This window comes from Musca vetustissima, unplaced genomic scaffold, assembly GCF_032173495.1.
Source record: "Musca vetustissima isolate MV318-11 ecotype Yass unplaced genomic scaffold, APGP_CSIRO_Mvet_v1 utg57006, whole genome shotgun sequence".
In the NCBI taxonomy this organism is placed as follows: Eukaryota; Metazoa; Arthropoda; class Insecta; order Diptera; family Muscidae; genus Musca; species Musca vetustissima.
Genome location: NW_026881377.1, coordinates 174,089 through 318,267, shown reverse-complemented (window position 1 = coordinate 318,267; position 144,179 = coordinate 174,089).

The window sequence follows — 144,179 nt, the reverse complement described above, 5'->3', positions numbered from 1 at the left end:
CCAATTTACAGCCAATTCAGTTGAAAAACGAACACAATCAATTTTTTCACAAACCCATTTCTCTGCCATTAGAATTACACATTCGAAATTTGGAGAAGCTAGCTTGTCGATAAATATTTTATGCAGCTAAAATCGCGATTTCACCCTTAGTGTGTTGGTTGTCTCTCAAAAAATTAAAAATCTTAAAATACATATTTAGAAAATAGTGTCTCTCAAAAATATATTTTATGTCAGTGTTTTCTCTTTCCAGTCGAGTTTAATGCTCGATGTTATTGGGATATGGGCCTTTACAAAGGTCTTATGTTGATAACTTGTATTTAAATAAGAGTTAATGCAAAATTGCATCTGCGAATTAAATTGAAATTTATCAAGGTTCGATATTTGTCTTTACTCTACCAGCAATCTTTCTTTTCATACGTTATGGTCCTCTGAAGTGAATGGGAGTCGTCGCGGTCTGAGATATTTATTGGGAATACACAGTCGAACGTTAAAATAATGAATGTTTCTCTAACGTAAACTTTTACAATAACTTTTTTTAAATAATAACAAATACACACAAAAATACATACAGTGATTTGAAAACATAAAACATTATGAAAATACTTACATAAATTTCGTCAAAATCTATATGAATGTTCTCAGTGCAGGATTTTTTAATGAGCGGATTTAAATTCAGCAGCTGCAATAGATTAAAAATTAAAATAAATTTAATAATACGAACAATATTGAAAAAGTAAATATTACAAAATAGCATAACAAATATATTTAAATCCCCTCTGAAATAGTTTTTAATAATAACTATGAATATTTTACAATAATGCATATTTACAAATAACTCAACAACATTTTATGACACAGAAATCCACAACTATTCTTGTGGCTACGAACTCGAGAAACCAACGCATCATGCAACCAGTCAACAAAACAAACGGCAATGTGGCTGCAATAATGATGTTGGTATTTCAAAATTTTTCTCTTCATAAATTAGGGAGAGGGTGGTAATTGTCATCATGTTTTGTAATGGTGACAACAATGTCAGCTAGTTTAATGTGCGGGGTGGCAGAAGCACAATGTTAACTGCTTTTGCTGAAGTAAACATGAATGCAAATTATTAATTATGACGCAAAACAATTTATTATCAACTTTTGACCTTTTAATGCAAAGGGAATGTTTTTTCTATTCGATTACTGGGGAAATTGAAAAAATGGGTAACAAGGAGTTAAAGTGAAAACTGCAACAAAACAAAATTATTTATTGGAAAAGAGAGTGGCATTAACTTCGTCTGCTTCATTCATTCTTTCTAGTGTAGAAATATCTGCAAGACCGTATAGTCGCTAACATTGTCGTGTAAACAACGTGAATTTATTTCATTGTCATTGCAGCGAATATTGCTCGACGATGGAGATTATGCATTCCGCTTAAATCAAAACGAGGGGTAGTATTACTTTTGCAATTTACCATCTGCGGTTAAGAATTTCTTGAAGAAAACTAAAATGGAAGAAGAACAGAACTGCTACAAAATTTTAAGTCATAGACGTAAGTGATTTTAAAATTAAACGAATCTGCAATATATGAATTTTGTGTTGTGTTGTTAGTCGTGACTTGAAAATCACATTGCCAAAATTGGAATTATCTCGTGATCCTCTTTATTACTTACTTAGATGGCTTGTGACAGAACTTTCGTTCCATAAGCCGAGCTTGAAGAGATCTCCAGGCGCGTCGGTCATTGGCGCAGTTTTTCCAGTTTGAAAGGCCATGCTCGGCAATGTTGCCTTCCATTTAATATTTCCATTTAATTCGTGGCATTGCCCTTCTGCGTTAACCATCAAATGGTTCGCTTTTATATGCCTTTTGAGATGGGGTATCTTCATCCATTCTTACAACATGATCTAGTCAACGTAGTCACTGCAGCTCGCTACGTCTGACAATAGCGATGTTCGAGAATAGATAGTACAACTCATGGTTCATTCGACTGCGATATACACCGTCAACACAGATCGGTCCATAGATGTTTCGGAGAACTTTTCTCTTAAACTCTCCAAGAACTGACTCATCTGTCCATGCTTCAGATCCATATAACAGCACTGGTAGTATCAGCCTCTTGTAGAGTGTGAGTTTAGTCTGTTGGACGGTGGTCTTGTTTCTAAACAGCTAACTTAGACCATAGTAGCATTTCCGAATTTGAAAACTAATGTCATTAGTTTTTTTATGGCGGTACCAAGATATATAAAATCGTTGATAACCTCGAAGCTGTAGTTCTCAAGTTCCACAGTTGGTCCAAGTCTACTGGACGTCTTGCGCGTTGATACCATCGGCTTGGTCTTCTCGCCGTTTACAGTCAGACCCACTTTGGCAGACTCCTTCTCAATTTGTTCAAATGTGGCTGTTGCCGCTCGCAATGTTAGAACCATTATGTCGATGTTGTCGGAGTAGGCGAGCATCTGGTATAAACCTTTTCAGTACGATCTTAAAAAGGTCACACGACAAACTGTTTCCTTATCTGAACCCTCATTTTGTATTGAGGGGCTGCGAGAGGTCCTTTCCAACTTTAACTGCTGATTTTGTGCCAGTTAAAGTTATCCTGCATAATTTTGCAGGAATGCCGAACGCAGACACGGCTTTAAACACCTCTGAACCGATAGGGCTGAGGAATGCGGCTTCATAGTCGACGAATATGTGGAATGTGTCGATATGTTTTTTGTGGGGTTTTTCCAGGATTTGGATGGCGCAGAGTAAAAATCGGGTAAATTGTGGATTTGCCAGGTCTGAAGCCACATTGGTATGTTCCAATAATGTCATTGACCATTGGCTACAGTCTTTCACACAGTACACTGTATAACACTTTATACGCGTTGGGAAGGAGACTTATTCCTCTATAGTTGGCACATATCGTATTGTCTCTTTTTTGTGCACAGGACACAGGATGCTGAGGTTCCAATCATTGGGAATGCATTCCTCTAGTCAAATTGTACTATTCAGCTGGTGCATGCTCCTGACCATCATCCGACCACCTGAATAGTTCGGCTATTAACCCATCGGAACCTGCTGCTTTATTATTCTTCAGCCGATTTATTATTATGACCTCATCATTGGCTAGGTGATATACACTCTATACCGTCGTCTCTTATTGGTTCTGGGGTATCTTCTTCGCCGCTGTTATTTGATACCTGTAGTTTTTCAAAATGCTCCTTCCAGATCTCTAATACGTTGGCTGTATCTGTAACCAGGTTTCCGTTTTCATCTCTACATGAGGATGTGCCTGCATCAAAGTGTTCAGTTTGGTGTTTTACTCGTTGAGACAATATCCGGACTTCATTCTGACTCCTGTACATCTCAATTTGCTCACGCTCACGTTTTTCTTGTTCTTTCTTCTTTTTTCTGAAACACGTTTCTCCTCTCTCCTTTTCTCCCGATAATTCTCAATCGCATTACGTGTTGCTTCTGTCTGCAAGGTTGCCCTATACGCTGCGTTTTTCATATCACTAGCATTACGACACTCCTAATCGCACCACGGATTTCTTGATGGTGGTCTTTGGTACCCAAATGTTGCCTTTTGTGCTGTTTGTAGGGAGTGGGCAATTTTTTACCATTGTGCGTCTATATTCATATTGGGGCAAGAAGTGTTTTCGTTAAGCGGCTAAGTAAGTTGAGATTAGTGGGCTTCTGCCACCTGTTGTGTTTGTAGCTTTTCGACGTCGAGTTCCTGTGTTGTGTTAGATCGCACGTTTGCTGCTACATTAGGACGAGTGCGAACCTTGGCTGCTACACGGTAGTAGTCCGAATCGATATTCGCTCCACGGAACGATCAAACGTCTAAAACATTGGTTAAATGCCTTCCGTCTATCACAACATGAGCAATTTGATTTCATTTTTATACAAATTCTACATGGGTTGGAAAATGCGCCTAGGTCCTTGGACATTTATATGTAACTGGAATGCCAAGTGACAGACCCTAAATTGGAAACTCTAGTATCTGTCTAACAAACGACCTGTAGAATATATTTTCTGACGAAAGTTGCACAAATATAATTGTAAAAAATAACACACGATTCAGACTGGTTGAACCCAAGAAAAATTATAGTGAAAATCTGATTGTAAGCTTTTCCCCTACGATCCATACCGAGTGAACTTTAGACTCCAAGGATGTCTTCTGTCTTTCTATGCGATCTATATCGACAGAACTTTAGGTTCTCTTGAGTATTTTTCAATCGTTCCATTTGTAAACTTGTTCACCTAATACTCATTTTTAAGTACCTCATTATTTGACCTCGTATATTAAACACCCTGCTTAATACGAAATATTAGTTTCATCATTCATTCCCCAGAGTTCAAAACATTCATAGCCATAAATAGTTTGTTCACGACGCCCGTCTGTATTATGAATCAAACTTTGTGACTTTATCTACCTTCTGGCAATGAATGTCCTTCGTCATTTCGCAATTTAGTTTTTTTTCTGTCGGGTTACGTTTGCTTGCTCTATTGTTCGATTCACTCCTTTTAGCCTGGCTTATGAAAAATGACTTGTGGTAGGTACAAGGTTCTGTTTTTGTTGCTGCTGTTGCCTCTGCTAATGCTTTTAATAACATTAATAAATTCTATGAATTATTGTCGTCTGTTAAAGGCAAAAGTTGTTCCCCCTCATATTTATGATGTTGTTTAGTAGCAGACGTTTGTTAGGGTTAGACAAAGACCAGGATCGAAAATAAAAATTCAAGGAGAGTTGTTTTTTAAATAATATTCATTCTATATAAATAGGCGTGAATTCTACTATAAATAGGCTTGATTTTTTAAAGAATATTTTTTCAAGGACAAAAAACAATGCGTGGATTTTTTAACGAATATTTTTCAAAGACCATAAATAGACGTGGAATTTTTAAAGAATATTCTTTCGAGGATTATAAATAGGCGTGGTTTTTTTAAAGAATATTTTTTCAAGGACGATAAATAGACGTGGAATTTTTAAAGAATATTCTTTCGAGATTTTTTAAAGAATGTTTTTCAAGGACCATCCATACAAGGCATATTTAAGGCCTTTAAGAATATTTTTTAAGGACTATAAATAGGCGTGGATATTTAAAATAATATTTTTTAAGGACTATAAGATTGGATGGATTTTTTAATGAATATTTTTGCAAGGACTATAAAAAGGCTTGGATTTTTTAATGAATATTTTTGCAAGGACTATAAAAAGAATATTTTTCAAGGACTATAAGAGGCGTGGATTTTTTAAAGAATTTTTTTTCAAGGACTATAAGAGGCGTGGATTTTTTAAAGAATATTTTTTCAAGGACTATAACAGGCGTGGATTTTTTAAAGAATATTTTTTCAAGGACTATTAGAGGCGTGGATTTTTTAAAGAATATTTTTGCAAGGACTATAAAAAGGCGTGGATTTTTTAAAGAATATTTTTGCAAGGACTATAAAAAGGCGTGGATTTTTTAAAGAATATTTTTGCAAGGACTATAAAAAGGCGTGGATTTTTTAAAGAATATTTTTTTAAGGACTCCCAAAAGGCGTGGATTTTTTAAAGAATATTTTTGCAAGGACTATAAAAAGGCGTGGATTTTTAAAGAATATTTTTCCAAGGACTATAAATAGGCGTGGATTTGTTAAAGAATATTTTTGCAAGGACAATAAAAAGACGTGGATTTTTAAAAGAATATTTTTGCAAGGACTATAAAAAGACGTGGATTTTTAAAAGAATATTTTTGCAAGGACTATAAAAAGGCGTGGATTTTTTAAAGAATATTTTTGCAAGGACTATAAAAAGATTGGATTTTTAAAGAATATTTTTCCAAGGACTATAAAAAGACGTGGATTTTTTAAAGAATATTTTTGCGAGGACTATAAAAAGTCGTGGATTTTTTAAAGAATATTTTGCAAGGACTATAAAAAGGCGTGGATTTTTTAAAGAATATTTTTGCAAGGAATATAAAAGGGCTTGGATTTTTTAAAGAATATTTTTGCAAGGACTTCAAAAATCGGGGATTTTTTAAAGAACAGTTTTGCAAGGACTACAAAAAGTGGAATAAGGAATACTATAAATGGCAACTGCTTTCCTAACAATTTTCGTTACACCCTAATATCAATAAAAAAACTAGTATGTACTCTTAAAACATAATTTATTATGCGCAATAAGTACAACTTGCCTTCGAATAATTTATGCTAAACGTTTAGTATAGCCTTCACGATGAGAAAAAATAACGAACCGTACTCCCCTATATATTTTTCTCATATTGTCGCACAATAAGTAAAAAGGTGCAAAAGAGAGAAAAAAACACTCTCCTACACATCAGTAGCCATATTCAAGTACACATTGACACTTGAAGCATTATTCCCATTGTTATAGAATCTCGCTCAACAGCCAAGGTAAGGTAAATGCCGCCTTTCAGGACATTCATTGACATTAGAAAAAGAAACCGTTGGGGACAAAGTAAAGGTGAGAATAAAAGTGTATTTTCCCCTCTTTACACAATTTCACTCCATTTAAATCGATTTAAGTGCTAATAATTTGCTAATTAAAATGCACTTTACCCTCGACATAAATGCTATACTGGTCGATTCAATGAGCTTTTTAGAGGGGATGGTTGATCCTCTTGAGAGCAGTTAAGTTTTTCAATTAAAATTTATTGATTTATTGCGGCGGCAGAACACTTTTACATTATTAACGAATTTTTAATCATATTAATTTTAAATTTAGATGGTCTCAAGGGTGGAATGAAGAAAAAAATAATGATTAATTTCAAAGAGCCGCCAGATGTCACCACCGCCACATTTAGTTTAAATTCTTCAACTAATGAAATAGAATCATGTCATTGCGTAATATAAAATATAGTATATATATTTGAGGATAGAAGGAATGAAGACAAAAACCCACTAGTCAAATGCATGCGCCGTTTCAGTTGATATAATAACAACGAATACATGTGGATTTTTCAAAGACTAAAATAGAAGACTAAGAATATTTTTTTAAGGACTTTAATGGGCGTCGATTTTAAAAGTAATACTTCAAGGACTACATGAAACAAGGTTTTTAAATATATTTTAAATGACTATAATAGACGTGGATTTTCAAAAGAATAGTTTAAGCGCCACCAAATAGGCGCGGATTTTCAAAAGAATAGTTTTATAGGACTCCGATACGCTTGGATTTTTAATATTGATTTTCAAGGACTATCATAGGCGTGGATTTTGTAGCAATATTTTTAAAGAACTATAATAGGTGTGAATTTTGAAGCAATAATTTTCAATGACTATAATAAAATAATGATGAGCGTAATTTCCTGAAAAGATAGAATTAAAAACCTGTCTCCTCACCACCTAATTTTAGGTTGTGTAGATTATAAAACAGACTTTAGCATTATTCTGTGCCTAATCCCGATACTGAGGTAAATATCGTGACAACATCCATATATTAAAAATATATATATATATGAGTGCATCTCCCATATCCGATCACAAAATACATTTTATTGAATTGAATTTACAGGTCACCAGCTCATATTTTGTAAAATGGACCGAGTTCCGGAAGTTAACACACACGACGTCAGACAAAACCAGTAAGGAAAGTAGTAAAGTCGGACTGGGCCGACTATATGATACCCTTCACCACTTTGGGTATGTTGTACATATGAATCCTCACAATTGCATGTCACTGTTACTAGAAGGAACATGCTCATGTTCCTTCGGCAACCTGTGATAAATTTAATTTCATTCGTGCAGATTAAGAGTAGTCTGCGTACCATGGGACAGAATTGATACACGCTATTCAGTTATTGATACACGCTATTCAATTAAAAATTTAATTTCGATCAGACACCCGTTCGAAATACATATGGAACCTATGGCTGCATCTGCACCAATTTCAACGATACGTAATAACGTCATTCAAGTATCAATTTGTACATTGTGCAAAATTTCGTGTTAATCGAACAAACATTAGGAGTTTGGTGCACCATTTATGTAAAATTGGATGAATACATTTCCATATGTGGGACCCATATCGAAATCTGAACCGATTTTCCCGCAACATCATTCCAGACTCAATTCTAGAATGATTCTAGACTCAATTCATTACTCTATACCACATTTCATGCAAATCGAAGGATATATAGGGACTTTGGTGCACCATTTACATAAAATCGGACGAAAATATATACGGGAGCTATATCTAAATCTGAACCGATTTTCACGAAACTTAGCACACATCGTTCTAGACTTAATTCAATACGCTGTGTCAAATTTCGTTCAAATCGAATGATATATAGGGACATTCGTGCACCATTTACTGAAAATCGGACGAAACTATATATGGGAGCTATATCTAAATCTGAACCGATTTTCACGAAACTTTACACACATCTCTCTAGACTTAATTTAGTACGATTTGCCAAATTTGGTGCAAATCGAAAGATATATAGGTACTTTGGTGCACCATTTGCCTTAAATCGGACGAAAATATATATGGGAGCTATATCTAAATCTGAACCGATTTTTCCCAATTTCAATAGGGTTCGTCCTTGGGCCAAATAGATGAGCTGTGCCAAATTTCATTTAATTTACAATTTAACATGGACAGACGGAAGGACGAACAGACGGACATGCATAAATCGACTCAGAAAGTGATTCTATGCATATTCTCAAAAGGAACCATGGGTCTATCTCGTTTCCTTTTGCCTGTTACAAACATATGCACAAAGACATAATTACCTGTAGCACAGTATGGTGAAAGGTATAAATATTTATAATGAATTGGGATGTAAAACCCTTGACCTCGGTGTTTGTAGAAGGTCTATAAAAGCAGGGAAAAGTTAATCCATTTGATATCCTATAAACTAACAGATTATATACTGGAACACAATTTTGGGCTGTAATTTCATTACATGTTATAATTAAAAGTGATCCGTTGTGTAGTACTAGATCTAAGAAGATATAAACCGGAAAACTAAATATCGAATTACACACACTCAGGTCGAAACCCTTTTCTATTGGGGACTATGTAAAAACCTGGATGGATATAACACTCCAAAAATATCAAAAATTGGAAGGGACATTTATATGTCAAAACATGAACCTAATAACTTTCCAAGTCGGAAAATACTTTTGCAAATGGGTATGTCTAAATCGACATAGAATGCTTTGTCTGATTAATAATAAATCGCTCATTTGCAGCAAGACCGGCATTAAAAAACTCAAATTTGCGGAAAATCCATTTTATGTTTTCAATATGCTCACATCGTACAAGGGACCAATGAACTTCTACATCTTTTTAATCAGAGTGTGTATGATATGATACTCATCATTATTTTTTTATTTTTACACATGAATTCTGATATAGCGATCGAATCTACATCATTACCTCAAAGATCTCAATTTTTGATTTACGTCAGTCTTGCATCAAATAAGCGATATGTACTTTATGATGTCTCTAATGACTATTTCGAGAGTGAAGGGTATAGCAATACAGGAGGTACCACGACAGTTAGATATTATTAAAACTTCAATTATTTCACATGTAATACTGGAAAACTTACAGACCCACATTCATAAAAACTGTGATTTACACTCTCAGAAATGCCTAATTAAAACCACTTCGTTCAAATAGGAATTGTCGTATAATGGAAATTATGACAAAAATGTTGAATATACGGAACAAGTGTTCTGACTAGTGGGTTTTGTGTGTTGAGAAAGTCCAAGACCTTACAAATATCTAACATGGGTCGACACATTTATATGTCAAAATATGGATCCATATTGACATCGAACCCTGAATACCAATTAAAACAAGGGGTTTCTAAACAAAACTACCTTCGATTCAAAATCCGGATTTTGTATAATATTTTTGTACCTCGGGCGAATCCTAATGAGGTTATATACTCTTCTGTACGATGGAGTCGATTTAAAAATATCCATCCGTATGTTTGCCTGTCTGGCTGGTGCCGAATGGTATAATAGTTTGATTCAAATGTTGTACATCGCAATATCGGCGAAATTATTCTGATACCTCCCTACAATTTTTTAATGTTGCTCAACAACCAACTACAAAATATTATGAGGGCAACTATATATATTTCTGGCAACACCTGACATTTCCAAAGGGAAGTTTATTTTTCTAGGTGGTACTACAAGTCGCATGTCTGATGTCTTCGTAGAAATTCGAAAAGAAACACGATATGACAATGTGAGCTCACATAGATCGGATCAACCAGCCCCATTTTGACGACCAAAAATGTGGAATTTAAAGGTTGTACGCCGTGCAGGCCTGGCGTGGCCCTAGTAATAGTAAGTAAGTACTAGATGTAGTAAAAATATTACTTATGTACGAAGTTGGGGCCAATCGGACCAAACTCTTCGTAATAGATTTACACATTTTCACAAATGTTGGGCCCTAATAGGGGTAGGTACTTCATGGAGTTTTTCAATAAATACTAAAAACAAAACGTTGTGTAGAGTTTTTGTTAAATAATATAATATTGACCATTTTTGGAGGAGCTACCAGAGGAGAGGGTAGACGGGTCCCATCTTCGGACTTCATCAAGTCTTTGTATAGATAATAGGTTGTGCAAATTTTACTTTAAATCGGACATTCCATTCGCCTTATATTAGATTTATAAATATTGAAAATGCTGACCCTTTGTGGATAAGGTACCAGAAGGAGTGGACCAATGGGTCCCACCTTCGAACTTGATCTAGGCTTAGTAAAGATAATAGTTTGTGCAAAGTTTGGTTAAAATCGGATATTCCGTTCACATGATAATATAAAATAATTTGTAGCTCAATTTTAACTATTTTGTGGGGGAGGTACCAGAAGGAGTGGACCGGTTTTATATAAGGTATCCTCATCTTCAAACTTGAACTAAACTTAGTAGAAATGCGCACCAGCCGGACAGACAGATGGGCGGACATTTTGTAAAGCGACTCGAAATTGTCTGAAACGGATTTGGTCCAAAGAAACCTTTTGATGAGGCACACCTGGGGTAGCTATTTTCATCACCCTTTGAAATAGTGAGATGATATGTGCTGCCAGTTCACCCATAAGAATTATAAAAAATGGATTAAGGCGTCGGGTTAGTTGCCCATACTCGGAAAAAAGGCAACTTACGCAAGCAGATGGGGAAGTTCTTGGAGTATTTGAGAGAAAATGTCTCCGAAAGATCTATTGGCCAAAATACATATAAAAGCTAGCTAATAGTTCATGCAAAAGGCGAAGGCCACGAATTAGATTGAAAGATCAAGTGGGCGACAATATTGCCGAACATGGTCTTTCAAATTAAAAAAAAAAAAACTGCGCGAAAGACCGACGCGCCTGGAAATCTTTTTTAAGCTCGGTTTATCGAACGAAAGTTCTGTCACAAGCCAGCTAACATAGTAAGGAAGTACTAGATTTAGTAAAAATATTACTTATGTACGAAGTTGGGGTCAATCGGGCCAAAGTCTTCGTAATAGGTTTACACATTTTCACAAATGTTGGCCAAAATTTTGACAATTTGTACGGGAGGTAACAGAAGAATTTGTTGTAAAAATTGAGTTTATATGTAAAAACTTTTTCTATGAGTTTTCTGGTGGAGTAACTTCGGGTAATGTGGACTATGCGTGTAATGTGGACCACCCCCCATATCTAAGAAAATGCTTGAAATATGTCAATGCAGCCTTGATAAATGTTTTCCTTATTAGTGTAACAAACATCATTTTTAATAAATAACTGCAATGTTGAAAATTTAGTAGTAGAAAATGTAGCTCTGATTGGAAAATGTGATTTCAACATTTTTTAGCACAATAGACGAACGTTTTGCAAAATAGTCGAACACTTTGTTTTTCTCGAATATAAAGAAGTTATGTGGTTTTCTTGTTTTCTTTAACAAAAATATACGTTTAGCTGTAATTACAATTGGTGAATTTTAATTTTTATTTATTTTTGAAGCCGATAATTATTTTTAAATAAAAATATTCAATGTCGGGTAATGTAGACCACTATAAAAAGTGGGACCTTTTCATGAGGACGAGTTCGAAACATGGGCTTATTAATATGCGAGCAGGTATTCTATGCTCTGAAAACTCGATATGCGAAATTACAGGTGATTCGGTTGGATATTGAAGCAAGGACCCTCAAAATACCGCAAATGGAGCGGTACCCTTAAATAGGGGATATTCCAAAACATGAACCCATACCTTTAACATACTGATCCTTATTACCCACACATACTTGTCCACATTACCCGCCAAGTTATTTTTATTCGCAGTTCAGAGTTTTTTGAAATGTAATGCAATAACATTTTTATAGACAAATATATAATGTTTGACCTGGAATATATTTAGCCAACAAATCTACTATGTTGTGAAAACAATTTTTTACCGTTGTTACGCCCATAATATAAAAAAATGGTGGTCCACATTACCCGAAGTTACTCAAACGATTATTTTATTTTCGGTGTCAGAATTTTTTTGTTTTAATTGGAATTTACTCTAATTCTAAAATGTCCCTACAAAATTTCAAGTGAAAATCTCAAGAACTCTTGAAGATATAGCCGACTTATTGTGTCAACATTAAGTGACGGCTGAGGGGCTTCTCAAACTTTAAACGCGTCTTTCTCCAAACATTGGTTTTGCGAATGGCGGACAAAAACTAATAACCCAATCGATTCCAAATTTGTACACGTTTCTCTGGGAGTGTATACCTCTCGTATGAACTAGGATAAAGCCAATCGGTGAAGATCTTCTTTACTTTTTAACTTCGTTTGCGGTAAAAAATGGGCGATTTTCCAAAAAAAAAAAAAAAAAAAAAAAAATCAAATAATCTTAGTTCATACGAGAGCCAGACGTGTACTCTTTCTAACACCGTGGGAATTTTCGGATTCCGATGTTCCAGTGAGGAGTTATCATGCCCGCCTTAAATTGAATTGGAACAGTTTTCTAAAAAAAAAAACATACATTTTCTGTTGGCTCATTTTCGTAAAAGTAGGTATATACTCAACATCCGTAAATCTAGTGTTAAATGTCTTCTAATAGATAGAGTGGTTATAACAGACTGGCATATTTAGAATATCTTAGAATTTTTCTCCGATCAAGAATATATAGCATTGGAAATGAATATTTCAATGAGTTACAAAAGAATGGTGACCATAATATGGTGGAGGGTATAAAAACAAAACATCAAGTGGAATATCTACACGACTTCACATATACTACCATCCTGAACTAGATAATAGAAGTAGAAAGTTAATTGTTAACTACTGTGGGGTCACATTGTTTACACTTCGACACACCTTCCAATATTTTTATATAATTGTAGTGTGCTAAAAAATCTTGTCCATTAAAACAACAACAAAAAACTACTGAACCTTTTCAATTTCACCCAAAAAACTGAAATTCATATTATTTGAGTACATAAAGCTTTAAGCAAATTGCTGTCCGAAAACAATTGGATTTAATCCTTTACGTTTTTTCTCTCTTCTATTTGTTTTCGTCCACCCAAACACAACAAAGAAAATTACAAGAACAATAACAAAAAACTAATTCTAATCTTAATTTAAAATCTTTAAATAGTTTCAATGCCAACCTATGTAGGCAAACAGCCGTCCAACGAACCAACCAAACGACCGAACGAACGAACGAAAGACCATTTGTTTGTTGATGCTTTGTCCAAAAGCAAACACATCCGTTTGTAAGCAATGAAGGAAAGGACCACTTTTAAAGGATTCTCAACTCAACAATGCGAAATAATATGAAATGTAACAACGAAAAGGGAAAATAAACAGAAAAAAGAGAAGAAAAACTAAAGCCACAACAAAAACATAGTAATGACAACAACAACAGCAACAACAACAACAATGTGAATGCAGGCATTGTTAACTTTAATCTGTCTTAAGGAGCTGAAGCTGGACTGTTGTGTAACATTCGCCTTTCATTAGGGTTTACTGCGAAAGATACTTACTATCTACGAACACACCCATTACTTAGACAGTCACAACTGGAACACAACAATAGTAATAATAATTGTTAGACGGATGCTACTTCCGTTTACTGTTTGACTGCCTGATGGCCCTGTACCCCCAATTGTTGTTGTTGTTCGTTCTTCTTATTGTTTATTTCTTAGCTATTTCATCATGATGTACCCAACGTTTTATTTTATTTTTTTCAACCAATGTTGACCTTCGTGACATAACTGACTTTCATGTGTGTGTCACAGTAATTTCGGTTTTTGTTGTTGTCTGTAGCCCTTTTTTTAAATGTTTTCCTGTCCTCAATCTTGTTCCGTAGTAAACAAAAAACTGCTGGCTTGCTCTATCATGCCATGTTTCCGTTTAATCTCTTTTTTCTTCTTTACATTGCATTTATACATTTCTGAATGGAATTGTTAAGAAAAAGTCAAAGTTTTTGAAAACAAGTCCTCAAAAAGTTTTTTTTTTTTTGCGACAAATAGTAAAATAGAGGAAACGAAGGAAGTGAAATTGGTCAAAACTAAAAAACAAACAAATACATACAAAAGTGCAATTTTTAAAGGTTTTCCTGATTTTTTCGTTACAGAATTATTTTCAAATATTGTGATAGAAAGATGCCGAATAAGAAATTATATCTCTAAAATATTGTATACCTAAACCAATACTGCTCCAACGTGGCCACTAGTTACACTTATAAAACACCTGTTTTTCAATAATCACTCCAAAGATATTTTATCTTCTGAGGAATGCTCTATACAAAATTCATGTTTGGAGGATTCTCCAAAAAATTTTTTACAAAACTCACGGTTAAGGGATCCACAAGAAAATATTCTCTAAAAATTCCGCACTTAACAGTTTCTCTTAACATGCAATTTCAATGGACTGCGCTAGAGTGAATATGCTCTGACAAATATTCTTTAAAAAATCCACGCTTAAGTGATGCTCCAACAATATTTTTTAACAGAATCTAAAAAATATATCGTAAATTTCATTTTTATGTCGTATCAATGGCGAATTCTCAGTTAGTCTAACACATTTTTTGTGTGGAAGTTTAGAGCGCCCCTCATCATGGCTGTGGAAAATTTTCAACAAATCAGGACTGACCTATCATAATAGTTATCCTCTGAGAAACAGAATAGAAATGTTGTGCTGCGCGGAGAAACCCTTCAAACACTTCAAACTGAGGAGTCCATTTTTGTTTGATATTTTTATTAATAACTAGCATATGCCCGCTACTTCGTTGGCGGATCCTTCCAAAAATGTCATACTTCATTAGCGGATGTGAGAATTACTTAAGCATGTCTAAAAATGTTACTTTGTTTTCACAGATGACTGCCGGAAGTGCTAATCAATATACACACGCATATTGCGCATAATTAGTACGTATTTCCAAAAATACCTCCATATCTCAAGACTACACACAAATTCTGACCGCAACATAAATCTACATCTATACTAAATTTGGTATCATTTATTACTTTTCGTACTATTGTGATATTTATTTCCAAAACTAATTCTAAATTTCATGATTCGAGCTCTAAAATCTTAATTTTACCAAATTTAGTACCATTTAGTACTCATTAATATAAATCCTATAAAAAATCATATATCCCTATTTCGGGAAATATTATACATTAGTATGAATAGTATACATTAGTATGAAATTCCAAAACTCCTTACATAGCCCAATTCTACACCCCAACAATGATCGACGCTGAAAATGTCAATCTTCCAGCAAATCCACATTTGATACCATTTAGTACATATTAGAAAAATTTTCCAACTCCAAATTTCAGGACTCCAGCTTTAACGTTTCACACAAAATTCAAATTGTTCCAAATTTAGTATACATGAATACGATTTTCAAAACTACGTATAGCATACAACCAATGGGAAATTTATTTCCCGATTTCAGGATTCCAACTCTATCATTTTAATTGTATCAAATTTATTAGTATTCATTTCCAAAATTTCTCACATACCACAATCCTACACCCAAACAATGATCCCAACTCCAAATTTCAGGATTCCAGCTCTATCGGTTCACACAAATCCACATTAGCAAAATTTTTCAAAACTTCCTACATATCCCAATCCTACACCCCAACAATGATCCTAAATCCAATTTTCAGGATTCCAACTCTATTGGTTCGCCAACAATTTAAATTGTACTAAATTTAGTACACATTAGTATACGTTTCCAAAACTTACTACATAGCCCAATCCTACACCACAACAGTGATCCTAATTTCAAATTCCAAGATTCGAGCCCTATCGGATCACCCAAATTTCAGGATCCCAGCTCTATTGGTTCACTCAAAATTCAAATTGTACCAAATTTAGTACGAAACTACATCCATACCCCAATTCTACACTCCAAAAGTAGCCTTATTTCCAAATTTCAGTGTTTTAGCTCTATCGGTTCACCCAAATCCACATTTGATACCATTTAGTACACAAAAGTACAGTTTTCCAAAAGTACCTACCATGTCGCTAGCCTACACTCCGACGGTAATGTTAATTTCAGGATTTCTGTATATGGGGACTATGACAAAACTTGGACCTATATGGAACATTTTTTGCGAAGCACTATATCAAAAATGATTTTATTGGTTTTGAACTCATTTTATTGGTTTTTGTACTGACTGGACCCTTTTTCTACTTCCAAAACATGAGTCTTCTGGCGACGAAAATTGTCGATTTCCAAGTCAAGGCGTTTTAGTCGGTCAAAATGCTCTCACAATATGTTAAAGTTCGCATTGTGACGATGCACTATAATTCGTCTATGGTTCTTCGTTTCCGAAGACTTGAGGCGAATAAAATGTAGGGTAACATTCATCGTCCTACGGAAAAGTCGCTACCTGACCAGTTCTGTTGAGACACATGCGAATTGTTTGCTTTGAAGAGCTTCATCTACAAACGACTTTTTGGATTTGGCGTCTTCGAACAATCACATTGTCGCTGTAGCTCAAATGCGCAGATTCTTCACTGAGAAATACTTATACACATTTTTTAAAGCGAACGATTTTAATCAAAAATTTTTGAGAGATGTGAGAAATGCAACGAGAACAAATCGTCGATTGGTGCTATAGCCAATAAAATGTCCTTTGGCACTACTTGGCATTAGGTTCTGAAACTCATTTGAAAAAAAACACAATTATAAGTTTTACATGCGTAATTTTTGATTATTATCTTCCAATTACTGATTTTTTTCACATCCATTATATTTCATTTCATGTTAATATTTTAACGCGTGACAATTTTATCTAAAATCTTTGAAATATAAAATATATTCCCAAATATATGAAATTTTGATTATGACCTCATGTCATTTGAAAGCCGCGACCCATAATGTTGTAAAATTTTACTGGGGTTAAGCTCAACGTTTCCAGATTTGAAATATATAACGACGTTTTATCGGCTCTACCTGAAATGGACTTTTTGCCAAAAATTGGATTCAGTAAGAATATTCAGGACCACCTAATGCCAAAATGTCCAAAACAATTCGTCCACACTACGCATCATCCCTAACTCTGCTTCGATATTTCACATTTGTTGTATCTTTTAGCAATACCAAAATTGTTATTATCCCATATCGTCAAACATTTTGCAAGATTATGCAGTCATATGAAGCTAAAGGAGCATACGATATGATCCAAACTTTCCACGTTATACTATTTAGCAATAGATCAAGTTCAAGAGTGCAGACTATCGTTCCACTGATTCTGTAACGTCATTTACAGAGAAAGTCTAAAAAGCATAATAATCCGTAGATTTTATTTAAATGGTATTTTATATTCTTTTAAATTTTATTCTGATCAAAAATACATAAACATAGTGTTTCCGATGAATATTTCTAGAATTTGCAAAGGATTTCTAAATTTCAAATATATTTCACATTCCCAATAGTTTTAGTATGATGTTCCAGTAGCTTTTATCGATAACAAAATATTGAAATGAATTAGTAATTCGATGTAGTATCTTTGACATTTTCCTTCAAACATTTCACTCTAGAACATTTTATTACAATTGAATCGAAGCCAAAGAATTTAATAATATCAAGGATGAATAAATACATTTAATATTTCAAAATGGACATAATACTTCATATAAAGGCTGACATTTAATTTCAAAAATCCTAAAAACCAATTTCATTATCATCCATCACGAATCTATGGCAACTGACTGTTCTAATATTTTATAGAGCTTTACAGCTAGAATTGTTCTCTTCTTTTAAAACTAACGACAATTTTTGGATTCATTCAGTCAGTCATTCATTCACAGATTTTTTGTTCGTAAATTTGTCCTTCATTTCATTCATTCTAGTCTGTTTCCATTCTTAGGGGTTTACGTTTCTCTTTTTTTTAATCCCCTCAACCACTCTGTGGTACAGGGTATTATGTCTTTGTGCATATGTTTGTAACAGGCAAAAGGAAACGAGATAGACACATGGTTCCTTTTGAGAATATGCATAGAATCACTTTCTGAGTCGATTTATGCATGTCCGTCCGTCCGTCTGTCCGTCTGTAGATGTTAAATCGTAAACAAAGTACAGGTCGCATTTATGATCCGATTTGAATGAAATTTGGCACAGGTCACTTATTTGGCCCAAGGACGAACCCTATTGAAATTGGGAAAAATCGGTTCAGATTTAGATATAGCTCCCATATATATTTAACCGATTTAATGTAAACGGTCCCTATATATCTTTCGATTTGCACGAAATTTGGTACAGCCTAATCATTTAGGTCTAGAATGATGTGTGCCAAGTTTCGTGAAAATCGGTCCAGATTTAGATATAGCTCCCATATATAGTTTCGTCCGATTTCATGTAAATGGTACACCAAAGTCGCTATATATCTTTCGATTTGCACGAAATTTGGCATAACGTACTGAATTGAGCCTAGAAAGATGTCTGCCAAGTTTCGAGAAAATCGGTCCAGATTTCTATATAGCTCCCATATATAGTTTCGTCCGATTTCATGTAAATGATGCACCAAAGTCGCTATATATCTTTCGATTTGCACGAAATTTGGCACAGCGTACTGAATTGAGCCTAGAATGATGTCTGCCAAGTTTCGAGAAAATCGGTCCAGATTTAGATATAGCTCCCATATATAGTTTCGTCCGATTTCATGTACATGGTGCACCAAAGTCGCTATATATCTTTCGATTTGCACGAAATTTTGCATAACGTACTGAATTGAGTCTAGAATGATGTCTGCCAAGTTTCGTGAAAATCGGTCAAGATTTAGATATAGCTCCCATATATAGTTTCGTCCGATTTCATGTAAATGGTGCACCAAAGTCCCAATATATCATTCGATTTGCACGAAATTTGGCATAACGTACTCAATTGAGCCTAAAGTGATGTCTGCCTTTTTTCGTGAAAATCGGTCCAGATTTAGATATAGCTCCCATATATAGTTTCGTCCGATTTCATGTAAATCGTGCACCAAAGTCCCTAAATATCTTTCTATTTGCAAGAAATTTGGCATAACGTACTGAATTGAGTCTAGAATGAATGTCTGCCAAGTTTCGAGAAAACCGGTCCAGATTTCTATATAGCTCCCATATATAGTTTCGTCCGATTTCATGTATATGGTTCACCAAAGTCTCTATATATCGTTCGATTTGCACGAAATTTGGCATAACGTACTGAAAATCGGTCCAGATTTAGATATAGCTCCCTTTTATTATAGATTGATTATAAGTAATTGACGCACCAAGGATCCAATCGGCTGATAGGAACAAAACGTTCTGGAATTAGTATAACCTAACCTGTGACAAGTTTGTTTGAAATCGCTTAATATTTGGATAGAGCTTCCATATATATTTTCGCCCGATTTCAAGTAAATTGAGCATCAAACTCCTCATGTTAGTCAGATTGACATCAAAGTTTGCACAACTTACAAAATTGAGCATAGAATTACGTAGTTGCGTTTTCTAGAAGTACAGACATAGCCCAACGGATGACCTATTTATATTTGTTTGAAGTCGATTTACATACTTTATGGATAGATCTAGGTAGATTCATATTTAGATAAATATCACATATTTTATTTCATCCAATTTTTAATAGTCCTGTTTAATATACCCATAGTGGTGAAGGGTATCATATAGTCGGCCCCGTCCGACTTTACTACTTTCCTTACTGGTTTCTTTTTGTCGTTATCAGGAAGTAAATTGTTTGTATGTCATCGTCGTCATCGCCATCCCCCACCCAGTCCACATTGTGTAAACATTTTTGTCAATTGTTGTCCTCTCGCCCATGAGATGTGAATGCTGCTATGACAGATATTATTCTGAATGATGTCAAATAGGCATAAAAATCATAAAGAATAGACAAAAAATTGTAGTTACCCCAACAACAGCATAAAAAAAACTGAAATAAGAGAAGATATCAACGATGCTTCATTGCTAAACTACCCCCCGTGGCATTATCGCCAACTTCAACCACACGACCGATGTGGACGTTCGAAGAATTGTAAAACACGCACACATCAAAACATTTTTTTTTTTTGAGAAGCGGGCAGGTGATGATTCTCCAAAAATGTTTTTGGAAATGTGACATATCGACCGTATTTGTATTTTGAATGGCAACTTGCACTGTGGAATTTGGCTACAAGATTCTTGTGAGATTTGCACCTAATGACTTTCATTCACGTTTTTATACAAAAATTAATGGCAACGGTTTTCGCTATAGAAAGGTGCTGTGAGTCATTCAAAATCCATTTTTGGTAGGGTCTCAATTGGGGTGTTGGAGAATAATATGAAATATTCGAATTCCCATTACTAGGCGAGAAATATATATAGTAGGAGAAAGGAGAAACATATTTTCAGAAAAAAAGAAAACAAGAAAAACGTGAGCAAATCGAGATGTACAGGGGGGTTACTCTGTATTGCGTTGCGAAAGCCAGTGCGATGCGAAAGCTAAATGCGTTAAGAGTGCAATTTGGTACTCTGTATCGCTCACGCAAACGCATTCGCAAAATAAATCCAAAATAGGGCAACACTGGCACCACAAAGTAAACAATAACGAAAAATGACAAAAGGAAACGTCAAAAAATTGTAAATAAAAACATATTTTTATGTGGTACGAGTGTTTTTTTTTAACATTAAACATTTAAAAACATATTTTTATGTGGTACGAGTGTTTTTTTTAAACAAAAATGACGAACCAACTAAAAAAAAGAATTTTAAGAGAAAATAGAAGTACGAATAATGTGTCAAACGTTTTCAAATATTTAATTTTTATAAATTTGTACAAAATGTTCGTCTCAATAAAGATGCGTTTATGTTTTTAATAAACGCTTTTAAAAATGACCTCGTCGTTCCAAATAGATCCACAGCAATTCCAAATCCAATAAAAGTGGACGTTGAAATTGCTTGGACAAGGTGGTTATCAACACCAACCTGTAAATATGCACACATAGTTTCACATTTTATATATAAAATATAAAACATTACTTTTTCCCAACCAGCGACATCTCTTACAGGAGGTCCATCTGAATTAAGGTCATCATCCAGTTTTCTCTACAATTTTTTGGCGCGTCGTTTCGCATTTGAACTCTACAACTGGCCCCTTGCCAAATCGCTGTGTTGCACCATAAAATCTACTAAAGTTTGGAACTGACGGTGCTGAGTCGTCAACTGTAACTTTTTTTGGCTTTCACCCAAAATAATTATCAATTTAGATGTAAATAAAAACTTTAATTGTTCTTATTTACATGTTTCGCTTCATTTGCGTTTGCTATTTTGTTAACGCAAGATATTTGCGTTTAACGAACGAGTTTGACATGCGTTTTCGTATTACAGATTGCGGTGATGCCACATTTGCGTAAAGTAGATGCGAAAGGAGATACGAAAACGAATTAGAGAGTACCAATTACGCGATGCGATACAATTTTTCTTACGCATCGCAATACAGAGTAACCCCCCAGGAGTCCGAATGAAGTCCGGAAAGTTTACCAATGAGTACACCAAACCGAAGGTTTTGGTGCAGGCGCATCCTCCTGTAGAGATATAGAAGGAAACCTGGTGACAGCATTTTGAAAAGCTGCTGGTATCAAATAGTAGCGGTGAAAAGAATACCCGAGAACCAATAATAGATGACGGTATAGAATGTATACCACCTAGCCAAGATGAGGTCAGAATAGCAATCAATCGGCTGAAGAATAATAAAGCAGCAGGTGCCGATGTGTTACCAGCCAAACTATTCAATACTGGTGGTCAGATGCTGGTCAGGAGCATGCACCAGCTGATTAGTAAAATTTTGCTAGAGGAATATGCCCAATTATTGAAACCTCAGCATCCTGTGTCCCGTGCACAAAAAAAGAGACAAGGCGATATGTTCCAACTATAGATGAATAAGTCTCCTTCCCATCGCACATAAAGTGCTATCCAGCGTGCTGTATGAACTACTGAAGCCAATGGTCAAAGACATTATTGGACCATACCCATACGGCTTCAGATCTGACATTTCCACCATTGACCAGATTTTCACTCAGCGCCAAATCCTGGAAAAGACCCACAAAAAACACATCGACACATTCCACCTATTCGTCGACTATAAAGCCGCATTCGACAGCCTTATCCGTTCAGAGGTGATTAAAGTCATGTCTGCGTTTGGCATTGAAGGATAACTTTAACTGACACAAGATCAGCAGTTAAAGTCGGAAAGGACCTCTCGGAGCCCTTTAATACCGAACGAGGATTCAGGCAAGGTGACAGTTTGTCGTGGGACCTTTTTAACATCGGTCATAAGAGAGGAAACGGTCATAAGAGAGGCAAAGCTGAACAAAAGTGGCACTCTGTACACCAGATGTAACCCGCCTACGCCGACGACATCGACATAATGCGTCGAACATTGCGAGCGGTAACAGAACAAACTGAGAAGGAGTCGACCAAGGGGGGGACTGACAATAAATTGCGAAAATACCAAATGATATCAACGCGCAAGACGTCCAGTAGACTCAGATCAACAGTGGAACTTGAGAACTACAGCTTCGTGGTAGTCAAAGATTTTATATACCTTAGTACCGCCATAAATAAAACTAATCAGTTTTGAAATTAGGAGAAGGTATAAATAAGCAGTTCAGAAACAAGACCACCTCCCGCCAGACCAAACTCACACTCTAAAAGACGCTGATATTACTCGTGCTGCTATATGGATCTGAAGCATGGGCAGATGAGGCAGCTCTTGGAGTGTTTTAGTGAAAAATTCTCTGAAAGATCTATGGGCTGATCTGCGCTGATGGTCAATGAACCATGAGATGTACCATCTATTATAGGACATCGGCATTGTCAGACGTGTCGAACTGCAGCGACTACGTTGACTAGGTCATGTTGTTAGAATGGATGAAAATGCCCCAGCTCAAAAGGTATATGAATGCGAACTAGTTGATGGTTCACGCAGAAGAGCAAGGCCACGAATAAGTATGGGGCTTACCGAATATTTATATGGGGGATATGTCCCATTTAGTTCTATTTGGCAATTTTTTAGCCTAGTCGAGTCAATATTGGTAAGGTAATTTTAAGATAAGCTGCACGTCATATATTCTATATCGAAAATGTGATATTTATTTTTCACGACGATATATATTTTTTTCTTTTGTAAACACTGTCCAAATCCAAAAAAGTCGAAATTTAAGACCTGTGCAATTGTTATTCAACTGTAACTATGAAAGTTTTCTTGCATTGTTGTTTTTTTTTTTTTTTTGTTTTTTTTCCAGTATTTCAGTGATGAGTGGGTATCCTTTTCTACTTGAAAGTGAAGCCAAAAATCATTTAAAGGAATAAACAAACAACAACAACGAATGTATATGACTATTTTAGGGGGAATGCAGGCATTCGAGGAGGGTGTGCGACGTGTTTCGTGTATATGGTCGTTTTGAATAGAAATTACAAATTCAAATGAGCAGATTCTTAACTTTTTCAGCATGTTTTTTTTTCATTGTCGAACAAGTGATTTCAATTAAATTCAATTCCACCATTCTATGGTGTCGTATTTAAAAGGTTATTTAAATTAATTTTTTAAATCATTTTTTATCGGAAAGAATGACTTTCATAGAAACAATGAGATAGAATTATAATTTATAATGGGAACTAAGCCAACAACAAAAGCGATGGTAGCACACAATGATGGTAGCATGTCCATAATTAGCTCCATCACTTCTGGTGCCAAGTTTTTTTGTATTTTTTGGTTTTTTGATTGTTGATTTGAAATTCTCTTGTGCTATTGTTTTATTTGAGACTTCACTGACAGACGGTCAGCCAGATGATGTTATTGTTTAAATAAACAGATTTAGAAATGAGGACTAAAATGAAAAAAAAAAAAATAGTATTTATAAAATTCAACACAACAACTAACAAACCATACAGAAACCTAGAAAAATATTTTAGATCTCTATATGAGGAAGCTGTTAAAAAATGACGTTGCGCCATGACATCCTTTCTGTGGATAAGGTACCAAAAGCGTGGACCGATGGCTTATTTTTCGGATTTGATTAAGATTTTACAAAGATTTTTACAACTACGATGTACAGAGTTTGGATAAAAACAGACATTCTATTCGTTCGATATTATTTTAGAATTATGTAGAAGTTGTGGCAGAGTTCAAAAGGTAGAATTAATCTGACTAAGGATGACCAAGAACCCGAAGCGGTAAATAAGAAGAGGAACATAAAGGTGGGGTTGAAGAATAAGAATTCGGTTGAAAAATAAGAATAGGTGACAAACTGAAGAAACCTATGATCAGCGTATAATATTAAACCGATTTAATTACTTTCTCTTTTTATACCCTAAGCCTTTTACCTCCCCCACAAACTTGTATAAACTTATAAATTTAATTTGAAGCGAATTGAATAGCCGATTAGAACAATATAAAATCCGAAACCTCTTTGAAAAAATATAACGTATATAAAGCGAATGGTAAAGCATGTGTGTAATTCCAAAGACCATAGGCTGAGGGTGTATATCCGTCGGCAACAACGACTTCTTCTCATATAAGACCATAGAAGAGCTAAAATTTTCAATCAGAAGACCTCATTCATTCCAAATAACAGGAGGGATTCTCTTCCTTTAAAAAGCACGAGTTAATCTTATATTAACAAACTCATAGAAAATCGTATGTCCATATCGCATAGACGATCAGTAGGCATTCCTTTCGTAGAGCAGCTGGAAGATTTTTCGACATAGAAGTCACCTGATCTCAATTTTTTTTTGAAGAACTGGTGTTCTCTCACCTTCAATAACTTGGGTCATTCTATTGGAAGACCAACAGGACTTCTTATTGTTAAATACCATCTTCATAGAATATTTAACGTCTCATTCCTCATTGAAGACATTTTCTCTTCTTTCTAAAGGACCAGGAGTTTTTTCTCATAGAACAGAGAAGGCCACAGGGTCTGCTTTAAAAGAAAAAAAGAGGGTCTCTACATAACAGAAAGCCCGCAATGTAAATTTATTCAAAATCCCATTCCCGTTGGTTAGTTAATTCTGACCACATGTCTCAAACGATTAGGGTTTCATTTGGGTTTCGAGATTTTCATTTATGTACGTCCATCTTCCAAACTATGATCGCATTTAATATCAGAATAAAATGACATTTGGTAGGTCTCATTTAATTGACTCGAATGGAGAACTGAATTTGATGACAATCAATTCAGATTTATGTGTAACTCCCAGATAATTACAATTACAAGAAGCCGAATCTAAAATGATGTGAGACCCCTTGATATACTTGAAAATGACATGTTGATGGTTTTTTTCTCCATCTCCTTACTCTCAATTGTCTCTAATTCTTAATGCTATTAACAATTTTTTTCCTAGTATGAAGGCTCATTTACCTCATGACCTATATATTATTGTCATAACCTTTAACCCATTTATATGCCGTTATAAAAAAATTGTGCACTAATTCTTAGCTTATTTGCATACAAATTAAAAAATTGTGATATGTGCGAAATATAATCATTAGATTATTGTTATTGTTTCCACGACTATTATTGTTGTTATTGTTTTTGTTTGTTTGTATTGCTTGCACTAAAGTTAATTTTATTGTCACTGTATTTGCAATTAAGCCAATAATATAATCAACATCGTCATCGCCATGGTCATTATTCATGCAAACACAAATACACACGAACTCACACACACATACAATTCAAGTCATAAATTATATTCACACCAATAACAAGTGTTGACTTATTTGACCATCGATAATATGTCATTAAATATGGAATATATTCTTGAAGAGAGCAGCGTACAAATGGGCCTACAAATATATAGATTGCGATTGCAATTGTATGAGACGATAGAAGAAGAGAAATTGTATTAGGTATAATAAAATTGTCTCAAAATAAGAAGACTACCAAAAAAAAAGGGTTATTGAAATGGTCTTCATAATTGGTTCAATGAAAAATGGGTTGGCGATTTTACATTAATGTGACCCAATCCATTCTCAATTTCAAATTTCGTCAATTAAGTAGCTGGCAAATGAGCGAACATTATGGTAAAGACTTGTAACTTTTCATACATATATTTGAAGGTTCAAAGAAGAAGAAAAAAATGTCAAGATGTTGTTTTGTTTTTGTAATTAATGAAACGTCCTTCGTTTCAACGGCGGGCATGATTGCCAATCACTGGAACATTCGAATCTCAAAATACAAACATAAGTAGAAATAGCACATTTCTGGATCTAGTATGAACAATTATTATTTACTTTGTTCGAAAATTAGCAAAATTGCGAAACTAGGAAAATTTAAATTATTATTTTATTTTTTTTTTTGTAAAATCGACAATTTTTGATTAAAAAACAAGCTGGAAAATAAGGAAGATCTTGAAAATAAGGAAGATCTTGGAAAATTCGGTTAGAAACTTAAAGTTACGAAAATAAGGCATGAATATTATTTAAAGGCATGGACTTGGTCGACCTCTTTTCCGTGATGCATTCAGGTTATGCAATGGAAATTTGTTTCTCCAATTAAGTTTTCATCTTGTTTAAGTTTAATTAGGTTCGTTAGGTTCCACAGCTTTACCTGGGGTGATGCGGTGGGAAAATGGGGCTTATCTTTTATTGAACATTTTTAATAAAATTGTCCATCAAAACAAATCCGTATTGCAGAAATTTTAGTGAGTAATTCGACTATAACCCTCAAAATACCTGAAATGGGCGGGATGTTTGTATGGTTTGGCTTTGTTTAAAAATATGGACAAATTAAAAGTTTTGGCAAATACGTTTTAAATCCTGCAATGACCCGGAATACTAAATTACAATATCTTCTGTTGTAATCTACGCTACCTTTATATGGAGGTTATATCAAAACGTGGACCTGTATCGATTTGTTGGTTAGAAGATGTTATTTAATCACAAATAAACTACAGCCACTTCGTTTGGAACTTTCAAAATACCGAAAATGAGGCGGCAACGTTATATGGGAGCCATACGAAAACGGGATCGGATTTATTCCCTTTTCTATACCAAACATCCTAGGAATTTAGCAACTCATTTTCAAAATGTCAAAATTACAGACACTCTAGTTTATCTAAACAAGTTATATCTTCACCAGTTATATGAAATGCAAAACTACATCCACTTAGGTGTAGGCCGAATTACAACCTATTTGGGAAAATTCGGCTAAAACCTTTCAAATAGATTCAATTGGGGGGGAGACCCTTAGCAACTGTTCGATGTAGGTCCATGTTTATATGTTTATCTACAAAAAATGTATCACAGCCTCCAAGAACCCGGGATCTTGTTCACATTAGAGCCACTTTAGTGGGCATATACAGATACAAATTTAATAATACCGAAAATGGGTCAGGACAGCTATATCAAAATTTTTCTGGGAAATAAGTTTTTACTCAATACGAATCTGGAATAATATATTATATACCTAATATTTAAATAACGAAATCGAGCCGAGAATTTCATACTAGGGTGTTGTGAAACCCTGAGAACATATCGAACATTTTCGGCAAAGATGTTTTTTTTTTATCATCCAAGAACAGGAAAAAATAAATTGTGAAGAATTTGTTTAACCAATAAGATCCGATCCATTTCACATGGGAAGCTTGTGTTAGGACATTCGAAATACCGACAACTATGTGAAAACATGAGCCTATATTCATAATTTTCTGAATGTATGATAGCCTTCAGCCACCCGCAATGTCAAATTACAGCCACTATTTTTATACTCTCAGCCTTATGGCTATATACCCTCAATAGACATAAGTCTGAGGGTATAAAAATGGTGACTGTAATGTCCCATGTTGACCAAATCGGTTTCAGACAATTTGGAGTCGATTTACAAATGTCCGTCCGTCTGTCTGGCCAGCTGGTGCGCACGATAATCCCGAAGGGAGTAACCGATTTCATCCAAACCTTGCACATCGTAATATCTCTTTCAAACTTATTTCAAGTTCGAGGATTTCAATATTAATAAATCCAATATCAGTCGAATGTAATGTCGGATTTGACGCAAATTTTGCAAAACTTATTATCTTTACCAAGCTCGAAGATGGGACTCATTGGCTCACTCCTTCTGATATCTCCCACACATATGCTCAATATTTTCATATTTATAAATACAATATTAGGTGAATGGAATATCGGATTCACCAAGCCCAGATGAATTCCGAAGATGGGGCCCACTGCTTCTGTTACCTTCCCTATAAATGGCCAACAACATTTTCAATATTTAAAAACTATAGTAGTCGACTTTCACAATCCACTCTAGATCTCAATTTTTTATCATTAAAGAAATTTTGCAATGAAAGAAACAGATGGCAATCGCTTGGTGCCAAGTCCGGACTGAATGGCAGATGCATTAAAACTTCCAAGCTCCCGGAGTTTCTGGGAAGTCGCTGTAGAGTGTGATCTTTAAACGGTCCAGTTGTTGACAGGGGAGATCCGAATTTAGCGTATGTAAGCAACTCATAATAAATAATCCCCCCTTCCAGTCCCAGCAAATGCATAGCAGAACCTTCCTGGCCGTTGACCACGATCGTTTTCGCATGTAACCCATTTCTCACCTCCAGTCACCATCCGTTTAGGAAATAGGTCTATCTCATTCCGTTTGGCCAAGGCTTCGCAGATGGAAATTCGATCCATCCTTTTTTTTCTGTTAATTGGTGTGGCACCCAAACATCGAGCTTCTTTTTGAATCCAGCTTTGTGTAAATGGTTTAAAACAGTTTTATGGTCGATTTTTAGCTCCTGGCGATGTACGACTGCGAACATGCCGGTCAACCTCGATCATTTCCCCGATTTTATCGACATTTACGACGACCGGCCTAATGGATTTCTTTTTCCCCAACCCAATATTTGTCGGCAACACCGACTGACACTTTTTTACTTGTAAATAGGAAAATTTGACAAATGAGAACAAAAATTCCCAACCTCCCAAAGTACCGGATATTGGAGGGGCTACCACGAAAAATTGCTTAATGTTGGTCATTTTTGGTACAGAGTTTCAACTCAATGGGAAGTCAAATTATTTAAAATCAAATCGGTTAAAAAAGTATGGAACCAAAAAAAATTGTGGACCTATGTTGATTATTTTTGGTAGAAATATTTAAAACTTAATGAGAACCAAACATATTCCAATTACGGGAAAATCGGCTGAAAAAAATTGGCCAAAAGCGCAGCATTTGTTAAAGACCACAAAGATAGAATATGCTTTCGAGAATATAGCGCAGCGCAGCCAATATGCAAAACAAAAATAGTAAAACGGAGATCGTCCCGTAAGCGAACTCCTGGAGGCTTGTCTTCATCTTACTTAACAAATAAACATCCAATTATTTACTTAAAAAAATATTTTACTTTGAATACCAAATTAACGTCATTTATTGTTAACCGTGTTAATACAAACTAATCCCTACAAACGTTAACAATATTTTCAAAGTAGGGACAGCAAGGCAGCAAAATTTACTATATTTTTAGATTTCCCTGCCAAACAGCTCTTAATCCTCTCAAATTGCCTTTTTTTAATAATCATTAGCAATGCATCAGTATAAAAATGTACTATGAGAAGGATTACAACAGCAATATTTGAATTTCCACATATTTCAAGTGCTTAAGATAAGAATATACCAAATACCGCCGATTACAATACTCCAAGAATATAAAAAAAATATCTGTTTCCATGAAATATCCACTAGCAAAATTTAAATCTCCCAGGATATTTCAATGATTTCTTATTAATAAATTTTATTTTACAGGCAAGAAAACAACAAGGCCGCTCGTACCATGCAAGTAAGCCACGCGCCTAGAAACGCATGCTTTTGCGTCACTACTACCCACCACTTTGGTATGCTTCAAAATTTCCACAGAATAAGTACTTCATAGATTTGAATTGCTTCGTTCGTTTCTTTTTTTCTTGTCTATTTTCCTAGTAGATTTGAGCTCAACTGCCTGGGACATCCATTGTAAAGCTGCAGCAAAGAACATGAAGAATAAGAAGTGTATTTATTCCCTTTAGACTGGATTTGCCATAAAAATAATGTAGGCTGTTTTTAAATGTGTCATAGTTAATTTATACACCGAGACATGGAGAACACACAAACACACACTCACACCGGTTGTCTCAGGAGATAACAAAAAAATGTGAGGATTTTATTAACTTGGAAAATGGAAATTATTTTTATAAGGATTGCTTTTTATTTTTTGAATTGGTATGTGGGATTATATTTTCTAAAATTATATTGAATAAAAATTATGTTGTTTTTCATAGTTTTGACACTAGAGGACGTACACAAGGTTGTATGAGTTATGAACTTTTTTTATAGGAGTTCATCATACGGCACGTGTGGTATAAAGTGTTCAGATTTTAATTTAGATCACAATGAAAACAAATTAGATTTTGAGTGTAATATTATTTGTTTTTTATATTCCTTAAATATAGTTATTTCAGGGAGAAGTGCAATTTGTTTATCGGGCTATGCTTCTGAGACAATTTCAGACCAATTTGCAGACCTTACCAAAATTATTCTTTAAAGAAGTTTTCTATACACTAACAAAACATGTAACAATTTGGTCAGACAATTCGGCCTGAACTTGTATCGGACTCGTTTTGCAAATATATTTTGAATCCTAAATCAAGATCACACAATGCCAAATTTTGTTGGGAATATCATTAAAGCTTTAAACATTTAAAATGCTAACAAGTAAAAACGTCGTTATGTTCAGGCAGACCGAACTTGTCATACCCTCCACCATGAGTTGGACATTTAAAATGTATGTAATCGTTCGTGGCTTCATAAATGGCTAGCTATGCCATGTACATTTTTGGTATGAAGGCATGACACTTGTTGAGGCCGAATTCGCATGGTTTGGGATACTCCTTAAGCATCTTATTACCCTTTGTGGGGAGGTACCCGAAGGAGTGATTAGGTTTGAAAAAAAGTAGTATGATTTGTAAATTTAGGATTCAAACCGTTGACACCATATTCGAACTTGTTATATGATGTTGAATATTAAGATTCAAATTGTTTTCCAAATTTTTACTTTTTGTAGGAGAGGTACTAGATAAGTCCCACCTTTATCATGTTTGGTTATAATATTAGTTTATGTAAAATGTTATTAAATCTTATGCTCTGTTCGCATGATCCAAGGGTGATCAACACGTTGGGAATTTGACTAGGAAAACATATCGCCAAAATTAATTGAGATCTTTTGTATGGGGGTTATGTAAAAACATGGATCCATATTTAACATTTTGTGAAAAAGTTATTTTTCGTCAGGAATATGGAATGCCAAATTAAGTCACTATGGTTGGAGAACGAAGCTGTAAATGTAAATTGTTTTTTAAATATATTTTTAAATTAATTCCATAAGGCTGGTTGTTTAGAAATTCGAACTAGAAGGATACGAAAAGTACTAAAATATACTAAATATGACACCCTCTGTATCAGGCAAACGAGAAAAGCTAGAATTTTGAAATTTGGAATGTGCCCTACCCCATGTGAGTCACTGATGGAAAGTTAGAAAGATGTACAAAAGGGTTTTTGGGAATTCTAAGCTATACTACTAAAATATATATATATATATTTATATATATAGCTTTACTTTTATATAGAAATTTACTGGTTAATTGGGAAGTGGTGTTGATGTATCGTATATATATATATATATTGAACATATATAGCTAAAATCTTGAAATTTTATATAGAATACAGGTTGGGAAGTGGTGTTGATGTATCGCAATGGTTTTAGAAGTTCGTACTTATATGTACAAAAAGAACTAAATAATACTAAATTTAGTACAAGTTGGATTTAGGTGAACAATAGAGCTGGAGTCTTGAAATTGGGAATTAAAGTGATTGTTGGAGTGTATGATTCAGGTAGTTTTGGAAATTCGTACTTATGGGTACGAAAATAATTAAATGGTTCTAAATTTAGTACAATTTGAATTTTGGGTGAAAGGATAAAGCTGAAAACCTGAATTTTGGAATTATGATTACTATTGAGGATTGAGCTATAAAGCAAGCATTGGAAATTCGTACTTTTATGTACGAAATGTACTAAACGGCACTCGATTTGGTACTATTTGGATTTGGGTGAAGGGAGAGAGCTGCAATTTGGATTTTGGTGAACAGATAGAGTTGGAATTCTTAAATTTGGACTTACGATTACTATTGGAAAGTAGGTTGAGGTAGTTTCGGAAATTCGTACTAAAGAGTACGAAAAGTACTAAAAGGTATAATTTGAACTTTGGTGGGATTAAGATTACGGTTAGAATGTAGGATTGATGTAGTTTTAGAAATTCTTACTTATGAGAATGAAAAGTATTAAATGCACTAATTTTGGAACAACTTGGATAACGGAGACGGCTGGAAACCTAAAATTTGGAATAATAATTACTATTGGAATGTAGAATTGAATTGGTAGTTCTTTAAAATTCTTACTTATCTGAAGTAAAAGGTACTTGGCACAATTTGATTTTTTGTGAACGAATAGAGTTGGACTCCTGAATTTTGGAATAAGAATTACTGTTGGATTGTAGGATTGAGATAGTTTATTGAATTCGTATTTATGGGTACTAAGCGATACTAAATTTAGTACAATGTTGGATTTGAGTGAACGGATAGAGCTGGAAACCTAAAATTTGGGATATTGATTGCCGTTTGAGCGTAGAATTGAGACATGGAGGTAGTCTTGAAAATGTGCTGAATGGAACTATGTGTAGGACCTGTACGTATTTGCGAAAATATATATTTGGAATTCTGATCACTATTGAATGGAATGGAGTAATGGAAATAAGAAATGTATTTCGGAAATTAGTGCTTATGTGTATGAAGAGTACTAAATGGAAATAAAATTGATATTTGATGTAGGAATACAGGTGGAAGCCGGAATTATAGTACAACAAATTATACAGAATTCATGATTTCCATATAAAATATTATTTATTTATTTATTTTTTGTATTCCCTTTCCTTATACGAAGTAGCAAGCACTTCGCTACTATAAAATAAAACATGCATTATTTTTAATAAACAAAAATACATTTTTTCCTCCAGTTATTTGGGATTCATTTCTTAATCGTCTTTTCATTATTGCCCATGTATTTTCTATTGGATTTATAACGACACTCCCCTTAATGTTGGATTTTTAAAGTCCACTAGGCTCGTATTGAGATCACGATTCTATATAAAGTCCAATTGGTCTGGATAGAGGTCTATTGGAAGTTTATAGAGTCCATAGTTCTGCTGAAAAACATCACAGGTCCGTATACAAACCACAGGTGTTAATAAAAACTAATTGGTCTGCATATAGGACGCAGGGATTTATATAGTCGAATTGGTTTGTATACCAATTGTTAGTGAATATATACCACATACTTTTTAACCAGGAAAACCAAAAACCGGATATGAATCTATATTTATTATATTCTACTAGTTGATCCTTCTTCATGAAATATTAATATATTGCTAATTCGGTAGTGAAATGAGGATGTGACCTTAAAAATCCCCATTATTTAATCCTCTCCTAAATTGATATATACCGTTTTGAATATCAAGCTCTCTAGCTGTAATAGTATGTACAAAATTCCAGAGCCCTACTGATTTCAACAAACAAAAAATGTTAAGTCGATGTAGAATAGTATTATGATCCAGATTTTTTATAATTTATGGGTTGTTGCAAACGGAATGACAAATTAATATACCCTCCATCTAATAGATGAAAGTATAAAAGTCTTATAACACATATTAAATTGTGAAGTAAAAATACACCACGTCTAATACGGAAGGACATCTGCCGGAAAAGTATATACTTATTTTTAGCTTAAGAGAAAATAAAAGAGAAGTAATGAAATACAAATTCCAACTGCCACAGCCTGCAACCAGCCAATTCACCACTAAGATAATGTGGCAGAGTAAAATGTTTGTATTTTCAAATGTTCTCTTTAGTCGTCTGGAGTTCTCCCAGGATTTTATCTTTATCTTTAATTCTCATTAACAATTTTCTACTGAGGAGACAACTTTGATGGAGAGAGAGTTACATTGCTCTCTCTTGTGTTCTTTATCTTTCTCTCTGCTTCCCATTTATCTTAAATACCGTGACATACAACGAATACCTCCTTTCGTGTTATTACATTTATCCTTTCTCCAACTACTCTCATCATTTATCTGAGCGAAGACGGTGTTTTGTGCTTTCGTGATTACGTCGTATATTCGTTCGGTTATTTTTTATTCATTTTGTGGCAATGCTTTTGTTTTTATTTTTATGGGTCTGGTCATATTTTCATTATTACAGTCGTTCAGAGAAACCTTGCAATGAATTTAACAACTGTTTGATGATGCTGGAGCGGCTGCACTGTGCATTCTCTGCTGCCCCGGTGATAGATTTTCATGTTACCAGCAGGATTAGAAGTTTGTCAGTTTGCGGCAAAAATATAATAAATACATTCGTGTGTGCTTCTTCTTCTATTCTATTAAATGTGAATTCAAAACAAAACAAATCAAAGAAGGATAACTACAGGAGCAAATGTTCGTTCCTTAGACAACAATATTACAAATGAACTTTACAATGTAAATGACAACGTTGTAATGACTGTCGCGCTGTTGTGCTGGTGATGATAATTGTTGGGACCAACCCAGATATATACACCCACCCATATCCTGCCTCCAACTACCGCCTTCCCTAAAGACAATAAACGACAATGACAACTGTCGCTCAAAATATCCGTTTTCATGCAAAGTCTAGGTGTGGGTGTGTATGTGTATCTGACGAACAGGAATTGCGTGTATTTTTTCATCCTTCTACCTCTCTTCGTCATCATCTTCTGACGATGTTGTTGATGTTGCTGCTGCCGATGTCGATGATGCTGCTTATTCTCGTTGCCGTTTAAATGGGTCAGTAGTACAACATCTGGTTAAATGTTATGTCGGATAGATGATTCGAGGAGTTACGCGCGGCGGTTCTAGTAACAGAGACAACGACGACGCCGACAACAACAACAGCAACAACAAAGACATCAACGATGTTGCTGCCAATGCTAACGAAAACAAAAAAAAAAGTCAGTAGAGGAAGGATGATGTCGATGATGATAAAATTATAGCGACGATTTCCATTTCGATGTCATTGATGGTGTCGTTGCTTTTTTTTACTTTTTCTTTGGCTGAAGGATGAATGACTGATGGGTGGGTGGCCGGTTGGCTGTCTGATTGCGAGGTCCAATTTGCTGCTCTTTTTTTCGATGAGTTTGGTTTGATTGTGGTAACCCAAAATCAACAAAACATTTTTCCCACTGGTAATTCTGGTCATTTCCAAAAGTCAACTGCTCCACTTTTTTGAGGGCAATCAATGGTGGTCATTAAAAAATTATTTCCAATTAGTAAAACTTGCATTGATGATTCTATGTGATGAACGATGGACATGTTAATGAGTATGAATGTAATTTTTTGTGAAGAGGGGAAACGCTCTGGGCGATGCACATATTTAAATTTGCAACAAGATTAATTTAGAGATATATTATAAAAAGTAGGAATGAATCAATCGGTATTAGCAAGTGGGACAGGATAGCATGAGCATATTAAAGGTATAACCTCATTCATTCTCTTTTGGTAATTAGAGCCCATGGATATTCAAGAATATCCTTCTGAAATTTAAAATTATAAATTTAAGACGGAAGCGACATGCAGTGGAAAAATCTTTTCTCAAAAGCCCTTAAATTACAGAATACTTCTACTCAGAAATTGCTCATTAAATCAGTTTCAAATTGTACACTAGTTAATGATCGATGAAGATGTTCCTTATGACCTTCCCCTATAAGTATGGTAAAAGGTCCAAAGTCAAGTTAGGAATGCCCACCAGCCTTTCTGTTGCTATATTTTATATATAGGTAAACTGTTTTATAAACAAATTGCTATTACTTTGTAGGGCATTATAGACGGGGTATATTGACCCACACTATGAGATAGTCCTCCACACTTCAACCGAATTTTTTCAACAGAAATAAGTGCAATTTTGTATTTCTCAATCTCAGATGCTAATAGTTGTCCTCAGAGAAAATGTTCAATATAGATCCATGTAAAGACATGAGGTCATTATAAATGCCCCCGACTCATTTTGTGTGTTACCGATACGGGTACTCGGGCGGTAAAATTAGATTTCGAATTTTGATATTTGAAATTCTTTATTTGAAATTTTGGATATTTTCCATCGGCTGGCAAATGACTTAAGGGGACCCCCCCCCCATTCTCGGGGTCAAAAAAATTTTTTATCTACAAAATTTCAAGTAAAAATTCTTGAAGATATAGCCGATTTATTGTGTCAGCATCAAGTGACGGCTAAAGGGCTTCTCAAACTTTAAACGCGTTTTTCTCTTTTGCGAATGGCGGGCACGATAATAACCCAATCGATTTCAAATTTTTACACGTTTCTCTGTGAGTTTATAGCTATCGTATGAACTAGGATAAAGCCAATCGGTGAAGATCTTCCTTATTTTTTAACTACGTTTTTGGTCAAAAATCAGCGATTTTACAAAAATATATTTTCAAAGGTCCGCCATTTTGTTAATTTTAGAGCGAAGTCAATAATCCTAGTTCATACGAGAGCCAGACATGTACTCTTTCTAACACCGTTGGAATTTTCGGATTCCGATGTTTCAGTGAGGAGTTATCATACCCGCCATCAAAAATAAGGACTTTTCTTTAATTACAAAAAACAACAACAAAGCAATAACAAACATTTTTTGTAAATTATTTTTCTTCTCTTTTAAATCTTCAATTACATATGTGCAAAGTTACAAACCTTAACAAGCATTGGTATTGATTTACCGGCCCATTGAAAATCTTGAGAAATTAAAATCGAGAATGGGTGGGGTTCCCTTAAGAATAATAACTAATTGACAAAATCTTGTTTTTTTTTTTTTTTTTGTACTAAAAGGAAAGTCCTTCTTTTCGACGGCGGGCATGATTATACGATAGCTACGTCATCGCTTAATCTTGATACAATAAATTGCTATATCTCCAAGAGTTGTTGAAATATAAAGGGGCATTCTTGAATTAGTGTAGGTTCGAATTAATTACGGAAAAAAATATATTTTTTAACCCGAGAATGGGGAGTATTCTTAGTTAAACTCTCAAACAGAGATTTGTTATACAATTTAGTATAAGCGAATTATAAATATACTATATTTTTATTGGTTACTCTGATACTCTCAACATTAAAAAAATTAAGCGACTTTCATACCAATTTTCGTCACAACAGGGAGGGCAAGATCGAAATGAGCTCCACGTCTTGGGTGCAAAAATTGAACCTATTTGAAAGGCAGATTTTCTACTCAATGACAAGAAAAAATATAAAATTACAACCATTTTGGATGAAAACGTGCCCAAACTCCCCAAACTATCGAAATATGGGAGATACCGTTTAATAGAGGCTACCCAGCTAACATTTTTTGCTAAGGGCTCTGATATCAGATTTTTTCCGAATTCTCTAACGAACTTTCCGAGTAATCCGAAGGGAAAATTTAATTGTGTGTATTTTGTTTATAAATACAAAAAAGGCAGAGAGTTGACTCTATATTTTGAATTGCAATTTTGTATTACAAAAGGATTTGCTGCTTCAAACTTTCCCATTAGGAAATTTAAGTAAATTGTGAACCATGGTTTTAAACCGGATCAGAAAAAAATTAAACGCCGACATTGTATTTTTCAACCTGTTGCAGATTTGGAAATATAGCAAAGATAAATGTCAAACATTACACAAAATGGTGTCGTTCTACATAAATCTAAAATGTCATATCGAACTTGACACGAGTATTACGATACAATCAAATCAGCTGAGTATTACAGTTACCTTATAAAAATGTACCATGGAAAATAAAAAAGAATAGAAGCTTTTAAATTATTACAAATAAATGCCTATTTATTTATTCTAAAAATAAAATTGATTATAATTTTCCGAACTTTGGACAAAACATCGATTAATTTCCGAATTTCGAATAACAGTATTCCGATTTTTTTAGAAAGTTTTTATTACACCTGCGTTTTTTACGAATTCGTTTAGAATTTGCAAATAAACTCGAAAGATCCTTCATATTTTTTTCCTACAAAACTTTCTGATTGCGTGGGAATCTTCAAACAATTTTTTTCCGATTTTGGTACGAATTCGGCATCAGAAACTTTTGCAGAGTATCGCTCCGAATTCGGAACAAATTGTTAGCTGGGTACCCTAAAAATTATTAATTACTCCATTTCTTTAGGCTCCAATCCGGATTACCGGATTACACTGTTAGACAAAATTGAGGTCGTGCTATTTGGGTGAAAAATTTCTATTGGGTATGAAGATGGAGAGATAGCTTCATATGTTGGTTTGTATATGTATATTTATACACTACACAACTATGTTGTCAGTGTATTATAGCTTTGTGCACCCCAAAGAGTTTGTAACGCCGCGAAATATTGGTCCTAGACCCACCTTTAAGTATACCGATCGTCGTATCTCGACTAGCTGAGTCGATCTGGACATGTATGTACCACCGTCCGTCCGTCTGTCCATTATAATTTGTAAACACGAAATTTTGCATGCAGGATGCGTTCTGCCCAATGAATTTACCTATTCTAATTTTAATCGGTTTAATTAATTTTTGTCGGTTTTTCTGGTCGCTCCAGAGGCCGCAATTATAGTCCAAACATCGCGAATTTTTATATGAAGAAGGGAATGGGGCCAAAGAATAAGCATATCTGTTTTGGTAAAGATCGGTCAATATTTACTAGGACCCTGACTTTTGTGTGAGAATGACAAATTATATAGCGTATATATTTACTTCTGAAGGACATAAACCCTAGAAGTTGAAAGTATATCCAAGAAGAGTGATTTAAATTGATGCCAATTACATTTTGGCATCAATTTAAATGAGGGAGTTACACCCAAATATTTACAGGTGCTTACGCATTCAGGTATTATTTAGTAAACCATTACAACACGGGAAGGCGGAAATATAGCGCTGATCGCTTGAAATGTTCAATGAGGTTCCAGTTATGGTCAAGGACAACGCCATTAAGGAACTGGCACCGAAATAGTGGTATAGCGGTTTATTCGTAGATCTTTTAAATAACAAAATCATCTGGACCATCAAGATTGTTTTTTTTTCTTATTCGAAAAAAAACCTTCTAGGAATTCATATTGGAGAGATCTATGGAAGAAACCTCCATATTTCTTAAAAAGACATTTAGGTGCCGGTTCCTTAATCGTCTTGCGAAAATTTTATAGCGATGGTATGCTTGATTTGGCATTTTCTAGTTGTCGGATGAATTCAATGGAGTACGTTCAAGTCTTGGAAGACAAATTATTGCCATTTTAGGAAAGCAGCAAAAATGGAGGACTCATTTTCAGCAGGACAACGCGTGAGTTCATAAAAGTCGCTTTAGAATAGTTAAAATCAAAAAATATTCAAAGTATGAGCTGTTCTTCCGGAATGCGATCGAGAACATAGTGGGAATCTTGACTCGTCGTATCTATGCGGAAAAGGCCAATACCAAACTGTTTTTAACCTCAAAGATTTGCGAAAAAATGATAGACAGACAGTATGATGGATAGAATTTTTGAACTTATTCAAAATAATAGATGTCCTACTCATTATTGATTAAAGTTATTTTATTTAAGTTTTTAAAAATCATTTTATCTAATTTTGTAAAAGTGCATCTATAGTTATGCAACACCAATAAATTTAAGATTGTAGAATTAGGCGAAACCATATAGAATAAATCAATATTTTTTGTTGAATAATATGTGTTTTTGGTCATTTTATTGTGTACAATAACTTAATGGGTCAATTTTATTTGTCAACTAACATACCAATTGAATTAAAGGTGCATCTATAGTTATGACAAGCAGTGTATACAGCAAAATGTATAATACCAAAAATCGGATAGTAAAGTTTAAAATAATGTGACTATGATTAGTTTTTTTTTTTTACCGGAAAAATGGCTCCTGTTATTGTTTCAGCTGAAGTAAAATCTCGATTAAGGGAACCCTCCCATTCTCGATTTTAATTTTTCAAGATTTTCAATGGGCTGGTGAATGAAAACAAATGCTTGTTAAGGTTTGTAACTTTGCGCATATATAATTGAAGATTTAAAAGAGAAGAAAAATAATTTACAAAAAAAAATTTGTTCTTGTTTTTTGTAATTAAAGAAAAGCCCCTATTTTTGATGGCGGGCACGATAACTCCTCACTGGAACATCGGAATACGAAAATTCCAACGGTGTTAGAAAGAGTACATGTCTGGCTCTCGTATGAACTGGGATTATTGACTTCGCTCTTAAATTAACAAAATGGTGGACCTTTGAAAAAATATTTTTGGAAAATCGCCGATTTTTTTACCAAAAACCAAGTTAAAAAATAAGGAAGATCGTCACCGATTGGCTTTATCCTAGTTCATACGAGAGCTATACACTCCCAGAGAAACGTTGCAAAATTTGGTACCGATTGGATTATTAGTTTTTGAGTTATCGTGCTCGCCATTCGCAAAAAAAGTTTATAGAAAAACGCGTTTAAAGTTTGAGAAGCCCTTCAGCCGTCACTTGATGCTGACACAATAAATCGGCAATATCTTCAAGAGTTCTTGAGATTTTCACTTGGAATTTTGTAGAGACATTCTTTAATCAGTGTAGATTCGAATTATACCAACAAAAAATTTGACCCCGTGAAGGGGGGGGGGGTCCCTTTAATAAAAAATAATAAAATGTGGTTAAATTATGTAGACATTCATGAAATCTTAATACCTGATAATTTTTTCATTCTTCGAGATTGCCTCCAACCCCTTAACACTTAATTGCTAACAACTTCATATTTATTTCTAATCAGTAAATTAAACTCCTTACACACCATCTGAACCACCCACCATCTACGCACACACACACACACACATCCAAATGAATTCATAAATTTGCATTGCATTTGACCAGCATGTTCTTAAATGTTATCTAAAGCTTTTAGCTTAATTTGTTTACTTTTTTGCAATAGTGGTAGTTGTATTCAGGCAGCGACAACGACAACACCAAAAATCCTAATGCGCGTACACACACTTTCTCATACATAGATTTGGAACAAACATAAAATGCCGCCAACTACACAGTTTCGACTATGACGACGACTACCGCCGACACCAATTGTTTGTTTGTTGTTGTTGTTGTTTCTCCTTTTAAGCCGTTTGGCTGCGCAATGCCGCCGAATAGAATAGCATAGATAGACAGATAGACTATCTCTCCCGCCTGCCCGAATTTTGCCCCATTATCTTTTGTAAGCCGCAAAATTGCTGCACACGCACACAAACACTCGCAGAACTTGAATGGGGAGCGAAGATTCATGTTATGGCAATGCTGTTCAACTACAATGTAGTTGCAATGGCTGTGCTGGTGGTATTTTTGCTTTTGGTGGTAATGGTCGTAGTAGTGGCGGTTGTGGCAATAATGGTATGGAGATGTTGTGTCGCTGTTGTTAATGTCGTTGCCACCACTCACACTGGCAGACTACGTTCTCCCTCATCTCCATGCCTGCTATTCGAAGCTGTGCGTGAATTATGAATGCATCAAAAGATAACCAACAAACAACAACGCACCACTGCTCTACATATTTTTTGTTTTTGTTTTTTTTTTCGCAATTCATTCACTTTATAAGCACTAAGACTGCAATATGCATTTCGTTGACCGGTATTTTGAGAACAGTGGTGTAGAAAATTGAAATTATTTATTAACAATGTGCTGAAATACTATTTTTTAATAAACCGCACTTAAAATTGTTTAATGTTTTTTTTTTTTTAATTTAAAAATCCACACCTATTAATTTGAAAAAAATTAAAAAAATTAAAATTAAATTTGAAAAACATAATCTATACTAATAAAAGAGTAAAGTGATTGACTGACTGACTGACTCATCAACGCCCAGACGAAACGGCTGAAGCTAGAATCTTGAAAGTTTGGGTGAGGTCACTCTTGGTCCAAAGGTGACAGATAAGGCTGGGTTTTTGGAAATTCGTACTAGAACGGTACGAAAAGTACTAAAAAGTACTAAATGTGATACCATTTGTATTTGGCGAACCGGTTGAGCTAGAACTCTGAAATTTGGATTGGTGGTCGCTGATGGAGTGTAGGATAGGTGTAGCAAAGGGTTTTTGGAAATTCGAACTATAACTATCCCAAAAGTACTAAAATGTACTTAATTTGGTACAAATTCGTAGCATGTGAATGGATAGAGCCAAAAACCTGAAATGTGGAATGCGAATTAGGGTTGAGATGTAGAGTTTATTTAAGGAGATGGTTTTGAAAGCGTGTACTCATGTGTACGAAAAGTACTATATGGTACTATATTTGGTACATATTTAATCTATACTAATAAAAGAGTAAAGTGATTGACTGACTGATTTAACGATTCATCAACGCCCAGACGAAACGGCTGAAGTTAGAACCTTGAAATTTTGGGTGAGAATCACTCTTGGTCCAAATGGGACAGATAAGGCTGGGTTTTTGGAAATTCGTACTAGAACGGTACGAAAAGTACTAAAATGTACTAGATGTGATACCATTTGTATTTGGCGAACCGGTGGAGCTAGAACTGAAATTTGGGTTGGTGGTCGTTTTGGGTGAGAATCACTCTTGGTCCAAATGGGACAGATAAGGCTGGGTTTTTGGAAATTCGTACTAGAACGGTACGAAAAGTACTAAAATGTACTAAATGTGATACCATTTGTATTTGGCGAACCGGTGGAGCTAGAACTGAAATTTGGGTTGGTGGTCGTTGATTGAGTGTAGGATAGATTTACTATAGGGTTTTTGGAAATTCGAACTATAAGTAGCTGAAAAGTACAAAAATGTACTAAATTTGGTACAATTTTGTAGCATGTGAATGGAGTGAGCTAAAAACTTGAAATTTAGAATGTAAATTAACGTTGAGAAGTAGGGTCGATATGAGGAGAGTTTGGAAAGCATGGTACAAATTTGATTTGGAGGTACAAATCGAGCTGGAGTCCTGGAATTTGAAATTAAAATTACCGTCGGAGTGTAGGATTGAGATATGAACGTAGTTTTGGAAATTTGTTACTTATGTGTACGAAAAGTACTAAATCGTACTATAATCCGTACAGTTTCGATTTGGGTTATCCTATAGAGCAGTAACAATAAAATTTAGAGTCAGGGTCACTGTAGGGGTGTGGGATTGGGGTCAGGATTCAGTTTAATAAAATAATACTTATGGATACTAAATGGTACTAAATTTGGTACAATTTGAATTTTAGGTGAACCAATAGAGCTAGAATCATGAAAATTGGAATCAGGATCACTGTTGAGGTGTAAGAATGAAATATGTAGGAAGTTTTAGAAATGTGTACTAATGTTACTAAATTTGGTACAATTTGAATTGTGAGAGAACCGATAGAGTTGGAATCCTGAAACTTGGATTTGGGATCACTGTGGGGGTTTAGGGTTGGGGTATGTAGGAAGTTTTGGAAATTGGTACTACTGTGTACTAAATTTGGTACAATTTGAATTGTGGGTGAACCGAAAGAGTTGGAATCCTGAAATTTTGATTTAGGAGGTTTAGTATTGGGGTGTGTAGGAAGTTTTGGAAATTCGTACTACTGTGTACTAAATTTGGTACAATTTGAATTGTGGGTGAACCGATAGAATTTGAATCCTGAAACATGGATTTAGGATCACTGCGGGGGTGTAGGATTGGGGTATGTAGGAAGTTTTGGAAATTCGTATTACTGTGTACTTAATTTGGTACAATTTAAATTGTGGGTCAACCGATAAAGTTGGAATCCTGAAACTTGGATGTACAAAATTTGATACTATTTGGATTTGTTTGAACCGATAAGACTGGAATACTGAAATTGGGGAAATAAGCTTTTCATTGGATTAAATGAAGTATATAGTAATGGAAAGCAATGGAAATGAAATCGGTTGTAAGATTTCTGTTGGATGGTTGAGGTACTTATGGACATTTATATTAATGTGTGTTAAATGGAACTAAATTTGGTAAAATTCGGATTTAGGTGAACCTTTAGAGGTCGAATCATACTAAATGTGATACAAATTGGATTTAGGTGAACCGATAGAAGACCCTGACTTTTAGCTCGTCCATAGAGGCTCCCTGAACTGAAGTTCATTCATAGAGACTCCCTGAGCTTCAGGTCGTCTATAGAGACTCTTCTGCTCGTCTATAGAGACTCCCTGGCCTTCAGCTCGTCTATAAAGACTCCCTGGCATTCAGCTTGTCGATAGAGATGGCCTGGCCTTCAACTCGTCTATAGAGACTCCCTGAGATTCAGCTCGTATGTAGAGACTACCTGGCCTTCAGTTCATCTATAAAGACTCCCTGGATTCAATGCCCTTCAGATCATCTAAAAAGACTCCCTGGCATTCAGCTCATCAACCTTCTGATCGTCTATAAAGACTCCCTGGCCTTCAGATCGTCTATGAAGACTCCCTGGTCTTCAGCTCGTATATAGAGACCGCCTGGTATTCAGCTCACCTATAAAGACTCCCTGGCCTTCAGATCGTATCTTAAGACTCCCTGGCATTCAGATCGTCTATAAATACTCTTCGGCTTTCAGTTCCTCCTCGTCTATGAAGACTATATTAAGACTCCATGACACCCAGTTCGCCTATAAAGACTGACAACCCTCAAGCTCGTCTATAAAGGCTCCGAGGTCTGCAGCTCATCTATAAACTCTCCCTGTACTTTAGAGTTTATATGAAGACCCTTGCCCTCCGGCTCATCTATAAAGACATGTGCTTTGCACTACAAACCCCTTTAATCACACTGTAAACCGACTTATTCTACATTTTGTTTGCATTGTATGCAACATCCTTCAATAAGTTTTGTGGTTTTGGAATTTTTCTGTTACCCCCCATCACCACCACCACCACCCAGATTTTTGGGGTGGTTCTCTGTTAAGTGGAGTACATGTTTCTGCATTTTTGTGCACTTCGTTTGTTTGGTTTCAGTTTTTTTCTTATTTTTGCATTCAGCTGAGTCGGTTTCTGTTCTTCATTGAAAAACACAAATGAACCGCAAAATAACATGAAAATGCCAACGCCAACATCAGCAACCAACCAAACCAGCCCGCCAGCCAGCAGTACACTGAGGCAGCAACATCATCATCGTCATCATCTTTCAACAACAAGAAGAGGATATTTAAGAAAATTTACAGGAAAATGGGTCTTTTATCTGGCAATGGTAGGTATCCTTGTATTAAGCCCCGGTTTAGCCCGAAAAAAACGAGACGAGCTTGGGGAGGGAGGGGAGCGATAAAGTGAAGTGAGGATTTTCAAGCTATTTAGAGTTGAAATGTTTTGTGGATGCATCCGTGTGTATCTGTCTGTTCGTGAGTATTTGTATGCCGGTTGCATTGTATACAGGCATTGTTGTATTTGTATTTGGATTTTCTTTCCGCTTCATTTCCATTTGGGGTTTCATAGAATTGCCAACAACAACAACTACAGCAACTACTACATCATCATCTTTTGCGAATGGTGCAGCATGTAACAGACACCGCATTACATGCAAGATAAACATGAATTTTCTTGTTACTGTTGCTCTCATTTTGCTCCATCGCAGCACATTTGCTTGGTCCATTGTTGGTTGAACTGGTTAGTTGTGGTCGGTTTAAAAACATGAGAAACTCTATTCATTGTTGCTGTTGTATTTCTATCATTTCTGGTTTCTTTTTTTGAAATGGGGTTTGTGTTGTGGTTGTCCTTTTCGTTGTTGTTATTATTTATTATCTCATATTTCACAAACAAACAGAAAAAAACCCGAATAAAGGAATGAACGTAACGAATTGTGGGTTAAAATAGGATAATAGAAATTAGTGTATTATAGCGCAAAAATAGATTTGAGATTCGAGTTCGGATAATCTCTATTAAATCGTAATTTGAGCAAAAAATTAATTCTCACAATAGAAGCAATTATGAAAATTAACTCCTTTTTGTAATGGGGAGTGTTTTTTGTAATTTATTTCTGGTGAAATGGTACAAATTTCAGAGATGTAAATACACTTTTGGGAAAGGATATTTATAGAGGTTACAATTAATGGAATTTGTTGTAGAAAAATGTAAAAAGGAATCTACATGCCCTTTTGTATTCCTTTACCCCAGCCTTGTGGTTATTGGTACTGTTCGTACGATAAATCCAAAGTCGGCTCTCTGTTGGTATCTCCCCACAAAGTATGAAAATTGTTTGAAAAATATATAGAAACGCACACTAAAAATATATTCGTCTAAAAGTGCTGAATTCATACGCATAGTGCCATGATTCGACACTAAAGACGATCCAATGAATCTGAAAAAAACTCCCTGACATTCAGCTCACCTGTAATAACTCCCTGATCTTCAGTTCGCCTTTAAAGATCCTCTGCGATTCAGCTCGCCCTTATAGACTCCCTGCCAGTCAAATCGTCAAACTGTCTGGCTTTCATCTCGTCTATAAAGACTCCCAAACTTCTAGGTCGCCCATAAAGACTCCCTGCTCGCCCACAAGGACTCTCGATCTTCAATTTTTCTATAAAAACTTCTTGGCGTACAGCTGACATAGAATGCATCCCTGAACTTTAACTCGTCTACAAAGACTCCTTACCATGCAGCTCATATATAAATGTTGCCAGAGTTTCAGGTCGTCTACAAAGATTGCATGACCTTCAATTAGCCCATAAAGACTAATTGGTCTTCCGCTTGTTTATAAAGACCAACACACAGCGAATCTATAAAAACCCACTAACCTTCAGCATATTTAAAAATCCTTCATTGCGACTATAAAGACTCCCTGACATTCCATTCGTCTATGAAGACTGCCTGGCAAATAGATCGTCTATAAAACCTCCCTGACGTACAGATCTATAAAGCCTCCCTGGACTTCAGCTCATCTATAAAGGCTCGTTTAAAAAGAGTTATTGACATTCCATTCGTCTATGAAGACTCGCCCTTAAGACTCTCCGACTATCAGCTAGTCTATACAAGCTCCCTGACCTGGCTCCCTGACTAGGCTACAAAGACTCTGTAGATTTCAGCTCCCCTATTCAGACCCCTGAGTTTCGGCTCATCTATAAAGATTCAGTCACCTACCACTGACTTCCCTTCAGCACAGACTTCCTTATCTTCGGCTCGTCTACAAAGACTCCCTGACCCTTAGTTCGACTAAAATGACCTCCAATTCGCCTATGAAAACTCCCTGACATTCAACTCTTCTATGAAGATTTTCTGACCGCCCTCCCTTCTCGCCTAAAAAACTAACTGACCTTCAGCTCGCGTTTAAAGATCCTCTGCACTTCAGTAAAAAGCATAAAAACTCCCTGATATAAAACTCCATGTATAAAAACTTCCTGAACTTCAGGTCGCCTATTACAACTCTTTGACATTCAGTTCTTCTACAAAGACTACCAGACGTGCAGCTAATCTATAAAGACTCCCTGACCTATAGCTCGTGTATAAAGACTCCTTGATCTGCAAATCATATATAAAAACTATCAGACTTTCATGTTGTCTACAAAGACTCCATGACCTTCAATTCGCCTATAAAGCCTGCCTGGACTTCAGTTCGTCTATAAAGACCCCCTGATCGCCTGTTCAGACCCCTGACTTGCGGCTACTCTATGAAGACTCCCTGAACCCCTTCCTTCTCGCCTATAAATACTAACTGACTTTCAGGTCGCCCTTATATATCTTCTGCACTTCAGTAAAGACTCCCTGTCTTTCTGGCCGCTCATTCGTCTTTGATCCCTAAGCTGCTGATCCTAGCCTTCAGCTCGCTTAAAAAGTCTTCCTGGCCTTCAGTTTGTCTATATGTACTCCCATGCATTACATTCGTCTATGAAGACTCCCTGTCCTGTAGGTATATAAACCCTTCCTCGACTTCACCTCGTCTATAATAACACCCTGACCTTAGCTCTCTTAAAAATCACATTCAGATCTTCGTGAAGAGTCCCTGACATCCCTCCTTGCTCGACTATAAAGACGTTCAGTTCGCCTATAACTGTTAATTAGCCTTCAGTTTCAGTGAATATATATTCGTCATATATGATTCATCACTAATGAAGCACCCCGATCGTTTTTTTATTCAAATATCGACACGAACATTTTGTTTTAAACGAATGTATGGGTCTCAAGTCCCACAACCCGTAATTCATGATGCAGGACAAACCTCAAACGTAATAATGAATATTATAATATTAGAAGATGCAGAACACTGACAATATTTTAGAATAATTTCTGCAGAGCTACTAGAAAAATAGTCAAATTAGAATCGGTGTACTCACCAATATTTCGAAGTATTACAATTTTACGATGTTCAAGTTTGCAACTTATTGAAATGCACACACAACATGGCAAGTCCAATCGGCTTAAAATTACCTGAAACGATTGTCATAAAAACATTTATATTTTAAAAGTGTCTTTCAAAGATTAGGTCAAAAGATTATAATAGGCGTGGATTTTTAAAGAATTTTTTTAATGACTAATGTTCCTTTACAGTTCTAAATTTGACTCAGCATGTTTCAGATATCTGGGATTTTATCTCCTTCGTACATTGTATCAAGAACTTAATGCTTGACCTGTTTCTGGCAAATTAGGATTTTTATTGTATACCTTTTATAGTCAATATTGCAGATTTTGATCCAAATCTTAAAATTTGCCAAATAAAACAATGCGACACAAATGTCCTTGTTACATAAATGGTTCACTGGCAAAACCATCACGGACAAACCAAATTGTCAATCAAAGAAATTTGCCTCAACAATAGAAGTTTAATTTCATTCGAAACACCCTCACACAGAACTGAATGGACTTCAATTAAAGATTTCATACGAATTAAAAGGCGTTATCTTTTCAATCAAATGTTTTGTCATATCCAGTTTTTGGGGTTCACATGGCATATACAACTCAGGCATGTCCTACTTTTTAGTTGGGGTGCTGGAGAAAAAAAAAACAATGTCAATTCATTATAACAACAAAAAAGAACTCTTGACCATTTTTTGTTGCGTTACCCCCCTTGTACAAAGTGAAAACTGGTAGCTGTTCGTTTTTCGTAAATAATTCATACAATTGAGTGTCCTCTGGTCGGGAAAAAAACTTATTTGCCCTTTCATTCACTTTTAGTTAACTTTCTCCCATATTCCTTTTTGTCTTTTTGCATGGAACGTGTACTCAAAGGTACAATAATTTGTCACCCTGCATAGTCACCACCACCACTTTCTCCAACCACCCTAGTCGTTCGTAATATACCAAATTACAGTTGCGATTCGATTTACGTACTGTGAGTTATTATTATTTTTCACACGTAAATTGTTACTAAAAATTTTCTACTCCTGCTAATTTATTCAGGATACGTTCGAGCCAAAATCACGACCACATTGTTCACGATGACACACTTTTAAAAATGCACACACACGAATATTTTTGGTGTTGTAGTTTTTTGTTTGTACAATACGTGTTGGTTGCTCTGTGTGTGGGGGTTGGTGATTGTGTAGTGGTGTAGGAATTTCATATTCACTCACACCAATACATGAGAAGATAACCAACCATACATATTTCCAAAACTTAAATGTCATAGATTTATTTCAAGGACTATTATATACGTGGATTTTTAAAGAATACTTTTTTCAAGGACTATAAGCGAGGATTTTTAAGGAATATTTTTTCAAGGACTATAAGCGTGGATTTTTAAAGTATATTTTTCAAGGACTATACGCGTGGCGTAAAAAAATCAGTAGATTATGCCCTTTATTATAACTACCATGAAACGAGACGTGAATTTGGCTGCGGATTTATGGTCAGCAGGAGAATAAAAGACCTCACGCCAGTAGATGAGCGAATTGCTATATCCGCATAAAAGCGAAGTTCTTCTACATCAGTTTTATTTGTGCCCATGCTACGACCGAAGACAAAAATGAGCAGACTAAAGACATATTTTACGAGCGCCTAGAAGCAGCATATGATCGCTGCCCTGGCCATGACATTAAAATTCTGCTAGGAGATTTTAATGCAAAAATCGGAAAGGAAAATATCTTTGGCCTCACCGTCGGAAAATTCAGCCTTCATGAAGAAACATTGACTTCGCGGCAGCTAAAAACATGGTAGTTAGCAGTACCAGATTCAAACATCTCGATATACACAAGGCCACCTGGATTAAGCAACGATCAACCTGATCAAGCATCGAGAAATCAAATCGATCATGTTGTGATAGACGGAAGGCATTCATCTAGTGTTTTTGACGTCCGATCGATCCGAGGAGGGAACATCGATTCGGAACATTACTTTGTGGTACGCACCCGTCTTAATGTAGCAGCAAAGGTGCGATCTAATGTAACACGAAAATTTGACGTCGAAAATCTGCAAACACAACAGATAGCAGAAGCCTACTCCGTCCAACTTACCCAACTGCTTGACGAAAGCACCCTTTGTCCCGATATTAATATAGAAGCACAGTGACAGAGAATTACCTACTCCCTACAAACTGCAGCGAAAGCAACACTTGGGTACCAAAAACCACCATCAAGAAATCCATGGTACGACCAGGAGTGTCGTAATGCTACTGATATGAAAAAACGCACCGTATAGGGCAACCCTGCGGACAGTAGTAACACGCGATGGAAAACTATCGGGAAAACAGGAGAGAAGAGAAACGTATTTTCAGAAAAAAGAAGAAAGAACAAGAAAAACGTGAGTGTGAGCAAATCGAGATGTACAGGAGTCAGAATGAAGTCCGAAAATTTTACCAACGGGTAAAACACCAAACCGGCTTTGGTGCAGGCACAACCTCCTGTAAAGGTGAAGAAGGAAACCCGGTGACAGATACAGACAGCATTCTGAAGATCTGGAAGGAGCATTTTGAAACCCTTTGGTATCAAATTGTGGCAGTGAAGAGGATACCCCAGAACCAATTATATATATCGGTATAGAATGTATACCAACTAGCCAAGATAAAGTCAGAATAGCAACAAATCGGCTGAAGAATAATAAAGCAGCAGGTGAAGATGGTTTACAAGCCGAACTATTCAAGACTGGTGGTCAGATGCTGGTAAGGAGCATGCACCAGCTGATTAGTACAATTTGAATGACGAATGCATGCCCAATGATTGGAACCTCAGTATCCAGTGTCCCGTGCACAAAAAAGGAGACTATAGAGGAATAAGTCTTCTTTCCATCGCATATAAATTGCTATCCAGCATACTGTGTGAACGACTGAAGCCAATGGTCAATGACATTATTGGATCATACCAATGCGGCTTAAGACCTGGCAAATCCACCATTGACCAGATTTTCACTCTGCGCCAAATCCTGGAAAAAACCCCACGAAAAACACATCGAAACATTCCACCTATTCGTCGACTATAAAGCCGCATTCGACAGCCCTATCCGTTCAGAGGTGTTTAAAGCCATGTCTACGTTCGGCATTCCTGCAAAATTAATATGGCCATGCAGGATAACTTTAAGTGGCCCTTTAATACCTAACGAGTATTCAGACAATGTGACAGTTTGTCGTGTGACCTTTTTAACATCCTGCTGGAAAAGATCATACGAAACGGCAAAGGGAAAAAAGGACACTCTGTACACCAAACAACACATGCCAAACCGCCAGACCTAACTCACACTCTAAAAGACGCCGATACTACCCATGCTGTTATATGGATCTGAAGCATGGGTATTTGCGCAAGCAAATGAGGCAGCACTTGGAGTGTTTTCTAGAAAAATTCTCCGAAAGAACTATGGGCCGACCTGCGTTGTTGGTGAATATCACCATCGAATGAAACATGAGTTGCACCAGCTATTCTCAGACAGCGACATTGTTAGACGTATTGAGCTGCAGCGACTACGTTGGCTAGGTCATGTTGTGAGAATGGATGAAGATGCCCCAGCCCAGAAGGCATATAAAAGCGAACCAGCTGATGGTTCACGCAGAAGGGGATGGCCACGAATAAGATGGAAAGATCAAGTTGAAGATAACGTTGCCGAATATGGTCTTTCAAATGGGAAAAACTGCGCAAAAGTCCAACGCGCCTGGAAATCTTTTAAAGGTCGGCTTATGGAACAAAAGTTTTAAAGAATTTTTAAGCTCGGCTTATGAAACGAAAGTTTTAAAACTACAACTTTTAAAACTACAACTTTTAAAGTCTATTATTGGGGTGGATTTCTTTAGGATTCAGTTTTCAAAGACTATAATTGGCGTCGATCTTTAAAGAATAAGTTTTCAAAGAACTGTTACAGGCTTTGATTCTTAAAGAATCATCTTTCCAAGGCGTTTTTAATTCCAACCGAATTCAGATACCTTTGATATTCAAAAAAGTCTTCTGTCCCCTTTGATACTGGTTTCCTAACAATTGATGCACATATTGTTCGCTGGGTGTACTGTGACTCTGACAAGTTATTTTTTGGTTATAAAGTGGTAAGGACATCGTTGCCAGCAAAAGGCATTCGCATCAACATCACATCTTTTCAATAAAATATTCTGATTATGCTGGGACATTTCCAACACCACATGACAGTGATTAAATACGAATATACGATGAAAAAATATTTTTAAAAACTCCAAGCCTTGAAAAAATATTTTTAAAAAATCCATGCCTTGTATAGTCATTGGAATTTTTTTTAAGTCCTTGTATAGCCATTGAAAAAAAAATTTGAAAAAATCGTTGCAAATTTCCACTGTTCATGTGTGTCCCTCCTCTAGCTCCCAACGTTCCACTTTGCGTGGATGTAAGCAAGAAAGCTAACATGTGGTCAATGGTAGCTACCCAGCAACACAATTTTATTTATTTTTTTTTTCTATTTTCCGTTTTCCATTTTTATCTTAACTTTCAATATTTTATATTGTACAAAGTGCCACTCGACTCTGTTGTTAGTCAAAAACATGCAACACAATAACAACAACTGGTACCCATCAAGCTATCTATATATATGTAGGGGAGAGGAGTACCCTCGTAGCTCCCATTTTGCTTCAGGACACCCATCAAGCCTTGCAACCACCCACACCACTTGATATATGAATATGAGTTTTGCATAACGCAACTTCCGCTTGTCACGCATACCTCAACTTCATATCTAGTAGCATGCTTCGTCGCTCCAGGAACCACAATTTACTGCCATTACTTTGACAGCTGCAGCCACTTTTGTGGCTGATACTGGCTGCAACCCACAACAACAAGCTAGCTGCCTTTTTCATTCATGCCAAACCCGTAGTAGGATGCTGATGGTAAAGATTGTAAAAAATATATGTATAGACTGCACTGTTGAGAATGATGTTGCATGGCAATGGATTATGGGGAAAGGGGGCGTATGATTATTTGAAGTGGCAAGTAGGATACAACATGCCAGTAACCAATGTTGAGAAAAATAAAAATAACTGCCGGATAAGCATGGCAATAACAACAACAGCAGCAACAGCTTTATATATTTTTTTAACATGTTCATTTTTAGAACACTTTCTTATCCATCTCCTCCTGTACTTGTCTGCAAGTTCCTCCTCTTATTTCCGTTGCCGTAGAGAAGTTAACGTTAAACAAGTTTGTAACCATTTTTTTGCTCTAAATATTATGGCGATGATCGACAAGCTATATAATGTGGACTGCGGCAATGATAATTATGTCAATTCAATGGGGATGTTGTTATCGACATGTTAATTGAAAAAGTTACAATTTTAATTAGTTTGCTTTACTAAAAAAGGTTAAAGGTCAAAAAAGGAGAAGAACTTCATTTAACTTTAGAAAAATTAAAAACAAATATTTTACAAAATTCACGCCTTTGGTAATCTTTGAAAAAAAAATATTTTACAAAATTCACGCCTTTGGTAATTGAAAAAAAAATATTTTACAAAATTCACGTTACAATTTTTAATCCACGCCTAATCATTGAAAAAAATTTTTAAAAAATCCACGCTTTAATCATAAAAAAATGTTTTAAAAAATCCACGCCTTTGAATCATTGAAAAAAATGTTTTAAAAAATCCACGCCTTCGGTAATCATTGAAAAAAAAAATATTTTAAAAAATCCACGACTTTGGTAATCATTGAAAAAAATATTTTAAAAAATCCACGACTTTGGTAATCATTAAAAAAAATGTTTTTAAACCAGTGAGAGGAGTTGTATAGTCGAACAGGCCCACCATACGATACCCTACACAACTACCACGGAACTCTAACTTTCTGCGGATTTTTATTCCGAGCCTGGGCAATATTTCGTGATAGTTGCACCCTCTTGCCCGATTAGAGATCAAAAACACCTCTTCCTTACACTGACATATTTTCCGAATATTACTAATATTATGTACAGCGCTTCTATTTACTTGTCCATATTACCTTCACCATGGGTTGTGTTGTGATGTTCGGCTTATAATTGTGGCCTATAGATCGACTCGAAAAACATACAAAAAATTAAGTATTCGGTCCACTTCATCCCAAAATTATTATCTGATCATCACCGAAAGGCGTTGTCCTTGACATAACTTGACCATAATATCTGAATACGTAAATACCTGTAAATATGTATGTGTAAATCCAACGTCCGAGTACATACTACCATATAATTGGTATCAATTTAAAGTTCAACCACTCCTCTTGGATATTCTATCAACTTCAGGGGCAAATATATGCGGGAAAAATAAAAATTTTGTAATTTTTCACACAAAAGTCAGGGTCAATTTGACCAGCTAAATATTGACCAATCTCTATCAAAACAGGCATGCTTATTCTTTAGCCCGATTCCGTTCTCCATGCAAAATTTCGCGATGTTCAGGCCATAATTGCGGCCTCTGGAGCGAACAGAAAAACCGACTAAAATTAGGTATTTGGTCCATTTCATCTAAATATTTCACCTAAATATTAACCGATCTTTACCAAAAACAATAGGGGTCTTCATTATCCAGTACCCAGCCATAACTGTGGCCTGTATCGTGTTTACAAATTATAATGGACAGACGGACGAACGGACACACATTTCTAGATCGACTCAGCTAGTCGAGATATACCTAAAGGTGGGTCTAGGTCCAATATTTCGCTGCGTTACAAACTCTTGGGGCTGCACAAAGCTATAATACCCTGACAACATAGTTGTGTAGGGTATAAAAATCCACGCCTTTGGTAATCATTGAAAAAAAAATGTTTTTAAAGAATCCACGCCTTTTGGTAATCTTTAAAAAAATATTTTAAAAAAATCGAATAATTAAACAAGTGAAAAAGCGTTAAGTTATATACTGGCAGGTACTTGAAATTAAAATATAGAGAACATACCAAAAAATGGACCCATACCGACATTTCTACAAACCGATTATGTAAATACCAAATTTCAGTGATTTCGGTTGAAAACTGGCTCAAGAACCTCAAAATGCCGAAATTTGGGGGTACCTTTATATGGGGGCTACCAGAAAAAAATGGACATATATTTATAATTTTTAGTGGAGATATAAGAACCTAATATACCAAATTTCACCGAATTCGGTTGAAAAACGCGCTCAAGAACTCCAAAATACCGAAATTTGGGGGTACCCTTATATGGGGGCTACCAGAAAAAATGGACTTATATTTATAATTTTTAGTGGAGATATTTGGTAACCAATAAAAACCCAATGTACCAAATTTCAGCGAATTCGATTGAAAAACGCCAAAATACCGAAAATTGGGGGTACCCTTATATGGGGGGCTAGCAGAAAAAATGGACCTATATTCATAATTTTTTGTGGAGTGATTTGGAATCTATTTAGAACTCAAAGTACTAAATTACAGCCAATTCGGTGGAAAAATACGACCAAAACCCCCAAAATACTGAAAATTATGAGGTACCGTTATATGGGGGCTACCAGAAAAAGTGGACCTATATTTATATAAGAATATAAGAACCCAATTTTACCCTTATCAAGAATATATATACTTTATAGGGTCGGAAATGAATATTTCGGTGAGTTACAAACGGAATGACGATTAATATACCCTCCATACTATGGTGGAGGGTATAAAAAATATTTCCATACATTTTGCAATAAATCCTCTTTCCCTAATACACTTTGAGTACTTAACAAACCCTCAGGGTAAATAAAATAACAAGAACTTCCTATCATTTATTCAAGTAATACGATTACAAATATTTTCTATTAAATTAGTTATAACGAAAAAAAAACTATAAATATATTTATGAAAGAATATATATGTAGATGAATAAATGCATGTGATGCTCTTCCACCTTTTCATTTATTTACCTTAACACCGCTTCTCTTTATGTCGATGTTATTGTTCGTTCGACGGTGTTGCACCTCTAAAACCCACCGACGAGCACTACAATAATAATGATATACAATCCGCTTATATTATTTCATAATGAACGCTGACTGACTGACAAGTGACATTTTCAAGTAGAATGCAGAATAAAAACTGCTATCGCTAGACCGACGACCATCACTCACAACATCGTCGTCGACAGCGACAAGTGCCCTCTTACCATTGTATTAGGGCAAATAAGGTGAACTGACACTGGCACTCCCATTTCAACACCAACTCAACACCCAATCCAAAAATATTCATCATTTATTTGATGTTCATTATATCAAAGGATTTAAATGTGCCGTTGTCGATGTGCAGTGCAGTTATTTAGTATGTTCATTATTGTGTATGTGTGCGTGACTTTGTTGGAGAATAGTACTTTATTCTATTAATTTAAACAAGAACAATGAATGTTCTTTAATTATAACTGAGAAGGTATTACAGTATGTAATATTTATATAAAGTATATAGGGAAACTATTTCTATGGCAAATGTTATAAAAACAATTTGTATAAGCCAATTTTTGTGAGCAAGGATCGGTTGAACGTGGAAAAGGACGATGGAAACAAATATCGATTTTTGTCTTTGGAGATATTATACTAAATTGTTAATGGACTTTTTGTAGATTTGGAGGACAAAAATCTCGTCTTCTAGTACCAAGAAAATAAGGAGGAAAAAGACGTGAAATAGAAGGAGGATATGTTTACAAAAAAAATAAAAAATCTTCACTGTATTTGACTGCAGACATGTCATCTCATAAATAACCTGCAATAGCCCCAAACGACGATATAAATAGTTAGTCGGAATCAATTCATCACGCCATAACTCAAAAAACTTGATCTACGGCGAATTTGTTCTTTTGGGTTCTTAATATACTCGCCAAGGACTTTCAGAGAATTCCTCATGGGGATTCTCCACCCACAGACTATGGAAATCTATTTTGTTTCATAGTGTAATCAGTAAAGAAAATAATTTTAAAAGGTTTGAAAATGCAGTTAAGTTTGGTCGGCCTAAATTTTAATACCATGAACCATAAGGTCAAAATATGAACCTAGGAAGTTTATATACTCTGAGAAAACCAAGTACTTGGACTTCCACAATACCGAAAATGAGTTCTAACGCGGAAATAGCGAAAGATAGATAAATATACCCAATTTTAAATATTAAACATAATTAATGGCATACACAAAAAACAAATTTAAATATTTTCATAATTTCATTCATATTTAATTTTTTTCCATATTGTACATGTACTTCGCTTTGAATACAAGTAAAAATTCCACTATTTTTCCAAAAATGTAAACATTTCATTAAAATCACACTCTCTCTCTCTCTTCCTTCCTTCCTTTTTTCGACAAAAACAAATGTATGTCTTCCATCTCAACAACCACTATTAATTGTGTTTTGTTTTGGTAACGTTCTCCGCCTCTCCCCTTACTGTTTCTGTTGCTAACAACAAACCTCGGTTGTGACTAGTTTTACATTCCATTGTTTCTTTATTTCAGTCACTCTTACCGACCTCTGTATTGCTGTTACAAAATTCGCATATGAATTTTTCAAATTATTTCGATATAAATGCTAAATACAATACATCAACCAACTGTTGCAAGTTTCTAAGCCATAGAAACCCGCCACCTCCACCAAACATACCCTCCAAAGTTTTTTCACTCTCTCTCTGATAAGAAACCAGTAATCCGATATTGGCAACACAAATCCCGATATTGGCAACACTTTATGAATACTATACATACAATATACGAAATAAATATTTTTTCTGTGTATTATTTTATTCTGATCTAGGTCCCTGACGAAGGAGTCCAAACGGTGGATGATAGAAAAACATACGATTCCGAGAAATATCTACAGAGGAGCCTATTTTGCAATATTGACAATTTTTTAACATAGCTGAAGCGGAGGTTCACCCCTTAATAACTCGAGAATTTCTTAAGTATATTAAAAAAAGGGAATAGTTTTGGGTTAATTGGTCTTTCGTTGCAAAGTGTTCATGATATTGACCTCCAAACTTTATTTTGGTGGAAGCTGTGTCTACTTTAATGTAAAAAAATGTGTAAAAACAGGTTAAGGCGAACCAGTTTTTTGTATGTTCCCTATCGATTTGTGACTGAGCCACTCATTTCACGGTCTTCGTGTCAAAGTAAAACTAGAAGCCTACAAAAGAAGGACTACGTCTCTTATGTATAATTTGTCAAAATTTTATCTGCGTCTACCTTTAAATGATGCTGACATTTTGAAGCTAGATTTTGAGTGTTTTTTTTTTTAATTTTGCTTCTATTGTTAATGCGCAAACAGGAATTTCTAAAAATATATTATAAGATTATTATTGTGGGCGCAAATCTGAGTAATTTCATACATATTCAGAGTAATACTCATCGAAAGGTGAAAATTTTGTGCTATCAATTTTCTAAAAAAAACCTATTTTTCGGGCCAAAATTTTAGATCTGTCATTTGATTTGTATGGATACCGACGACGGGAGCTTCCAATAACACGAAATTTGACAAAAAATGTTTTTGAAAATATCGCGGATTTATTTGCGTTTTTTGTGGATCATTTCCATTACATTAAATGACTTGGTTTCACCCATTTTTTTACATTACCACCATCACAGCTTTCACGCAAGTTATTATTTATTACCAATATTTTAAGATTTTGACAAGAACACTTCATTTTATAGAATTGAATTTAAATTATATATGAACATATTATATTTCGCGAGTTATAACATTGCAAACCTCAGCTTCAAGGAATTTAAAAGATTTTTGTAATTTCCCATATATTTGTACGAAATTTGGCACAGCGTAATGAATAAGGTCTAGAATAACGTGTGCTAAGTTTCGTGAAAATTGGTTCAAATTTAGATATAGCTCCCATATATATCTTCGCCCGATTTAAGATAAATTGTTTACCAAAGTCCCTATATATCTTTCGATTTGCACGAATTTTGGCATAGCGTACTGAATTAAGTCTAAAATGATATGTGCAAAGTTTCGGGAAAATCGGTTCAGATTTAGATATAGCTCCCATATATATTTTCATCCGATTTTAGGTAATTGGTGCACCAATGTGTCTGAAAATCATTCGATTTGCACGAAATTTGTCTTAGCGTATTGAATTCAGGCTAGAATGACGTGTGCTATGTTTCGTGAAAATCGGTTCAGATTTAGATATAGCTCCCATATATATTTTTGTCCGATTTTATGTAATTGGTGCACCAAAGTCCATATATATCTTTCGATTTGAACGAATTTTGGTATAGGGTACTGAATTAAGTCTAGTAACAATATAATTATATTAACCTCCCATCCGCTGTTTTACCTCCAACAGTTTATCAATTTTTTTTTCTCTTCATCGAAAACAAATAAAATTTCCTCAATATGATTGATTGATAGATATTGATGAATGTCCGTCAATTCGGTTGGGTTTCTTTTTTTAGCAATCTGTCCATTTTTGAGTTGGCTTCACTCGGTTAATGATGGCTCTGATGTTAGTGGTAGTGAGGCCGTGATGATGCTGCTGCTGCTGATGATGATTATGATTGTAAGCTATGCGGAATGTGGAGCACATTTTGGTCATCACCCGAGGTAATTGTTTCCGTTTTTAGCACGAGCCTTCATTCAATTTCCATTGTACGCACTTTACACTAGAACACAGACACACACAGACTAAGAGTGAGATTGAATTGTTGTTGGCGTATAATTGTAGTGGTGTAATGTCCTTAACACGGAATTCATTTAATAGCACCACAGCGGAAAATTGCGGTTTAAAAGCGAAGCCCAAACGACAGTAGGTTGACAAATTAAATTAAGTAACAAAAACGGGATTTAAAATTTAATAAATCCTATTTTTGAAATAAATGAAATATTTGAAAGGAATTCAAACAATTGTAAAATTATTTTTATTCGCGGGAGAGTTCAATTGCAAAGTTTTGTCTTCATTTACATGTGCCGAAACCAATACCACCACCGTTCGAACTTATTTGCTTGTGTACTTTCACTGTTATTGAAAATGAAATTACTCGATTTGTATTTGGCTGGGTAGTTTTTGCTTCTTTTTTTGCTCGATCTATAATGGCCACTTGAAAAGGGTCTGTGTTAAGCTCGTTGATACAACAAACCCAACCAAACAAAAAATACACACACACACACACACACACACAAATGCAAAACATTCAGATTTCGCACAAAAAACTTCACATTTAAATGATTTTCAAATAAGAGCGGTTTTGGGAAGGCCAAATGCGAATGCGTTTCTTAAACCCAAAAAACAGAAAAAAAACAACAACAAAAGAACAAACATAGACAGAGACATTTAAATTTCGAATTGTGTGCCTGTGTTTGTTTGAAGCGTTTTAAAAACTTTCATTGTATTGGTCGAACGAGCGAGCATACACCATTTAGCATAAGCTGTAAGGATTATTGTTGGAGGTCGTTTGGCCGCTCAACTCAGACTCCCCTCCCACCATCACAACCGCAACATATTCAGCCAACCGTTGTTGATGTTTTTTTTTTTTTTGCATTGCCTTTAGCCTCGTGTTTAGTTTGAGCTTCTTTGTGATTTCATTTTAATTGAATTTTACAATTTTGCCTTTGGGTGTATTTTGGGTTTTTTCTTAGTCTTCTTCTTCTTTTTGGGTAATTTGGCAGTTGTTCCTTTTTTCATGGGGTTACTACTTTGCAATACGTAATTTCAAATTACTTTCCTTAAGTTTTCAATATGAGCGGCATTCCTATATTTGACCTAAATTGTATGCAAGTATGTTATTTGAAGCATTTTGGGAAAGATAAATGTACGCCATTATTTTGTGATGTTTTTTTAATTCTTATACACTGCGAAAATTTAGAACCAACATAACTATGTTATTGGGATAATATAATTTTGTGTAGGCCCAAGGTTACAAACTTTCGTATACATATATGGAAGCTCTACTAGCTGAATAAATATTAAAACTTGTAGTCAAAGTACCTGTCTCAGTTATGGACAGACAAGCGCCGCAAAATATTGCATGTAGTTTCGATTCTTATCAAGAATACTTATATATTAGATTGGGGAAAAGAAATCTATTATTTCTTCGGCAGGCAGATGTACTGATAGATTTTTCGTAAAGTATTGATCAAACAATTTCAGATTTGTTCTCGTTTTCGGTTCATTTTACAGTTTTTCATTGACAAAGACGAATATGCAAGCCAATCGGCTAAAGTTGTGAATGGTGTTTCTGATTCCGATATTGTAAAAGCCAATATTGATAAAATCGGAGAAATCACCGAAGTTGACCGGCATGTTAGCAGTCGTATCATCGCCCAGGAGCTAAAAATAGACCATAGACCATAAGGTTTTAAACCATTAACAATTGACCAGAAACGGTCGGAATTGTCCACCTGGACAATACTAGGCCACACACAACTACAGAGGCCAGAAACTTCGGGAGCTTGGTTGGGAAGTTTTAATGCATCCGCCATACATTCCGGAAGTGGCACCAAGCAAAAAATTTGTATCTAATGAGGATTGTGAAAATCGACTACTAGAATTTTTTGCAAATAGAGAGCAGGTCTTCTATGAGAGAGGCGTTATGAAGTTACCTTTAAAATGGCAACAAATCATACAACAAAACGGTGCAAATCGGACATTCCGAAGCATGTTAAAACAAGTCCCATAGTTCATATAAAAATAATGGATTTATTTTTCTCCAAACTAATCTAAGTGATGAAATAGACCAACAATTATATTTTTGCCTGATTTTAAATCGAGGGGTAAGTCTAATGGATTTTTTTTTTCAAAAACTATAAATTTGTGATATTTGGTTACATCGATAAGAAGTCGGTAGAAGTTCTCGTGACTATCGCCCAAATTCTAAAATTAGCAGCACAAACAGATAAATTCTAGTGGTAGCTGTGTAGGATATCCCACGTCGTACCCGTTCCACATTGCAGTTTTGCTTACTGGTGTTAAGGAATGGATATTTCGTGATTAGGTTCAAATCTAAAAGAGGAACCTCATTCTCGGTTTCGACAATTTGAATTTTAGTTTAATATTTATTATTCGAACCTACATTAATTCAAAAATGTCTCTTTAAAATTGCAGTAGAAATTTCAAAAACTCCGGAAAATATAACCGATTTCTTGTGTCAGCCTACATTAACGGCAAGGGCTTTCTCAAACTTTAAACGCGAAAGTTTGAAATTGTGCACTATAACTAAAAAACAATTATCTAATCACTTCCAAATTTTAACATGTTATTCTCCCCGTACATCGCATTAACTAGGCTAAATATATTCGGGGAATATCTTCGTTATTTTCTAACTTTGTGAAAAATGAGTAGTAAATTTCACGCAAGTATTAAAACCCGTATTCGCATTGACCGATTCAAACGATAAAAAAGGAACCAAACCTAGATGCGTAACGTTTCGTTATATATCAGAACGTAGATTTCGTCCAGATTTTTAATAGGATCCAAACGAGGATTTCTTAATTTAATAGGAAAATTAAAATAAAGACTGTATTTCTTAAGAATAAAGTTTTAAGGTTAGGGGACCCAAATGTGGATTTGTGAATGATTTGTAAAAGGAACCTAAACATGGTACTTTATTAAAATTGTCAAAAGAATCTAAACGTATATTATTGTAAGGGTTTTACAGAGACCAGGCCTATGTCTTTACTATTTAGGAAGGTCCCAAGGTTCTTGAATATTTGTCAGAGGATCCGAACATAAACTTCTTACATACATATTTTCAAAGGACCCCAATACTGATTTCTTGATTATTTGCATGGGGAACTAAACGATTTAAAGGGACATCAATGTGAATTCCTTAATAGTTTCTTAATAAATATTCATATTTCATATGGACTTCTTAAAGGTTTTCAAAACCCAAAAAAGTATTTTTAACCAGTGACCGGAGCAGCATAGTCGGACGGGGCCGACCATACTATACCGTACACAACTACCACGGAACTCTAACATTCTGCCTGGGCAATATTTCGTGCTCGATTAGGGGTCAACTGCACCTCTTCCTTACACTGACGTATTTTCCGAATATTCCAAATATTCCGTGCAGCCTTTCTAATTACTTGCCCAGATTCCCTTCACCGTGTTATGTTCGACATGTGGCCTATACAAAAAATTAAGTTTAGGGTCCACTTCATCCCAAATATTTTAAGTGATCATCGCCGACAATTATAGGCGTTGTCCTTGACCATAATTGGAAACTCTTGGAAAAGTTTATAGCGATCAGTGCTATATTTCTGCCTAATATTAATGTGAAATAATATCTCAATACGTAATTACCAATAAATATTTATGTTCACTCCCACATCCGAGTACAAACATTATTATTTATATAAATTTAAAGGTCAACCCTTCCTTCCTCTTAGATATATTGCTAAAGTCTCGGGTCATGTCCTTCAGGAGTAAATATATACGCCATAGAATACAAATTTGGTCATTTTTCACACAAAATTCAGGGTCCATTTGGCCCGCTAAATAATGACAGATCTTTATTTAAACAGGCTTGCTTATCCTTTGGCCCGATCGCCTGTTCCATGTAAAATTTCGCGATGTTCGGGCCATAATTACGGTCTCTGGAGCGCCCAGAAAAAAGCAAATAAAATTAAGTATTTGGTCCATTTCATCCCCTAAATATTAACCGATCTTTACCAAAAACAATAGGGGTCTTCATTGGCTAGAACACATCTTACGTGCAAAATTTCGTGAAGATGGGCCCATAACTGTGGCCTGCATCGTGTTTACAAATTATAATGGACATATGAACACACATGTCTAGATCGACTCAGCAAGTCGAGATATGAAGATCGGCATATTTAAAGGTGGGTCTAGGACCAATATTTTGAAGCTTTACAAACTCTTGGGGCTGCACAAAGCTATAATACCCTGACAACATAAAAAACATTAAAAGGGACACAAACATTCAATTCTGAAATATTTGGCGTTGATTTCAAAAGGGTCCTAAAGAGAGAGCGATTTTTTTAATGGTGCAAGTGTATATGTTTTGTGAATTTTAAGAAAACCAAAATTGAATTTTTATTTATTTCGGAAGGGAAGTAATAAGGATTGTTTCAATTTAATAGTTAAAAAATGTCGCGGCTTTTCTGGAAATCTGAAAAGTCGTTGGAGTTGTCGGAAACTAAATAAAGAACATATAGCTCATTTCCTGCAAGACAGGCATAACTCAAAAAAACACGATTTTACAGAAAATGCGTTTTAAGTTTTCAATTTACTCACTCTTTATATGGGACAGAAGAACTTCTACGTCTTCTCAATTAGAGTATGCAAGAGATATTCATATGAATTTTTTACACAACATGAAGTCTGTTATAGCGAACAATTGTGCATCATTAACTCGAAAATCACGTTTTTTGAGTTATGCCTCTCTTGCAGCAAATGAGCGATATAACAAAGCAAAAAAATTCCGAAGGCAATAATATAATATTCGTGGGTTTAACGTGTAGGACATGCACTTTTGTTTAATTTTTTATTATTTTCTTTTCATCGACAAAATTTTTTACTGTGTATTTAGTATTTTACGCAAATAAATAAATGAACTGATTTCAATTTTTGTTTTTCTTTGCAGATTTCTACATTTCAAAGAGTATCCTTTTTTTCATGGTGTTCCGGTGAATTTATTACCAACGAAAATATCTTTATTTGCTTTTATGATAAAGGAAAACAAAAATGAAAACGAAAAAAAACTCAGTACAAATTTATTTCGAAATGTGGGATTTTCTTTAAGTATTTCAGTACAAAAATATTTCCCCTTTGCGTAAAAAAAAAAACAAAAATTACCCACACAAAAGCATTTAGTAGCATATTTCTACCAGAAAGTGGGAAAAAATAAAGGTTCAAAGGCGTTATTGTTGTCTACGGCATTATGGTGCCGTTCGTATGGAAATTTGTTAAAATATTCCAAAATGCAAATGAAATGATGGCCATGGATGAAATTGTGAAATGTGAATGGCAGCCTCAACAAGAGAACGTTACGAAAAAATACACCAACAGAAGTGGGACGCATAATGGAAGCAGCAGCAGCAACACCACCGCCAACAACCAAATTCAATACTAATGGTATTTAATGTGCGTAAATTTATTGAATTTAAATGCCTGGTAATTGTTGTCGCCTTCCAAACGTTGGTTGGGGTCCATCACACAATGCTAAGGCATCAGGAAAAATGGTGGTAGCGATGGTTTCAAATGGTGTATGTATATACGCGGGAGTTATTTGTTTTTAAATCTTTTCTTATACCAGTTCGAGGAATTGAATTTGTATGTATATATGCGTTTTGGATATAAACACTTTCTGTTTAAAATTTTATATTTGCCTTGAATTTAAAACTCCTTAAATGGGGTTTTTGAATGTTTTTATATTCAGATTAAAGTATCAATTTTGACGAAACAAAAACAAGTATTCATATTTGTGATGCGTAAATATTTAACAGACAATATAACATGTATTTGGGGAATAATAAATTTAAGTACTTTGAATGTATATTTTTCATATATGAAAATTCAACATAAATGGCAAATTCGAGGAAAAATACATATTTGTAAGTACCCTACAAACCAAATTAAGTTACACGTTCCATTTGATCTTGATATGGAAAATAACTAATTTTATAAAAACATTTCTTCAAAAAAGTAAAAATGACTCAAACATTGATTTAATAAAAATAAAACAAAGGGGGTTCAAACTTCAAGATTTTCAAGGGGACCCAAAATGGATCTCTTAACAATTTTTAAGTGAAATTTTAATTCTGGACACCCTAAAGATTTTTAAGGGAACCTGGCGGGAAGTTCATACAGATTTTTATGTAATCCAAGCTACGATTTTTTTAAGGATATTAAAGGCACACAAACCTGAACTGTTTAACGAAGTTTAAAGGGACCAACACTTGGTTCGTGGATATTGTGGGCCTCGCATTTTTAGGCAACTCAAACCTGAATATCTCAAACTTAAACGTGATTTTTGGATTTCTTAGGGAGTCTCAAGGGAAAAGTTTTAAATAGACCTGAGCGCGGTTTAAAAAAATGTTAATGAGTTTTAAATCCAAATCGTTATTTTTGGATAATTTAAAGAGACTTAAACGTGGACTTCTAAAAAAGTGTTAAAGTGGATCCGAGCGTAAATGATATGATATCTTGAAGAATTTTAAAGAGTTCTAAAAAGGATCAATCGGTGTTGTTAAGAAGAGACCCAAGCCTAAATTTCAAACTTGAATTTCGGAAGGTATATTAAAGGGACCTACATCTTGTATTTTTTGGCAGTTTTAAAGTGGATCAAACGTTGGATTCTTCAAGATGTTTAAGGAGACTCAAACTTGGATTTCTTTATGATAATTAAAAAGACTCAAAATTTGATTTCTTAAAGATTTTTAGGAGACTTAAAAGTGAATATTTTGAAGACTTAATAAGACATAAAATGTTAATTCTTTAATGACGTTTAATAAAATGGCCCAATCGTGGATTTTTTAGAACTTTTTTTAGGAAAATCAGACTTGAATTTCTTTAAAGTTTTGAAAAATATCCAAATCTGGATTTTCACGACAGCCAAATAGATTTCAACAGGGGTTTCAATCATTAATTTTTTAATAAGATTTTTTCCGATTAAGGGAATGTTTATATTTGGTTTTCAGAAATGACTGTCACCGTGTTAATGTAATTGGAAATCAAGAAGAATTTCAATATATAATTATGGAAAACATTTGTCCATAGGAACACCTTATGCGCACAACCCATGATTTTAGAGTCATTATCACTCTGAAATAAGTCGATGGAATCCCAGGAATCGCTATGACCAAGTTTTCTTACTTACTCAGCTGGCTTGTTACAAAACGGTTGTTCCATAAGCCGAGCTTAAAAAAAGATTTCCAGGCGCGTCGGTCTTATGCGCATCTCATTGCTACCGATAGTTCACCGATCAGCTTGGTCATCTCGGCATTTACTGCCAGTCCCACTTTGGCAGACTCCTTCTCAATTTGTTCAAAGGTGGCTGTTACCGCTCGCAATGTTCGACCCATTATGTCGATGTCGTGGGGGTCGGCATGTAACATATGCTGTTTGGTGTACCGAGTGTCATTTCTGTTCACATTTGCATGTCGTATGACCTTCTTCAGCACGATGTTAAACAGGTCACACGACAAACTGTCACCTTGTCTAAATCCTCGTTCGATATTGATGGTATCCGATAGGTCCTTTACGACTTCACTTGCTGATCTTGTGCCACTCAAAGTTATAAATTTTGCAGGAATGCCGAACGCAGACATGGCTTTAAATACCTCTGAACGGATAAGGCTGTCGAATGCGGTTTTATAGTCGACGAATAGGTGGAATGTGTCGATGTGGTTTTCGTGTGTATTTTCCAAGATTTTGCGCAGAGTGAAAATCTGGCCAATGGTGAATTTGCCAGGCCTTACACCGCATTGGTATGGTCCAATAATGTCATTGTCCATTGACTTCAGTCGTGCGCACAGTACGTTGGATACTTATTCCTCTATAGTTGGGACATATCACCTTGTCCCCTTTTTTGTGCACGGGATACGTATTCCTCTATAGTTGGGACATATCACCGTGTCCCCTTTTTATGCATTCCTTTAGCCAAATTGTACTAATCAGCTGGGAGAAGCATCTGAATACCAACCAGTCTTGAATAGTTCGATGGTGAATTTGCCAGGCCTTACACCGCATTGGTATGGTCCAATAATGTCATTGTCCATTGACTTGAGTCGTACGCACAGCACGCACACGTTATATGCGATGGAAAGGATACTTATTCCTCTATAGTTGGAACATATCACATTACCCCCTTTTTGTGCACGGGACACAGTATTCTGAGGTTCCGATCATTGAGTATGCATTAATTTAGCCAAATTGTACTAATCAGCTGGGACAAGCATCTGAATACCAACCAGTCTTGAATAGTTCGGTAGGTAAACCATCGACACCTGCTGCTTTGTTATTCTTCAGCCGATTGATTGCTATTTTGACCCCATCTTGGATAGAATAGGATCCTTCCAGTTCATCAACACGTTTCTCGTATCTATCACCAGGTTTTCTTCTTCATCTCTACAGGAGGATGCGCCTGCACCAAAGCCTTCGGTTTGGTGTTCTACTCGTTGGTGAAATTTCCGGACTTCATTCTGACTCCTGTACATCTCGATTTGCTCACGCTCACGTTTTTTAGTTATTTCTTCTTTTTTTCTGAAAATACGTTTGCCTCTCTCCTTTTCTCCCGATAATTCTCCATCGCATTACGTGTTGCTTCTGTCTGCAACGCTGCGTTAGACATGTTCATTCTAAAAACTAAGGAACAAAACTAGCTAGAAAGTACAAACAAAAAAGTAGTTCGGTTTTGTTGAATGGAGCCTAAAACAATTTGAGATGCTACCTGGGTTGACTCCTTATGACATTTCCATTGGAAGGCGTGAACTGATAATGCAAGATTTGGCACACGCCAATACAGAGGCATCATTGCAAATTTCTTCCACTATATATTGTTGAACACCGGACAATAAAAAATAGTTCTCGTTCCATCCTGAACAATTCGACAATCACTAGGAAAAATATTCGTGACGATTGGTGGACGACACATGGATACATTCGTTGAACAATGGACTTTTTTGGGTTTTCGAAAACGAAACAAAACCAAAAGTTGTTCTTAAAAGAACCACACCGAAAAAAATGTTTCTTTTTCTTCGACTAAAATGATTATGTAGCGACTGTTCCGCTTGAGGAGCATAGCATGGTCAATTTGCAAACAAAGGGTGGAATCATGAATTACCCGCCGAACAGGCCTGACTTGCCACATAATCAATTATTTCTATTGCCTCACATTGAAAAAATTGGATGGTCCATAATTTCTGTAATTAGAAGATTCTGTTGATTCGTTTAAGAGGTTTGGAATTTTTTTAGTCGTAATGGATAAAACGTTTCGACAATTTGTTTGGCTGCATGAGAAAGTGTATATAATACGCTGGAAAGACTTTAAAGAATAAATCCATTTGCCAATTAATGTCAATGCGGATTTGCAGCAATAAACCAGATATGTATACCTCAACCATCGTCCATAAAACATTTCCATACCGAATTTCAGAATTATGGTTATATTATTTTCTAAAAGAAAATGTATCCTACAATTGCCTTTTGAAGCCTTAGTCAATTCCCAAATGTATTGCAAAAACTAACTGGATAATACGAAATTGAAGTTCTCTTCTTCAAAATAGTCAAGGTCTACAGAAATATCCTTTTTAAATCGACAACAAATGAAATTTTAGAAAATAATCAGTCTTTATTTTTATTTCATATTTTTTTTTACAAAATAGCTATCCTTTGAAAGAAAAAGAATAAATATTTTATCCAGAAAAATACACTCCAATGATTGGGCAATTGTACACAAACATACACACTTTCGAAAGTGTTCCATGAATGATTTTCTGATATGTATTTACACAAAATTTATCCTCAATCACACGAACACACACAAACAGTGTGCATAATCAATTGCTGGAAGAAGCATTATCCTTTTTAACTACTGCTGCTACTTCCATACGAATCCAATCGTTACAGTTCATTTCTTTTCATTTTATTTCTCCTTTTTTCTTTGTTTCTCAAACAAATTTGTGTAAAACTCAAATTAAAAGCATGCAAAAGGCAAGATTGTATTATCCTCTTACGCACTTTTGACCAATCGCATACCGTAGCCATGCCAGACCTTTTATATCGATATCCTATCGATTTAACTTTGCAATTGAGCCATTACGACCGGTCTCAGCCTACAACCAACAAACCCTTAATAAACAAATAATCCTGTCTCTCATCAACACCACCACCCTCACCTTTATAGAGCACTTTATCGGCGGGGCAAGTGGACGTTGTAAGGTATTTAAGTATTTAAGCCATTAAGCAATGGCACAACCCTTAAGATGATATTGCCGTTAATCTTGTTGTTGTTGCTGCTGTTCTTGTTCTTGTTGGCCTACTGCAAAAAGGATAATAGCCCCAAATCTTTTGAATAGTCGAAAATAGCACCACATTGTGGCTCACACCGTGCGATGCCGCCGGTGTAATGTGATGGCCTGATAATGATTTTAATTTACTTGGAGAACAGAGATACAAATTAGTGAAACTTTGGATACAGTGGTGGTGGCACACTTTAAATGAAAGAATAATTAAATAATTAGTGTACGAATCCATAAAGTCTTCCAACTCAGAATATGTGGAAATTTTGCGATAAAAAGTGGATGTCATAAGCATTTTTATGAGGACCCTAACGTAGTTTTCCTTAAGATTTTTAGGGGAACCAAAGAGAGTATTTCCTAATTAATCCCTAATTGAATTTCTAGGGGTGTATTAAACATTTTTTGAAAGTATGTTTTCACCCTCTAAGACCACAGAATGGCAAATAACGGTGGGAAAATTCGTATTCCCTCTTGTAACTTCTCTCGGGAGATCATGAACTTCAAAAAGTATCGTACTCGAGTGTTAGTTTAATTATCATTGTTTTTATTCTAGCTAAGTAGACGATCGATCTGTTGAAGCATGTCCTATGTGATGGAGCTGCCATCTATCGTTGCTTAGAAGGAACGTCTCTTTGAATTTTTGCAGTGGTTTGGGTCTTTGCTAATTTAGCCAGTGCCTCTGGATGGCGCTGTATTTCGGCTTAGAGACTGACGAACTCCCACCCGTTCGATATTTTACAGGTTTCAAATAATGACGTGGTGAGTGGATTGTTTGTCAGACTACAAATCGGTATGTTGAATGGTTTGTATTCCAGGAGCATGAACCCTCACATTCTAACCATCGTTGCTTAACACAAAAAAGAAGGAACGTCTCTTTGAATTTTTGCAGTGGTTTGGGTCTTTGCTAATTTAGCCAGTTTTCTGGGACACAAAAGTCAAAAATAGCCACAATGAACCAGAGAAACAAAATTAAACAGCAAGCCAATGCATAGAAGGATAAAACTTACAGCCCCTCCACTTTTTCGAATGTGGCGAAGAGGATTAGGTCTCCGGAAGAGCGGACAAATGCTAAGCCCGCAAAAAAGAAAAAGAGATTCCCGTTGGTTGATATCAAGAGAAAGCATAGCCTAGCCGAAATCAAAGGAGATTGCTGGATCTGGACGGTGATTTTAGTTTCACTGAAAAAAACGAGTGGCGGCTATTGTCCCAATAAATGAGACAACTAAACTTAAGAATAGGTACAAGGCGCTCTACGTGTCCAACGCAGTCTTCTTCAAGACTGGCAAGGCATGTATTGGAGAGGAGGATATCATAAAGAGTAGCAGGGATAAAACACACAGCAACGAGAGTGAAGGAGCGGTGGAGAAGATAACCGACTCCCAAGAGGATCGTTTATTGGAGGACAATTGACAGAGGTCACCCATGTAAATCTCCATCGCAACTTTGGATCTGACGATAAAGAATAATTAAACATAAAATACACATCGGGCTATTACAGGAACATTGGACTTCCAAAAACAATGTCTCCGAATTAAACCACATACATTTCCAACTCTTGTATGCCCAAAAACTTAAGTTTTCTCTTTTCCTCTAAGTTGTCAAAATTGGACACAACTGTATTGATGCAGAAAAATTGCAACATTTACCTAGCATCAGCCTACCTTCCATCCGACCCGCCGACACCACCACTAACGGCGGAGCTACAGCGACTGGTGAGAAATCAAAGGAAACAAGCAATGAAGTACTAATTGGTAGTGGCGCCAACTCACACCACAATGCATGGGGTAGTACCAATACTAACAAAATAGTCCAGGACCTCTTAACATAGGCAATAAACTAACCTTCGTTAATGGAATTAGAGAGGAGGTTCTACATATGTTTAGGAACCTTAATAGACGATGTTCAAGAATGGAGAGTCTCACAGTAGAATACCTTCTCTGACCATAAATATGTTAGGTTTAAAATCTTAGGCCACAACCAAATCCAATATTCTTCCGAAACAAGTTCAAGATTACCTGGGTAAAATTCGGGAGACGAAACAAAGATAACCAGACAACATCTTCACAGCTTTATTACAAAAAAGGCGGACTATATTTTACCATATTTGCGTAAAGCAACACCATACCGGCCAAAAAGCCTAACTTCTTTCTTACTACATTGGACATGTGGTGGTGTAAACCATCCCTCTTTTCCACCTAACATTTAAATACAGAATATTAGGCTATATCCAAAAGGTGGACTATATCGCAAAATTCGAAGTACATGGGCAAAGTATTAAAAATACCGATTATTGTTACAGGACCCTTATATGAGGTCGTTTTCACTGATTGTTATTCAAAACATGGGGAAAGCAGGTAAAACTACGTTATTTCCATGATCTCCATAAACTATAGTACAATGCTACTATAAACTTCAAAATACCAAATATGGTGCGGGCCATTAACATTGGGGCTATACCTAAGCATCGACCTATATTGACATTATTTTGAATATATTTTTATTTTTCAAAAATCCAGAAAGTCCCTCCGCCCCATAATGGAGGGTAAAATAATGGTGTCGTAAATTATTTATTTATTGCTTGCAATTATGCCCCAATCCATCAGTGTCCACCATCGTCAATGGACCGACCACTCATGGCATTAGAAATTCAAACCCAAGAATTTTTGAAATAATCTACTACCCTTATCACACGACAACAAAGTGAATTGCTTTAATTGTTAATAGATTGAATGGTTGGGACGAAGCGACCGGCTCGACAAAATTTTGTTATTGTTCTTGATTAATTCTCTTTGGACAACGAAATTTTACACTTTCATAGTCCAGAGACCTCAAATCCAAATTTACGCTAAAGCTAACACAACACCCAAACCAATTTTCATTCAATCCATTCATTTTCCTCCCAAGCGGGTTCACGTCTAAAATAAAGTAAACACAAACTGTGAATTACTTAACAAATGAGTTTTGTATTGTTATCGGTTTTTGTGGCGGTCTAACGCCTGTCCGCCTCTCCGTCTGTCGACGTAATCGTTCATTCATTCATCTTGTGAAAAATTCGACAATAATGGCATTGAGTCAGTCAGTCAGTGCGTTAAAGGGTAAACAGGCTACATAATATTGCCATCATTCAAAAAGCGTCACCGAGCATAGCGGAAATTTTTGTAACCCCTTCTTCGGTTATTGGTAATTATTTTGAAAAAGGATTCAATACACTCGAGGAAAAAAGGGCGTTGGAAACGTAAAAAGGAAAATATAAGAAAACTGAATTTCACAAGCAAAAGTTTTCAAGGACTACAATAGGCGTGGATTGTTCAAATGAATATTTTTCCAAGGACTACAATAGGCGTGGATTGTTTAATGAATATTTTTTCAAGGACTACAATAGGCGTGGATTGTTCAAATGAATATTTTTCCAAGGACTACAATAGGCGTGGATTGTTTAATGAATATTGTTTCAAGGACAACAATAGGCGTGGGTGTTTAATGAATATTTTTTCAAGGACTACAATAGGCGTGGATTCTTTAATGAATATTTTTTCAAGGACTACAATAGGCGTGGATTGTTTAATGAATATTTTTTCAAGGACTACAATAGGCGTGGATTGTTTAATGAATATTTTTTCAAGGACTACAATAGGCGTGGATTGTTCAAATGAATATTTTTCCAAGGACTACAATAGGCGTGGATTATTTAATGAATATTTGTTCAAGGACTACAATAGGCGGGGATCGTTTAATGAATATTTTTTCAAGGTCTACATTAGGCGTGGATTGTTTAAAGAATATTTCTTCAAGGACTACAATAGGCGTGGATTGTTTAAAGAATATTTGTTTCAGGGACTACAATAGGTGTGGATTGTTTAAAGAATATTTGTTTCAGGGACTACAATAGGTGTGGATTTTTTTAATGTATATTTTTTGAAGGACTACAAAAGGCGTGGATTTTTTAAAGTAAATTTTTTCAAGGACTACATTAGGCGTGTATTGTTCAAATGAATATTTTTTCAAGGACTACAATAGGTGTGGATTGTTTAATGAATATTTTTTCAAGGACGACAATAGGCGTGGATTGTTTAATGAATATTTTTTCAAGGACTACAATAGGCCTGGATTGTTTAATGAATATTTTTTCAAGGACTACAATAGGCGTGGATTGTTTAATGAATATTTTTTCAAGGACTACAATAGGCGTGGATTGTTTAATGAATATTTTTTCAAGGACTACAATAGGCGTGGATTGTTTAATGAATATTTTTTCAAGGACTACAATAGGCGTGGATTGTTTAATGCATATTTTTTCAAGGACTACAATAGGCGTGGATTGTTTAATGAAAATTTTTTCAAGGACTACAATAGGTGTGGATTGTTTAAAGAATATTTTTTCAAGGACTACAATAGGCGTGGATTGTTTAATGAATACTTTTTCAAGGAATACAATATGCGTGGATTGTTTAATGAATATTTTTTCAAGGACTACAATAGGCGTGGATTGTTTAATGAATATTTTTTCAAGAACTATGTTTTATATAAAAATCTTCTCTAGAACTGATATCTCTTCTCGAGTGTAATTGATGTTGGCTTTATGTGTTAAACGAACACAAGTGATTAATAACAACAATTTGTAAAACAAATTTCTGCGTCAAAGATACAATGGCAAAGTGAGAGAAAGAGAGAGTGTTACTTGGCGACACTCAAACTTTTTTAAAACCCGAACGACAAAAAATTTTCGATTTGAACACATCAAATTTTTGGTTTCATTAAAACCCGTGGATGAAGATTTTCTTCAAGGCCGTGGCGCTGAACGTGTTTTAAAGATAAAGTTTTTTTTTCGTTTACTCACCCTTTCCACCTGACATGGCACATTGACGATGTCTGAAAGCTTTGTCATATCCTCGAAAAATTGTGTTTTTCGGCCCACGCCCTTAAAACCAATTGGTGTGAGCGTAGCGCCGCCACCGCCGCCTTCATCCCAATAATGTTGAATGAAATCTAGTAAATGACAATCAAAAAAAAAGTTGAATGTTAAGCAAAAGTTGATTAAAAAGTTATTTACGCATCATAATAAAGACGAAATTAAAAATGTTTGTGAAACTTGTCGTTTTATTTAATTTCAATTCATTTTCATGTTGTTGTTGTTCGTTATTATTTTTTTGTTGTTGTTCATTAATAATAATACTTAATGTGGAAATCGTTGTAGTCTGATGTTGCGGTGGGACAATATGGAGGAATTGTTGTTATGATAAAAATTAAAAAAAAAAATATTTTTTTTGTAATTTTTTCAAGGATATGAATATTTTCAAGGGCTATAAGCGTGGATTTTTTAAATAATTTTTTCAAAGGCCGTGGATTTTTTTAAATAATTTTTTCAAAGGCCGTGGATTTTTTTAAATAATTTTTTCAAAGGCCGTGGATTTTTTTAAATAATTTGTTTCATGGGCTATAATAGGCGCGGATGTTTAAAATCATTTTTTTCAGGGGCTATAATAGGCGTAGATTACATTACATTACATTTTTGCAGGGCTATAAATGGCGTTTTTATACCTTTCACCACACTGTGGTACAGGGAATTATGTCTTTGTGCATATGTTTGTAACAGGCCAAAGGAATCGAGATAGATCCATGGTTCCTTTTGAGAATATGCATAGAATCACTTTCTGAGTCGATTTATGCATGTCCGTCCGTCCGTCTGTTGATGTTAAATTGTAAACAAAGTACAGGTCGCATTTATAATCCGATTTGGCTGAAATTTGGCACAGCTCATTTATTTGGCCCAAGGACGAACCCTATTGAAATTAGGAAAAATCGGTTCAGATTTAGATATAGCTCCCATATATATTTTTGTCCGATTTATGAACTTTAGTCCCTGAAAATCATTCGATTTGCACGAATTTTGGCATAGCGCACTGAATTAAGACTAAAATGATGTGTGCTAAGTTTCGTGAAAATCGGTTCAGATTTAGATATAGCCCTCATATATAGTTTCGCCCGATTTTTGGTAAATGGAGCATCAAAGTCCCTGAAAATCTTTCGATTTGCGCGAATTTTGGCATAGCGTACTGAATTAAGTCTAAAATTATGTGTGCTAAGTTTCGTGAAAATCGGTTCAGATTTAGATATAGCTTCCATATATAGTTTCGCCCGATTTTAGGTGAATGGTGCACCAAAGTACCTGAAAATCTTTCGATTTGCACGAATTTTGGCATAACGTACTGAATTAAGTCTAGAAAGACGTGTGCAAAGTTTCGTGGAAATCGGTTCAGATTAAGATATAGCTCGCATATATATTTTCGTCCGATTTTATCTAAATAGTTCACCAAAGTCCCCATATATCTTTCGATTTTGGGATAGCGTACTGATTTAAATCTAGAATGATGTGTGCAAAGTTTCGTGAAAATCGGTTCAAATTTACATACATCTCTATATATATTTCTGTCCGATTTTAAGTAAATGGTGCACTAACGATCCATAGCTAGACCGATTGACACAACGTACTGAAGTTAATGTAAAATTAATCTCTGATAAGTTTCCTTGAAATCGGTTCAGATATAGATATAGCATAGCTTCCATATATAATTTTGACTTTAGGATAAATATATAATATACCCAAAGTGGTGAAGGGTATCATATAGTCGGCCCAGTCCGACTTTACTACTTTCCGTACTTGTTTAATAATGTTTTAAGCGCAAGAATAGGCTTGGATTTTTTTAATAAATTTTCAAGGGCTATAATAGGCGTACATTTTTTAACAAGGTTAAAATAAAATCTTAATTTTTAAGTGATTGTTTATCCTCTTTCGAGTCCAACTTAATGATCTAAGTTTTTGCAATAAAAAGGAAAGCCAGGAGAAGAAACTGCGTACCCACCATTATGTGACGCGTTTCGCCGGTTTCGGACTGTTTCCAGAATGAAGACAAATGTCGAACCTTGACAAATTCGAATTTAATTCGCATATGCCAGTTTCGCATTAGGGCGAAATAAATACAAGTTATCAACATACGACCTTTGTAAAGCCACATAGCCCAATATGCCTGATGAGCCACTTAACCAACAAGGAAACGCGTCTCATAATGGTGGGTACGTAGGTTCTTCTCCTGACTTTCCTTTTCATTGTAAAACTTAGATCATTAAGCTCGACTCGAAAGAGTATAAATAATCAGTTAAAAATTACTTTCAAATGATCACTAAAATAACTAAATCTACATTTCTAAATCCCATCAATAATTTGCCCACAAACATTATTGTAATTTTCATAATTATATGTGGTAGTTATGGTCCAATAACTCACTTTATATTTGTAAATAGAATTCCGGCCTGCTTCCTATAAACGGTCGTAATAACCACCCACACTTTCCATTGAGTATACATACAAACATAAATATAAATAATAACCCTCTTCTGTGCAGTTAACCCAACAATAAAAACTTATAACGATTTTAAACATATTTCCATAATAAGCATATATTATATAATCATAATGGCTACAACAACAATACCAGTAGCAACAAAAATAACAATTGATACTATTGTCTGATAAGCTGGCAATTTATTTTCCTTCCCATATTTAGCCAATGAAGCGTGGTACATCGATTGTAGGGAAAGCAAATTGAATTTAGCACATAGATCTGATGATGATTTTATAAATTGAAAACTGGAAAATAATTGAAAATATAAAAACCATGCTAATTAAGTGGCAAAATAAAAGATAATGACTTGTAACAACCAAGGGGAGGCCGATTTTGCTATTATTGTTCTTAACGAAACGATTTATGGTTGCAGAATTTTAACTATTTAAATTGTTCAAAAGGGATTTGGAGAGAGGGAAGAAGGGAGTTAAAATTAAGTCAAACTGGGTGCATGGGAAAAATCAAGACTATGTTGAGTCGTTGAAAAAATATTCTTTATAGAATCCACGCCTATTATAGACGTTGAAAAAATATTCTTTATAGAATCCACGCCTATTATAGACGTTGCAAAAATATTCTTTATAGAATCCACGCCTATTATAGACGTTGAAAAAATATTCTTTATAGAATCCACGCCTATTACAGTCGTTGAAAAAATACTCTTTATAGAATCCACGCCTATTACAGTCGTTGAAAAAATACTCTTTATAGAATGCACGCCTATTATAGTCGTTGAAAAAATATTCTTTATAGAATCCACGCCTACTATAGTCGTTGAAAAAATATTCTTTATAGAATCCACGCCTACTATAGTCGTTGAAAATATATTCTTTATAGAATCCACGCCTACTATAGTCGTTGAAAAAATATTCTTTATAGAATCCACGCCTACTATAGTCGTTTAAAATATATTCGTTATAGAATCCACGCCTATTATAGTCGTTGAAAAAATATTCTTTAAAAAATCGCCTCTTATAGCTCTTGAAAACGCCTCTTAAAGCTCTTTGAAAAATCCACGACTTGTGTTGGCTCTTGAAAAAAATATCTTTAAAAAATCCACGACTTGTGTTGGCCCTTGAAAAAAATATCTTTAAAAAATCCACGACTTGTGTTGGCCCTTGGAAAATTTTTTTTTAAAAAATCCACGACTTGTGTTGGCCCTTGGAAAAAATTTCTTTAAAAAATCCACACCTTGTTTTGGCCCTTGCAAAAAATTTCTTTAAAAAATCCACGCCTTGTGTTGGCCCTTGAAAAAAAATTCCTTAAAAAATCCACGCCTTGTGTTGGCCCCTGAAAAAAAATTCTTTAAAAATCCACGCCTTGTGTTGGCCCTTGAAAAAAAATTCTTTAAAAAATCCACGCCTTGTGTTGGCCCTTGAAAAAAAATTCTTTAAAAAATCCACGCTTTGTGTTGGCCCTTGAAAAAAATTTCTTTAAAAAATCCACGCCTTGTGTTGGCCGTTGAAAAAATCCACGCTTTGTCTTAGCCTTTGAAAAAATATTCATAAAAAAATCCACGCCTATGAAAAAATGTACTTAACAAACCTTATCCTTTTTAATATTTTCAACATTCCTCCTAAATCTATTCTAATTTTTTTTAATTGTATTGTCCTATAACCTCGGGCATTGATGATGTGTGTGTGTGTGGTGGTTGGCCATTCCATTAATAACCTCCCATGACGTTGTAGTGTGCACTTTATTTAAATGTTGATGATTGAAAGAAATCTTAATTCAATTATAATGCCGAAATGGAAATTTGTAAGAAAATCGGTATCTAAATTTAACACCCTCCCCGTGACCAAACATATTAAAGCTTTTATGCTTCTATGGCTGAGATTTTAATTCTATTTCAATAAAAGGAATTTTGAAAGAATTCAACACTGATAGCAACGTTCGACCTCAAGGCACAGTAGAAGAATTCAAATGATGTTCTTTGAGAAAAAAGTCCTGTCAAAAAGAGAATTTAATTATGACAGAGAGATACTTCTAAAATTAAACCGTATTAAAAATAAGTGAAACTTAAAAAAATAAGAATGGATGACCTAGGCAAACCTTCTAGATTTCCCACTGTATCCCCCAAAAAAACAAAAAACATTTGTTTTCCTAGTTCTATTTTCATTTTTCGTAGTTGTTGTTTTATTCATTCATTCTATGCTTTGATAGTAGTTCGTTGCTGTTAGTCAACCTACAAATTGATTGCAAATCAAATTCTATTTTGTTTTCCATTTCGGGAAATGAATTTGGTGTACATGGTTGGTGTTGAAGCTGCCTGACATTTGCCAACTTCTGGCCTGGATTGTGTTTCCGTGTCGTGTCTTTTTCGAGTTTTTTTTCGCTTTTTTGGGCCAAAGTTGAAAATAATATTGTGAAGCTTGTCGTGCGTGGTAATAAAGTTATTATTCAGCGTTATTGCCAGTTAGTTGGTTGGTGGCCTGGCCTTCCTGTGTGGTCGGTCGTGTGGCAAAATAGTGTCTCTGTTATACTTCATAGATATTTTTAGGTTACATCTTTCCTTGGCTATTTTTACTTAGAATTGTTACATTTTTGCTATTCCTCATTTTTTCTTTATTCCGAGTGAATGATGGCCAATAACATGTTTTGTCGTTTGGTAAAGGAATTTGGCTAAATGCCTGTTATTTGTAATTGTCACAAATAGTTCAAATTATACTAATGGCTATGTGGAACATAAAAAATTAAAAAATCATTCATAAAAATTAATAGACAAGTTAATTAAATTAAATGAATATCTACATTTATTTATTTTTGAAGGATTCAAATAGGCGTGGATTTTATAAAGAATATTTTTTCAACTATAAGAGGCGTGGATTTTATAAAGAATATTTTTTCAACGACTATAAGAGGCGTGGATTTTATAAAGAATATTTTTTCAACGACTATAATAGGCGTGGATTTTATAAAGAATATTTTTTCAACGACTATAAGAGGCGTGGATTTTATAAAGAATATTTTTTCAACGACTATAAGAGGCGTGGATTTTATAAAGAATATTTTTTCAACGACTATAAGAGGCGTGGATTTTATAAAGAATATTTTTTCAACGACTATAAGAGGTGTGGATTTTATAAAGAATATTTTTTCAACGACTATAAGAGGCGTGGATTTTATAAAGAATATTTTTTCAACGACTATAAGAGGCGTGGATTTTATTAAGAATATTTTTTCAACGACTATAAGAGGCGTGGATTTTAAAAAGAATATTTTTTCAACGACTATAAGAGGCGTGGATTTTATAAAGAATATTTTTTCAACGACTATAAGAGGCGTGGATTTTATAAAGAATATTTTTTCAACGACTATAAGAGGCGTGGATTTTTTAAAGAATATTTTTTCAACGACTATAAGAGGCGTGGATTTTTTAAAGAATATTTTTTCAACGACTATAAGAGGCGTGGATTTTTTAAAGAATATTTTTTCAACGACTATAAGAGGCGTGGATTTTTTAAAGAATATTTTTTCAACGACTATAAGAGGCGTGGATTTTTTAAAGAATATTTTTTCAACGACTATAAGAGGCGTGGATTTTTTAAAGAATATTTTTTCAACGACTATAAGAGGCGTGGATTTTTTAAAGAATATTTTTTCAACGACTATAAGAGGCGTGGATTTTTTAAAGAATATTTTTTCAACGACTATAAGAGGCGTGGATTTTTTAAAGAATATTTTTTCAACGACTATAAGAGGCGTGGATTTTTTAAAGAATATTTTTTCAACGACTATAAGAGGCGTGGATTTTTTAAAGAATATTTTTTCAACGACTATAAGAGGCGTGGATTTTTTAAAGAATATTTTTTCAACGACTATAAGAGGCGTGGATTTTTTAAAGAATATTTTTTCAACGACTATAATAGGCGTGGATTCTATAAATAATATTTTTTCAACGACTATAATAGGCGTGGATTCTATAAATAATATTTTTTCAACGACTATAATAGGCGTGGATTCTATAAATAATATTTTTTCAACGACTATAATAGGCGTGGATTCTATAAATAATATTTTTTCCAAAGACTATAATAATTTTTTAAAGAATATTTTTTTCAAAGACTATAATAGGCGTGGATTTTTAAAGAATATTTTTTCAAGACTATAAGAGGCGTGGATTTTTTGAAATATAATATTTTCAACGACTATAATAGGCGTGGATTTTATAAAGAATATTTTTTCAACGACTATAAGAGGCGTGGATTTTATAAAGAATATTTTTTCAACGACTATAAGAGGCGTGGATTTTATAAAGAATATTTTTTCAACGACTATAATAGGCGTGGATTTTATAAAGAATATTTTTTCAACGACTATAATAGGCGTGGATTTTATAAAGAATATTTTTTTCAAGGACTATAAGAGGCGTGGATTTTATAAAGAATATTTTTTCAAGGACTATAATAGGCGTGGATTTTATAAAGAATATTTTTTCAACGACTATAATATCCGTGGATTTTTACAAAGAATATTTTTTCAACGACTATAATAGGCGTGGATTTTTACATAAGAATATTTTTTCAACGACTATAATAGGCGTGGATTTTTTAAAGAATATTTTTTTCAACGACCATCCAAGGCGTGGATTTTTTAAAGAATATTTTTTTCAAAGACTATAATAGGCGTGGATTTTTTAAAGAATATTTTTTCAAAGACTATAATAGGCGTGGATTTTTTAAAGAATATTTTTTTCAACGACTATAAGAGACTATAATAGGCGTGGATTTTTTAAAGAATATTTTTTTCAACGACCACATGAGGCGTGGATTTTTATAAAGAATATTTTTTTCAACGACCACATGAGGCGTGGATTTTTATAAAGAATATTTTTTTCAACGACCACATGAGGCGTGGATTCTATAAATAATATTTTTTCAACGACTATAATAGGCGTGGATTTTATAAAGAATATTTTTTCAAGGACTATAATAGGCGTGGATTTTATAAAGAATATTTTTTTCAACGACTATAATAGGCGTGGATTTTATAAAGAATTTTTTTTCAACGATACAATAGGCGTGGATTTTATAAAGAAATTTCTTAAGACCAATAGGCGTGGATTTTATAAAGAATATTTTTTCAAGGGTCTATAAAAGGCGTGGATTTTTTAAAGAATATTTTTTCAAGGACTAAAATGGGCGTGGATTTTTTAAAGAATATTTTTTTCAAAGACTATAATAGGCGTGGATTTTTTAAAGAATATTTTTTTCAAAGACTATAATAGGCGTGGATTTTTTAAAGAATATTTTTTTCAAAGACTATAATAGGCGTGGATTTTTTAAAGAATATTTTTTTCAAAGACTATAATAGGCGTGGATTTTTTAAAGAATATTTTTTTCAATGACTATAATAGGCGTGGATTTTTTATAATTTTTTCAACGACTATAATAGGCGTGGATTTTTACAAAGAATATTTTTTCAACGACTATAATAGGCGTGGATTTTTTATAAAGAATATTTTTTCAACGACTATAATAGGTGTGGATTTTTATAAAGAATATTTTTTTTTCTACGACTATAAGAGGCGTGGATTTTATAAAGAATATTTTTTTTTCTACGACTATAAGAGGCGTGGATTTTATAAAGAATATTTTTTTCAACGACTATAAGAGGCGTGGATTTTATAAAGACTATTTTTTTCAACGACTATAAGAGGCGTGGATTTTATAAAGAATATTTTTTCAGCGACTATAAGAGGCGTGGATTTTATAAAGAATATTTTTTTCAAAGACTATAAGAGGCGTGGATTTTATAAAGAATATTTTTTTCAACGACTATAAGAGGCGTGGATTTTATAAAGAATATTTTTTCAACGACTATATGAGGCGTGGATTTTATAAAGAATACGTTATCAACGAATATAAAAGGCGTGGATTTTATAAAGAATACGTTATCAACGAATATAAAAGGCGTGGATTTTATAAAGAATACGTTATCAACGAATATAAAAGGCGTGGATTTTATAAAGAATACGTTATCAACGAATATAAAAGGCGTGGATTTTATAAAGAATATTTTTTCAACGACTGTAAGAGGCGTGGATTTTACAAAGAATACGTTATCAACGAATATAAAAGGCGTGGATTTTATAAAGAATATTTTTTCAACGACTGTAAGAGGCGTGGATTTTACAAAGAATACGTTATCAACGAATATAAAAGGCGTGGATTTTATAAAGAATATTTTTTCAACGACTGTAAGAGGCGTGGATTTTACAAAGAATACGTTATCAACGAATATAAAAGGCGTGGATTTTATAAAGAATATTTTTCCAAGGAATATAATAGGCGTGGATTTGAAATTTACACCAAATTTCATATATTAAAAAGCCTCTGTTAAATAACATTCAGCATAAGCTAAACTTTCCGCCTAAATGTATAAAATACAAAATCGAACAAATATTAACTGCTATAAATTGTTTAATTACAATTTGTCGTAATTATTGATATCGTAAAATGTTACTTTTAACATAATCAAGAATTCAACGTTAACATTAAGCTCCGTTTAACAGTAAAGATTTAACATAATTCTGTACAAGGCATATTATTATAGCAACTGTAGCGGTAGTGAACACAGCTCGTTTTATAGCAAGCTTTGAACAGTGCCAAAAAAATGTTTAGTTGTAGTTAAGACAAACAACCAGTTTTTACCATAAAGCACAATTTGTTTATTGTGAATGTTTCATATCCCCATATTTTATGCGAAATTTTTATTTAGATATTCTGATAAAGAAGGAATTTGTTTTTTTTAATTTTTAATTTTTGTTAAATGATAAGAACCCGAAAATAGTAATCCACATGGAGCACCGAAAAACATTTAACAACTGAAAATATAAATGCTTGGCTATGGACATAAGCTTGAAATCTATATGTAAAATATATCTCAGACATAATTGTGAAACAAATGTGAACTCAATGTTTCCAGAATCACACTTGGAACTCCAAAAATAATGTATTGTAAATCTTTATTTCAAAAAACTAAATTACAAATCTGTAATAAGCAATATGGCATCTGTCACATTGTCTCAAGAAACTCTTTCAGTTGACACTATCCATCTTTATCTCTCCCTTTTCTCCATTCAAGTTGCTTAAATAAACAAAAGAATACAAAAAATAGTAGTTTTTGAATAATTTAATATGAATATTATATCATCGAATTATTCATAGACTACACCTCGTGTTTGTGTCAAACCCCAAAAGTATCGAAGAACAAAAGCAAGAACTTTTCTATGCAAATAGACATAGGTGGGGAGTACGAGTGAATGCGTGTGTGTGTTGTGGCGGATATGTGAAAGACATACATGTGCACAAAATTGATTGTGATGCACTGTATTGTAATGCATCGTTTGTAGGGATGTCAGATTGGAAAGATAATTTTCATCAGACATATTGTGCTATGTGGCTTTACAAAGGTCGTATGGTGATAAGTTGTATTAATGCCGAAGTTACATCTGCGAATTAAATGCAATTTTATCAAGTTCCGACATTTGTCATCACTCTAGAAACATTCATTTTCAATGTTAGCTTTCCTTTTCATTGCAAAATTTCGATCATTATGCTCGACACGAAAGAGAAAAACTGACTTGAAAATCTTTCAATTGATTATCGCCCTTACAGGCAATACTCAAATAAACAAAAACTATTCATAATGAAAATAAAATTGTATATCGATTTAGCCATGTTCGTATTTTGGAATAGTTAGATGACTATAATTAGATGTATAAAAGGGTATGTATATCTATACTAATAGTAGAGTAAAGTGATTGACTGACTGACTTAACGATTCAACAACGCCCAGACGAATCGGCTAAAGCTAGGATCTTGAAATTTTGGGTGAGGGTCAATCTTGGTCCAAAGACGACAGATAAGGCAGGGTTTTTGCAAATTCGTACTAGAACAGTACGAAAAGTACTAAATGTCATACCATTTGTATATGGCGAACCGATAGAGGTAGAGCTCTTAAATTTTAAATGATGGAGTGTAGAATAGATATAGCAAAGGGTTTTTGGACATTCGAACTATAAGTATGCGAAAAGTACTAATTCCGAGGTACAAATCGAGCTGGAATCCTGACATCTGAAATTAACATTATCGTCGGAGTGTAGGATTGGGATATGTACGTAGTGTTGGAAATTTTTTACTTATGTGTACGAAAAATACTAAATCGTACTATAATTGGTACAATTTGGATTTGGGTTAACCGATAGAGCGGGAACAATGAAATTTGGAATCAATTGTTGGGGTGTAGGATTGGTGTATGTAGGAAGTGGAATCAATTGTGAATTTTGTCATTTGAAGTTAGGATCATTGTTGGGGGGTTGAAATGAACTACATTTCGTACAATTTGAATTTTGGGAGAACTGGTGGAGCTGGGATTCTGAATTTTGGAGTTAGGGTCATTGTTGGGGTGTATGATAGGGCTATGCAAAAAGTTTTGGAAATTCGTACTAATGTATTGGGTGTATCGATAGAGCTGGATTCTTGAAATTTGATGTTAGGATCACTTTTGGGGTGTAGGATGGGGTCTGTAGAAAGTTTTGGAAATTCGTGCTAATGTCTGCAAACGGTATCATATGTGGATTTGGGTGAACCGATAGGGCTGGAACGCTTAAATTTTGGAAATTCATACTTATGGGTACTGAATTGTACAAAATGTATATATGTATATATATATATATATCCCATATATTACAAATAAATATCGTGTTAAACAAATCTAATAATGAGTTCCTATTGAAGATTTTGACAAATGTCTGCAAGGTGTTTAATTAAAAAGCAGTAAGGAGAGTTCAGAAGTCGCTCGGGGCCTATTTCAACAAAAATTCACGGGTGTCAACCTTTAATAAATTCCATACGCTATGAAAAATTTTGTTTCAATCGGACAAACATTGGCAGTATGATGCTACATTTACACAAATTCGGACGAAACTCTATATGAGAGATATATCTGGATCTGAACCGATTCCAGCAAAACTTTGCGTACATCAATCAGGATCTAATTCTGTACTCTGTGCAAAATTTTGTCTCAATCGGGCTAATATTAGCACCATTTACATAACATTTCAATAGGGTTCGTCCTTGGACAAAATAATTGGCCTGTGCCAAATTTTATCCAAATCGGATCACAAATGCGACCTGTACATTGCTCACTAGAATACACTCCAAAGGTGATTTTATGCATAATCTTCTGTTACAAACATATGCACACTGTACCACAGTCTGGTGAATAGTATAAATTCAACAAAATGTTTGTTGCCAAGGTCCTAGCCCAATTTTCCAACCAGAATGTATTTTTATATTTCTCCAGACAAAAAATTATCACAATACCGATCGATTTTAGGTACTTGATTGTCCAGCTCCACCATGAAAAAAACATCCACCTGACCGAAACTTACGACTCAACTGACCCGAAGGATACGCAGTACGGTTTGCATAAATCTAAATTCAATCCAAACCAAAGAATTTTCGTAGTGAAACATGTTTTCTTTAAATGCAGCAACTTTTTTGTCGATTTCGTAATACTAAACGTCCATCTATGTGAAGCGACTTTTGTAATGGTCAATGAAAATTATTCAAAATGCATCACTAGAGACACCATAACCTTGTGGGTTGACAGTTGTATTATTTCCTTGCTTTAGAAAGGGTTCATCGTGTGCAATAATTTTGTATGTCTATAGGACTTCGGAGTAAACTACCAGGACCACACTTCATCCACTGACCCATATCAACACTACACGAATATATTAATCTTGATTATCTCCAAATACCGCTCTGATTTTTCAATATACTCCAAAGATGGTATACGTATATATAGTATTTTTTTCCTCTGAACCCTGAAATGCATACTTATAGACACACAACCCAATACATGAAGTAGCCGAGACTTTAAAATGGGAACTATTTTCAGCAAACTTGTTTTTCAACAATCCGGAAAGCCAAATAACAGCCTTTTGTGTAGAACTTTAGAAACTTTAGAAATAACGAAGATGGTGCGGGATAATGTTATAAGTGAACATTTTCTGTGGATAAGGTTTTTACGCACCAATTTTTTACTACTTACACTTTGGAAATAAAATGCACATAGGGACTTCAACATATATAAATAAGGGCGGTGCCGTTTTATGGTGCCCGTATACAATGTGCTCATATTTGGCCACTATATTGGTCGCAAAATCCCAAAACGTATCACCTACCTCACCGGCAATGTGATAATGTAAATCACGTTACACTAATACACTGTAACTCTATCAGTTCACATATGTATATATATAAATTCAAATGTAAACTTTACTTCCTTCACTACATCCAATATGTATGGTGTGCATGTGTGTGTGTGAGAGCACACAGTATCATCGACGTTGAGTATGAGCAGAAAATTCGCTGAGAGTAGTGAACGAACGGTGAACTTCCGCTTCCGCTTTCCGTGTCAAACTTTTGCAATTCCTGTATGACAAATGCTGTGCTCAATACAATATTTTGCGTTTGGTTTAGAAAGAAAAATAAAGGAATTAATATTCCAAAAAAGAGCGAACAGTGGTTCTCAAACTATTACCATTAAATCAAATAAATGTAAATTTGTGAAGTTTGTTTAACTATTGTGGGATCACTGTTGCGAATGAATGCAGTTGGCACTGAAGATGCCCTGATGTAATATACATGTAAAACTCATACGCACACACACACATGAGGAGTATCATTTACAAAATATCCCCCTCCATCCCGCACAACTGTTGGTATTTACATTCGTATTTACATTCGTTATGGGATACTTTAAGGGAGAAAGTTGTTGAAATGGAAAGGAACACAGAAAACGTCCCGGAAAAAATGTGTGAAAGTATTGAGCAACACCACCACCACCACCTTCACTACATACATATGTACATAGTATATCCATGTAAAAATTCATGGAATGTAATAACGGGTTACTTTTGCATGTGTGCATAGGTGTCAATGTTTTTCGAGTACCTTCACAGCGCAACCATCGTTCCACATTCTCGGCAAACTAGGATGGAGTGTTGTTTAGGTTTAGAATTTCTAAGTTTTTGTTTAACTATATTTTCGTTTCCTCTATGGAATAATTTGTTGCTGTTATTTTGAATTGAAGTAAATAACTTCTTGGTATCATGTGTGTATTTGTGCAGGAATGTATGCTTGCAGATGCAAATGTTTCCGCGAATATAACAAGTATCATTAGATGGGGGCAAAGGTTTTTGGAGTAAATTGTTATTGTTGTTGTTGGAGTCTGTTCTATTTATATGTATGCATAATATGTGTGTACTTATGCCAAATGAGGTCTTAAGAATGTAACCACAGTTTCTTTTGTCTAGCTGCAAGTGTTTAATTAGTCTCTGAATGTGTTTCCACATCTTAAATGTGAGTTAATTTTCGTTAAATATACATAACAAAAGGAAAGGAAAGCAGATACCTGCGGAACATAATTACAGTAGGGAAATGTTATGGAAAATTCCGGGCATATAATGATTCAGGACGTACATGGTTGTATTTGGGAACTTCTATACAAGAGGAAGTTTAAATAGAAATAAATACAATTATGTGAAGGCTAATTAGAACCAAAAAATTTAAAGGCGTGGTTAAGACCGTCCGGCAAGTAACATAAAAAATTAAAAGAATAAGAATAAGTTTTCAATTGAATTTGGTATATCACAAAGTTATAGCTACGTCTATGACCTGAAAATTGTCATCAACATTTGAAATAGTTTATCATTATGGATTCTCAGATGGCACTTATGTGATCGCTATACTTGAGGTTTGACGTCCACGAAAAGATGCAAACGCAAAGTATGACCCTCCTCGTGATTGTTGTCGACCCACCTCACTGGAAATTGACAACATTAGGCAAGACAATTCTTCAATTCGGTATCATTTCCATATATTACAAGGACCCAAATAAGAAATATGACGATTGATAGCCTGGATATATTGTTTTATCTTAACTTTATAAGATCTAATATTAGGACTTTATTTAACATGCTTCGGAATGTCCGATTTGGGCTAAAACATGCAAAAGATTTGTTGCCAGTTTAAGGACAACTTCATAATGCCTCTCCCATAGAAGTCATGTTCTCTATTTGCAATAAAAATCCTTTAAGGGTCGATTTTCACAATCCTCACTAGATACCAATTTTTTATCATTAAATAAATTTTTCAATGCAAGAAAAAGATGATACTCACTTGGTGCCAAGGCCGGACTGTATGGCGGATACATTAACCCGAACCCCAAATTCCTGAAGCTTCTGGCTAGTCACTGCAGTTGTGTGTGGCCTAGCGTTGTCCTGGTGGAACACGACACCTCTCCTTTTGGCCAATTCTGGCAGTTTCTGGTCAATTGTAATTGTTTTATGGTCGAGGTGCAGGTGTGAGGTGCATATTTAGCATCAAAAATTCCTGAACAGAATTTACGAAATCAAAATTGGCTGTTACAATACCGGAACCATAAATACCATTCACACCTTTGTCAAAAATAAACTGCACAATGTACCAAATTTCTATCTATTTCTATTTCTTCACTTCCATGTTAACAACCTGTAATTCACAACTAATGCACCAAACAAAAAACAGCAAAAAAAATTTTTATTGCAAAATGTCACCCTTCCAACGAACATAAATCTGAAATTGGATTGGATTTTTTTCCCCAACCTAATACATTTTAACCTGACTATAGCAGGAATATTTTCCGTTGCTCTTGTTCTTCACTTCACTATTTTTCCTACAACAAATCAAACGTGTATACCAATTTTTCACAACAAGCCAAACATCTTCTAGTTTTGAGGACCCTGGATTTTCCTCCATCCGAAGATGGAGTTTCGACTATAGGTCAATGCCTAGTCGCAGTGTATGGGTTATGAGGGTATATACACTTTGATACGGTGAAAATGTGCCTCATCGAAATATTGGTTTTACACCCCATGTTTCTTTGGACCAAATCCGTTTCAAAAAATTTGGAGTCGAAATGTCTACTGATCGATTTCATACAAATATTGCACATCTTCCAAACATAGTTCAAGTTCGAAGATGGGGAATATAGGTCCACTACTTCTGGTATCGACCCCACACATCGTAAAAAATATCAATATTTAAATAAAACCCATATTAGGCGAAAGTAATGTCCGATTTGAACCAAATTTTGCATAATCTATTATCTTTACAAAACCTAGATTAAGTTCTTCTCCAGAAAGGGTCAGTATTTTTTAAAGTTGTAAATTTTATTAAATTGAAGCAAATTTAATAATAAAACCTGTGTTTAATTTCGAAGACCTCCGCAAACCATAGGCTGAGGGTAACACCGACTGACACTTTTTTACTTGTTGGCCTAAAAGCTAGAAGTTTTTCATGAGGATTCTCAAACTTTGTATTTATTTTTGAGATTCCTCAAAGTCCGATCCGATCTTTTATTTCTTTTTGTGCGTCCCAAGAATTTTGTGACAAGACCAAATATTGGTAGCTCGGTGGTATATGTTTATCCGTCTGTCCATTCTGACACAGATCTCAGTTTGTTACGAAATTATGCATACAGAATCTATTCTGGCCGACGATATTTTTCTCTGAAACACGCCTAGAGCTACCTAATCTTTGACTACCTCGAAGCTGTAGTTCTCAACTTCCGCAGATTGGTCTTCTCGTCATTTACTGTCAGTCCCACTTTGACAGACGTCTTCTCAAATCGTTCAAAGGTGGCTGTTACCGCTCGCTCTGTCGATGTCGTCGGGGAAGGCGAGTAACATATGTTGTTTGGTGTATAGAGTGTCATTTCTGTTCACATATTCATCTCGTATGACCTTTTCGACAGGATGCTAAACAGGTCACACGACAAACTGTCACTTTGTCCGAATCCTCGTTCGGCATTAAAGGACTCCGAGAGGTCCTTTCCGACTTTAACTGCTTACCTTGTGCCAGTTAGTTATCCTTCATAGCCGTATTCATATTGCAAAAGCCGTACATACCTGACATGGCTTTAATATCGACGAATAGGTGGAATGTGTCCGTAGTGTAAAAATCATATTGCAATAATATCAATAATATCATTGACCATTGGCTTCATTCGTTTACACAGCACGCTGGATAGCACTTTATATGCGATGAGACTAGTTCCTCTACAGTTAGCACATATCGTCCTATCTTTTTGTGCACGGGACACAGGATGCTGAGGTTCCAACCATTGGGCATGGATTCCTCTAGCCAAATTTTACAATCAGCTGGTGCATGCTTCTGACCAGCATCTGACCACCTGTCTTTTTAAAATGCGTGTCTCATCTCGCCATAAATCCTCTCTCGCATTGTTTCTTGCTATAATCCGTAATGTCACATTACAGCAACTACGATGGAAAATTTCGGCTATGACCTTCATATTACCAAAAACTGATGCAGGTCTTTTATGATGAACGTATATTGAACATAAAATTATGTGAAAAAACATTTTCATCATTTAAGAACCCGGAATGCCAAGTTGAGGACGCTTTGGTGGATTGATGCGCAAAAAAAAATGGATTCAGATATTTATATGGAGGCTATGTCAAAAAAGCTATATAGAAATTTTCTGCAGACATGTTTTTCATCATCCAAGACATCGCAATGTTAAATTGCCGTTACATCCATGTGCAAATGCGGATAACATATATATTAAAATTACAGCCAGTTTGGTTTTATCATGAGACTCAAATCTTTAAAATATTGAATATAGGATGGGAGGTATATCATAACAGGGGATTACATTGAAAATTGTATGTCAAAGATGTTTCGCAACGGACAAGAACCCGAAATAGCAAATTACAGATACTGCGGTCTGCATATGAAGCATGAAAAAACTTACAAAACATTGAAAATGTGGTGGGACTTAATATAGGACTGTCAAAATATATTGATTACAGGGTTGCCCATATTCGACGAACCCATCTGGCAACGCCATAACTTTTGACAGAGATGTCACATCGCTTAATGATGTGCGCCTTCTAAGAACACCATTAATCGTTTATACGAAAAATTTTCGACTGGTAAGGTTCTTTCTAATCCGAAATAGTTGAAATTTACATACAACAGAAGAAGTCAATTGTGAAAACTCAACGTGCTTTTAAAACATTAAAAAATGTGAGAAGTGCACATTCTAAGAACACCATTAAGCGTTTATACGAACAATTTTCGACTGGTAAAGTTCTTTCTAATCCAAAGAACCCATACAAAAGTCGACCTCTTCATGACGAAAAAGTCACAGTTTGGTGCGGCGTTAGTGCGAAAACTGTCATTGGGTCGTTTTTCTTCCAAAATGAAAATGGCCATGCTGTTACCATCAATCAGGAGCGTTATCGCGACATGATGACCAATTTTGTGATGCCAATTATTCGTCGTAAGCGTATGAGGCAGTTCTGGTTTCAACAGGACGGCGCTCCACCGCACACTAGTCGCATAACAATCGATTTTCTGAAGAATTTTTTTCCGGGCCGTTTGATGTCGAAAAGTGGTGATTTGGTCTGGCCACCGCGTTTGCCCGATTTGACGCCGCCTGACTTCTTCTTGTGGGAATATTTGAAGTCAAAGGTTTACGTTAACAAGCCAAGGACTGTAGAAGTGCTCAAGGACAACATTCGTGAAGAAATAGCCGCTATTCCGGCCGAAATGTTGGCAAAAACGATGAAAAATACAGCAAAAAGGCCACAATACGTCATCAACGTATCAAAATATTCAAACAAATGTAAAACAAATGTAAACAAATCTACTTGGAAAAAATTAAATTGCTAACATTGCCAACCACCAAATTCACACCAACTTTGATTTCTAAAATCTTAATTAATGCGTCGGTGCATTTATATGGAAAATCTACCAAAAAATTGACCTATATATTTCATTTTTAATACTACGAGTATTAGGAATCTAATTCTGATGAACAATATACTTACACTTATGGTTGGTTGATTTTTAGTTTCCTGTCCGGACTGCAGTTTAGGGAGCACTAGGCCAGCTGCATCCAAGATTTTTTATGTTTTGTTTACCATATGTATAAAACGCTGAACAATTATTTTACATGTTGTATAATTGTACATTTTTGCCTAAACTTCAAAGTTAATACGATTTAATTTATTCTTCTTGGATATGCTTCCCATATATTCTTCGTGAAAATTCTGGTAAACATGATGTTAACAAAGAAAATTTTCCATATCGAAGAACAGTTACATTTTTATATTTTGGGCAAATAAAAATTAAAATTAAGAAGGCGGCGATTCAATTCCCATATATTTTGCATATAATTAATAAATTCAGATTTAATGGTTTATGTCATTTTATATACATAAAACAACGACAACAACAAAAACAAAGAGGCCAAAGCTTTTATAATTAAAAGGCGCAATGAAAAGAACACCACCACCGCCGCCACTAACTTCAAAACAACAATATTAAATACGCAAAATTTTTATTGTTTTCAATATATTGGTCAAAGCAAAAAAATGTTGTAAACAAACAAATTAAAAAGGGTATCTTATAGGTTGAGGGGACAAATGTGGACAGCCATCTGGAATTATGAATAATTGTTGTTATGTGTGTATGTTCGTTCATTCATACATATCGTACTGTCATTGATCCTTTGAAATATTTCATTGGTTACGGTGCTTATAACGAGATATTGTTTTTTTTAGAATCCAATTTGTTCCGCTGGTTAATCACCTATGGGTTTCATACCTAATTAATCAAATTTTAATTATAACTTTATTAATAAAATTTAATTGATTGCTACCTTATAGGAATCTTATGGCAGCAGAGATTGGGAATACGGGAAATTCTTATAAAATTAGTAAAATATTGAAATACAGTTGAAGGCATATCTAAAACAAAAAAAAATATTTTTTTTCTTCAAAAAAATCCACGCTTCTTGTAAATCTTGCAAAAAATAATTTTCAAAAAAATCCACGCCTCTTTTAGCGCTTTAAATTAAAAATATCGAAACGTATTTATAATTAAAAATATCGAATTGCATTTATATTAAAAAAACATAATCTAAACCTATTTTAATTACCTTTCGGATGTGGCAAACAGCTCTACATAATGACTTGGCTTGTATTTTATTCATGATCCATAAAAGGCCATTACGTATCTTTGTTACCGTTTTCCATACCACCATTAAACACAAATCACCATTCGATCCCATCCACCGTGCTATTCGAATAGAAAACAACAACAAACATCCACAGCAAAAATTGTTTCTATGCTCAATCCACAGAGATTATTCCGACATTTATAGATTATTTATTAATAATTAATTTGCATAAAATAAATTAATATTCCGATACGTAAAGATTTAGATATGCGTGTGTGGTAAAAACAACGAACAAAAAAAAAATAAATCGATTAGGCATAATTTGTATGCGCCAGGATTTAGATGGGGTTATTTTGAATTAAATTTTAAACACAATTCAATTGTGCAGAGAAAATTACAAATTAATTGGAAAATATGTAATAAAAAGTGCATGATTAGGATCGTCCTCAGAGTAATTTGCCATCAAAAGTCCACGATTATGATAGTCCTCAGAGAAATTTGCCATCAAAAGTCCACGATTATGATAGTCCTCAGAGAAATTTGCTATCAAAAAATATTCTTAAAAAAATCCACGCCTTGTATTGGTCCTTGAAAAAATATTCTTTAAAAAATCCACGCCTTGTATTGGTCCTTGAAAAAATATTCTTTAAAAAATCCACGCCTTGTATTGGTCCTTGAAAAAATATTCTTTAAAAAATCCACGCCTTGTATTGGTCCTTGAAAAAATATTCTTTAAAAAATCCACGCCTTGTATTGGTCCTTGAAAAAATATTCTTTAAAAAATCCACGCCTTGTATTGGTCCTTGAAAAAATATTCTTTAAAAAATCCACGCCTTGTATTGGTCCTTGAAAAAATATTCTTTAAAAAATCCACGCCTTGTATTGGTCCTTGAAAAAATATTCTTTAAAAAATCCACGCCTTGTATTGGTCCTTGAAAAAATATTCTTTAAAAAATCCACGCCTTGTATTGGTCCTTGAAAAAATATTCTTTAAAAAATCCACGCCTTGTATTGGTCCTTGAAAAAATATTCTTTAAAAAATCCACGCCTTGTATTGGTCCTTGAAAAAATATTCTTTAAAAAATCCACGCCTTGTATTGGTCCTTGAAAAAATATTCTTTAAAAAATCCACGCCTTGTATTGGTCCTTGAAAAAATATTCTTTAATAAATCCACGCCTTGTATTGGTCCTTGAAAAAATATTCTTTAAAAAATCCACGCCTTGTATTGGTCCTTGAAAAAATATTCTTTAAAAAATCCACGCCTTGTATTGGTCCTTGAAAAAATATTCTTTAAAAAATCCACGCCTTGTATTGGTCCTTGAAAAAATATTCTTTAAAAAATCCACGCCTTGTATTGGTCCTTGAAAAAATATTCTTTAAAAAATCCACGCCTTGTATTGGTCCTTGAAAAAATATTCTTTAAAAAATCCACGCCTTGTATTGGTCCTTGAAAAAATATTCTTTAAAAAATCCACGCCTTGTATTGGTCCTTGAAAAAATATTCTTTAAAAAATCCACGCCTTGTATTGGTCCTTGAAAAAATATTCTTTAAAAAATCCACGCCTTGTATTGGTCCTTGAAAAAATATTCTTTAATAAATCCACGCCTTGTATTGGTCCTTGAAAAAATATTCTTTAAAAAATCCACGCCTTGTATTGGTCCTTGAAAAAAAAATTCTTTAATAAATCCACGCCTTGTATTGGTCCTTGAAAAAATATTCTTTAATAAATCCACGCCTTGTATTGGTCCTTGAAAAAATATTCTTTAAAAAATCCACGCCTTGTATTGGTCCTTGAAAAAATATTCTTTAAAAAATCCACGCCATGTATTGGTCCTTGAAAAAATATTCTTTAAAAAATCCACGCCTTGTATGGATGGCCCTTGAAAAAATATTCTTTAAAAAATCCACGCCTTGTATGGATGGCCCTTGAAAAAATATTCTTTAAAAAATCCACGCCTTGTATGGATGGCCCTTGAAAAAATATTCTTTAAAAAATCCACGCCTTGTATGGATGGCCCTTGAAAAAATATTCTTTAAAAAATCCACGCCTTGTATGGATGGCCCTTGAAAAAATATTCTTTAAAAAATCCACGCCTTGTATTGGTCCTTGAAAAAATATTCTTTAAAAAATCCACGCCTTGAAAAAAATGTTCTTTAAAAAATCCACGCCTTGTATTGGTCCTTGAAAAAATATTCTTTAAAAAATCCACGCCTTGTATTGGTCCTTGAAAAAATATTCTTTAAAAAATCCACGCCTTGTATTGGTCCTTGAAAAAATATTCTTTAAAAAATCCACGCCTTGTATTGGTCCTTGAAAAAATATTCTTTAAAAAATCCACGCCTTGTATTGGTCCTTGAAAAAATATTCTTTAAAAAATCCACGCCTTGTATTGGTCCTTGAAAAAATATTCTTTAAAAAATCCACGCCTTGTATTGGTCCTTGAAAAAATATTCTTTAAAAAATTCACGCCTTGTATTGGTCCTTGAAAAAATATTCTTTAAAAAATCCACGCTTTGTATTGGTCCTTGAAAAAATATTCTTTAAAAAATCAGAAAAACCCTTAAACCTATATCTTGTCGACTTTAAACATATTTTGAAATCTACCAAATGCCAACATGTTTTTTTTTCAAAATTCCAAGAATTATGGCAATTTAAGTTCTACACATTTAAATTGGCTTAAAAACAAACATAACAAACCTTAAATATATAATAATATAAATGTGTACATTTTGTTTTATCACTGGAAATTCAGTGAACCACCCTCCACACACACAATCACACTGCCACACATAAACATTTTAACATGTCCATATGTGGTTGTACATTTAAAAGTGTTGGGGAATTCAGTCTGCCGACTCAGTTTTTTCTCTAATTAGCACAAGAGTATCCTTCAGATGCAAAAAACAACAACACACACATAAACACCCACCCACACACAAATGAAATAAAAGAGCAACGAGCGTTGTTTGTTCGTTCGAGCAACTTATGTCGAAGCAATTTGGAAGTTAATGTTTTGAAAATAATAACGACAATATGTTATATTTTTTCATGTTGTTGTTGTTCTTGTTTTGGCAACAACAACAACAAACAAATAGAAAACTTTTTTAAAGTTCTTGTTGTTGTTTGTTTGTTCAAATTGAAAGAATGAAGAATGTCAGTTTGAAAACGACTAATGAATATTTAAAGTGGGCAACACAGCCGGAAGATAACAGTTTTTTTTGTTCTGAACTAAATCGTAACCTTTATATGTAACTAATTATTAATTTTTATGAGAAATACTTTTAGTTAAATAAATTTTATGGCATGTTAAATTGGGCGATATTATGTACATATGTAAATTTGTAATAAAATTTGTGTGAGATCGTGACAAAAAAAATGTTTTGTGAAGTCAATAAAAATCATTGCAGGGTGCCACTCTTAGCACATGGAATATAATTTTTAATGTATATTTTTTCATGGAAAATATTCTTTAAAAATCCACGCCTGTCTAGCTGTGATATTTCCTTAGAAAATATTCTTTAAAAATCCACGCCTATCTAGCTGTGATATTACCTTAGAAAATATTCTTTAAAAATCCACGCCTATCTAGCTGTGATATATCCTTAGAAAATATTCTTTAAAAATCCACGCCTATCTAGCTGTGATATATCCTTAGAAAATATTCTTTAAAAATCCACGCCTATCTAGCTGTGATATATCCTTAGAAAATATTCTTTAAAAATCCACGCCTATCTAGCTGTGATATATCCTTAGAAAATATTCTTTAAAAATCCACGCCTATCTAGCTGTGATATATCCTTAGAAAATATTTTTTAAAAATCCACGCCTATCTAGCTGTGATATTTCCTTAGAAAATATTCTTTAAAAATCCACGCCTATCTAGCTGTGATATTTCCTTAGAAAATATTCTTTAAAAATCCACGCCTATCTAGCTGTGATATTTCCTTAGAAAATATTCTTTAAAAATCCACGCCTATCTAGCTGTGATATTTCCTTAGAAAATATTCTTTAAAAATCCACGCCTATCTAGCTGTGATATTTCCTTAGAAAATATTCTTTAAAAATCCACGCCTATCTAGCTGTGATATTTCCTTAGAAAATATTCTTTAAAAATCCACGCCTATCTAGCTGTGATATTTCCTTAGAAAATATTCTTTAAAAATCCACGCCTATCTAGCTGGGATATTTCCTTAGAAAATATTCTTCACAAATCCACGCCTATCTAGCTGGGATATTTCCTTAGAAAATATTCTTCACAAATCCATGCCTATCTAGCTGGGATATTTCCTTAGAAAATATTCTTCACAAATCCACGCCTATCTAGCTGGGATATTTCCTTAGAAAATATTCTTCACAAATCCACGCCTATCTAGCTGGGATATTTCCTTAGAAAATATTCTTCACAAATCCACGCCTATCTAGCTGGGATATTTCCTTAGAAAATATTCTTCACAAATCCACGCCTATCTAGCTGGGATATTTCCTTAGAAAATATTCTTCACAAATCCACGCCTATCTAACTGGGATATTTCCTTAGAAAATATTCTTCACAAATCCACGCCTATCTAGCTGGGATATTTCCTTAGAAAATATTCTTCACAAATCCACGCCTATCTAGCTGGGATATTTCCTTAGAAAATATTCTTCACAAATCCACGCCTATCTAGCTGGGATATTTCCTTAGAAAATATTCTTTAAAAATCCACGCCTATCTAGCTGGGATATTTCCTTAGAAAATATTCTTTAAAAATCCACGCCTATCTAGCTGGGATATTTCCTTAGAAAATATTCTTCACAAAACCACGCCTATCTAGCTGAGATATTTCCTTAGAAAATATTCTTCACAAATCCACGCCTATCTAGCTGGGATATTTCCTTAGAAAATATTCTTCACAAATCCACGCCTATCTAGCTGGGATATTTCCTTAGAAAATATTCTTCACAAATCCACGCCTATCTAGCTGGGATATTTCCCTAGAAAATATTCTTCACAAATCCACGCCTATCTAGCTGGGATATTTCCTTAGAAAATATTCTTCACAAATCCACGCCTATCTAGCTGGGATATTTCCTTAGAAAATATTCTTCACAAATCCACGCCTATCTAGCTGGGATATTTCCTTAGAAAATATTCTTCACAAATCCACGCCTATCTAGCTGGGATATTTCCTTAGAAAATATTCTTCACAAATCCACGTCTATCTAGCTGGGATATTTCCTTAGAAAATATTCTTTAAAAATCCACGCCTATCTAGCTGGGATATTTCCTTAGAAAATATTCTTTAAAAATCCACGCCTATCTAGCTGGGATATTTCCTTAGAAAATATTCTTTAAAAATCCACGCCTATCTAGCTGTGATATTTCCTTAGAAAATATTCTTTAAAAATCCACGCCTATCTAGCTGTGATATTTCCTTAGAAAATATTCTTTAAAAATCCACGCCTATCTAGCTGTGATATTTCCTTAGAAAATATTCTTTAAAAATTTGGGATGGTGCCTCAGAAATCCTACGCTTCTAACTGTTATATTTCCTGTTCTTCGTTTCGTGAAATTAAAACTTCATTTTGACCAGACAATTAAACACAAATTGTTAACATATTAAACATGCCTTCCATCACCGAAACTACGGATGTGACCAAATGCAAATTAAAAAAATACTCTTTTATTTTGCATTCCTTCATTTTACAGCTATCTTCTCTATACATTCACACATTCATCGCCAGCAACATTACCGCAAGGTCTAATTGTGTAACCCGAAAAAAGTGACACTAATGAAAAGTTGTAAGTAGGCCATGGTCGCACAGCAAAGGCATGCAGCAGCATATCAGCAAAAGTGGTCGGACGGTCGGTCGCTGGGTAACAAAAATGCATATAAATGCATTTTTGCATAATTTCGCACCAGCAGCCACCTACCCACTCCGACGACTTAGTGGTCACCGAAATGTTATAACGCCCGCTGAGTACGTGGATACTTATGATGGTGATGATGATGAAGAGTAGGATGACAATGGGAGAGGGTGCCACAAAAAACTGAACTGAAACTGCAACAGATAACACACACATTAGTTTGTAGAGCAACAATGTTGTCTGAACACCCGACGAAGAAGATGAATAGCAACAACAATAAAAATTAGCAAGGAGCACACACATAGCGTTTGTTCATAAACGTTAACATGCATAGAAAAAGGAAGCTACACGCTTCGCCACGTACACAAATGCAGGCTGTAGACAGGAGGCATGTCTCTGCACTTCTGCAGAGATAAGAGCTTCGAGTTCGGCGTTTACACACGTCGCGCCCAAACATAAAGTTTACAACAAATGAAAGGCTCACAGCAGAGAGAAATGAAAACAAAAAAAAAAAACAAAACGTTGCACTACATAAGGAACACATGTTACATAAATGGAGGTAATTTAGAGCAGAAACAGCAACAAAATCTACATCGAGTACACACATACATGCCGCCACTACAGATAGTGGCAACATCCACAACAAGAACAGAAGCAGCTTCATCAGGATCCAGTGTTAACAACAACACACATGCACCCGCAAGATCCACTAGTGGCAACAAAAATAACAACAACGCAAATAGTAATTACAAAATGCGAGTTATAGCAACTAGTAGTCGAATATTTGTTTGGATGTGTGTGTGTACATGTTATGTAGTTGTATAATAGCCATACGCGAGTATAGCTAAACTTGCAACTACGGAAGTATACCAACAACAACAGCTATTATTGCAAAACAACATTACATCGCTTAGAAACTTTTGTTAAACATGGTGTCACATCCGCATACAATTCACTCACACACACACATACTCACATGCACACTCAAAGGTCTCATAATTTAGAATTTAACTGCCACAAGTGGAAGATAGTGAAGCTGCGAAAAAATTGGTTATTAGAAATAATAATAATAACTGAAATGGATTGAAAGAAGAACTGATAGAAAAAGATAAATACCGAAGCCACTAGTTGGAATGGTGCTTCGGAAATGTTTCTACAAAAATCTACAGTTTTAAAATCTACGCCTATGTTATTTACGAATCCACTTCTCTACCTGGGACATTTCCTCATAAAATATTATTTAAAAATCTACGCCTTTAGATGGGATATTTTCTCAAAAATATTTTTTTAAAAATCATCAGCTGGTGCCTTTAGCTCCTCAGAAAATATTCTTTAAAAATCCACGCCTTCCTCAGCTGGGGCCTTTAGCTCCTCAGAAAATATTCTTTAAAAATCCACGCCTTCATCAGCTGGTGCCTTTAGCTCCTCAGAAAATATTCTTTAAAAATCCACGCCTTCCTCAGCTGGGGCCTTTAGCTCCTCAGAAAATATTCTTTAAAAATCCACGCCTTCCTCAGCTGGTGCCTTTAGCTCCTCAGAAAATATTCTTTAAAAATCCACGCCTTCCTCAGCTGGTGCCTTTAGCTCCTCAGAAAATATTCTTTAAAAATCCACGCCTTCCTCAGCTGGTGCCTTTAGCTCCTCAGAAAATATTCTTTAAAAATCCACGCCTTCCTCAGCTGGGGCCTTTAGCTCCTCAGAAAATATTCTTTAAAAATCCACGCCTTCCTCAGCTGGTGCCTTTAGCTCCTCAGAAAATATTCTTTAAAAATCCACGCCTTCCTCAGCTGGTGCCTTTAGCTCCTCAGAAAATATTCTTTAAAAATCCACGCCTTCCTCAGCTGGTGCCTTTAGCTCCTCAGAAAATATTCTTTAAAAATCCACGCCTTCCTCAGCTGGGGCCTTTAGCTCCTCAGAAAATATTCTTTAAAAATCCACGCCTTCCTCAGCTGGTGCCTTTAGCTCCTCAGAAAATATTCTTTAAAAATCCACGCCTTCCTCAGCTGGTGCCTTTAGCTCCTCAGAAAATATTCTTTAAAAATCCACGCCTTCCTCAGCTGGTGCCTTTAGCTCCTCAGAAAATATTCTTTAAAAATCCACGCCTTCCTCAGCTGGTGCCTTTAGCTCCTCAGAAAATATACTTTAAAAATCCACGCCTTCCTCAGCTGGTGCCTTTAGCTCCTCAGAAAATATTCTTTAAAAATCCATGCCTTCCTCAGCTGGGGCCTTTAGCTCCTCAGAAAATATTCTTTAAAAATCCACGCCTTCCTCAGCTGGTGCCTTTAGCTCCTCAGAAAATATTCTTTAAAAATCCACGCCTTCCTCAGCTGGGGCCTTTAGCTCCTCAGAAAATATTCTTTAAAAATCCACGCCTTCCTCAGCTGGTGCCTTTAGCTCCTCAGAAAATATTCTTTAAAAATCCACGCCTTCCTCAGCTGGTGCCTTTAGCTCCTCAGAAAATATTCTTTAAAAATCCATGCCTTCCTCAGCTGGGGCCTTTAGCTCCTCAGAAAATATTCTTTAAAAATCCACGCCTTCCTCAGCTGGTGCCTTTAGCTCCTCAGAAAATATTCTTTAAAAATCCACGCCTTCCTCAGCTGGGGCCTTTAGCTCCTCAGAAAATATTCTTTAAAAATCCACGCCTTCCTCAGCTGGTGCCTTTAGCTCCTCAGAAAATATTCTTTAAAAATCCACGCCTTCCTCAGCTGGTGCCTTTAGCTCCTCAGAAAATATTCTTTAAAAATCCACGGCTTCCTCAGCTGGTGCCTTTAGCTCCTCAGAAAATATTCTTTAAAAATCCACGCCTTCCTCAACTGGTGCCTTTAGCTCCTCAGAAAATATTCTTTAAAAATCCACGCCTTCCTCAACTGGTGCCTTTAGCTCCTCAGAAAATATTCTTTAAAAATCCACGCCCTTAGCTGGCCTAACCACGCCTTTAGCGGGCCTTACCACGCCTTTAGCGGGCCTAACCACGCCTTTTTCTGGCCGAACCACCCCTTTAGCTTGCCTAACCACCCCTTTAGCTGGCCTAACCACGCCTAATGCCTGTGGTAGTCCTTGACAAAATATTCTGTTAAAAACCCAATGACTGTGGTAATCCTTGATAAAATATTCTGTTAAAACCCAATGCCTATGGTAGTCCTCTAAAAGATATTCTTTTAAAAATTTTATAGTCCTATAAAAATGTTCTTTAAAAATCCACGCATATTATAGCCATTGAAAAAATTTCTTAAAAAATCCACGCCTATTATAGTCCTTGAAAAAATATTCCTTTAAAAATTCACGCCTATGTAGGTTATAAAAAAAGTAATCTTTGCATTTATAAATGTTATGGTTGCTTATGGTTACTTCTGGTAATATATTTAAGTTTATATTATAATATATATTTTTATAAAGATCATTTAAATAAATTAATACCACAAAACAATAAATTAATGACTTGCAATTCACGTTAAGTAAACCAAGACATTTTAAAGACGGTCGGTATAGAAAAAAACAGGACATTTAAATTTCATTAAAATCCATGTTGCTGTCTCTTTATGTTGTTGGCCCTTATCAAACAATTCCATCTTTGAGTTGGTTGTTGTACCCTTTACTTTTAAGCACAAATAAAACAAAAACACAATGTTCTCTATGACATTTAAAATATCAGATAATACAACCCATGACCAGACAGAACAGAAATAAAGAATGAAGAATGAAATACACGTTTTCCAGTTGTTGTTGTTGTCACTGACAACTCAGGCTAAGGGACAAAAATCGTTGATAAAGGAACAACGAAAGGACTTCCCAAACCAAAAAAACATGGCGCTATTGGACATTTTACATAAACATTAATTTGACGTTTGCTTATACCTCATGGTGTACTGCCAATGTCTTACTTTTGATAAAAAGCTATACAAAAGCGTAAAAGAAAATAAATAAATAGAAAATAAGAATAATAATTATCACACGACACTACATAAACAAACATCTCAGATGGGAGGAAGGGGAGTGCTGGGAAATGAAAATATTTCCCCCTAGAATTTTTGCACAGCAGAAGCATAGAGCATCAACACCATACAGCATCTTTTCCGGATGAGTAGGCAGGCAGCCAGCAGTCAAACGAAAAGATGAAACTTCCGCACCTTGAAGAAAATATTTTTGTTAATTAAAATTACTTTAATTAAAAAGCGAGCGAGTGAGCAGCAGTGGGTGAAGATATTTTTGTAAGGGAGTTTGATTTTAGAGGTTATCGCGATATCTAAGGAAGTTTTTGTTGTTCATTACTACCAAAAACAACGAAATCAAAAAGATTTCTATGACTGCATCAAATTTTAGTTAATATTTCGTCTACTTTCAAGGGAGATCAAAGAAGAAGGAACACGAAGGAATCCTGTTGGAGAGTCAGACGTGAAATACTAGTTACGTTATTAAAGACAGGTTTATAGCCGACGGTCAGACGATACATATATATTTATAACCTTATAATAAAAATGGGAACATTGATGCATATTTTTACCTTCCCTGAGGTGGACATTTAACATACCTATCGTTCAGGGGTCATTATAAATGGCGGGCTATGCCCTGATCAATTTTCGGTAAGAAGATTTGAACCCGATGAGAATTAAATTTAAGGGAGCCACACAAATTATTTACAAAAAATGTGTATTGTTGTTTTGTTGTAGTTTTTTGTGATTTTTATTTTTGATGGCGGGCATGATAACTCCACACTGGAACATCGGAAACCGAAAATTCCAACGGTGTTAGAAAGAGTACATGTCTGGTTCTCGTATGAACTGGGATTATTGACTTCGCTCTAAAATTAACAAAATGGCGGACCTTTGAAAAAATATTTTTGGATAATCGCCGATTTTTGACCAAAAACCAAGTTAAAAAATGAGGAAGATCTTCACCGATTGGCATTATCCTAGTTCATACGAAACGTGTAAATTTGGAATCGATTGGGTTACTAGTTTTTGAGTTATCGTGCCCGCCATTCAGAAAAGAGAAAAACGTGTTTAAAGTTTGAGTCATAATTATACAAGGTAGTGCTATGCAGTCAGATGATTCTAATTTTTTCATAAAATTTCCTTTGACAGCATTCAGCTTCCAAAATTTAAATGAAAATTTCTTCCTTCGAAATTAACGCATATCATGTGTTCTGTGCCAAAAATTTCTAAAGAATTTATATTTTTAACTATTTTGAAGTTCCCTGCCTCTAAAACTTATAAACATAAGTGGCAACAACAATGTTTTATTTTGAGATCAATGTTTAGAAAATATATTTGGTTTCATTTTTTTAAAAATATGCCAATCAAATTGACATATGAATTCCATTATCAATTTCCCAAATGAGACATTCCATAATTATGCCTGTCAGAACTCCCAATACCAAATCATATCCAAGCAGGCTGGAAAACTTTGCAAAAAAAAATAACCAACAAATTGGGATATATTAACGTGGACCGATATATCCCATCACCAAATGTCCTAGAAGTAGTAACATTCGTGATTTCAACAGACAGATTGACGAACAGGCAGTCGTGTGATATTGCTGGGTTTGTGGAAGATAGGATTGATAGATAGTGGTCTCATTTTCAACCATATTGACTTCAATTTGGTATTTTGGTTTATTATTTGTTAGCAAATATCGCTTCCAAAATTATTCTAATTTTAAATTTGGATCTCCCTAAAAAATATTGACCCAAATTTCGGATACTTTTAAGCGAATTGGATGTAAATAATAATTGGTTTTCAGTGACAAATAATGATACCCCAGAGATATTGGGACATAAAATTAATGATGAACCTAATGTACTTTCTACCAAAAAATTAAAATATCAATCGATCGTTGGGCACAGCATTTTCCAATCGAAGTGACTGCATTTGTATATATGAAAATGAAATAAAAACATTTGGTTTGATTAGAACTGAATTTTATGGCTATATAATGTTTATAATATTTTTGTATTATAAAGACATCGCGTGACCACAAGTAAATTATGTTTATTTCTTTCGAGAATGACAAAATATACATTATAAACAAACAACTTACATATGAATTCAAGGTCTTATCCTTATGTTTTTACTTTGAAGAGCTTTAGTGGCACTCTGAAGTGTGTGGGTGCAGTAACAACTAAAAACGACACCTTCAAATTCACCGACAACAATAACTACTCCCGACGAAAATTTCTATGTATGTAGACCTAGACAAATATGCCCACAACAAAAGAAATATACCGTACACAAAAGAAAAGTTCACAGAGACTACCTTAAAGAAACCACAGAAGAAAGTTTAATATACAAAGCATCTGTACTTATGGTCGCCGCAATGTGCATATGTCGACACAGTAGTCAACCACACGTAGTAAAGTGGCAAAGTGTGTAGACCTAGGCAAATAGGTCCAAGTAAATAAAAATCGAAGATTTGTATTGTTTGACTCAAAGCGATGTGAAAAATATATCTCTTGTTTTGTGTGTGTATGCTCAAGATGAGGATCAATTTTGCAAAGAGCTAGTTAATACTGTATTGAAAATTAAGCTAGAATAGTGTAATTCAGTTTTGGGAATAAATTTCATGTTCCAGGTTAAGGTAAATGGAGAGAAAATAAAGAGTGACGTTCGGTTAACAATTCAGAAAATTTATAACATTTGAAAAACGTCACAGTCACAAACGAAGTTGCGGACTGTGACGTGCATGAATGCAAGTACAAAAAAGCTTTTTAACTAAAATATCTAAAAAGTTCGAGAATGTGTCAAAGCAGTATATGCAAAAAAGCTAACAATCAAAAGCGTTAGGAATACTAGGAAAAGCTTATATTTACAACGAAGGACATTTTCTGGGGCATTATTTAAAATAGTGTATAACAGTTATGATTCCGAAAAAGAACGAATCAACTTACATGAATTAACGAATTCTGCCCAAAACAAAAACCTCGCTGAAGTCGTATCTACACATTATTCTCTATTTTAAGAAGGCCCTTTCATTTTTGTTTAAAAATTATGGGAAATTTTAATGGTAAGAAGACTAAATTGTTGTAGATTTGTAGCACTGAATACATTTATTTGAAGACTAAAACGAGAAAGAAATATTAAATAATAACTAAAGAAATGTTCCCAAAATCTTCCTCACCGATATTATGCATTTCTCTAACAGTGTATGTTTGTTTTTTTTTTTTCAAATTCTTCACCATATTTTGTACCAGAAGAGGTTGCCCTGAAGACCCCATCGGCAGGTTTTCTAAAATGTAATGTGCAAACAGTGCAGATACCAGAAGGAGTGGATCAATTGGTCCCATCTGCGGACTTAATCCATGTTTTAGTAAAATTATTACGACTTCATATTAGATAGTAACATTATACAGACATGATAAACATATTATGTTGGGGAAAAAGAAATCAATTATTTTTTCGTTAGATGGCTGTACTGATAGATTTCTCGTAAAGTATCGAACAAATAATTTCAGATTTATGCTCGTTAAAAGGGCGATAATTCACAGCAAAAAAAATTTTTTTTTTTTTGTTTGGTGCATTACGTTAGTTACAGGGCGTTAGAAATGGAAGTGAACACCGAGAAAATTCGGTACATTTTACTATTTTTCTTTGTCAAAGGCGAAACTGCAAGCCAGAAACTTTGGGATCTTGGTTGGGAAGTTTTAATGGACTTGGCACCAAGCGATTATCATATTTTTCGTGCATTGCAAAATTTCTTTAATGATAAAAATATTGGTATCTATATCATGAAGCATTATGATGTTACCTTTAAAATGGCAACAAATCATACAACAAAACGGTGCAAAGATAACTGAAAAAAAAACTGTTGACCATTTTTTGGCGGAGATACAAGAAGGAGTGTGTAGATATTCCCCATCTAGAAACTTCATTTGAGTTTGACAGACAAATTACGACATGCGCAGTTTAGATCAAATCGATCATTCCATTCGCCTAATATTGGATTTATAAATATTAAAAATGTTTTCCCTTTGAGGGGAATAGACCAAAACCCCCACATTCGAACTTGACTTCAATTTGGATGAAGATATCGTGCGCACCAGCAAGACGGACAGACATTTGTAAACCGACTCCAAATTATTTGAAACGGATTTCGTACAAAGAAACATGGGGTCCAAAATCAATATCGCTGGAACATGATTTTTAGCCGAATTAACTGTAATTTTGTTTTAAAGAAACGTATGGGGTAGCACAACTTCCTACAAATATTATCAATATTGGTCCACTTTTTAGGGTACCCCATATAACGTTATGCCCAATTATTGGAATTTTGTTGGTTTGGTCAGGGTTTTCAAACGATTTGCGGTAATTTTTTATATTTGGGATTCGTATTGGGTACAAAATCTCCAGAAAGTATAAATATTGGTCCAAGTTTCGGAATAGCCCTCATATCACGTTACGCCCATAGTTCGGTATTTTGGGAATTTTTGATACGTTATTCAATCGAATGGGTTCTCTTTTGATATTTTGGGCTTTCATTGGTTGTCCAATCTTCCTACCAAAAATTATCGATGTCTGAAAGAGATTTGCTAAAAATATACCAATTTTGGACAATTTGAGGATTTTGGTCTGTACCAGGTAGTAGCCCAAATTTCCAATTCATTTTTCTCGGCATTAATTGACCAGTCAAAAACTTAAAATCGATTGCGACTTTTATATGGATGTTAATATAAAACTCCGATAGATTTATGGTATTTTACTGTATACCTTAGGTTGAGAGAATAAAAAGTTCGGCCCTGCCGAACATAACGACTTTTTTTACTTGGTTTTATACAAATTTTTAATAAAATAATTTTAATAATATTAGCATGTAAAAAAGTTAACAAAAGTACAAACTTATCGCAGTAATTAAGAAATATAATGGAAGACAAGATGTAAGAAAAAGACCTAAGTCCCAAAAAACGTGTATATTCTTATCTTTATCATTTTGCCTTTAACCAAATAAAATACACATACAATACAAAAACAAATTTGATTGGTTGTTTTTTGTCTCCCCTGGAGAATTATAAAATATGGACCTGCTGCCTTTATAATTTAAGGGGATCCCCCCATTCTCGGTGTCGAATTTTTGATTTAATTCGAAACTACATTAATTCAAGAATGTCCCTACAAATTTCAAGTGAAAATCTCAAGAACTCTTGAAGATATAGCCGAATTATTGTGTCAGCATCAAGTAACGGCTAAAGGGCTTCTCAAACTTTAAACGCGTTTTTCTCTTTTGCGAATGGCGGGCATGATAACTCCAAAACTAATAACCCAATCGATTCCAAATTTTTACACGTTTCTTTGTGAGTATATAGCTATCGTATGAACTAGGATAAAGCCAATCGGTGAAGATCTTCCTTATTTTTTAACTTAGTTTCTGGTCAAAAATCGACCATTTTCCAAAAATATTTTTTCCAACGTCCGTCATTTTGTTAGTTTTAAAGCGAGGTTTATAATTCTATTTCATACTAGAGCCAGACTAACACCGTTGGAATTTTCGGATTCCGATGTTCCAGTGAGGAATTATAATGCCCGCAATCTTTGAACACAAAAAACAACAACAACAAATTTTGGTAAATTATTTTTCTTCCTTTTTAAATCTTCAAATATATATGTGCAAACTTACAAACCTTAACAAGCATTGGTATTCATTTACCAGAATGGGGGGGGTGTTCCCTTAAGCCAACTATATTTCGATTAGGCAAACTTAGCAAACAATACATACCCTCTGAGGGTTGTCCTATGTTTCCTTTATTTTGGATTATAGTGTTTTTTATATCCAATCTACTTCCCTATAATAATTTGTTATTATTTGTTGCAATAACTTTGAACCTGATGAATACAACATTTCCTCTAAAACAAATAAAAAAATATAATCGTATTTGTATTCTACTTAATTTTAATCACGTATTTTACAAATGTTCTATTAAATATACAATATAATAAGATTTTACTTCGATTAGACAAAACATTTCATAGTGGAAAATTCAACATTCATACAAATCGAGATATGAAGCGTTTAAAGAATTTACAGAATATCGGTTTAAGTAGCAAATGTGCACACGCACAACAATAATGCATTGGAAAACATATTTACAAATTTAAATGAAATGAGGTTATTCACTGTCAGGAAATCGAAATAAAACCTCAAAAGAAGATAATAACGAGACAATAACATAATGAGATCGTTTTTGCGTCATAAATGTCAAAGCGCGGTACCCAATTGAGGAAGATTTCAAAAATAGTAAATTATGTATGTTACATGTTCGGTCACTCGTTCAAAGAAGGGTATTGTTTTCTTTAATAGAAGATTTATGAGTTTTCGTTAAAAGCCTATTTAATATTATTTTCTAATGAAAATCGTGACCAAACAAATATTTTTTTGGAAATTTGCAAATTAGTTTCGTGACCGAGCGATTTAAAAGAACAAACCGCGCACTAGTTTCGTTATTTGGATAAACAATTTTTTTTTTCTTTAGAGGGGAAAAACTAATATTTGAACCAATGGCTAATTAGTTTGCGAGATGTTACCATGGCTTATAGAAAAGACAGATGCTTTCTATTGAGACAATAATTTAATACCTTTTGTCCAAAGCTTACCAAAGATAGCTCAATTAGAAGAGTCACGTTTAAATGAACTCTAGACACAAAAGGTTATTTCGAACGTCATTTGAAATGAATTTATGTGGACAGATATCTTTTTATAAAAGTTAACTAATTAATTTTAAATGATTTCAGAAAATGTTAATTAAATCTTGTGGATTAATCCTTTTTTTCAATAGTCAAAATATTTTCGGAAATACATCGATTTAGTAACTCAACCAATTACTCTCCGATTGAAATTTTTTTCCAACATATTCTATTTTACCAAGAGATTAAAATGAGTCAATATTTTTTTCATTTGTGAGTGGCAATATGTACAATGTTTGTAAACAAATTTACAGTATTAAGTTAATCATGTTGTTATTTAAATTTAGACTTACTTTTTAATCAGGATCAGTAGCAAATTGCATTTCCTGAAAATAAAGAAGATCACTTTTTTAATAATTTCATTTTTGGATAGAATTAAAACAGTATGAAGGAAGTAAATTAATTTAATACATTTATTGTTTATGATGGAGGATATATTACACAGTGACACATTTTTCAACTTTAAAATCTTGAACCAATCGAGACCCCCAAAATCTTGAAGCTTGTGATGGTGGAAGAAAATCCCTTGTTGGGTTTTGCATTATTAGCTAAGGTTTTCTTTTAAATTAATTTTTAAAATATTCGACTGGAGGTGGATTTAGCACAATTTTCGAATAATACGTACTTATTATTGAGTCTATATCTCGTGAACTATTCGAAATATTACTTTTCACTCTTAAGCAATATTTTTCCTCTTAATTAGATCTAAAAATTTTCTCTTGAGATAAAATCAATAAAACAACACCATCATACTGCAAATAGCACAACTGCAAAAAATTTAGACATACTTTTTCCATGTTTTTCACACTTATTTCAAAAACTGCTACTGACTCGACCAAACAATATATGACAAGAATATAGCCAATAGCAAATCAAACAACTCTTCTTAAAACCCCGATTTCATTGCTTGACTCATTCACATAGTTATAGCCTCACAAATTCATCAAAATGAACCAACAAAATTCACTCCCAATTGTATGTTTATAGAAATAAAAATTGCTATGCTTTTTTCAATAAATAGGTACAAAATTAAAGTAAAAATTAAAATGTTTATGCCCTTTGGTTTTTTTCGAAGACATGTCGCAGCGATATATGCACAGGGTAAACGCAGGAACTGGAGGTGCGACCTTAAATTTGTCAATATTTTGCAAGGCATAAAGGGTGGATGGCCAAAGTATTATTGCTTTTTGTACTGTTGGGACACACGAGCAAAAGTCGATCACTATTCGCACACTTGGGAAAAACGTATGTCAGGAGTAAAAGATGCCACATTAGACATGACAGCAGAGCCACTAACAAAAAATATAAGTGACATATTGTTGCCACCGCTGCATATTACCCTGTGCATATATGGCTGCGACATGCCTTCGAAAAAAACCAAAGGGCCCAAACATTTTAATTTTTACTTTAATTTTGTACCTATTTATTGAAAAAAGCATATCAATTTTTTTCTATAAACATACAATTGGGAGGGAATTTTGTTGGTTCATTTTGATGAATTTGTGAGGCTATAACTATGTGAAGGAGTCAACCAATGAAATCGGGGTTTTAAGAAGAGTTGTTTGATTTGCTATTGGCTATATTCTTGTCATATATTGTTTGATCGAGTCAGTAGCAGTTTCTGAAATAAGTGTGATAAAACATGGAAAAAGTATGTCGAAATTTTAATTTTTTGCAGTTGTGCTATTTGCAGTATGATGGTGTTGTTTTATTGATTTTATCTCAAGAGAAAATTTTTAGATCTAATTAAGAGGAAAAATATTGCTTAAGAGTGAAAAGTAATATTTTGGAATAGTTCACGAGATATAGACTCAATAATAAGTACGTATTATTCGAAAATTGTGCTAAAATCCACCTCCAGTCGAATATTTTAAAAATTAATTTAAAAGAAAACCTTAGCTAATAATGCAAAACCCAACTAGGGATTTTCTTCCACCATCACAAGCTTCAAGATTTTGGGGGTCTCGATTGGATCAAGATTTTAGTGTTGCACAGTGTTATATACGATATTTATACCCTCGTAGATAGAAATATTGGTATTAGACCCCTTTTTATTGGCCGAATTCGTTTCAGACATTTTGGAGTAGATTTACAAAGTCCGTTCGTCTGTTTGTCAAGTCAGCTGGCGATAACCGATTTCTTCCAAACTTAATATAAGTTCGAAGATGGGAATATCGATCCACTCCTTCTGGCATATCCTCTACAAAGGGTCAATATTTATAAATCCAATAGTAGGCCGATTCGATCCAAACTTTGCATATTGTAATATTTCTTTCAAACTCAAATCAATCGTCACTCCACTCCTTCTCCCACACAACATGGTCAAAATGTTTTGGATATGAATTTAATAATATCATACGAACGGACAATCTGATTTGAACTAAACTTTGAAGGACATTTTCGACATCAAACGGCCCGAAAACAAATTCTTCAGAAAATCGATTGTTATGCGACTTGTGTGCGGTGGAGCGCCGTCTTGTTGAAACCCGAACTGCCTCATACGCTTTCGTGAATAATTGGCATCACAAAATTGATCATCATATCGCGATAACGCTCCTGATTGATGGTAACAGCATGGCCATTTTCATTTTGGAAGAAAAACGGCCCAATGACCGTTTTCGCACTAACGCCGCACCAAACTATGACTTTTTCGCCATGAAGAGACACTTCTTGAATCTCCTGAGGATTTTCAGTGGCGTAAAAACGGCAATTTTGCTTATTTACGGTCCCATTGAATGTGAAATGGGCTTCATCGGACATGATAATTTTGTTCTAAAATTGGTCGTCATCTATTTGGGCCCATTCCAATCGACGATGCTTGTCCGCAGGCAACATTCATTGCGTCAATTGAATTTTGTACGGGAATAAATGCAAATCAATGCGAATAATCCGTTGTAAAGTGGACCGAGCCATGCCCAACTGCTGAGAACGGCGTTTTTGGGATGTTCTTGGGGACCTCTCAACACTGGCTGGTACGGCAGCGATAATCTCGGCCGATCGCCTTGGTCGACTTTTATATGGCCTCTTCGGGTTAGAAAAAGCCTCACCTGTCGAAAATTTTTCGTATAAACGCTTAATGGTGTTCTTAGAAGGCGCACTTCTCACATTTTTTAATGTTTTAAAAGCACGTTGAGTTTTCACAATTGACTTCTTCTGTTGAATGTAAATTTCATCTATTTCAGAGCGCTCGCGTGGCGTGTATTGGTTCATGGTAAAAATCTGCTTGGACTGACGCTTCAAACGCGGTATGTCATTAAGCGATGTGACATCTCTGCCAAAAGTTATGGCGTTGCCAGATGGGTCCGTCGAATATGGGCAACCCTGTATAATGTTGGAAGATGGGAACTTTGCACATCTTAATGTTTTTAACATAGGCACAGATCAAATCCAATCCACACCTTCTGGCACGTCTCCCACAAAATGAAAAAAATTAAAAAAAATAGTCAATTATAAAGTGAAGGGAATTTCCGATTTTATCCAAACTTTCCAAATCCTAATACTTTTACCAACCCAAGATCGATTACAATGATGGGAACTATAGCGAATTGAATATAATTCGGTATTTTGGCGATTTTTATCATTTTTTTGAACGAATTGGCTCCAATTTGATTGGTTGGACTAAAAATGAGCATTATTGGTTCACTTTTTAGAAACTCCCCCATATAATGATACATCCCGCTATTTTGTATACCGCATATGGCATATGGTAGATATCCAAGAACAAATAAGTGATGACGGTATAGAGTGTATACCACCTAGCCAAGATGAGGTCAGAATAGCAATCAATCGGCTGAAGAAAAATAAAGCAGCAGATGCCGATAGGTTACCAGCCGAACTATTCAAGACTGGTAGCCAGATGGTCAGGAGTATACACCAGGTGATTAGTTCAATTTGGCTAGAGGAATGCATGCCCAATGAATGGAATCTCAGCATCCTGTGTACCGCTCACAAAAAAGGAGACAAGTCGATATATGCCATATATAGAGGAATAAGTCTCCTTCCCATCGCATATAAAGTGCTATCCAGCGTGCTGTGTGAACGACTGAAGGCTTTAGACCTGGCAAATCCACCTTGGTACCGCCATAAATAAAACTAATGACATCAGTTTTGAAATTCGGAGATGGATAGTGTTGGCCAACAAATTCTACTATGGGCTACAGATGAGGCAGCTCTTGGAGTGTTTGAAAATTTCTCCGAAATATATGTGGGCCGATCTGATCTGTGGACCCGATATTCTCGGACATCAGCATTGTTAGACGTATCGAGCTGCAGCGACTACGTTGGCTAGGCCATCTTGTGAGAATGGATGAAGGTGCCCCAGCTCAAAAGGCATATAAAAGCGAACCAGCTTATGGCTCACGCAGAAGGGGAAGGCCGCGAATTAGATGGATAGATCTAGTGGAAGACAACCTTGCCGAACATGGTCTTTCAAATTGGAAAAACTGCGCAAAATACCGACGCGCCTGGAAATCTTTTTAAACTTGGCTTATGGAACGAAAGTTCAGTCACAACCCAGCTAAGTAAGAATGCATATCGTTAGCTAAAATGCAAAAAGGCGTAACTAACAAAAAATTGAAAATTGACTTTTTGAATGTCAACACATGTAGTTTATTAACATTCACAATATTCATTCAAAAAGTCAATTTTCAATTTTTTGTTAGCTACGCCTTTTTGCATTTTAGCTAACGATATGGTATAAACAGTGTTAGAAGGCTAACCTATATGCGTATATATAGAATATGATCCATTTGTTGATATGGCATTTTTATCAGTATTTTGGAGGGGTTTTCTTGATTCCCCAGTTCCAAGTTTTATTGTCTATGTTCGGCTCCTTTTTTTGGTAACCCAATAAAGGAATTTTAAAAGCACATCACGTGGAAGAGGGTATTATAAATTCGATACCTTCCCTAAAAAGCGAAACAAATAATGTTTAGTAAGTAGTTTATCTAACCAATGATAAGCCAAAGTACCAAATTACAGTCAATTCGGTTGAAAACCGAGCTACCCTAAAATGTGAACCAAATTTTGTAATTCCTAGTTGGAAAATTTGCTACCTAATCCCAAATAACAGATAATTCTGGTGAAAATCTACAACAATTCTGAATATTTGTGATTATCATTGCTTGGGGCACCCAGTGTTGCCAAAACTTTGTTGATAAAAAAGGTAGATTTTGTTTAAAAAAAAATTAGACAAAATTCTCAAAAAATTTTAAAGAAATGCTATTTTTTTAGAAAGAACTTAGCTTATACCTTAAGATCTGTATTTCTTAAAAAATATTATAAACGCAAGGTGGACTGAGCGAATTAATTTGTTTGCAACACCTTGACATATTCACCTGAGACCCTAGTTATTCTCATTAATGTGAAATGTTATGTCGATGTATCCATGTCTGTCTGTCTGATAAAAGAAAGTTATATCGAAAATGTTCGAAAATTTGTTGTTTATAAATAGGACGGTACTATGAAGAGGCTTTAATTTGGCATTCCAAATTTCGGGCCTTCTTTCCAGAATGTTTCCAATTTGCATTGCTCCCACATAAAAGCACCGCTTAATTTTTTCCCAAATAAACAACATACTAGCTGACAATGTCACAGTCACCATATGATGCAGAGCGACTAGAAAATTCTGACATATTTTTTTCGGTTCATTGCACACCCGAATGTTAAGCGCCGTCTTTGACCTTAACAGGAACGGTATGTAAAATTTCAAAGCGACATTTCCGCCCTCTTGTGGGGTAATAGAAATACTAAACAATATAACACATATACAATATAACACTTGAGAGTACATACATCAATATAATTGCTATCAATTTAAAGGTATTCTTTGGCAAGATTCCCTTCCTCGGTGAAAAATTTCGTGGTGTTCGGGTCATAATTGTGTGGCCTCTAAAGCGACCAGAAAAACAGACATAAATAAAGTTTTTGATCCATTTCATTCCCTAAATATTAACGGAGCATTACCAATACCAATAGAGGTCTTCTTTGGCTGGAACCCATCCTTTTTCGTGACGATTGGTCCATAATTGTGGTCTGTATCGTGTTTACAAATTATAATGGAATGTCGGCCGGACATACATGTCTCAGCTAGTCCAAATATGACATCACGGCGTTACAGCCGTTTGAGGCTGTACAAAACTTTAATACCCTGACAGCATAGTTGTGTAGGGTATAAAAATGATTAATTTATATGTTGCAATAATTTTCTTCGTCTACTTCTTATTCTTTTATTTTCCCGTGGACATTCCTCCACAAAACAGGTGTGAACCAGACAACAGTTCTGATTGTCTTGACCATCTGAACAAAATGACAACATTACTGTCTACAATGTGAATAAAGACCGGAATGACCAATTCAAAAATAATGGTCGAGGATTAGTAGAGAAACCGGCAAGCAAATCAAAACAAATAACACACACACAGACACAAAAATGTCATTCACATCCAAGGATGTATTCTGCCCTCTCGGGCACTGGTTACGAACGATCGAATGAATGGTTCGAATGCATATTAAAAACGACAAATTATTGAAGCCACACTCAAGTTCAGAATCATTGTCTGATGCACAAAACACCTTGAAGGAATGCAGCAACGACGAAAGATGGCCGCGACGACGACGGCATACAACCATGGCGTTACATCGGCCAACGTTCAATTGTCGTCCAGATACGCATTACGCATAAGTAATGTTATTCGTATGTCTGTCCGTTAGCTCGGCCGTTCGTCCAATGTTGAAAAAATTTAAAAAATTGTAAAAATTAAAAAAAAGAAAGAAGAGTAACAAGAAAGACAAACAGCAACAACAAAAACAACTCTCAACTCAACTAGCCGAGTGAGTAAGAGCGTTTGTGTGTAAGGTAATGGTAATGGCCATTCCATTCCTTTCCTTTGGTATGCACAACAACAGCTGCCAATATTGTTTTGATTTTTTGGACTTTGTAGTTGTAGATTTCATTGAACGCCCAACCAAAGCAAAAGAACCCAAAGAGACAACAACCAACCGTCTTGTTGGTGTCTAGGAGTAGCTCCTCGACCATCGATATTATCCCCAACGAAATGTCACTTATGGCCAACAACGACAACGCACTTAATGCAGTTCATCGTCATTTGCGTGCGTTCAGTTTAACGGTGATACTCGAAGTGACAACGCGCAGGCGCACAGAACCACAGCAAAGTCGCGTCTTGAACTTGTAATACTGACACTGAGTGACTGACAGGCGAGCCGAGTTGGCTTAGTGTGGCAAAACGAAAAAATAAAATAACTCGGACACAAAATACTGTAACGCGATACCGATAGAAATTCTAAACCAAGAAAAAAGTACAGTGGTTAGTGTGAACAAAAAATAAATAAAATTCTATCAGTAGTAAAAATTTCGAAGAAAACGGATTTAATAAATTATTGAAAATAAAAATTAATATCTCGATTTGATAATTTTCCTATTGAAAAAGTGTCTTATCTGGGCTGAAGAATGTTTTTCTATAGAAAAAACTATCTCAGTTAGTCTGAGAAAAATTCTTCTATAGAAAAATCAATTTCGAATGGGCTGAACATTTTTTTCCTGGGCTGGGAAAAAATTTCTTTAAAGAAATAAATAACTCAGTGGAGAAAGTACTATCTCAGCTGATCTGAAGTTTTTTTCTATAGAAAAAACTATCTCAAAAAACTGTATCAGCTGAGAAATTTTTTTCTATAGAAAAAACAATCTTAGCAGGGCTGAGAAAATTTTTTCTATAGAAAAACCAATCTCAGCTGGGCTGAGAATTTTTTTTCTATAGAGAAACAATCCCAGCTGGGCTGGGAAAATAGATAAGAAAAAAAAATATGGAGACATTTTACCAACCTCATCTGTAAAACAGGATATGCCGGTTTAAATAAAATGAAGTTCTTCTGTGGTATAGAAAAAAATATCTCAGCTGATCAGGGAAATTCAATTTTCTCATAAGGAAACCAGGAAACCAGTAAGGAAAGTAGTAAAGTCGGACTGGGCCGACTATATGATACCCTTCACCACTTTGGGTATATTCTACACATGTATCCTAACAGACGACACGTTTTTGTTATATATCTATATCTGAACCGATTTCGGGGAAACTTGCCAGACGTTGTGTCAATCGGCCTTCATGAAGCTTAGCAACAAACTTATACACTTAATTCAGTATCCTATACCAAAATTCATGCAAATCGAAAGGTATATAGAACTTTGGTGCACCAGTTACATAACATCGGACGAAAATATATATGGGAGCTATATCTGAACCGAAGTTCACGAAACTTTGCACACATCATTCTGGACTTAATTCAGTACGCTATGCCAAAATTCGTGCAAATTAAAAGATTTCCGGGGACTTTTGTGCACCAATTACCTAAAATCGGGCGAAACTATATATGGGAGCTATATCTAAATCGGAATCGATATTCCCGAATCTTTGCACACATCATTCTAGATTTAATTTAGTACGCTGTGCCAATTTTCGTGGAAATCGAAAGATATATAGGGACTTAGGTACACAATTTACCTTAAATCGGACGAAGATATATATGGGAGCTATATCTAAATCTAAACCGATTTTCACAAAACTATGCACACATCATTCTAAACCTTATTCATAACGCTGTGCAAAATTTCGTGAAAATCGAAAGATATATAGCACTTTGGTGCACCATTTACCTTAAATCGGATATATATGGGAGCTATATCTAAATCTGAACCGATTTTTCCCAATTTCAATAGGGTTCGTCCTTGGGCCAAACAAGTGAGCTGTGCCAAATTTCATCCAATTCGAATCATAAAGCGACCTGTACTTTGTTTACAATTTAACACCAACATGCATAAATCGACTCAGAAAGTGATTCTATGCATATTCTCAAAAGGAATCGATTATTTTTGCATGTTACAAACATATGCACAAAGACATAATACCCTGTACCACAGTGTGGTGAAGGATATAAAAACTATTTAAGCTGATCAGGGAAATTTTACTTTTTTTCTATGGAAAAAGCTGGACTGAGAAAATTTTCCCTAAGAGGAAGGAATATTCAATGGGTTGAGAAACATTTTCGTATAGAAAAAAGTGTATCGGCTGGTCGGAGGAAAGTTTTTTCTGGACAAAGGATTTTTTTTTAAACAAATTATATAAGTATCAGGAAGGCTAAAAAAACAATCTCAGCTGTGCTGAGAAAATTTTTTCTATAAAAAAAACTATCTCTATATATTTACTATATAGAAATGTATTTCAGCAGGACTGAGAACATTTATAGAAGAGGGTTGCAGCTATGCTGCGAAAATGTTTTCTATAGAAAAATAAATCTCAGTTGGGCTGAGAAAATTCGATAAAAGAGCGGGCTGAGAAAATTTCTGCTATAGACATTTTTTTCAGCTGGGTGAGAAAATTTCTTACATAGAAAACACAATCTTAACTGCGTAGAGCTGGTCGTAAAGTATCGATCAAACTATTTCAGATTTATGCTCGTTTGTTTGGTGCAGTGAGTTGTGAGTTACAGGGTGTTAATATGGATGTGAACAAAGAGTAAATTCGGAACATATTACAGTTTTTCTTTGACAAAGGCGAAAATGCAAGCCAAGCGGCTAAAATTGTGAATGGTGTTTATGGTTCCGATACTGTAACAGCCAATTATATTCCATGCCGGAATTTTTGATATTAAAGATGTACCTCGCACAGGAGAAATTGTCGAAGTTGATCGGCATGTTAGCAGTCGTAACATCGCCCAGAAGCAATAAATCTACCATAAAACTGTTTTAAACAATTTACACCAGAATTTACCAAAATTGGCCACCAGGACAACGCTAGGCCACCCACATCTACAGTGACTCGCCATAAAGTCCGGACTTGGCACCAAGGCATTATAATTTTTTCATGCTTTGTAAAATTTCTTTAATGATAAAAAGTGTATCGACTATTAGAGTTTTATGCAAATAGAGAGCAGGATTTCTATGAGAGAGGCATTATGAAGTTACCTTAAAAATGGCAACAAATCATGCAACAAAACGGTGCATATTTGGCCCAAATCGGACATTCCGAAGTATGTTAAATAAAGTCCCCCCAAACTAATATTTCGCAATATTTACACTCTGTCGCGGCATCGCTTTCGAATCATGTCTTCCTGGAGTAAAAAATTACACCATAGAATTAAAATATTATTTTACAAAAAAATGTCGAATAAATTGATCAAATTGCCTTCCTCATGGACAATTTTTGATGTTCGTCTTAATATTGTGACATATAGAACGATTAGAAACCCATACAAAATAAATTTTTCGGTCCATTTCATCCCCGAATGTCATTTTATAATCACCGTAAATTTAAGTATCGTCCTTGACCATAACTGCAACCCTTTGCAAAGTTTTCCAACCATAAGCGCAACATTTCCGCCAATCAATTTAAAGGGTTTATCGGGTCATAATTGTAGCCTCTGGAGCGACCAGAAACACAGACAAAAATAAAGTTTTTTGTCCATATAATCTTCTAAATGTTACCCACACAAAGCTATAATACCCTGACAACAATGTTGTGTAGGTAATAGCCGCAAACTAACATATAAGGGGGTTTCATCATGAACTTTAGAGTTAACGGCAAGGATCGCCTATACCCATAAGCAATTTTCCACACCAAGACCATGAGCTCGTTTTTATAAAATATATAGTTAAGTTATTTTCAACTTAAAGTGTTCAATCAAGTCCTCGTAGGAAAACACTTATATATACTCCTGTTTTAGACTATTTTACCCACACTTATCAAACAACATGTTGGTATACAATTAAATATTTACTATATGGCGTCGAAAATAATACTTTCGGAAATTTACAGAATCGGAAGTCTAATACACACTTCATCAAATGAAAATTAATATTCACATTAAAAATTACTGAATCACTGTCTTTCAATAATATGTAATGTAAGTTAAGTAATAAACCTACGAAATCAGCTTATCTTTCTTTCCTATAGAACGCACACTTTCAAACACACACACGAACACACAACCAAAAACCATACGAGTATAACTCACATAACGAAAAGCCGCTAACACAACCAACAAGTTGTTGACTTCGTGGTGCGTGCGTGTTTATGTGTAATTATCGATATTCGTCGTGTTTAATAATTTCTTAATACGACAGCCGGCAAGAATATCCCACTGTCTTCGGCGTCGTCGTCGCAGAAATCGGAAATCGAATACACGAAGCGATTCAAACAAAAATTTCGCGCAACATTCGCAGGAGCACCAGAACGTTGCGGTTGCGCAAAGTTAAAAGACACGTTTAACGGGCGCACGAGAAACAAACAGCAAATAAATCGAAAGCGTATTTTGAAACGAATTTCAGATTGAACCAAAACAAGAAAAAGGAGTTTCCTTTAGAAGAAAAGTTCTTAAACTAACAGATAAACAATAGTTCATAGTGATTGTGATTTGTGAGCGATAAAATACTAATAAACAACCTATTGAAAATTGTGAAAGAAAACCAAAATATTCTCTAAGAATTATTCTGAAAATAAAAAGGTATTGTGCAATATTAAGAATTCTTAAAAAAAATATTTTTTTATTTCATAATAAAAATAAATAAAACATCCTTGATATTCCATTCACATAACAAACCAGTAAACAGAAAGAAGAAAAAATAAAAATTAAAAATATGTATTGAAATTAAATTTTGTAAGTGTTCGAAAATTCATATTGAAGGCAGCAAAAAAACAAAATTCAAAGTCAAATGCCTTCTTTTGGAACTCTGCATGAGTGTTTTTGATTTTTGTTTGTGTCTTTGGTCACCAGCCAAAAAATATTACCTCCATCTATCAGTTTGGCCACCACATTTATTTACTCCACCACCACCACAAAAAAACAAGTGACTGACAGAGTGAGTAAGCGTAAATGTGAGTGTAGCGACGACGACCAATTGGGAATCCTGCTTTGAATTTTTAATTAATTATTGTTATTACTTTTTTGAATCATATATCCCTCCGACCAACCAACCAAACCACCGATCGAACGACCGACCAGCTGTATTTCTCTTCAAAATTCAACGTATCGCCAAAATGTTGTACTTTATTTGGTCAACCTGCAGTTGTATATAAAAACGAATATTTGTTTATATGTACTTGGACATTTCGATGATATATTATTTTCTGATTTTATATTGTTATATAACAAAAAAGCTGTGCCTTTTTGTTTACATTTGCTTTTCGTTTTTTTTTTTGCACTGGTTAAGGAACTCATTAACTTACAAATGGATCAATGGAATTCGTTGGAATACTTCCTTGTTTCAAGTGAACTGTTGTCACGTTTCACGGCTGAACAAAAAGGCATTCAAATGTGTCTGGTCAATGAAAGAAAATTCAAATTCTTTGTTCTAACTAAAAAAAATGAAAATCTAGTCAAATGGAAAAATAGTTTTCTGGAATCATAAATTGCGATTATTACGGAATACTTTCCACATTTCAAACTGTTGAGCAGAGCAGTATAGACGGGTGGGGCCGACCATATGATACCTTACACAACTACCACTGAGTTCTATGTTTCTATGGATCTGTATTCCAAACGTGGGTAATATTTCGCAATATTTGCGCACTCTTGACCGATTGAAGGTCAAAAGCTCCAATGCGGTATATTTTTCCAATTGTGTTTTCGGAGTAAATGTTTACGTCAAAAGATTCATATTTTTTATTTTACACAAAGAAGTTTTAATTCATTTGACCCGATAAATATTGACCATTCATTATTATGACAGTCATTCAAGTCATTTGTCTTATTTCCTTACCAGATTTCCAGACAAGAATAATGATCTCGGACCATTTCATCCCCAAAATATTATCTGATCATCATCGAAATTTATAGGTATCGTTCTTGACCATAACCGGAACCTCATGAAAAATTTACTAGCCATCAGCGTTACATGTTCGCCCCTCTAGTGTGGTAATAATAATACTAAACCATATCAGAATATGTAGACACCTGTAAGTATTTATGTATAACTTCCTCATCCGAGAACATACATAAATATAAATGATATCAATTTAAAGGCCAACCACTCCTCTTGGATAATATCAACTTCCTCTTCAGGAGTAAATTTTATTTTACTTCTACTTTTACTAATTTACACCTCGAAATATTCGTTGAAGATCCCATATATTATAAATATTTTTGATCAGAAAAAAAATTTATGTCGATTTAACCAAATCCGTCCGTCGGTTGAAATCAAGATAGAGCTCCAAATATTAGGTTGGGGAAAATCCATTATTTTTTCGGATGATGGCTGTACTGATAGATTTCTCGTAAGGTATCAATCAAACCATTTCAGATATATGCTCGTTGGAAGGGTGACATTTCACAGTAAAAAAACCAGTAGGGAAAGTAGTAAAGTCGGACGGGGCCGACTATATGATACCCTTCACCACTATGGGTATATTAAACAGGACTACTAGCATGAAATGGGATGAAATAAAATATGTGATATTTTTTAAATGTGAATCTACCTAGATCTATCCATAAACATGTCATTCGTTTGTTACAATGGGAAAAAATTAAGTAAATCGACTTCAAACTAATATAAATAGGTCATCCGTTGGGCTATGTCTGTACTTCTAGAAAACGCAACTACATTATTCTATGCTCAATTTTGTACGTTGTGCAAAATGTGATGTCAATCACATTTGATGCCCAATTTACTTAAAATCGTTCGAAAATATATATGGAAGCTCTATCCAAATATTAAGCGATTTCAAACAAACTTGTCACAGCTTAGGTTATACTAATTTCAGAACGTTCCTGGTTCCCTGGTGCGTCAATTATTTAAAATCAATCTATAATAAAAGGGAGCTATATCTAAATCTGGACCGATTTTCTCGAAACTTGGCAGACACCACTGTAGGCTTAATTCAGTACGTTATGCCAAATTTCGTGCAAATCGAAGGATACATAGGAACTTTGGTGCACCATTTACATAGAATCGGACGAAATTATATATGGGAGCTATATCTAAATCAGGACCGATTTTCTCGAAACTTGGCTGACATCACTCTAGGCTCAATTCAGTACGTTATGCCAAATTTCGTGCAAATCGAAGGATACATAGGGACTTTGGTGCACCATTTACATAAAATCGGACGAAACTATATATGGGAGCTATATCTAAATCAGGACCGATTTTCTCGAAACTTGGCAGACATCACTCTAGGCTCAATTCAGTACGTTATGCCAAATTTCGTGCAAATCGAAGGATATATATGGACTTTGGTGCATCATTTACATGAAATCGGACGAAACTATAGCTATATCTAAATCTGGACCAATTTTCACGAAACTTGGCAGACATCATTCTAGGCTCAATTCAGTACGTTATGCAAAATTTCGTGCAAATGGAAATATATATAGGGACTTTGGGGCACCATTTACATGAAATCGGACGAAACTATATATGGGAGCTATATCTAAATCTGGACCGATTTTCACAAAACTTGGCAGACATCATTCTAGGCTTAATTCAATACGTTGTGCCAAATTTCGTGCTAATCGAAAGATATATAGGGACTTCGGGGCATCATTTACATGAAATCGGACGAAACTATATATGGGAGCTATATCTAAATCTGGACCGATTTTCACGAAACTTGGCAGACATCATTCTAGACCTAAATGATTACGCTGTACCAAATTTCGTGCAAATCGAAAGATATATAGGGACCGTTTACATTAAATCGGTTAAAAATTATATATGGGAGCTATATCTAAATCTGAACCGATTTTTCCCAATTTCAATAGGGTTCGTCCTTGGGTCGAATAAGTGACCTGTGCCAAATTTCATCCAATTCGGATCATAAATGCGACCTGTACTTTGTTTACAATTTAACATGCACAGACAGACAGACGGACGGACGGACATGCATAAATCGACTTAAAAAGTGATTCTATGCATATTCTCAAACCATGTGTCTATCTCGTTTCCTTTTGCCTGTTTCAAACATATGCACAAAGACATAATACCATGTACCACAGTGTGGTGAAGGGTATAATTATTTTGCTTGGTGCATTCAGTTGTGAGTTACAGGATGTTAAAATGGAAGTGAACAATTTTAGCCAAGCGGCTAAAATTGTGAATGATGTTCATGGTTCCGATATTGTAACAGGTAATTTAGGTTTTGTAAATTCCTTTCAGGAATTTTTGATGTTACAGATGCCTCGCACAGGTATGTAAGTCGTCGAAAATATCGATAAAATCGGAGAAATTATCGAAGTTGGCCGGCATCGCCCAGGAGCTAAAAATCGACCATGAATCATTTACAATTGACCAGAATTGGCCAATAGGAGAGGGGTCGTGTTCCACCAGGACAACACTAGGCCACACACATCTACAGTGACTCGCCAGAAACTTCGGGAGCTTGGTTGGGATGTTTTAATGCATCCGACATAAAATTCGGACTTGGCACCAAACGATTATCATCTTTTTCTTTCATTGCAAAATTTCGTTGATGATAAAATATTGGTATCTAGGGAGGATTGTGAAAATCGACTACTAGAGTTTTTTTTGCAAATAGAGAGCAGGACTTCTATGAGAGAGGCATTATGAAGTTACCTTTAAAATGGTAACAAATCATACAACAAAACGGAGCATATTTGGCTCAAATCGGACATTCCGAAGCATCCTCTTGTTCATTATTGATCCGAAGTTCTATAGTTCATATAAAAAAATAATGAATTTGCTTTCCCCAACTTAAAATATTTTTTGGTTGTATGTCCTTATAGCCTGTTGAAATCAAGATAGAGCTGAAAATTAATTATTCCTAGCATGTTATGTTTTGCAAATAGGATATATGCCCCGGTTTTAAAAATGTCCCTTATGTTAAAAAAAGCTAATATATTAGTTACGCTACATTTTCGGTACTTTGTGCTGTTATTTGACATTCCGGATGGTGTAAAAATTATAGTTTTACATAATTCCCATAATAAGGTCTTGCCCCGATTTCAGATTTTGGTGGTTTTATACGCATTTTTCCCACCGAAGGGACTTTCATTTGGCATTTCGTATTTCATAAATAAGTCTCGTTTATTATTGGCTATGAGAGTCTGTTAAGTTGATATTAATTTGTATACCTTAAAAAATGTGCATCAGCGAAGTGTTTTTCGGTTTGCAAATGTCCATCCGTCGGTCAGTCTGACCGGCTGGTGCACACGATAACTTTCGAAGTTCTTTGCATCGGGCCATTCCTTCTGGTACCTCCCCCATAAAGGGTCAAAATTTTTAATATTTATGTATCAAATTTATGCGAATGGATGACAAATTTGAACCAAACGTTGAACAACCTATTATTTTCTCCAAGCTAAAATCAAGTCGAAATATGGGACTAATTGGTCCACTCCTTCTGGTACCTCCTCCACAAAGGTCAAAATTTGCATGTATATAAAGTAAATATTAGGCAATTTGAAACAAACCTTGCACAATCTATTATCTTTACCAAACCTAGATTAAGTCTGAAGGTGGGACCCGTCGGACCTCTCTTCTGATACCTCCCCCACAAAGGGTCAATGTTTTTTAAACTTGTAAATTTAAATTAAAACGAATCACAGAATTGATCAATATTAAACCCGAAACCTCTTTGATAAAGACATATATCTAATATAAAGCGAATAATAAAATCAGTGTGTAATTTCAAAGACCTCTGCAAACCATAGGCTGAAGGTTCAAAACTTCAGATTTCTAACTGTCGATCGGTCAACAGAGCAGTGAAATTTGAGTTCGTATAAAAAAAGTGTCCACATATCGGCCACGTTATATTATAGCCCCAATATTCCAATATTCGGTATTTGGGACACGTTTTTCAACCGAATTGACTCTAATATGATACATTGTCATTAGGTGGAAAACTTTCCTACCATATTATTTCCTATCATAATTATAAATATCAGTCGATCTTTCAAAATGGCCCCAACGTCCACTCTCTTTTATAGGAACTATGATAGTAAAGTACATTTTCCAATATACACTTCCACTTATGATGAAATGTCTTTATTTTAGCATTGCGGTGCACAATTTCACGGTCAAAGGTGCATAAAAGGAAGTGACAAAAATAATAGATCGGACAAAGATTTGGTTTACCTCCCATTGGTCCTTAAAATGTAAACATGAAATCATTCGTATTTAACCAAATACGATAAAACCACTTCTTCGGAAAACATTTTAAATATAATAATTTTCAGATAATAAATATTATAACAAATAAAATCTTTAACAGTTTTCCCTAATTTTATCTCAAAGGGAAGTTTCTGAAAGTGACATTTGTAAGACAAATATTTTGAAATATTTAGAAATTTGTGGTGAGACAATTTGGTACACTCACCACGTATCTATATAGGGCACGAGCGCTATTTACAATAAATATTAGAATTCAAGTGCTTGAAATATGCACTTTCACTTTTCTTTTCGTGTTTTATTACAATAATTATGTGATCTATATATTTATCCCAACCCAAATAACTCTAAGAAAATTAATTGCATTTCAAAAAAACAAAAACATTGGCTCTCACAATTCATGCGAACAGCTGATCGTATTCCACCATCTTCTTAGAAATTGCATTTGTTTGTTGTGGTGGTGGTGTTTAAAAATTCATGACATGTTTCATTTTTTTATTCACCGCCACCTTTAACATTGATACACGTTTGCATTCACTCAAATCTTTGATTGTGTCGCCCACAATTTCAATTCGAACTTTCTTTCAACACGGCTATTGCACGGGTGCGCTTCGAACTTCTTCGAATGGGAAAATGTTGCCCCAAAAAGGTCATAAAGTCGTCTATGAATTAATTTTGAGGCTTGTAAAATTAATTATTTGATATTACGCGTCGCATATGCGTGGCAATTGTAGAAATTGATATGTTTCCCAAAAATGGAAAAAGTAAAAGTGTTGAGGTAGTGCGATTTATTATTTTTTTCTTTCGGGGTTTTATAAATTATGAAATATTTTTTACTTGACGGATATTGAATAATTTTGTATTATTACGTATTGCAATAATTATGAAATTGATATTTTTAATTTGTTGACATAAAAGAGGGAAATGTGTGTGTGGGTGCCTTTTGTGAGAAATAGTTAATTTGGAGGCATTCAAAGTACAAAAAAAGGTGCGGACACTGTTGGTTATACCAACTACTGTCTGGATGAAAAAATACCAAAGTGCAGACTCCTTTTTATGGGGGATATGTAGAATGATTGAATATTGAAACTACTAAATAAAGAAGTTTTTACCACCCCACCAAAGTCCCGGAATGCGGAATTTTATAGGAAGACAATGCCCATGTAAATTTTCTGCTAAAATTTACATTGGTGGGTGGAAATTGTTTATTGGAGATGAGTAGGCTAGGTTTCAGTCGTTCACTCAGAGACATTTGTCCATTGTGCTCATCCTTGATACCTGAAATGAAAGGAGAAGAGGAAAGTGGAAAAGAGGAAGGATAGTGGAAGTTAAGAGAGTGTAGAAAGCTGGTTATTTTAGCCAAGTCAAAGGGTTAACAAGCTTAGGATCTGCTTAGGGTCTATTCCGAAAAAGAATGATAGATTATCAATTTCATATTTGCCGAACTATCTGTGTCTTCTGCCACTTAGCGATCGACACCTATAGAGTATATGTTTAATTGTTTCTAGTACTTTCTTGTGGATTTTTGTTTTGGCTCTAGGTCAATTGAAAAACTCGTTGGTTATGTTTTTCTTTTTTGTTTATTTTTTATTTTCCAATATTTCGACTGTCCTCGGCAGACATCTTCAGGGAAATACTACAAAACATACAAATATTTTTGGGTTTCAAAATCCTGTATCTAGGTTCAGGTGACCACCTGTTGCCGATCCCTCAATTGGGTAGATTGGGCAACTGTGAACCACCTCGAGCAAGCTCATCGGCTATGTCATTCCCTTCTATGTTGCTATGTCACGGAAACCAACATAATTTAACCATCCGTCGTATATCATGAAGAGCATCCTTGCAATCACGAACTGCTTTTGAGTTCATAGGGCACGACTTTAATACCTTAAGGGTCGCGTATCTTCATATATAGTCACCGGTCCTATGATGTCGCCGGAAAGTATTTTGACTATCTCATCCGCTTTCGTGATTGCCAGGATTTCTGCCTGAAAAACGCTACAAAGATCGTTAAGATAAGATGAAATATATATGTCAGTTAACGCCTGTATCAGTACCTTCCTCCATTTTCGACCCGTCTGTAAATATCGACAGACTGGTCAAATGTAAGGAAATTCAGCGACTTTAAGGCATCCGTTTCCCTTAGCCTCAGAGCACATCTGGCAGCCTGGAATTTTACCAGAGAATCTAGTGGTTGGAGATTCAAGATTACATTCAAGGCTGCGTGAGATGTGCTTCTTATCGATCACTGTACGGCACTCATTTTAGCCAGCAGTATCTTCTTTTTGACCCCTTGCCACCATATAAGGCAACCATATGTAGGGATGGGGAGTGCAACATACAGCCAGTGATCTCTGGTTTTAGTCCCCCAACTGTTACCTATAGAGTTCTTGCAGGAGTAGAGTGCTATTAGTCCTTTCTTAATGCCTTCCTCAACATTACTTTTCCACGTTAGTTTGTGGTCGATGAATGTACCAAGATATTTTACTTCTAAGCAAAGGGCCAAAGTGACTCCACCCAAGGAAGGTAATCGGAAATTTGGGATCTTACGTTTTCTAGTGAAGAATTGATAATTCTGTTTCCAGCATTCTATCAATCCAATCCGTTAGGAGGGAGGGGATACCTGAACTGTCGAGAGCTGAATGTATAGCCTCAAGAAATGGATAGTTAAGGAACGCAGCCAATGTTTAACCTGAGATCTTCATATTCTTCTCGATACATCCAACCTACCTCATTGATGTAGGCATGCTGGAACTTTCTAATTTTATTGGGTTGATAGTATTTCTAATTTCAGAGTCTAGTAACCTTTCTAGAGTCTTAAGTAGAAAGGAAGAGAGGCCGAGTCATACGCTACCTAAGGACTATAGACCTATTAGTCCTTAGGTAGCGTATGACTCGGCCTCCGGGCCTTTGAAATGAAGGTCACCGTTACCTTTTGTCATACACTTGATATATACGATAAATGCAGAAAAAGCCTAAAATAGCCAGCAGGGGGATCGATGTACTCGATGAACGAGTACATCGGCGTTTTGCAGTATGACCAGTATTATGTCATCTAGACCGGGTGATTTTTATGGTTAAAAGCTATTTATTGTCCATTTCAGTTGTTAGTGTTATCTATCAACATCTCCTATTCCTTGGTTCGAACCGTATGCCGATGTGCACACCGCACTTCGTCGATATGGTCCATACAACCAGGGAAGTTGGTTAATGATAGAATATTCGCTTATTACTACCTATAGATTTTGGATCTTTTGATGTTATCTGGCCGCTTTGTTTACTCCTTCGATAGACTCGCTATGGCAAACCCAAGACTCACGTTTAGCCTTCTTGATTTCACTCTTGTACCTATTGATGTATTCTCTATAAACGTCCCAATCTGTACTAAGTTTCGCCTTACTAGCTTTATTATATGCTTTCCTAGCAGACTTTCTCAAGGATGCCGGATTTGAAGGTCTAATTTTCAAAAATACAAACAATGGCAAGAAATCAAGATATTGAGCAATTTCTTCATCAGAAAAAAAGGAAAACGCCATATCTCCGAACTTCGACCTATGGCCATGTTTCCTTCTTTCATATACTCACCAAATTCATTATATCGTTAATAATTATCCTGATTTGCCACTACCAATATCAAAAAGTTAGATCTTCGTTTAACTAAAGACTTCATCAAATGATGAAGGTGATGATGTATTATTCTACGGACAACTGTCAATTATGCCTTGCAACTGAAAACTTGTATGGTTTGATCTTGGTCATCGATGAAACCAATACCTTCATAAATGATTGACATTGAAAAATATGTCGTTCGGTCCATTGGAATTTCTGTCCCGATGGATGCAACTGGAGCAAGACGTGTTTCAGTTACTTGCACTTCTTCTTTTATCTTCCTCTCCATCATTCTTGTTCTTCTTATAAATGGATGCATTTTTTCTTGCAATGAGGAAGACGAATCTTTTGTAACAATTTGTTATCGCCATCCCGCAACCGAGGATGATGATGAGTGATAGTTATAACTGCCGATGAAGGAAGTTGAGGGGGAACCTTATTAAATAATATTGCCATAATTAATTGGTTGCATGGGAAAAGGTGTGAATACGAAAATTTATAGTTATTCGTTAAATTTTATTAAAGATTGTCATAACGCTAAATTAATTCCATGAAAATTGAAAACTGCAGGGGGGAAGGTGATAATGCAGCTGTAGCAGCAGCAGTGTGGCGATTATGATCATGATGATAGTAAAAAATCGAACTGGTTTTAAAAATTGATTCACTTTTTTGTTGTTTTTCTATAGTTGTTATTGTGATCATCTTCATTCAGTGGTCGATTTGGTTGATTGCTTGGTAGGCGCCCATTAATTATTTTTGAAGGAGAAGGAGGGGAACAATGTTTTAGACCCTAGCTGCAGGGCATACTTGTGACCAACGAAAAATTGCAGAAAATTCATGTCACGGTTATTTTTTTTAAGAAGGTGTATATTTATCCACTATATCAAGGGACTCGAAGACAGCAGTCGTTGTAATTAAGGTTCAAATTAAAATATATGTTCAGATGTTTATCATTGGTGTAATATTTGTAGTGAGGAGACGTTAGGATGACCCGGAGCAAATTTTCGTTTTAAAACATTTTTCCATATATTCTTTCCTTTTTACGACATTAAAATAAACATTTTAAATAAACAGATTTCAGTGTGGCTCCTCTATGTTAGGGATAAGTAAATCGACTTTCGATTAATCGACGTTTTGTATTGAAAAGTATAAAAGTCGAAGTCGACTTTTGGTCTTTGAGGAAATTGAAAAGTCGACTTGTCAAAATCTACTTTCGATTTTTTTCATAAGTATTTGGTTTATTATCACAAGCCCCAAATTGCACAAAAAAATATACATTACAGAACTTTATATTATTGGTTGATAACAATTCATATACAAAATCAAATTTTTAGTCGATTTTCATTTAGTCAGTAAAATTCGAAAATCGATTTTGAACAGGTTCGACAAAATCGAAAAGTCAAAGGCAAAAATCGAAAAGTCTTCAAATAAACTTTTTTCTCAGAGGCAAACATCGAAAAGTCTAATTGTCGACTTTTGCGCTCGTATACACCCCCTTACTCTATGTCCAGATAGCCTTAACAATTTTATCTTTTAAGTCTTGAATCGATGCTGGGCAACGGAGGCCAACGGAAGAAGTCGCAATCCCGCAGGAAGAAGTCGCAAAAAAAAATGATCACTCCATACTATCGAACTTTGACCTACGGTGAATTTTTCCTTCTGGACTTTTCATATACTCACCAAGGTCTTTCATCCCCAATGGGTATTTCCCACACCCAAACCATGACCTCGATTTTGTCTCACAGTGTAATCAGTTCATTCTGACCATAATAACCAGCAGAATTTCGTCCCACCCTATTGTACACATCCATAGACAAATAAAATGATATATGCTACGAAATGAAGTCACACAAATCTTGTTTAACTTCATGTTTTTGTGTAAAAAGGCGTTCCTCGACATTCAAGGATTATTTCAACAATTTGTTGGTTGTTACTGTGTCATTGTTGTATTTATTTCAAGGATGCAAGAAATAAATTAAAATTGTTCACATTTTTTTTGATTTTGTGAAAACAAGAATCGGATTATGTCGCATGCATATTAACAGCAATAATTTTTTTGTAATGCAATTAAAATTGTCGGCATTTTGCATGCCATCTCAAATTTTTATATCGGAAATTTAATGTGAGTATTATTAAATTTATTTCAGAGATATATATTTATTTTTTATTTATTTTTTAATAATGTAACGACAAATGTGATCGTAATTAATAAATGTCGTTATATTTATTTATTATTATAGCTGGCGCTTAACCAAAATTGTATTGTAATATTTTTTCATACATATATTTCGAATGGTGTTTGTTAATTTTGATTTAAAAATATGTTGTATTTATTTTGGTATAAAATTGAGAGAAAGAGAGGGAGAAAGAGAAATCACAATCGAAACAAAATGTCTTATATGAAACATAATTTTTCATTTCTTGAGAATACTCCAGAGTAATCCGTATCTATGAGCAGTCCATACGTTTCAAGAAAAAAATAGGAGAAGGGACAGGTCTGGAGTAAAATGTTTTCATGTCCTTAAACCAATTGTCATATTTCTATTCCGATTGAGACAGATCCAAAACTTTGATTTTTGAACGCTTTAATATCACCCTTTTGGTGAAGAAAATCCCTGACCACGCAAAGTACTAAATGTGGTACCATTAGTATTTAGCAAACCGGTGTAGCTAGAAATCTGAAATTTGGAGTGTAGGATAGATGTACCAAAGAGTTTTACTATACCATAATTATCCGAAAAGTACTAAAAATGTTACAATTTCCTAGTACGTGAACGGATAGAGATAATAACTTGAAATTTGTAATGCGAATCAAGGTTGAGAAGTAGGGTCAATATTAGGAGGTGGTTTTGGAAGTGTGTAGTCATGTATACGAAAATTACTATATTTGGTACTAATTTAAATTAGAGGTACAAAATTCTGACCGTTGGAGTGTATGATTGGCATATATACTTATTTTTGGTTATGTGTACGGAAAGTACTAAATCGTACTATAATTGGTACAATTTGGAAGTTATGATAATTGTCGGGGTGTGGGATTGGTGCATGAAGTAAATATTGGTAATTCGTGCTAATGTGTACTATATGCTACCAAATTTAGATTTGGGTGAACCGATAGAGCTGATATCTTTACATATTGAGTTAGGATCATTGTGGGGGTGTAGAATTGAGCTATTTAGGAAGTTTTTGAAATTCCTACTAATGTGAACTAAATGTGGTCAAATTTAAATTTTTCGGTGAACCGATGTAGGAAGTTTTGAAAATTTGTACAAAATGATACCAAATGTGAATTTGAGTGAACCGATTGACCTGGAATCTCGAAATTTGACATTAGCATCAATGTCGACCGAAAGAGCTGGAATCCTGAAATTGAGTAATCAGATTTCCATTTGATTGTCCGATGTAGGTAGTAATGGGAATTTGTAAGTATGTGTACTAAATGGTACTAAATTTGATATAATTTGGATTTAAGCGAACAAATAGGGCTGGCAAACTGAGATTTGCAATTAAGATTGGGGTTTTTTGGAAATTCGTACTTGTGTTTGTTAAAGTAGGTAATTATGGACATTTATATTAATGTGTACTAACGTATTGAAGTAACTATAATTTGGCATTCCAGGTTCTTTGAGGGCGAAACACATTTTTGCTGATAATTTTCTATAAAGTTCCTACAGTAAAGTTCCTAAGGATTTACCTGCATTGTCATCTCCGATTGTATTTTGAATGAATAACACATCTTTCAAAGATCTTCTGTATCCAAAAGGCCTCTGAGTCCGAGAAGATGTTTTCTATATCAAGAAGAACTTCTACATCTACCATACAGCCAGGTAGTCTTCTGTGGTCAGAAGACTTTCTACAGATTTCTATGCCCAGAATAATTTTCTTTTAATTTTTGATGAGGGTCAAGATATTGGATGAAGTTTTAACCCGAAATTATCGTAATTTGACATTCTGAAATCCTGGCGGAATGTTCAAATATATTTTTTATCTGGACCCTACACTAAGATCCCACCCTATTTTCGGAATTTTGATGGATAAAGAGGTATTTTTCCACCGATGTGGCTGCAATTTAGCAGTTCGAATTCCGAGTGAATAATAATTATCTTGCCAATTCTTTCTGTTCTTTAATATCCAAGGGTTTCTAGTTCGGTTCTCCAACCTGAACATATGTAATTTCCTCCGAAAATAAATCATCTATTAGCAGACAGTTTACACTTACATATCCCAAATTGGCATTGCCCTCATATAAAGATCCTAACCGATTTGGGAACTTTTTTGGTAAAAAAAAGTGCGATCAGCGGACATTTTACTTGTTTCTTTCTGTTATTGGGGTTATTTAATGACCTTTATGCATATAAATTCATCATACTAGATCATAAATGACTTGATGTCATCGCCGTTATAGTCGAACACCCACGATTTCAAGGGCATATGGTATAAATCATATAAACCCTATACTCGAGATGTGATGTATGGCAAAAATTCTACTAGGGTTTCTTGAGAAAGTATTTTGTGGGCTGCATTTAGAAAACCTATAAATACCATTATATCTATTAGAGTGTTTCTATTACTGCCAGACATTATATTACCTTTATTAAATCAATAACATTTGGAACTTAACTTTCAGGACATTTAAGCTTCAACTCAACTACCTTTATTAGAATAAAAAACACGATCATAAATAAACCCACAAAAATTCTTCAAATTAAAACTAAATATTGGTGTATAAAAGTCCGAATAAAAGAATACCTCAAAAGAATCCGTAGACTTCATTTACTAATAACAGGCATATATCCTCGAATATAATTCCTAAAAGGTTTTCTAGTCTATTCCATATGATTTCTTCTTTGCAAAGTTTTTTTTTTTTTTTTTTTTGAGATTTCATTCACAGACCTTTTATTGCTTCTATTAGAAAATCTCTTTGGACTTATATAAACGTTATATCGGACTTCTCTTTGCTACAACAAATATTGGAACACATTTTAAGATGTTGTACTCTATAAATATACATTTTTTTAGTTCTGTCCAGAATCATTTTTCAACCTGCTAAAAGGCACAGCAGACTATAGAATTTGATTTGCTTCATTCTCAAATCTGCAAAAATCCCAGGTTCTATGACTCAGTCATTATCTCATTCAAACACGTACATTGTTTATAAATTTCATTGTAAAAACTCTCTCCTAACCCACAGGTTCCAATGATTCCATATAATGCTGTCGAAATAATCCCCATTAATCGGTTTAGATGTTCTCATATTTCAAAGTAACAGAAATCAAAACCATTTATCGCTCAACACTGTATACCACCATTAATTGAGACAAGTAAAAGTTATCTATCCGTCCCTCAACCCTAACCACCAAAAATTAAATTCCAATTCAAACGACTTAATTATGCCCAACAAGAAGAATTTATGCGTATCATTTCAATTTCCATAATTGGTTCATCATTTGGATGCGTGGAGCATAAAATCAATTAGCATGAACGCAAACATTCACCTAAATTTTATGATTTCACAAAAACAATAATTGAATTGAATTGATACACAGCGATCGATGGGTGATTAAATTCTAATCGGATAATTGATGGGGGGCAACAACACAAAAATCAGAAATAACTATTGTAACAACAACGAAGACAGCACAAGACAACAATTTTACTAATGTGTGAAATTTACCATTAAATCAATAGCCCTGACAGAACTAATGTGCCAATCGTAACAGATTTGTGACAAGAAGCAAAAAATCAACCAAAATTCCTAACACATAAAAATAAACGCGTTCTCTACAAAGACATGTTGCGGATATTGATAAAAATGTACGCATACTCTAGCCGATAATTGTACGTCTAGATATTTGTTATTTATTTACAGACCACCAACCCGAACACAATAGCAGCCAATCAAACCGACATTGATTTCCAAATGGCAAAAATACGCAAATACGCGAAAGATAATCAAGGTGACAATAACAACAAATTAAGCCATAACTTACTTCTGATAAGCGAATCCGAAAAAATGTTAATGTCAAATCATCGAAATTAAAATAAAATGTATTCAAGTCGTTAAAATTATTTATAGGTCGAAACAAATATATGGGTCCCAGTACCAATTAAATTTTAGTGGGTACCAATTAAGTATGGTATGCAGTTTTTTGGGAAAACAGTATGTTCTTTATAAGTGAAACTTGTATACAATGTCGCTTATAACGACGTTTGTGGGACTGGCGAAATTGGTCCCTATGACCGATATGAAATAAAAGGGTGGAGCTTTTATCGGATCTTTTGGATAAGGTCCTTATAAACGATTTCGGCTATAATTCTATAGTATGGAAAATGATACTCTATAGACTGCAAAAATATCTCGAAGAATAGAGTAACTAGAAGTCTCTCTATAAGTTTTCTATAAAACTGATTAAATAGAAGGCATTCTTCCGGTCGCCATGAACAGTTTGTTTTCCAAAAGTCTTCAATATTGTCCTCCAAAAGTCGTTTATAGCCAGAAGAGCTTTCAAAGGTCGTCTATAGCCGGAAGCCCGTTTAAAGAAGGTCTTATTCATATCATCTGCAGTCAGAAGATCTGTCTATAGCTAGAGGACCGCCGACATTTATACAGTTTTTCGAAAGACAGAACAAGATTTCTGAGGAAATAATCCCTTATACAGGCCTCCTATAGCCAATATACATTCTAAAGGCTCTATAGCCAGTATACCATCAACAGAGCATCTATAATCAGACGACATCCTGGTCATCTACAAACAAAAGGCCTTCTACAGGTATTCTATGGTCAGTAGATCTTCCTACAAGATTCTAAAACATAAGTCATTCTATGCGGCCTTTATAGCCCAAATACATTCTAAAAACGTTCTACATGTCTTCTAACACACAAAATATCTTATACAAATCCCCTATAAACAGAAGTTCTTCTACTGTTCTCCAATGTTCAGACGCCCTTCTGCATCCAGAATTCCGTGAAAAATATTTTCCAAAAAAGACAGAATATAAGGTCCTCTATAGCCAGAAGTATTTCTCTACAGACCCTCTACATCCAGAATTTCTTCAAAAGGACATCTACAGCCAGAAGGCCTTCTTCTGGTCTTCTATGGCCAGAAGATTCTCAACAGGATTCTGAAGACACTCTACAGGTCCTCTGTTTTCAAAATACATTCAAAAAGTCAGGTCCAGGTCCTCTATATCCAGAAGTACTTCCCTACAGGCCCTCAATAGCCAGAAGTTCTTGTACGGGCCTTCTAAACACAGATAACCTTCTACAAGATCCCCTACAGCCAGAAGACCTTCTATAAGGTCTTAAATTCTCAAAAAAAAAAAAAAAAAAAAAACGTTTAAAGGTATTCTGTACCCAGAATTCCTTCTACAGGCACTCTACAGTCCAAAGGCCTTTGATCAGTAGATATTTTACAGGATATTAAAAATCTTCTAATTTTTTCTCTCTAGCCAAAAAATACAGTATTCTATGGTCAGAAACTCTTCTAGAGGTCTTATAAAGACAGAAGACTTCTAAAGATCCCCTATATTAATGACGGAAGACCTTCTAATGTCCTCTTTAGACAGAAGACAGTCGATATGCCTTTTTATAGTCAGAAGTCCTCCCACAGGTCTTCAATAGTCAGAGGACCGTAGAGGACAGGACAGTAGATCGTTAACATAAGTTTTATAGTCAGAAATCTTTCTACAGTTCCTCTACGACCAAAAGGCATTAGACAGGTCTTCTATAGGCCCCCACAGCTAGAACATCATATACAGGTCTTTGGTGGTCTGTAGACCTTCTACAAATCTTCTTTGAAAACCGTCTGCAACATTCCCAAAGTCCTTTTACAGGTCCTTTATATTCAGGAGGTTTTCTACAAGTCTTCTATGGTCAAATAACCTTTAAAGCTGAAGGTCAGAAGACTTTATATAGGGCAAAAAAGTCAGAAAACATTATACTGGTCCTCTAAAGGTCTTCAATGGTCGGAAGACCTATAGCCAAAACATATTCTAAAATACTCTCATGCTCCGAAGACATTCTACAGGGAAAATATAATCTATAGATCCCCTATATCCAGAAGAACGTTTGAAGATATTTTAAAGACAGAAGATCTTCTACAAATCCGCAGGTCCTCTAAAGCCATAAAAACTTCTAAAAGTCTTCTGAAGACAAAAGATCGTCAACTGGTCTCCTATAGACTTTCTCCTTCTGGGCATTCTATAGGTCTCCACGGATGGAACACCATATACAGGTCTTTTGAAGACAAAAGACGTCTTTAGGTATTTTATGGTCTGGTGATCTTCTACAAAACTTCTATAGAATCCTCCTCGCCCAAAGTACATTTATTCAAGAGATATTTGATAGAGGTTCTATGGTCAGATAGCCCGTAAAGCTGAAGGTTTTACAGGTCATCAAAAAAGATAACACTGGTCCCCTACAGGTCTAAAATGGTCGGAAGGTCCTCTTCTTCAATTGTCGGAAGACCTTCCTCTAAAAGAGAAGACTTTAGAGGACCAGAACACTTTACAAAAAGATATTGTGGCTGGAGAGGACCAGCAAAATACTCAAGCCAGAATTACTTCTTCTAAATACAAAAGACCTCCGAAATATAGAAAACCTTCAAAATGTCTTCTGAAGACATTCTTCTAATAAAAGAAGATCACTATGGGCCTATTGAACGCAGAATAATTTCAATTGGACTTTTATAACCGAATAACTCCTACGTGTGTTCTATAGACAGTAGATCTTCTCAGATCTTCTATACCCCTTTACAGGTATTCTATAAGTAGAAGAATTCCTATGAGAGGTTAAGGCAAATTCAGGTCTTCTATGGATAGATGGCATTCTTGTATGTTTGGAACTTATACATGTCTTCTATAACCAGAAGTCTTTAAGGTATTCTATACCCAAAAGACCTGAATGACTTCTAAAGGTAGAAAGACTTCTAAATAACTTCTCCTGGTAGAATCCTTTTAAAAATTGTCCTTAGATGAAATACCTTTTCTATATCAAATTACAGTTATTCAGATCCCACTGTATAATGCCAAAAACCATATAAAGAATAACACAACGGTTCTCGTCTTGAGTTAATTAAATTGACACCTCCACAGTGTTTGTTTATGATTATTGTTATTTGCTTTTCTCTCCATAAAATTTCCGATAATTATTTCAATTGAAATAGTTAAATTTCTGTTTATAAAAATAAAAAAGTATCACTGACACAATTGCAGATTAACCGCAGATAAATTTCTTGGAGAAATTAAGTATTGAAACTTCAAGAAAAAATAACGGTACATGCTGCGAATTGATTGAACGCTTCGATTGTGATCGGATGATGGGTTGCATTAAGTTTTATTTGTTTCGGTTTTTCGGTGAGAACCTCAAGTGGTCAGGCAAGATTGTTGCGTTCATTTGATATTCTTTCTTTTTTGTTTTTTCTTCTTCTCGTTCTTTGATTTGGTTTCGCTGCTGCATCTGCCTGCCTTCCAACCGTTATGGAAATTAATTTAGTTTATGGTGACAAGCGTGTGAGAATTTTTATTTTTTTTTATTCAAAGTGCGACAAACCACCACATCTTTTTGCAAAACATTCCGGATGCAATGATGAATCAAATGGAGTTTCTTAGTTTACCTTAATGGTGATTAAGCGTTTAATGATGTTCTTGTCAAATGTCAAAGAAATTGGTTGATTGATTGTGTGATTCGTAAGAAATTCTAAGAAAATGGGATTATTTAATTATTTTTGAGAAATACTTTGTACGCTTTGTAACGCATTATAACTATCATAAAAATTGCTGGGCATCCATCCGAATTGCGGTAAAACAAATTTATTTTTCATGCAAGAGGGCTACTATATGTTTTTTTTTTATTCACAATTTCCACTCAGATTGAGAACATCATTGACACTGATTTTTCATGTGCGGGAATAAAAAGAAGTCATTTTAGGTCAAGTGATGGATACAAGGCGGATGACCCTACAATTCCGGTCACAAATTCGTTAATCTGAGCCGAGCTCGCATTGTGAATGATGCACAATAACTTGTGTGTTTGTAAAATGACGATTGAAGCACCGAAACGTATTTTTTAAAAATACCTTAGCACCAATCGACGCAAACCTTTTTCGATCGGTTATTAAACTGTGAGAAATCCAACAAAAATTATTTTTTTAAGTCCAGATGTTATGCAATATCAAATGTATGCTAGTGGAGAAAATACCCAGGTAGACACAACACATGAGTAGGTTTATGCTGTGAAATGTCAAACATTGTCATTCAAATGCCCTGACGCATTTTTAATTATTTTGATGGCTTGTTCCAAGCGGATTTCCGTATACTAAACATCAAGCCGAGAATTGTTTATTAAAGGTCCATAATTTGACATTGCCCTAAATAAATATCTCACCTTATTTTCAATGTTTTATTCTTCTCAAAATACAAAGAATCCAGGAAGAAAATGTTTTATAAAAGTCCAAGTTTTAATATAAGCCCTAGAAAACGGTATCGAGGGAATTTAATTGAGTTGAAAGTCCTAGCAAAATGTTCCAATGTAAGTGACTAACATTTTTCATTTAGAGTTCGAAATTAAAATTTAGAGTTCATCGCCAAAAAAATTAAAATATATTTCCAAGTTTTGACACTGCTAGCCGCATTTTTACACCCAGCCATATTTGTCAACTCAGATTCTGTTTCACAGAAAAGGGTAATAAATAAAAGGATGAGCATTTCAAAACTGATGTCATTAGTTTTATTTATGGCGGTGGCAAGCTATATAAAATCGTTGACTACTTGAAGCTGTAGTTCTCAAGTTCCACAGTTGGCCCGAGTCTACTGGACGTCTTGCGCGTTGATACCATCACCTTGGTCTTCTGACTCCTTCTCAATTCGTTCAAAGCGAGTAACGTGTGTTGTTTGGTGTACAGTGTGCCATTTCTGTTCACCTCTACATCTCGTATGACTTTTACCAGTAGGATGTCAAAAAAGTCGTTCAGGATTAAAGGGCTCAGAGAGGCCCTTTCCGACTTTAACTGCTGACCTTATGCCAGTTAAAGTTATCGTGCACAGACGTATTAATTTTGCAGGAATGCCAAACGCTGACAAGACTTTAATCATCTCTGAAGGGATAGGGCTGTCGCTTTATTGTCGTGAGTCTTTTCCAGGATTTGGCGCAGAGTGAAAAGCTGGTAAATTATGGATTTACAAGGCCTGAAGCCGCATTGGTATGGCCAAATTATGTCATTGAACATTAGCATCAGTCGCTCATACAGTACGCTAAATAATATATTATATGACCACCGCTTTTGAATAGTTCAGCACCTGCTGATTTTTTTATTCCTGAGCCGATTAATTGCTACTCTGACCTCATCTTGGCTAGTTTCTATACAATCTATACCGTTTTCTCTTATTGGTTCAGGGGTATATTCTTTACCGTCACTATTTGATACCAGAAGCTTTGCAAAATGTTCTTCCCAGATTTTCAACACGCTATCTGTATCTATCACCAGGTTCCCATCTTCATTTCTACAGGAGGATGTGCCTGCACTAAGGCCTTCGGTTTGGTTTTTTGCTCGTTGGTAAAATTTCCGGACTTCGTACTGACTCCTGTACAACTAGATTTGCTCACATTTTCTTGTTCTTTCTTCTTTTTTTCTGAAAATACGTTTCTCCTCTCTCATTTTCTCCCGATAATTCTCCATCGCATTATGGGTTGCTACTGTCTGCAGCGTTGCTCTATACACTGCGTTTATCAAATCAGTAGCATTACGAAACACCTGATCGTACCATGGGTTTCTTTTTGGCGGAGTAGACTTCTGCTATTTGTTGTGTTTTCG